The 144,179-nt window shown below is 40.1% G+C and overlaps 1 protein-coding gene across 1 annotated transcript; it reads left to right on the forward strand.

Moving 5' to 3' along the window:
• The first annotated feature begins 13,799 nt into the window (after positions 1-13,799).
• LOC149184926 (uncharacterized) lies at positions 13,800-65,312 on the forward strand. The gene is made up of 6 exons (XM_089415480.1): positions 13,800-15,192; positions 15,310-15,551; positions 18,920-19,015; positions 19,260-19,285; positions 20,151-20,352; positions 64,860-65,312. The coding sequence occupies exons 1-6, from the start codon at positions 13,800-13,802 to the stop codon at positions 65,310-65,312; spliced, it is 2,412 nt and encodes an 803-aa protein (XP_089271606.1).
• The last annotated feature ends 78,867 nt before the right edge of the window (positions 65,313-144,179 follow it).

Consider the following 144,179-nt stretch of genomic DNA (forward strand, 5'->3'; position numbering starts at 1 on the left):
ACATTCGGATGGCCTCAAGTCTTGCAACAGGAGCAAAAGTTTCTTCAAAGTCTATTCCTTCTTGCTGTGCATACCCTTTACAAACAAGTCTGGCTTTGTTTCTAATTACTTCTCCATTTTCATTCAATTTATTTTTGAAAACCCATTTTGTTCCGATAACATTCTTATCCTTTGGTCTAGGAACCAGCTCCCAAGTGTTGTTCTTTTCGATTTGCTCAAGTTCTTCATCCATTGCTTTCACCCAACATTCATCTTTGCATGCTTCTTTCACATTTTGTGGTTCAGTAGAGGAGAGTAATGCCAAATAACTTGAAGCTTCTGCAACAGTTCTTCTAGTTTGTATACCTGCTTCTTTTTGTCCCATGATCTGAGATTCTGGATGGTTCTTTTGAACATATCTGGATGGAGTCTTTTCTTCTATTCTTGTTCTTTCTTCTGCTTCTTCGTGAGGTCCGTCTTGAAATTGTTCTTGCGGTTCTTCTTCTTCATCATTCTGTCTTTGAGGGTAGCTTTCATCTTCTTCAATGTCTTCACGATGTATTTGCCTAGGAATGTATCCTTTCTCATCAACCACTACATCAATGCTTTCAACAATTCTGCCAAGTCTTTTATTGTAGCATTTGTATGCTTTGCTATGTGGAGAGTAGCCAAGAAGAATTCCTTCATCTGCTCTAGGATCAAGTTTGCCAAGCTGCTCCTCAGTATTTTTGATATAGCATTTGCTCCCAAAGATTTTGAAGTGCTTTACCGAAGGAGTTTTACCACTCCAGAGCTCATGAGGAGTTTGAGTGCTGTTCACTCGGACATTTGTCTTGTTGAGAATAATAACTGCCGCATGTGCAACTTCACCCCAGAAGGTTGCAGGAGTTCCTGATTCATCAAGCATAGCACGAGCCATTTGCTGGATTGTTCTGTTCATTCTTTCCACTACTCCATTTTGCTGAGGAGTTCTAGCTGTAGAAAATTCTCTCCTTATTCCATGTTCATCACAGAAATCGAAAAATTCATTTGAAGTAAATTCTCCACCTCTGTCGGATCTGAGGCACTTAATCTTGTGACCTGATTCATTTTCAGCCAAGGCTTTGAAGGATTTGAATTTTTCGAAAGCTTCATCTTTGTGCTTCATAAGTCCTAACCAAACAAACCTGGAGAAATCGTCAATAAATAATATCAAGTATTCCTCTCCTCTAGGTGTTCTTTTTCTGAATGGTCCACATACATCTGTATGAACTAGCTCAAGAGGCATGCTGGCTGATCCTTCTTTTTCTGGAAAGTTAGTTCTAGTCTGTTTTCCAAACTGACATGATCTGCACATGGTGTTGTCAGGAATTTTGATATCTGGAAGATCGCGAACTGCCTGATATTTGCAAGCTTTCCTTATTTGTGAGAAGCTTAGATGTCCCAACCTTCGATGCCATAACCAGTGCTCTTCATCCTTGCTTAGATAGCATTGTTGTTGTTCTTCATCAAAAATGTATAGATTATTTGAAGTTCTTTTTCCTTTGAGAATTGTTTTACCTGTATCAAGATCACGAACAAGACATCCATTTGATCTGAATATAACCTCGGTTCTTTGATCACACATCTGGCTTACACTTAGAAGATTATGCTTTAGTCCATCAACAAACAAAACATTTCCAGCCTTAACATCTTCTTTTAAAGGAGCAATACCTTTTCCTTTTATAGTTGCAGGAGTATCATTTCCAAAAGAGACTTTCTTTCCCTTTTCTAAATTAGAATAAGATTCAAGTTTTTCTTTATCACCTGTCATGTGCTTTGAACATCCACTGTCAATGTACCATAGATTTTCTTGTCCTTCTGCATAGAATGCTATCCCACATCTTTCTGTTTGAGGTTCCTTTATTTTCCATGTTTTGGTGCCTGAGGTTTGTTCCCTTTTTTGTTCTTGTACCTTTTTTTTCGGAAACCTGCTTCTGCATTCAACATCTTCATGTCCAAAATTATTGCAAATAGAGCATTCAACTTCATTTTCAAGAGCTGAAAAATTGTTATAGGTCCTTTTTGTAATCCCTGTCATGCTTCTTTGTTTTTGAGCTTCCCTAGTCATGATTGTTTTATACGCAACACATTGGGCTGCTTTGTGACCAAAGTTATGGCAAGAAAAGCATTGTCCATTGAAGAAGTTTCTGCGATTATTGAATCTACCAGCCGACTGATTGTAATTTCTATTTTCATCTATTCTTGAACCAAATTGAGAAGATTTTACCTGTGGCTGGCTTTTGTTCACCCTTAAGCTGGATTGCCCCTGATAGTTTGAAGTTTGTCCCTGCTTTACCTGATGATCTTCCTTGTGTTCTTGCTCATTTCTTCTTGCAGCATCAAGATAACTTTTTGAAGTGGAAGCTTGAGAAGTTTCTCCATTGTAGCCCAGACCTGTCTTATTTAGAGGAGACCGCTGCACACTGATAATCTCATTCAACGTTTCAGATCCTTTGACAAACTTGAGATTAATAGTTTTTGTTTTCTCAATTTCTTTTCTAAGACCAACAATTTCACCTTCTAATTTTTCAAGATGTTTTTCCTTTTCATCAATCTGAAATTGTAGAGTATCAATAATCATGTTCTTTTCTTCTATACATCTCTTGAGTCTAGTAATTTCATCATAAAGGTTATCCACATCTATAGCATCCTCATAATTATCATCTTCAAATGCCATTAACAATCTATATTTGTTACCTTGTTCATCTTCATCACTGTTTGATAAGCCATCGCTATCTTCATGGGTGTAGTAGCTTTTCTTATTTGTACCCTGTTTCTTGTTCCATCTAACTGGTTCCTTTCCTTTATCCTTATAAGAGCATTTTGCAGCATAATGACCTACTCTTCCACAAGCAAAACATTTGAAAGGTAGCTTACCTCTGAACCTTCCAGAACCCCTTTGAAGATTTCTGACAAAGTTTGATTCTTCTTCTTCTTCTTCTGGAACATGACTTGCTTCATAGTGATCTTCTTTGCCTGATGCTTTAAAAGCAGCTTCCCTTCTATCTGATGGCCCTCCCTTTCTCATTTCATAAGCAGTTAGAATTCCATGCAGCTGAGACATAGTGAGAACACGGAGATTTTCCTTTTCTTCTACTGCAGATACTTTAGATTCAAACTTGGGAGATAAAGATCTTAGAATCTTTTGAACTACTATAGTCTCTTTTATTTCTTCACCCAAATTTTTCATACAATTAACAATCTCATCTACCCGAAGAAAATAATTAGCCACACTTTCATCATTATACATCTTGAGAGTCTCATATTGAATCCTGAGAGTTTGAAGTTTAGCTTCTTTTACCTGTTCATCTCCTTCATAGCTGGTGATCATTTTGTCCCATATCTCTTTTGCTGATTTGAAGTGCATGACCTTCATGAACTCTGTTTGAGATATACTTCCTAATAGAGTACTGACTGCTTTTGCATTTGTTTCATACTGCTTTTTCTCAGCTGGATCTGTAGGAGTAACTGAAGGAAAGGCATAGCCTGATTCTACAATGTTCCAAACTTCTGTACCAAGAGATTGAAGATATGCAGTAACTCTTACCTTCCAATAATTGAAGTTTGTTCCATCGAAGACGGGTGGCCTGATTGATGCTTCTCTCTCGTAGTTGCTCATGATGATCGATCTACCTTCAAGCGATCAAGCTGTTCTGAAGGACCTGCTCTGATACCAATTGTTGGAAATAATACTGAGAGGGGGGGTGAATCAGTATTATCTAGCAATTTACCAAATCTTCCTTATTTGATCTTTTGAAATATTCTTGCATATCAGTACCATAAAACAATGAGCATGAATAAAGAAAATAGACAGTCACACCGAAGAACACAAGATGTAAGGTGGAAACCCAATGCGGGAGAAAAACCACCTGCTGCAATAATGTCTCTATCTTCTTTCAAGAAATTCTTTTTACAATGATTTTGTACTAGTGCAGTCCTTTACCAGCACGCAGGCTGCAACCTGCAAAGAGCTACAACTCTTTCTCGTTTTCCAGACTTCTCCTGGAAGGGAGCTACAACCCCCTACTTCTTTTCATGAAGAATCAAATGATCAACAAGTATACAACAGATACAGTCTACTACAGATATCAGATCAGTTATTACAGAAACAACCCAGAACACCTTATGAACAGAAATATACAGTTAACAGATCATCTTAAGACAGGGATGCATATTTTCTTTCTGTGGCCTGCCACTGGACGCAGTATACCTTATGCTGTTCTGCGTGCAGACGCACTGTTCCTTTTTGCTTGTCTGCGACCGACGCACACATCAACACTATCGCGCCGCGTCTTTCGCTTCAGAGACGCACCCAATACCACAGTCGCGCCGCGTCCTTCGCTTCAGAGACGCACCTGATCCTTTACTGTACTGCGTCCCGGCGCACTTTCCCTTCACTGAATCTGCGTCCCTTTAGATATAGAAGATAAGAGGACTTCAGAACCAACCCAAACACTCAGATCCACAGATCTGATCATGCGCCATATAGATCGTAGTCCATTAGAAGATTTACCCTTAAAGATATGGACTAGATCTCACCAAGAGATGATCAACCAAGATGATGCATAATCCAAATGAACTCCTTTGCTTTATATAGGCAAGCTTCTCCCCAAAGCGTGGAACAATACCACGAGCCGACACCATAGAAACACACAACCGTCGGCTAGATACCACACAAGAAACCCCCACGAGCTTTTCTCTACCTTGAAATGTGTGCACAGGGCGGACGCACCTTCTGAACGGCTGGCCAGCGTCCCTGGACGCGGGTTCTGTATGGTATACCTGTGGGGACGCACTTGCTGAACAAATTGCCTGCGTCCTTCTTGATTTACCACCTGAAAGAGTTTGCCATCAAGGACAACACCTGAATCATAATGCCAACAATTCTTTTCTTTTAAATAGATTTTAAGTTTATAGATTTCTTCATAAAGGTCATCTTTATCTAAAGCATCCAAGAAATCATCATCTTCAAAAGCCATCAAAAGTCTATAGTCATTACTATTTTCATCTTCATCACTATTTGATAAACCATCACTATCTTAATGCGTATAGTAGCTCTTCTTACTTACACTTTGTTTTCTATTCCATTTTTCTAATTCCTTACCTTTATCAAGCTTATATTTATGAGGAAATTTGGCAGCATAATGACCGACTCTTCCACAAGAAAAACATTTGAAAGGTAGTTTACCTCTGAATCTTTCAAAACCCCATTGAAGGTTCTTGACAAAGTTTGCTTCTTCCTCTCCTTCTAAAGTATGTCCTGATTCATTGAGTTCTTCTCTTCCATGCAGCTGTGTCATAGTGATAGTCTGAAGATCCTGCTTTTCTTCTATGGCAGATACTTTTGATTCAAACTTAGTAGACAAGGATCTTAAAACATTTTCAACTAAAGTAACTTCTTTTATCTCTTCACCCAAGTTCTTCATGCAATTAACAATCTCATCTATACATAAGAAGTAACTAGCTATACTTTCATCATTGTGCATTTTGAGAGTTTCATATTGAATTCTGAGAGTTTGCAGTTTTGCATGTTCTACTTGATTGTCTCCTTCATAGATTAGAACGATCTTGTCCCATATTTCTTTAGCAGTTTTGAGCTGCATAACTTTGACAAATTCTAATTGTCACATACTCCCCAATAATGTATTAACAGCCTTGGCATTGGTTTCATATTGCCTTTTACCTGCCGTATCTATAGGAATTACTGATGGAAATGTATATCCTCCTTCCACGATTTCCCAAACATCTGTTCCAAGAGATTGAAGATAGTTTGTGGTTCTTACCTTCCAATAAACGAAGTTACTCCCATCAAAGATTGGTGGTCTAATGGATCCCTCTCTTTCGTACTTACTCATGATGATAGATCTTCCTTCAAGTGATCAAGCTTCTTCTGAAGGACCTGCTCTGATACCAATTGTTAGAAATAATACTGAGAGGGGGGGGTGAATTAGTATTAGCAAGTCAATAATATTTCATTTCCATAATCAGATTCATATACGCTACTTCAGTTAATTCATCATATGTTGATCTTTAATCAGTGCATCAGAACCATATAAATAGTAACCAAGTGTAGTAAAAATAGAACATATAATCACACACATGAACACAAGATATAAGGTGGAAACCCAATGTGGGTGAAAACCACCTGCTGCAATCGTCTCTATCTTATTTTTAATAAGAAACTTATTTTTACAATCTTTGTACTGGTGTAGTCTTATACCAGTACACATCCTTCTACCTGCAGAAGGCTACAACCTTCTCTCATTCTCCAGCTTCTCCTGGAAGGGAGCTACAAACCCCCTAGCTCTTGTACTAGCTGATATGTTTACTAGTACATAGGTTCCAGCCTACAAAAGGCTACAACCTTCTCTTTTCTTCCAGGGACCACATTTCATAAATTTTCAAACTAGATCCATTAATAACATCATTCAAACATCAAATATATCTGTATCAAGCAATCTACTTTGCACCGACCACAACTGAATGAATCTATCACTATTCAGAATGTTGTAACTAGAATACAGTAACCAGAAACCAGGACACTAAAACAGCAAACAGAAGTAGCTAAAGCATATTTTATGAGGTATATGCTACTTTAATGTATCGAACTTGTGTGCATATGCACTTTTCTCAAGGCGAACCTACGTATAGATCTGCAAATCAAATTTAAGACGTATACATTGTTTTGATATGCATAACCAACATGTATATGTGCCTTTTCTAAAGTGAACCTGCATATAGATCTGTAAATGATGATTTAATATTTACAACAATTCCAGACTTCAGTTATACCCATATCATCATATTTATAGACTACAACATGTGCCAATTATTTAGATAAAAGATCAAAACCACACAAAGATACTTCACTTCAAGCCTTAAGATCTTGACCCATCATTAGATCTTATCCTTCATCAAGTGATAAGGTTCATCCTTGATTCAGATCCAGCTATGCACCATAACCCAATAACCTGTATTCTAGATCTTACTCTTCATTAGATATTAATGCTTGAGTGCATTTGCCTAATGATCTTCTCCTCCTTTTATAATCTTAGGCGTTACTCAATACCATGGACCAAAACCACTTAGGACCAATACCTTGGACCAAATACTTGGGGTAAGCACTTTGGATCAGATACCTTAGACCAATACCATGGACCAAAACTTAGTTTTCCAACATGTACGCGCTTTTCCTTCTGAGAAAGTGCGTTTGTACACTATACGCTCCTTTTGGTCTGCTAACCCGTGTGTACACGCGGCTTGTGTTGGCATTATGACACAGGTTTGGCACAGGTTGGCTCGATGACATAAGTGTTGTCCTTGATGGCAACTCACTCAAGTAGAAGATCACATGTTCAGGCTCTCAAAATAGTAGAAAATGAGATACCTACAGGTTCCTGTTCACAAAGCCGCGAACATATGCAGGTGCGCCGAACAAAAGGTGCGGACATATACGCAGGTGTACCGAACAAAAAGTGTGTACGTAAAGTTCACGCACTTTCATACAGAGAAAAGCGAACACGTGGGAAATCTTATGGTTGGTCCATGGTATTTAGTCCAACATTTTTGAACCTATGGTTTTGGTCCGTGGTTTTGCATCTAAAGTATTGAACCCAGGTATTGGGTCCCTAGTATTAGATCTCTATGGTTTTGGACCATGGTTTGAGTAAGGCCTAGGCTATTAAAAGGAAAGGAGATTATTTGGCTTAGGTGTGACTAATGTGTTGAATATCTTGAGATGAGCAAGATCTGAAATACTGGTGATCGGTTGGTGAGTTATAGTTGGACCTGAATCAAGGAGAAACCTGAGCATTACAAGACGGATCTACTGATGGGTTGAGATCTCTTTGGTGCATGATCAGATCTGTAAATCTGATAATATGGGGTATAATTGAAGTCTGATAAATTATCTGTACTCGCAGGATCGACACAGCGCAGGCACGGATACCCGCAGTTTTGACACAGCGCAGGCACGGATACCCGCAGGCTCGACACAGTGTAGGCGTGGATATACGCAGTTTTGACACAGCTCAGGCGCGGATACCTGCAGCTTTTAACACAACACAGGTGCGGATATATGCAATTTTTACACAGCGCAGGTGCGGATACCCGCAGGCTTGACAGAGCACAGGTGCGGATACCCGCAGGTTCGACACAGTGGAGGCGCGGATACCCGTAGGATAAAGAAGTGAATATTGCGTACGTACGTAGGTTTTTAGTGGTGAAGTTGGGGACTTTTCTTGAAATATGTTTTAGCTGCTTTTGTCTATTACTGCAGAGTTCAGGGTTCTGAATTGGTGTCTGGTTACTTGTACTGTGTTCTGAGAAGTTATTGATTCAGTATTTGTACAAGGAAGTTGGTTGATTGCAGATCTATTTGATGTTTGATTGATATTCATGGATCCAATCTGAAAATTTATGAAACGTGGTCCCTGGAAGAAAAGAGAAGTCTTCTGTAGGTCAACACCTACGTACTAGTACCTCAGATAGTACAAGAGCTAAGGGGGTTGTAGCTCCCTTCTAGAAGAGTCTGGAGAACGAGAGAAGGTTGTAGCATTCTGCAGGTTGAAGCCTGCGTACTGGCATAAGACTGCACCAGTACAGAATCATTGTAAAAAGAAGTTTCTAATTGAAAGAAGATAGAGACATATTGCAGCAGGTGGTTTTCACCCACATTGGGTTTCCACCTTATATCTTGTGTTATTTTGTGTGACTGTCTACTCTACTTTTTTGTTCTTGCTTATTGTTATATGATTCTGACACAAAGATTAATGATCAACTTCTGAAGAATAAATTAAATTATAAGTATGGGAGGTATACGCAAGTTTCATTAGTCAGATCTGCAAATCTTTGTATAAATTGAAAAAGAATTTGATAATACTGATTCACCCCCCCCTCTCAGTATTATTTTCAACAATTGGTATCAGAGCAGGTCCTTCAGGAAAAGCTTGATCACTTGAAGGAAGATCTATCATCATGAGCAACTACGAAAAAGAAGCATCTATCAGGCCACCGATTTTTGATGGGAGCAACTTTTTCTATTGGAAGGTAAGAATCACTGCTTATCTTCAATCTCTTGGTACAGAAGTTTGGGATATTGTGGAAACAGGATACACATTTCCATTAGCAACTCCTATAGATGTAGCTGGCAAGAAGCAGTATGAAATAAGTGCAAAAGCTATCAATACTCTATTAGGAAGTCTATCTCAATCAGAATTTGTCAAGGTTATGCAGCTCAAAAGCGCAAAAGAAATATGGGATAAGATCTTTTTGAGCTATGAAGGAGATGAACAGGTAAAACGAACAAAATTACAAACTCTTAGAATTCAATATGAAAGTCTCAGAATGCATAATGATGAAAGTGTGGCTAGCTATTTCCTACGTATAGATGAGATCGTAAATTGTATGAAAAACTTGGGTGAAGAAATAAAAGAAGTTGTTTTGGTTGAAAAGGTTCTAAGATCTTTGTCTCCTAAGTTTGATTCAAAAGTTTCTGCCATAGAAGAAAAGCAGAATCTATAGAGCCTTACCATGTCACAGCTGCACGGAATTCTAACTGCTTACGAGATGAGAAAAGGAGGACCATCAGACAGGAGAGAAGCTGCATTCAAGGCTTCAGGAAAAGGAGATTACTATGAGTCAGGACATATGTCAGAAGAAGAGGAAGAATCAAATTTTGTCAAGAACCTTCAACGGGGAACTGGAAGATTCAGAGGTAAGCTGCCTTTCAAATGCTTTGCTTGTGGTAGAGTCGGTCATTATGCTGCAAAATGTCCTCATAAAGATAAACTAGACAAAGGTAAGGAATCTGTTAGATGGAATAGAAAATAGAATGTAAATAAGAAGAGCTATTACACTCATGAAGACAGTGATGGATTGTCAAATAGTGATGGAGATGAACAAGGTAATGATGATAGACTTTTGATGGCTTTTGAAGATGATGATTTCTTGGATGCTATAAATGAAGAAGGTCTTTATGAAGAAATTTCTAAACTTAAAGTTTGTTTAGAGGAAAAGAATATGATTATAGATACTCTAACATTTCAACTTGTTGAAAAAGATAAACACAATGAAGAGTTAGAATGTGAAATTGTTGGACTTAGAAAAGAAATTGAGAAAACAAAAGCCCTTAATCTCAGATTTGCCAAAGGATATAAAACTCTAGATGAGATTATCAAAGTGCAGCATTCTCCTCTAATCAAGACTGGTCTCGGATATTCTGAAGAAGTATCTCAAGCGCAGAAGCAAGCGCAGAAGCCATCCACCTCCAAAAGTTATCTCGATGTAGCAAGGACAAGTGAAGAAGTTGACAATCGACAGCAAAAGCATAATGTAGATCACCAGGTAAATCAGGGACAATTTGCTTCAAGAATGATCAAAGATTATCAAGTAAATCGAGGGCAATCTACGTCAAGGATGAACAGAAGCCTCAACCGACCATAGGTAAATCATTCTCAATTTGGCTCAAGAATGGATGTAAATTACAATCATATGGTTGGTAGATTTGATAATCGCAGGAATTTCTTCAATGGCCAATGTTTCTCTTGTCATAACTTTGGTCATAAAGCTACTCAATGTGTTGCCTACAAGACCATCATGACTAGGGAAGCTCAGAAACAAAGGAGTATGACAAGAATCATGAAAAGAACCTACAATAACTTCTCTACTCTTGAAAATGAAATAGAATGTTCTATCTGTAACAACTTGGGTCATGAAGATTCTGAATGTAGAAGCAAGTTTCGACAAACAACTCAGAAGGAGCAAGCTTCATTGAGTTCCAAAACATGGAAAAAGAAAGAAATGCAACTAGAAAGATGTGGGATAGCCTTATATGCAGAAGGATAAGAAAATCAATGGTACATTGATAGTGGATGCTCGAAACATATGATAGGTAATAAAGAAAAACTTCAGTCATGTAGTGCCTTAGAAAAGGAAAAGAAGGTCTCATTTGGAAATGACACCCCTGCATTCATAAAAGGTAAAGGCTCTGTTCGTTTGAAAGAAAAGGTCAAGGCTAGAAATGTTATGTATGTTGATGGCTTAAAGAATAATCTATTGAGTGTCAGTTAGATGTGTGATCAAGGAACGAAGGTAATATTTCAATCAAATGGATGTATTGTTCATGAGCTTGATACAGGAAAAATAGTGATCATAGGCATAAGAACTCCAAATAACTTATACGTACTCAAGGGAGAACAACAACAATGCTATTTAAGCAAGAATGATGAACACTGGCTATGGCACAGAAGACTGGGGCATCTTAGCTTCTCTCAGATAAGGAAAGCATGCAAATATCAGGCAGTTCGTGATCTTCCTGACATTAGAATTCCAGAAAATACAATATGCAAATCATGTCAATTTGGTAAGCAAACCAGAACTAATTTCCTTGAGAAGGAAGGATCAGCTAGTAGGCCACTTGAACTTGTCCACACCAATATATGTGGTCCAACTAGGAAGAGGTCACCTCGAGGAGAAGAGTATTTCATATTGTTCATTGATGACTTTTCAAGGATGTGTTGGATAGAACTCATGAAATATAAAGATGAAGCTTTTGAAAAGTTCAAGTCATTCAAAGCTTTGGTTGAAAGCGAATCAGATCGCATAATCAAATGCCTCAGATCTGATCGAGGAAGGGAATTTACCTCAGATGAATTTTTTGATTTTTGTGAAGAACATGGAATAAGAAGGGAATTTTCTGCTGCAAGGACTCCTCAGCAAAATGGAGTAGTGAAAAGGATGAACATAATGGTTCAACAAATGGCTCGTGCTATGCTTGATGAGTCTGGAATTCCCGCAACCCTCTGGGGTGAAGCCGCATTTTCCGCTGTCACTATTCTCAACAAGACAAACATTCGGGTAAACAGCACTTAGACTCCTCATGAACTTTGGTACGGTAAGACTCCCACGGTAAAATACTTCAAAATTTTTGGAAGCAATTGCTACATTAAAAGGACTGATGAAAATCTTGGCAAGTTTGAACCTAGAGTAGATGAAGGAATTTTACTTAGCTACTCTCCCCAAAGCAAAGCTTACAAATGTTACAATAAAAAACTTGGTAAAATTGTTGAAAGTATTGATGTAGTGGTTGATGAAGAAGGAAACACTCCTAGGCAGGTAAAATCTGAAGATTTCGAAGATGGTGAAGACTATTCGCCAACATCAAATCAGATTCATGATGAAGAAGAAACCCATGAGGCACCAGAAGAACAGATAAGGATAGAAGAAAAGACTTCATCCAGATACATTCAGAAGAATCATCCAGAATCTCAAATTTTGGGGTAGAAAGAGGTAGGTGTACAAACAAGAAGAACCATTTCAGAAGCTTCAATCTATCTAGCATTGCTCTCCTCCACTGAACCACAGAATGTAAGAGAGGCTTACAAAGATGAATGCTGGGTCAAGGCCATGGAAGAAGAACTCGAGCAAATTGAAAATAATAACACTTGGGAGTTGGTTCCTAGACCAAAAGATAAGAATGTCATAGGGACAAAATGAATTTTCAAAAATAAGCTAAATGAAAATGGGGATGTGGTTAGAAACAAGGCAAGACTTGTTTGTAAAGGATATGCGCAACAAGAAGGAATAGACTTTGAAGAAACTTTTTCTCCAGTTGCCAGACTTGAGGCCATAAGAATGTTCCTTTCTCTCTCTAGCTTTTAGAAGTTCAAAGCATTGTTTTACGAAACGGCCGGGTTGACTCCGAAACGGCCGTTTCGATCCGGGTCAACCAAAAAAATTTCAAAACGGCCCTATGACCCGGCTCGGTGACCGGGTCAGCTATGACCCGGCCGAGTCAGCCAATGACTCGGCCGGGTCATAGCTGACCCGGTCAACCCGGCCGGGTCACGTCAAAAAACGGCCGTACCGATTGGAAACGGCTGGGCAGCGTTTTCACTTAAAAAAAATTAATTTTTTGCTGATTTGGAGCTGATTTGGTTAGGGTTTGTGGACATGAAAAGGTTTATGTGATTAGTTAAATGCATTTGGGGTCCATTTCCCCCTCCCAAACTCTATTTAAGACAGCCAAATGCTCTCATTTCACTCACAGCAGTCTTATGCATTTGAGTGAGAGTCTTCTTTGAGAGTTAGTGAGCAGTTCTTGAGCTTGTTTTGGAGCAGCAGTGAGGAGTCTTGGAGGAGCATTGTAGCTGGAGTGAGGAGCTTCTTGGGCAGCCATTTGGAGCAGCATTGAGGAGCTGATTTTTGGAGCAAGTTTGAGGAGGCAGTTTGTGCCTGGAGGTATTTTTTTCCACCTCTATAAATCTGTTTTTACTTATTAAATTTTAGGTGCATATAAAGATAGCTTAGAGAGTGTTTTTAGTCAAATAAATGAACATTGAATCAATTTTTATTTTTTTTTTCATTTTTCAGATTGTTTTCCTAGTCAAAAAATGGCACCTAGAGCAAAAGATGCTGCTTGGGCATATGTTGAAATGGTTGATGATGAGATGTGTTGCAAGTTTTGCCATAGGAAAATTAAGTCAGGTCCTGGGGGGATTCATAGGCTGAAACAACACTTGGCAGGGATTAAAGGCAATATTACTGCATGTAAATCCCCCGAAATTGGGGAGATTAGAAAGACTTTGTTGGAAAGCTTTGAAAAATTTGAAGCAGATAAGACTAGGCAAAAAGAGATACAGGCTGAAATTGGGAGGAAGAGGGAGATACAAAGAATGATGGCTGCCAACCCCCACTATGAGTTTGAGGGTTCTTCCTCTATCCCTCAAACTGATGCATCAAACCCTTTTCGTTATGTTCCTCCCTCTTTTGCTTCTGTTCAAGATAAGGGAAAGGGTAGAATGAAGGGTGATGGGACTATCAAACGTTTTTTCACTCACTCAGGCTCCTCTCCATCAGATGCACATGGTCCTGAAGTTAGTAAAGGTCTTTCTCAGCCCACTTTAGATGACCATTGGAAGAAAGAATTGAGGGAGACTGCTTGTGACTACATAGCTAGATGGTGGTATGATGCTGATATCCCCTTTAATGCTGCTCGTTCACCATATTATGAGCCTATGTTTGAGGCCATACATGCTGCTGGAAAAGGCTTCAAAGGCCCTACTATGCAAGAGCTAAGGGGGGTTCGTTTGCAGAAAGAAATTACATCAATTAATGAGTATTTGCAAGATTTCAAGGAATCATGGGCAAGAACAGGGTGTACCATCATGTCAGATGGATGGACTGATCAAAGAAACCGTACCATCATAAACTTTCTTGTCTTCTGCCCACAGGGAACCATGTTTTTAAAATCAGTTGATGCATCTGATAAGGTAAAAGATGGCCACTTGTTGTTTCAGCTATTGGATGAGGTTATTCAGGGTGTGGGGGTGGCTAATGTTGTTCAAATCATCACAGACAATGCCTCTAACTATGTTCTTGCTGGTAGACTGTTAGAGGAAAAACACAAGACCATCTTTTGGACCCCATGCGCTGCACATTGCATAGACCTCATGCTTGAGGATATTGGGAAATTAGATTGGGTCAGAAACACTGTAGATAATGCCAAAAGCATAACAAAATTTATCTACAATCATACACTGGTTTTGAGTATCATGAGGAAACACACTGGAGGCAAGGATATTATTAGGCCTGCCATCACTAGATTTGCTACACATTTTTTGACATTGCAATCTATGCTTTCCCAACATAGAAACTTGCAAAAGATGTTTTCCAGTGATGATTGGAATAATAGCAGTTGGTCTAACAAACCAGAAGGCAGAGAATTGAGAAGGAAAGTCCATGATGAAACTTTTTGGAGAAAGGCAACAGAGATTGTGAAGGTTGCTGAGCCACTAGTTAAGGTGTTGCGGTTGGTGGATGGGGAAAGGTTGGCTATGGGCTTCATTTATGAGGCTATGGATCAAGCAAAGGAGCAAATAAAGGCAGCATACAAGGATAGAGTGGCAAAGTATGGGCCCATTTGGGCAATCATTGATGAAAGATGGAACAATCAACTCCATCGCCCTATACATGCAGCTGGGTATTTTTTGAACCCACGGTATCATTATAAAGCTAAGGAGTCAGGAGCTTTGAGGGGGGAGGTCAGAGATGGACTGGTTGATTGCATTGAGCGCATGGTCCCATCGGAGTCTGATCAGCTACTGATACATCAGCAGGTCACATCCTTCACCAATGCAACAGGTACCTTTGGGAAGAACCTAGCAAAGATTGCAAGAGAAGCAGATGAGCCAGGTAAACAAAAATTTCAATTTTCAATTTCTCAATTTCAAGTTAGATATAATTTGTAATTTTGTTGAGCTTCAGCCTTCATCTAACTCATAATTCATTACACTCCTATGTTTTTTGCAGCACAATGGTGGGAGGCCTTTGGTGGCCAGTGCCCTGAATTGCAAAGGTTTGCAATTCGTATTTTGAGTCAAACTTGCAGTGCATCTGGGTGTGAGCGCAATTGGTCTGTCTTTGAGAGGATTCACACAAAGAAGAGAAACCGTTTGGAGCAAAAACGGTTGAATGATCTAGTTTTTGTCCAATACAGCCTTCGGCTCAGATGGAACCAATTGCTGAACAAAAGACCTGATTCAGATCCCATTGTGTTGGAAGACATTGATCCAACATCAGATTGGGTAGTGGAGAGTCGTCTACCAGAGTTTGATCCTGATGAGGATCTTGATGAACTTGATGTTGGAGATCCACTACAGCGTGTTCAGTTGAATGCAGATCCCAATCCACCAGCCTCAGTCTCACAGCCAGCTAGTAGGACTCCAGTTGTAGGTGCTTCGCCTTCCTCTGCTCAGCCACGACAGAAGCGCAGCCGCATTTGTACTCTATCTCAGCTTGCATCTGCTTCACAGCCTAGTGGTACTGGTACTGGCACCACTTCTACAGTTGCAGTTGGAGACGATGATGATGAGGAGGAGCCATGGGGCCCCTTGTCTGGCTCTGCCTCTGATGATGATGATCCAGAGATTGGTCGAGATGATCTTGGCTCCTCTGGCAGTAGCCAGTAGCTACTAGCCTCCTTGGTTATTTGTATTTTGTTTTGACTCTTGAGTCTTTGATCATGTATGACAGACTACAGTTGACTATGTATTTACTATTGCCATTGGGTACACCGTACCATTTTGATATAATGGATTGGTTCATGAGCCTACTTTGATCATATGTTGTCTTCCATGTATATTATAATGTTGTGTGTTTGGAAACTTGAATGAAAATATTTAAAATTATGTTTAAACTATTTAAAATTATGTTTTTTTATAAAAAAAATAAATATTTAATGTATTTTTTACAACGACCGAGTCATTGAAATCGAGCCGGCCGAGTCATTGCCGTTTCCGTTTCCGTTTCCGAGTCGATCCTCGGCCGAGTCCGAATCCGAGTCCGTTTTGTAAAACATTGGTTCAAAGTATTTCAGATGGACATAAAATCTGCCTTTCTAAATGGAGACTTAAATGAAGAAGTATATATTGAACAACCAGATGGGTTTATTCTTGGAAATGATCCAAAACTTGTATGCAGACTCAAAAAGGCTCTCTATGGCCTTAAATAGGCTCCAAGGGCATGGTATTATCGGTTGGATAAGTACCTCCATCAACAAGGTTTTATAAAAGGATCAACTGATAGCAATATATATATATATATAAATTGACAATGATAAGTTGCTGATACTTGTTGTGTATGTTGATGATATCATTTTTGGTAGCAATGAAGAAGACATAAGTCAAAATTTTGCCTTGGTGATGCAGAAAGAGTTTGAAATGTCCATGCTTGGTGAGCTCACATATTTTCTTGGTTTACAAGTCCAACAAAACAAAGATGGCATTTTTCTATCACAAACCAAATATCTCAAGTAGATCTTGAAGAAATATGGGATGGAGGATTCGAAACTAGTATGTACCCCTATGGTGACAGGATGCAGCCTCAGCGCAAATGATGAATCGGTAGTTGTACATCACCCAACCTATAGATCCATGATTGGTAGTCTACTCTATCTAACAAGTACCCGACCAGACATTATGCATGCAGTGGGAATAGTTGGAAGGTTTCAGGCAAATCTAAAGGAAACTCATCTTTAGGCAGTTAAGAGAATCTTCAAGTATCTTCAAGGAACTCAAAACTATGGCTTATGGTATCCTAGAGGTACAAATCTCACACTTCATGCATACACTGATGCGGATTGGGCAGGAAGCGTGGATGATAGGAAAAGCACTAGTGGTGGAGCATTCTTCATGGGTCCTAGATTAGTATCTTGGTTCAACAAGAAACAAAGCTCTATTGCATTATCTACAGCTGAAGCAAAATATGTATCTGCTGCATCTTGCTGCACACAACTCCTTTGGATGATGCAAACATTGCAAGATCTTCAAATCACTTGTACTCCACCTATCTCCATTTTCTGTGATAATACAAGTGCAATCAGTATTTCAAAGAATCTTGTCATGCATTCAAAGACCAAGCACATACTGATCAAGTATCATTTTCTCCGAGAACAAGTGCTTGAACAAAAGGTCAAATTGGAGTATGTTCCCTCTAAGGAACAAGTTTTTGATATTCTCACCAAACCACTGCCCAGGGAGACCTTTGAATACCTCAGAAAAAAGCTGGGGGTAGTTGATGCATCATCCTGCTGTTGAATCTTGTCTGTTTCAGAGATTGTTGGTTGTACGCGAGTTTCATATGGGGTATACGCGTACATACGCTGGTTTATGTGGGTACAGTCGACTTGAAGAAAAGCAAGGATGAGAAGAGTCCGATATGGGTCTATCAGAGACCATCTGGCATAGGTTTAGGGGGAGCATATATTCTTCTAATAATGCATTGTTGGAATCATCATAGAAGATCTTGGTTCAATTCTTTAGTTGTTTTGATTTCAGGAGGAGCAAGTGTAGAAGGAGAACATGGATACTGATCTGAATAATGATTGACAGATGCTGCTGATATTTTGTCTCTATATTTCTTTTGTCAAGGTCATGTAACGGCCTATCTTGGTTGCCCCACTATGCTTGGGATGGATAATGTAATATACTTATTATATCATGTATCCCCACTTGGTTGGGAGTCGTATGTATGAGTCTTTGGTGATAGGAAGGTCAGTTATGATGTATAAAGTCATATTTCTTTTGTAGAACATCTTCTTGCAGATCTTGCCTATATGTCAGGGGGAGCTTGGACAACACAATAGAGTAGAGATTTCAGCATATACTCCGGGGGAGCATAACCCTTTGCCCTTGAAGTCAAAGGGGGAGAAACGACTTTGAGTGACTTTGGGTTGCCATCAAGTCCAAAGGGGGAGATTGTTGGCATTATGACACAGGTTTGGCACAGGTTGGCTCGATGACATAAGTGTTGTCCTTGATGGAAACTCACTCAAGTAGCAGATCACATGTTCAGGCTCTCAAAATAGTAGAAAATGAGATACCCGCAGGTTCCTGTTCACAAAGCCGCGGACATACGCAGGTGCGCCGAACAAAAGGTGTGGACATATACGTAGGTGTATCGAACAAAAAGTGCGTACATAGAGTTCATGCACTTTCATGCAGAGAAAAGCGCGCATGTGGGAAATCTTATGGTTGGTCCATGGTATTTAGTCTGACATTTTTGAACCTATGGTTTTGGTCCGTGGTTTTGCATCTAAAGTATTGAACCCAGGTATTGGGTCCCTATTATTGGATCTCTACGGTTTTGGACCATGGTTTGAGTAAGGCCTAGGACATAAAAAGGAAAGGAGATTATTTGGCTTAGGTGTGACTAATGTGTTGAATATCTTGAGATGAGCAAGATCTGAAATACTGGTGATTAGTTGGTGAGTTATAGCTAGACCTGAATCAAGGAGAAGCCTGAGCATTACAAGACGGATCTACTGATGGGTCGAGATCTCTTTGGCGCATGATCAGATCTGTAAATCTGATAATCTGGGGTATAATTGAATTCTGATAAATTATTTTTATACACAATGCAGGTGCAGATACTCGCAGTTTTGACACAGCGCAGGCGTGGATACCCGCAGGCTCGACACAGCGTAGGCACGGATATATGCAGTTTCAACACAGCTCAGGTGCGGATACCCGCAACTTTTGACATAGCGTAGGCATGGATATAAGCAATTTTTACACAGTGTAGGCATGGATACCTACAGGCTTGACAGAGCGCAGGTGCGGATACCCACAGGTTCGACACAACGGAGGCGCGGATACCCGCAGGATAAAGAAGTGAATACTGCATACGTATGCAGGTTTCTAGTGGTGAATTTGTGGACTTTTCTTGAAATATGTTTTAGTTGCTTTTGTCTATTACTGCAGAGTTCAGGGTTCTGCATTGGTGTCTGGTTACTGGTACTATGTTCTGAGAAGTTATTGATTCAGTATTTGTACAAGGAAGTTGGTTGATTGCAGATCTATTTGATGTTTGATTGATATTCATGGATCCAGTCTGAAAATTTATGAAACGTGGTCCCTGGAAGAAAAGAGAAGTCTTTTGTAGGTCAGCACCTACGTAGTAGTACCTCAGCTACTACAAGAGCTAAGGGGGTTGTAGCTCCCTTCCAGAAGAGTCTAAAGAACGAGAGAAGGTTGTAGCCTTCTGCAGTTTGAAGCCTGCATACTAGTATAAGACTGCACTAGTACAAAATCATTGTAAAAAGAAGTTTCTAATTGAAAGAAGATAGAGACATATTGCAGCAGGTGGTTTTCACCCACATTGGGTTTCCACCTTATATCTTGTGTTATTTTGTGTGACTGTCTGCTCTACTTTTCTGTTCCTGCTTACTGTTATATGATTCTGACACACAGATTAATGATCAACATCTGAAGAATAAATTAAATTATAAGTCTGGGAGGTATACGCAAGTTTCATTAGTCAGATCTACAAATCTTTGTATAAATTGAAAAAGAATTTGATAATACTGATTCACCCCCCCCCCCCTCTCAGTATTATTTTCAACAGCTTGGTCAATGGGGAACCTGTGTATACCTCTCTTTCTTCAATCTATGAGTTTGAACTGTGATCTTTCATCTGAGTGAGTTTCCATCAAGGACAACACCTGTGTCATAGTGCTAAATATGTGTCATAATGCCAACAAAACCCACGATGATTAAGGGGATGATAGACCAGTGGATAGAGACATTAAATATCATGGGTAAAGGTGATATCTATCAAGAAGACTATGATAACATTATTGATTTGTGTATCAGGTGCTTGAAAGGCAGTACAAGACTAAAACCAGCTGAACGCGATATGATCACCAGGGACAGAAAAATCGCTGGTGGAAGCATTACTCATACTGAAATAGGAAATCTGCTAGAAGATTTTAAAATGGATATCCTGGGAACCTTGACAACACATTTAGATATCATGCAAGGCAAGCAAAAGCAGGTCGAAGTAGAACAGAACCTGGTTATTTTTTGCCCTCGATGCAGGAAGAAACATAGTCATAAAGAATGCCCACTGGATATGGTACAGACCTGTGCCATATGCACTAAAGAACATGCCACAGAAAATTTCCCATCGCTCCCAGGATTAAAAGTAGTCTTCAAAGAGGTAGAGGAAGAAGCGGAACTAGTCTACCTGTTAAACCAGTGTCGCCAATGGCAAGCACGGCAAACAGGTATGCCTATCGACCCATCTTCATTCTTTCAGCCTTCATAATATAATTCTTAGCAATACACAGGAGCTACATGGCAGAACCAACCACCTTTTCCTAATTGGCCACCACAAGCATTTTCTATGCCACCTTGGTCCAATCAGTCAAATCCAAACAATAGTTGGCCAAATTCCTCTTACTTTCCATCATTCTGGTAGAACAATCCATATCCATCTCAATGGTCCCCCTCCACTTCACAAAACCAAAACTGGCAATCAAGCTGGAAAAGACCTATGAACCAGCCAATAGGGACAGTCCCCCTGCCTCAACCTACGCTACCAGCACCTTACATGTTGCAGCAGAATCCTCAACCCAATCTACAACCACAACTCCCAGCCCAGCTCAACCCAAATCCTAACAACAGACCAGTCCAATCAGTTCAAATTTTGAAGCTCTGGATCCGAAAACTGAGTTGAGACAATGTAATGAACTCAAATTGAGGTTTAGACGAATAATCGAGTCAGAGGATGATAAAAATATACAATTGGAAGAAACACTACCTGTAGAACAAACACCTCAAAGGGAGAATACTATCAAGCAGAAAAGCCACGAACAAACTATTACCTCTTCTTCGCCATTCCCAGAAAGATTGATTATACCTCGCCCAATTGAATATCCCGATTTCGATCTCCTAGGAGAATTAAAAAATCTTTGTGTAAAGATACCCCTCCTCCAGGCTATTCAGGACATTCCAATCTATGCAAAAACCATTAAGGAATTGTGTACCAAAAAGCCTATGAGGAAAATAAAGGTAACACCAACTGTCCACGTAGTCGGAACTTTGTCTGATTTATTATTAGGCAGAGAGATACTGGTGAAATATGAAGACCCAAGAAACCCTATTGTCACAGTACAAATAAATGGATGTTCCTTTCCCAATGCGTTAGTCGATCTAGGGGCAGCCATTAATATTCTCACAACAACAACCTGTCAGAGACTTGGCATCACAGCCTTAGATCCAACTACGACCTTGCTGGAACTTGCTGACCATTCAGTTATTAAACCAGAAGGGACATTACAAGATGTAATGGTGTCTATAGATTCTTGGGAGTACCCAACAGATTTCTTGATTATTAATCCTAGAAACTGGCTAGATGGACATCCTCTAATATTAGGAAGACCTTGGCTAGCGATCGCAGATGCTTATATAAGCTGTCGAATAGGCAGTATGTCTATAGCTAGAGGAAATAATGTAAAGAACCTAGCTTTATATCATCCAACTCAGCCAAGCTTAACCATAATAAAAACTTGGAAGCAACCTATAACATATTTAACCAAAAATATTCGGTCACCACTAACCATAACAGATGCTCTTGAATTTAAGAATCAATCAGAAGATGATATTATTAACACTTACATTAACCACCCAGCTGCCGTATCTAACCTAAAATGTCACATGATTGAAGTAGCCCTGGATAATGAAATTGAAGAAGATACTTTAAAATATATCAATGACCAAACAATACCAACAACAATTGTCTATAATAGCGAACCTATTGAAATTGAACCAGGGAAAGTCCTTAACATTAACAAAAACTTGAGTGATGACCAACAATAGAGACTTATTCAAATCCTTAGGAAATATAAAGGGTCTTTCTCTTGGGATTACTCTGATATGAAAGGGATTGACCCCCAATTATGTATGCACCACATCTACACTGAAAAAGATGTGAGACCCATTCTACAACCTAAATGAATATTAAACCCTCACTTAAAGGATGTTGTTAAAGACGAACTACAGAAACTGTTAGACGTAAATTTCATCTATCCTATATCTGATAGTAAATGGGTTTCTCCATTAGTTGTGGTTCCTAAAAACAGTAGGAAGTGGCGTATATGTGTCTATTATAGAGAGCTTAACAAAGAAATGCAAAAATATCAATTTCCCCTTCCGTTTATCGACCAGGTTCTAGACACATTGGCAGGTAAAAAATTCTCTCTTTCCTGGACAGCTTCAGTGGCTACAACCAAATCCAAATTTCCCCTGAAGACCAAGATAAGACTACCTTCACCTGCCCCTGGGGGACATTTGCTTACAGGGTATTACCTTTTGTACTGTGCAATGCACCTGCTACATTCCATAGAGCCATACTCAGTATTTTTGCAGAATTGATAAATGAGGGATTAGAGGTGTACATGGCTGATTTTACACCATATGGAGATGACTTCAAGCAAGCATTATAGACACTGGAGAAAGTCCTGGAAAGATGCATTGCTACTAGGCTCTACTTAAGCCACGAGAAATTCCACATGATGATGACCGAAGGCCTGATCCTGGGTCATTACATCTCAGTAGCTGGAATTCAGGTAGATCCAACAAAAATTTAGGTAATCCTCTTAATACCTACCCCCTGCACTCAAACTGAGGTACGTAGTTTTTTGGGATTTTCTGGATATTATCGAAGATTTATAAAAAACTTCTCCCAAATTGTTGCACCATTATATGCTTTGACAGGAAATATCAATTTTATATGGACTAACAAATGTGACATTGCCTTTGTAGAATTAAAATAGCTAGTATCAACAACCCCAGTACTACGGGGCCCAAACTGGGATTTACCATTCCAGATTTCATCCGATGCATCAGATACGGCCATTGGAGCAGTTCTCGGCCAAGAAGAAGACAAGAAACCCTATGCGATATACTACATCAGCAAAAATTTAACTCCTGCTAAGTTGAATTACATAGTGACCGAGAAAGAGTTTCTAGTTGTAATCTATGCTATTAACAAATTCAGACACTATATAACAGGATACCCTATGGTCCTATACATTGATCACTCTGTGATCAAATATTTAGCTAATAAACCTATTATTAATGGAAGAGAAAAACAATGGTTAATCCTTTTGTAGGAATTTGACATAATGATCAAGGATCGACTAGGAAAGGAAAATCTGGTGGCAGACTTCCTCTCACGTGTGCCAAGAACAGACAACGCAGTGGTGATAGAAGACCAGTTCCCCAATGAGCACCTATTTGTTGTGACTGTGAAAACACCATGGTACACAGATGTCACGAATTACCTAGCAATGGGAAAACTACCCAAACACCTGACGCCCAAAGAAATAAAATTAATAGTGCAACTCAACACTCAGTTCTCCTGGATTGGAGGATATCTCTTTCACACAGGAGCCGATATGTATATCCGCAAGTGTGTTTGGGAAGACGAAATCTACGATATCCTAAAAGCCTGCCACAAGGGACCTTGCGGTGGACACTTTACAGATCATAGGACAGGACATAAAATCTTACATATGGGCTATTATTGGCCCACCATTTTTAAGGACGCCAAGAAATTTGTCCAGGCATGCGATAGCTGCCAAAGAATGGGCCACCCTGGCTAGTCTGATGAGATGCCCCTACATCCACATTTAGTCATCAAACCTTTTGAACGCTGGGCATTATATTTCATTGGCCCAATAAATCCATCATCTAATCAAAATACATATAGACTGGTTGCAATGGAATATGTGACTAAATGGGTGGAGGCAGAAGCATTACCAAGGGCAACAGAGGACACAGTAATCCACTTTCTTTTCCAAATTTTCGTGCGATATGGCTTGCCCAGAAAAATAATTACGGATGGAGGGCCACAATTTGTAGGCCATAAGATTGTTGCTACACTAAAAAATCATCACATTTTGCACAGAATCACATCTCCATACCACCCGCAGGCAAATGACTAGGTAGAAAGTACCAACAAAGTAATTGAGGCCATTTTAACAAAGACAAACACCTCACATAGACGCAACTAGGCTACCTGATTGCCAGAAGCCTTGTGGGCATATCGCACGACTTGGAGGAATACCACAGGATACCCCCCATATCAGCTAGTGTTTGGCAAAGAACCTATCTTCTCCATAGAATTTGAAATTCAGACATTGAGGATAGCCCAAGAAGTAGGGTTGGATTTGAATGAGGCATAGATTAACATATTACAACAAATAAATGAATTGGGTGAAATCCAACTATTAGATATTCAGCATACTGCACTTATTCAACAAAAAAGAGCAAAATGGCATGAAACCCTCATCAAGAAAAAGATATTCCATGAAGGTGACTGGGCATTTCTGTACGATTCCAGGTTCCAAGATTTCTCGGGCAAACTCCAGACTAGATGGTTAGGTCCCTACGAGATAAAAAAGGTGCATGATAATGGCACCCTTACATTAGCCACCATTGATGGGTCTGGCTACTGCATCAGGTATGTCTCTACCACAAATCGCTTACAAGGGAATCCTTTTGCCAAGAGATACGTGAAGATTCTATGATACAAATTCTTGCTGAAGAAGGCAACTATTTGACAACACCAGTCCAGTAAAGAATTTATTTTTGAAACCTGTACATACAATTTCTTTTCTGTTTTATTTCTTTTCTATAGATATGATTGTTTATTGGTTTTTTTTCTTGTTTTCCTTTGTTGTTCCCTATAGGGAACAACACTTTTCGTGTGTATTTTTCTTTTCTGTTCCCTATAAGGAACAACACTTTTCATGTGTATTTTTCTTTTTTCTTCCCTATAATGAACAACACTTTTTGTGTGCATTTTTCTTTGATGTTCCTTATAGGGAACAACTATTTTTCCCTATAAGGAACAACACTTTTTGTGTGCATTTTTATTTTGTTGTTTCCTATAGGGAATAGTTGTTGTTCCCTATAAGGAACAACAGTTTCCGTGTGAATTTTTATTTTGATGTTCCCTATAAGGAACAACACTTTTCGTGTGTATTTTTCTTTGATGTTCCTTATAGGGAACAACTATTGTTCCAACTTTTTGCGTATATTTTTCTTTGTTGTTCCCTATAGGGAACAACACTTTTTGCGTGTGTTTTCTTTTGTTGTTCCCTTCAGGGAACAGCACCTTGTGAGTATTTTTGAGAACACCCTTTCTCCCCCCTTGCATGATCATTCCTAGCCCACCCTAGTTCACTCTTTGTGATCCTCTTTATGGCATAAAAGTACAATACATAAGGACAACAAATATGGAGTCTACTAAAGCAGGCAAGTATCTTGAATATTATCATCTTTAACAAGATTGCTTTGTGATGATCGAAATAGAAAGGACAAAATTATCTATATCACTTCACTGTCCTCATTTCTGCTATAAATGAAACTGATTGAGTATATTTACCATGTTGGTTCTCCCTATTGAGGGAAAAAGTCCCCTAGGGTTTTGGGTCAACACCCTAGCAGAGAGGGGGTTATCTATAGTAAAAAACAAGCATTCCACATAGCCATGATACTTAAATAAGAAAACTACGCGAAGAGAGGTGCACCTGGGGGTCCTTCGTTCGGGTAGATCTAGCCAAGGTCCAAACCCTCTTGGAGTTCCTTTCGATCCTTAGACCTGCAAAACAACCAATTCAAAGAAGCATATCAATATATGGACCAAGTATCATATAGAGATCAACTTCATAACATATTAAAAGGTAGTTAGTTATACAATTGAAACAATTATTCATAAGTAAACCATAACATTAACATCATATGCATGAAGAAGATTGATTTCGGGAAAAAGACAAATGTTTCTTTATTGCAGATAACTAAAACAATGCAAGGAATGATATCACCTGAATCTTCCTCTCGCTGGCTCCAAGTGGAACCGTCCTCCAGATCCTTCCAATCCCAAGTCTTCAAAAGGCTCCTTCCATGACTCATATAAAGATATATCAACTAGTGAAATGACATCAAAGCTCAAGGAAACAAGGGTTTCCTGTAATGGAGGGAGTGTTGGAAGCACAAGAATCTTCAAACCTGATCAGGGATAATCTCAGCAGAGTAATTTTCTCTCTATTCTCTCCTCCCTTAGGCCTTCCCATTGAAGCCTTTTTATACTTCTCCCAAAGTAGGTTTTTAGTTGGGAATTCGTTGGGAACAGTTGGGCCACGAGCACTAGTAGGTAATCAATAGGTAAAACCCATGATCTCTGCCTGAAATTAAGGAGATTTAACTTTTTTAAGTGTTTTAAGACATATACGCAAGTTGGGTATACATAGACCCGCGTACACATGCATTTAGCTCAAGGCAATGTCACGTATAGGGAGTAAATCATTGTTTTTTAAGTATTTGGATCAGGTCTGGAAGGAGGGTTGCCCTAGGCCATAAGTGCAGAATCACAAATATCAAGAGTGAGATTTGGAGCTACAACAGGTGCCCCCTAATATATGAGGTCAGAAGGGGTACATGATCGCCGAAAGGATGAAGCTAATCACTGATATCAAATACTGATCCCAATAGTACCAAATGAACATGATGGAATAATATGGCACTACATTGCAAACTTGGGTGCCAGCATATAGAATGTTGCCATGAATGACTGCAACATATAAGGTGGAATGGTATCAATTAGCAGCAATAGGAGCAATTGTCAAGTGAAGCAATGAATGCTGATGCAACCCAAGGTCTTCACCGACTGCCGTGGTACATTTCTACACAATGGAAATAAATGATCTGAAGTCGACCATGTGAGAAATCATTTGATTACCGGTCATTGATGTATACCATTAACAAACGTGAGACTACTCACCAATAATGATAATGAGAGTCAAGGTACCCAGTACAATCTAACAAGTGCGAATAGATGAGCTGAAGTCGAACACCTATAAACAATGATGGTTTCCCACTATCGATAGCGAAGGATCTGCCACTGACGACTTCAAACCCCAAGGTATTGCAAAATGGACTCTATACCTTTGCCCTAGAGAAATGAGTCATAGTCGATGGGGAAAGATCTGCTAGAAGGAAGGCATTAAGGCATCCTTCATCAATCTAGTGCGAGTGTAACCCGTAGGCAAATAATGTGGAAGGAATCAGATGAAAAAGATGTAGTAACCCGACCGAAGCATGTTTCCAACGTACACAAGATGTGGCTAGTGCATGACAGAAACCCTCTGAACCAAACAATAATGAAAGTTGACACAGAGACGAGGTATCCACCAATAGGGTCAAATGGAAACCAAGGTACTGCACGAATCCCAATGTGTGATAGTGTAAGATGATGTCGAACACAAGGGAAACCACTCAGTCAATGACCCATGATATTGATCAATGTTGAGCACAAGGACCTATCAATAATGAAAATAGGGCCAAGGTGCGGCTCTAGGCCTATCCTTAGAGCAAGATGTCATCGTCGATAAGGACAAGACCCACCAGCAAGAAGTCAATGGAGACCTTCTCAAATCAGCAAAAGGACCAATATAACTGATGTGATGATAGACCAGACACTGAAAACCAGGTATGGCCGACTGAAAAATGAGTCAAGAGACACCGTAGAGAGGCCGACTTAGGCTAACTTCCCTTGAACAAAAGCACGACTCAATGATGACTATGTGGTAGCATATGATGACTCTGTATAAGTTTGTCATGCAGAGGCACGAATGAACTCTCCATATGATAGGAAGAGATAACCAACCGGAGGAGAACTAACTCAATAACAAGGTTAAGGCATACCTAAGTCAAACTAAATCCCGCCCAAATGAAGGAGACTTTGTTTTGAGTGCTTTGTTCAAGGGCGACACGACTAACTCTAGCTGCCAACAATAAATGGAAATATTGTCCCGTTCCTGCTCTTTTTTGGAATATATAATTTTTTTGTCTTTTTCTTTAAGCTGGAAAAAGAATAAAAGAATGCTATAGTACAGTGGAAAGAATGAGTGCCGATGAAACAGATGATCTAGTTCCTGGGATTGGAACAATCCTATGCTCAATGTAGGGAGGTGAAGACTAGTCAAAGACACTCAAAGGTATGTTCCTTCCATAGGTTATAAGGTGTCGAGTTGTAGAAGCTAAGGGATTGCAGGTTTGATTTTGTAGACGACATGGTCAAAAAGTGGCTTAAACATGGGTCCAAGTGAAGCTGGCTCAAGGCCAAAAGGTGCAAATGGTCAAAATGCAATGCAATAGTACAACTCAACACGAAGGAGCCTCTAGGGTATAAGGACAGAACGAAGCGAAGAAGCAAAGAGGAATGAGTCTTCATTGCATAAGTCATGGCAGGACTATAGAGGACTCTCGCGCCTACTCAAATCAAAGCAGCATGGGCAACAAATGTCAGTGAGGTGCTAACTACGATGCCCATGAATAGGATGGCTCTACCATCATGCCATGATTTAAAAAATCGGTGAGTGAAGATGGTTTATGAACCATAACACGATGGGAGCGAACCTATGGCAAGTGTATCGACAAATGGAGGCTAGTATGCATAATGAAACGGAAAAATGGCTTCCCTAACCTATATGCCACTGAGAAAACGATACCTGCCATGATGGGTCTGCAGTGATGGAACTGTCTCGAAACTGTTGAAAAAGTGTCCAAAATGTCCTAAAAAACAAACCATTCTCAACATTCCAAGATCCCAAGTTAAAAGCTACATGAGACAAAACAAAATCAAGTTTTGCAAAAAATTGACATTTTCAAAGCTTATAAAATAGTTTTTTGACTCACCATTGTTACCGTTTGAGTTAAGAGCACAAGGAGTGGAGAAAAGAAGCAAGCTTTGCTATTTTCCGAATTCGACCGTTCAAATCTTCCCAAAATCACCAGGTAACCCTTAAACTTATCTTGCATTCATTTGTGATTGGTTTTAAAAATTTTAATTCAAGTTTCACCGTTGAATTTATGTCAAAAAATTTGTCGCGGTGTATATGTGGGTTGGCTATATGCAACCTACGTATATGCAAGCCCTAGATGTGACTGTGTATGAAACAGACCCGCGTATACGCCGTTAAAACTTCAAAACAAAAACTAACGGTCCAAACTTGTTTTTTCCTCAGGATGCCAGTCACTTGGAGGGAAAGAGAGCATGCCACAGTGGATGATGAGGTTATGAATGATCCACAAGCCTTGGACACCTTAAGAGGATGCAGTTTGCTAAAGTTCTTCAAAATGCCAAATATGAAGGCAAACACTTGCTTGCTCGAAATGCTCATTCACTATTGGAGCATCGAGGATGACTCATTCATGATTGATCAAATGCCACTAAAGATAGAGATTGAGGATATCTATTTCATCACAGGCCTTTCCCAGAGGGGAGAGGTAGTACATTCCACGGGCCAATCACGAGGTAGCCTCTCTATCGAGGACTATGTGCATATATATTGCCCGAGCCATCCAGAAAAGATTGGAAGCCAAATTCCAATCAAGCACGTGGAGAGTTTATCATTGAGGATCATCCTATTCACTATAGCCATAGTGAATGGGTCAACTTCCTTACACTAGGCTTCACAGCTTGCCATGAGCTTGGCGGTAGATTGTCTTACCACAGTATTTGATTACTGTACTCCTATTCTCACCAACTTAAAGAGCCAGCTATCATCTATCAAAAAGGGCCAGACCAAACATTTTGGGTATGGGACTATTCTGTGCTCCTTTTTTGAGAGGGTCCCAGCACTATGCCCTAGAGTGTCAGTTCTAATCAGTATTTCATGAGATCCACAGATGGGAAGGTGGGCTGATCTGATGAAACGACTTGGAGGTGGGTACATACCGTCAACAACTTTCGATAATGATTTCTTCTCCTGGTGGGAGCAGCAGATCATTGCAGTGGATGATTACCCTTATGCCGGGTTGGACTTCCGGGGAGATCCAGATCTAGCATTACCACCAGCCGTGGCATGAGACAAAATAGGTAACAAATGTTTTTGATTTTATGATTTTTATGATTTTTCAAATATAAAAATGAACTTGAAAAATATTTTTGATAGGATTCAAATGACTAATATGATGATCATGTTCCAGATATTGGGCCAGTACCACCAAATGGATTCCCACGGCATGGATGTCATGACTGAGGTGCCAAAGAGGAGACTGCTGATACACAGTGACTCCTACACACAGTTCAAGGCACTTGGTGAGATTAACTCATCGAGTACCGATGGAGGCTGTAGAGGATCTCCCTATAGACATGCAACATCATGTGGTTGGCATGCCACGAGACTAGGTTCGGACTCTTAGGCATGTGGCCATAGCAGTAGTCTCATACTTAGCCGCTCATCCTGAGCTAGGGCATTAGATGTACTGGACATGATTATGGGAATTTGAGTCCCAATTTTTGTATATTATTTTGGACACACTTATGTATACTCGGGATGTTTTATGATATCTATCTATCTATCTATCTATCTATCTATCTATCTATCTATATATATATATATATATATATATATATATATATATATATATATATATATATATATATATATAGATATATATATATATATAGTTTCAACTTTTTGATGCTTGATTTTATTGTGATGAATGAATGATGTGCCAGTCTAAAGCTTGATTAGCAATAGAATCTGCTAACCAATTATGAGATCTTGGAATGTACAAATAATTAATGTAAGTAAATGATCTTTGCAACAACCTCACTCTTAAATACTGGAGATATAAACATGGATCCCTAACCCGATAAATGTTATTCAATTGTGACACTATCAGTTGTGAATCAAGATAGACTACCAACGAATCGATTCCATAAGAAATAGCTTTGGTTAGTAAATTAATGATGGTAGTATATTCAGCCATATTATTTGATGCGGGACCAATGCATACTCCCCTTAACACCATCAACTGACCAGTTGGATAGTAGATCACCCAAGCTGCGGAAGCGAGGTTCCGAGTGTGCCGACTAGCACCATCGGTGAATCCAAAATATACCAAGTCATCCATCAACACCTGCCACAATAGAACAAAAGGTGTTGATATAAAAAAACTCCTGATGAGATATGTACAAAGAAGCCATTGCCTAGCTGCTACTTAAGCAAAGTACTTCTTAAGGTAGAGCCCGTTTTGGGGCTCTGCTAACTTGTTTCGTTCAAAATTGACTAACTCATATGCCCCTTTTTCTAAAACTTGTTTAGTTATAAAGGGACCGTACCACATAGGCTTAAAATTTCCTGCCCCCAAGGCATCCTTATCTTGGTCATAGACCAAGACAAGGTTGCCTTCCGAAAAGACTCGAGGATGGAAAACTTTATCATACTGAGTTTTAACCCTTTTCTTATGAGCCTCGTTGATTGTGGTGGCATATCGACACTGCTCATCAAGATGTTCCAAATGAAGGAGGCGCTCCTCGAGACTAGAGGTCTCTGGAAGGAGCTCAATAGCTAACTTAAGAGATGGAATTTCACATTCAACCAGAAAGATAGATTCCAGCCCATAAACTAACTGAAAAGGTGTAAAACCTGTGGTAGTCTTTACTGAGGTTCGATATGCCCAAAGAGCCGAATACAACATAAGATGCCAATTGGACCAATTTTTGCCAATCGTCCTTTACAGGATCGTCTTAAGGGTTTTTTTCACAGCCTTGACCTATCCATTGGCCTGAGGATAATATGGAGATGAGTGCTCCTATCGGAAACCCAATTTAAGAGCCAATTTAGACATTAGTTGGTTCTGGAAATGACTGCCATGGTTAGTGACAATCTCTCTCGAGATACCAAACCTTGAGATAATCTGATTGAAAAGGAACAATGCCACTATTTAACTATCGTTTTTATAAGTGGGCATGGCCTCAGCCCACTTCGTGAAGTAGTCTACGGCCACAATAATGTACTTGTGATTCACTGTTGAAGGTGGATTACAAGTTGTAAAATCAATACCCCACTTAGTAAAAGGACTGACAGTGACAATGGGGAAAAGAGGAGTTGGATGTGCATGCATCTTCCGAGTATAAATTTGGCAGGGGTGACAGCGTTTGACTACTTCAACAAAAAAATTTAAGAGCGAAGGCCAAAAGTAGCCGGCACGCAAGATACGTTGGGTTTAGCAAGCCCTAAAATATGACCACCACAAGCTCCATTGTGGCAATCATTGAGCACTGACTCTACTTCCTCTAAGGTTAAACAATGCCTAAGGATTGAATCAACCCCTCGGCGATATAATGTATCACCAATGATGACATAGTTCTTAGCCAGGTAATGTAATTTTCGACATTCATCCTTAGATAAAGTAGAGAGAAACTTCGAAGTCTGGAGATAGACAATGATATCTCCATACCAGGGGTCGAGTGAAGAGATGGGGAATAAATGTTTGTCAGGAAAACTTTCCTCATAAATAGTATCCTCTCCACAAGGCAGCTCGGAAATTAACTCCGCAAAATCCATAGATTTCTTAGACTTGGCAGACAAGAACTCGAGGTCGAATTCTTATAAAATGACAATCCATCGATTGTATTTGCCCCCAATCACTCGCCTACTAAGGGCAAATTGGAATGGATTGACTGCCACTAAGAAAAAAGTTTTGCGTAGCAAGATATAATGGCGAAGCCGCTGGACAGCATGGACAGTTGCCAAAGACAACGTCTTAACAGGAGAATAGCAAAGTTCAGGACCTACCAAGCCTCGGCTCAAGTAATAAATCACATGCTCTTGAGAGCATCGTCTTCCTGAATGAGAACCATACCTATGGTTGATTTTGCAGCGGCGAGATATAAAAGGAAATCCCTACCATAATCCAATGGAATCAAAAGCGAGGCAGAGACTAATGCCTTTTTCAAGGCATCAAACGACCACTGCGAAAGTTCGTCCCATACAAATGGAACTCCTTTCCATAGTAAACGCATAAACCCTTTAGTGATCTCAGCATAATTCACTATAAAACTTCTTAAGAAATTAGGCTTCCCCTGAAGACTTTGAAGTTGTCAAATAGAGGATGGGGGAGGCAACTGCATTATTGTCTCTACCTTGAAGGGATCAAATCGAATCCCTTCAGTTGACACAATGAACCCTAATAACCAACCAGATGTAACTGTGAAAACACACTTATTGGAATTCAACCGGATCTTGTAAAATTGACATCGCTCAAAAACCAATCGAAGGTGACTAGGATGATCAATTCTCTTTCGAGAACGAGCAACTAAATCATCCAAGTATGCTTCAATGATATGTTTGATGTTGTGGAAAGCGTATGACATGTCCCACTGGAAGGTAGCTCCAACATTTTTAAGACCAAAAGGCATCTTTCTGTATGCAAAGGTACCCCAGGGACATATAAAATTTGTCTTATGTTGATCTTCAGGATGGATAGAGATCTTATTATAACTGGAAAAACCGTCCTTGAAGGAGAAAATCTCATTACCCGCACATTCATCAATAATCTGATCAATAAATGGCGTGGGGTAATTATTTTTGGGACAAGCTTTCTTTAGGTCTCTAAAGTCAATGCATACTCGGATTGTTCCTTAATTTTTATCTACAAGGACTGGATTAGAAACCCAATCCGTAAGAGGAACAGGATATATAAAATCCACCTTGAGCAGCTTCTCTACTTTAGCTTTAATAGCTGCTTCTTTCCTAGGATTAACCAGCCGAAGCTTCTAACGAATTGGCTTAGCATTTTCATATGTCTTGATCTCATGTTGAACTATGGATGGATCAATGCCAGGCATTTCTTCATAAGACCAAGCGAATACATCTCGAAACTCCTTAAAAAGGTCGGTGTAAATTTAAATTTCTTCAGGGGAACATTCAACTCTAATGAAGAGATTCTCGATCACGTTAGGGTTGCTAGAGATGTTTATAGATATCGTTTTGAAATCATCGACATATTACCTTCGGCACGAAAGTGTGCTGGAGCCAAAGTATTTGATACCGTACAAACATCACTAGTAAACAACTCGAAGAACCTAGATTCTACTTCTTGCAACTAAGGAAGAAAATATGAAGGATGGTGTAAGTCTTCCCAGGGTTGATCTACACCCATCATTAATTCTAGGATTACTTCCTCGGATGGTAAAACTATATCTAAGCAGTCCATAGCAGAGGTAGAATCAAGGGTCCAAGCTAGGGCCACATCACCATCTAACTCCTCCTCAGAGAAAGGAGTAGAATGGTTGTTTGCAGAGTTGACGATGAACTAATATCTAAGCTCTGCTGCAAACATAGGAAATGCCATTCCACCAACTTGTCCTTCATCTAATGTGGTTGTAGATGAAGGCAAGGTCCAGGAGTCTAAAAAATAATAAGTTCGGAAGAACTCTTCCCATGAAGACTCCTTGGATGATGAAACGACATTGATTCTAGCAATAGGAGAGAGAAAATCAAATGTACCCATCAATCCCAACTCCTAGATTCTTAGTAGGCGGATGAGGGTTATCCACTAAGGGAACAATAGAATCTGAAGTTGCTTGAGGATCAGCTAGAGAATAATCCAATTGATCAACCTTAACAATTTTCCCTTCATGAGGAAAGCAAATGACACGAAATGGAGTCAAAACAACGACATCCATTTCGTATACCCAGTTCCTTCCTAAGAGGAGATTGTAATCTAGGTTAGCATTAATGACTTCTACTTCGATATTAACAACTTTTCCGCAACATATATGGGAAAGGCCGGGATAATCCCATGCGACTTATGAGAATTCCCGTCAAATGCTGTCAGGAGGGTAGGTGAAGGAACAACTGAAGGTGATCCAATGGCCTTCCAACATGACATCGACATGATGCACGTGGAAGCTCCTTCATCGATAACGGTTCGAAAAATGTTAATTTTCTGGTAAGTAGACTTTATTTGAAAAGCCATATGATGAGGGAGTCGCTTTTTGACATTAAGCATGTCGAAAGTGAGCACTAAAGAATTATTTGGATCCACTGCCCCTATCACCAAAAGCAAAACACTTCGTTGAGCTAGACATGACTAGAGAACCTCTAAAGCAGAGATAGCGCATGGAATCTGAGCTAGATCCTCAACAATGGAGTAATTCTAGATGGCCCTAGCATTAGGATTAATAATCGCACGTTTAGCGGAACCTTTCGGTATTCGAGGTATAGTCTCGACAGAGGGTTGCTCAATATGAAGGTCGGTAGTTCCGGGAGTAGGTTTGTCCTTGGATGTTTCATTTTCACCATAATCACGTCACCGAGTGGCCACATGGACGTTAGAACCCACCATGAAAACATTTGATGATTTATCCCCTTCCTGGTTGCCCCTGCAGAGGTACCAGGATTTGAATTCATGCTAGCAAGCATCTGTTGCCCTTGGGGAAAAGGGTTGGTTAACATAGCTTGAGAGCTAGAAGTCACTTGCTGCCCTAACAAGCGCTGAGCATATTGAATTTTTGGGCAGAGATGAGCTAAATGGTATCCACTGCATATCTTGCATGGAAACTTGACTTTCTTTCTAGACTCATTTCCACCCCCACCAACATTATTGCCCGGTTTATTTGTGTCAACCTTTCCATCTTGACACTTTTTCTTACCTCGTACTTTCTTTTTCCTATTGGTATTTTCATTTCCTTTGGCCTTGGAAGATTGGATGGCGTTAACAGAAGAGGGTTGAGAAGGTGAAGGGTTAGACGATGTGACCTGATTGGTAGGAGCAGTTTGTAAAGACAACTGCTCTAATTGGCTCAACAGGTTGATCGCATTGGTGTCTATGGATCCAACAATACCATCCACATGGGGACCTGGCTTCGACTTGGCTATATCAACCTTAGTCCCAGGAGCATCAGGCAAGGTTTTCTGTAGAATCCCAGACTGAGAGTAAATCAATTCTAACTGCTAGGCCCTAAAAATAGCTTGCTCTTCATAATAGACTCCAGACAGAGAGACATCCTTAGAGATCTCAGGTTGTAAGGATTTCAAAAACCATTCGAGATGGTATTCAGGAGGAATTTCAGCTTTAATGAGCCTCTTTCTCCGTCTCCATTCCTGAATATGATCAAAAATGTGAGTTGTCGTGTCCTGATGGAAATTGGCCAGAAGTTCAGTTCCGGCATCATAACGGATAGGCAACTGGAAATGATTTAGGAAAATGTTAGCCAAATCAGTAAACAATGTAAAGTTTCCCCCTGGCAACTCTATATACCACTTGGTTGCATTGCCAGTTAAGGTGCGTTGAAAAAGTCTCAACCTAACCAACTCATCGATGAGGGAGTTTGACGAGCACCACAAATGGAATGTGGTTACATGGTCTCCCTGTAGGTTTTAATGCCGTATAGAAATTACCTGCATACGAATTCTAAAACACATAAAAATAAACAATGCGAGAGCATAACACATAGAACACATATACACAGAGATTTTCCCACTGGATCCCAAAACTGGGACTACCAGCTTGATTTTTCATTATATTCCTTTCAATGTTATAATACATATTTATACATGCCAAAGCATCCAATACCATGGACCAAAAACCATCACATCCAATACCATGGACCGAAAACCATCGCGTCCAAAAAACATGTGCGAAAATCATGCACAATAGGTGGGTCCGCCCAACCTAACATAGGGTCCAAACCCAAAATTTTCTGGGGCGCTACCCCGGACCCCATAAAGTGGGGTTACGGGTACGCCTCAAACCCCCTGTGACCCCCCCCGCCCCCAATTAACTATGTGGGCTAGTCGTGGAAAGAATATAACACAACCCAGCATTCTCCCACTTGTTGTTTTCTTTCTACAGGGGGCCACAAGAGAGCTTAGTCATTTATCCATCCCTACAATGCCCATTGTTTCTCTACACCAAGAGAACTTCTCAAAGCTCACAGATTTTGTCAATGCATCTGCAGTATTCTTCAAAGTGTCCACCTTTACCAGCAACACCTTTTTGTCTTCTATCATATCTCTCACAAAGTGATATTGAACATCAATGTGCTTTCTCTTTGAATGATATGCAGGGTTCTTTGCCAAGAAAATTGCATTTTTGGCTGTCACAGTCTATCCTTATATCTTCTTTTACTAACCCCATACTTGAACACAATCTCTGCAACCAAACTGCTTCCTTGCTTGCATGAGTGGCTGCCATGTATTCTGCCTCTGTAGTTGATAGTGCCACTACAGATTGTTTCTTACTCATCCAACTGACTGCACCTCCAAATAGGTTAAACACATACCCACTTTTAGATCTTCTCTGATCCATATCTCCAGCCGAGTCTGCATCAACAAAGCCATGAATATCCAACACTCTATCTAATCCTGGTCTTCCTTGGTAGCACAAACCATAATCACTAGTGCCACGCAAATACCTGGAAACCCGCTTCACTGCTGTCCAATGCTCCTTCCCTGGTTTTGACATAAACCTGCTCAATACTCCCACTACATGTGCAATTTCTGGTCTAGTACAGACCATTGCATACATCAGGCTACCAACTGCACTTGCATATGGAACACAGGACATGTCTTCTTCCTCTTCTTGTGTCTTGGGACATTGTTCAACAGATAACCTCACACCTACAGGAATAGGAACCTTCACCAGTTTACTATCCTACATATTAAACCTCTGCAATATTGCCTCAACATACTTCCTCTGGTTTAACCAGAGCTTCCTTTTTGTTCGATCTCTTTTAATTTCCATGCCCAAAATATACGTTGCAGCACCAAGATCTTTCATGTCGAATTTGGAGGACAAATGGGTCTTCAAATCCTGGATAATTTCTTTGTCATTTCCAACTAGCAACATATCATCCACATACAAGACCAGATAAATAATATGGTCACCAATTAATTTAAAATACACACAGTGATTTGCTTTGCTTTTGGTGAAGCCAAATCCCTGTATAAATGTATCAAATTTCTAATACCACATCCTTGGTGACTATTTTAACGCATACAGAGACTTCTTTAACTTACATACTAATTCTTTCTTACCCTTCACCGTAAAGCCTTCAGGTTGCTTCATGTATATTTCCTCTTCCAGATCCCCGTGAAGAAATGTTGTCTTCACATCCATATGTTCTACCTAAAAATCAAAAGTAGCAGCAACAGATAAAAGTAATCTAATAGAAGTTACCTTGACAACAGGAGAAAAAATATCACCAAAATCAATTCCCGACACCTGGGAATAACCTTTTGCTACCAAACGAGCTTTGTATTTCTCCACTTTTCCTTCTGCATTTGTCTTCTTTTTGAACACCCATTTGCTGCCAATGGGTTTCCTTCCAGCCGACAACTCCACCAGATCCCAAGCCTCATTTTTGTGCAAAGATGCCATTTCATCAACCATGGCCTCTTTCTAGAGTTTTCCATCCTCTGAATCTACTGCTTCCTTCACAGTTCTGGGATCATCACCAGTAATAGATAAAGAGAAATTTGAATAGAAAGTAGATGGACTATACCTTTCTGGTTGCCTTCTTTCTCAAATTGATCTTCTTACACCTGGAGTTTGTGGCTCTTCATCTTCTGATTCCTTCTCTGTTAAGAGTCTGATTCTTCCTCCTTTAGCTCAAACTCTATCTTCTCAAGTTCCTCTCGTTGGACTTCATGTTTAATAACATCTTTCACCTCTCTGATCACCACATCTCGGCTATACACAACCTTCCTTATTGTTGCGTTCCAAAGCTTATAACCCTTTAAACCATCCTTATATCCAATAAATATGCACTTTTCAGATTTACTATCCAACTTGGTTCATTTCTCATTTGGAACATGTACATATGCATCACATCCAAATACCCTCAGATGTGAAAGAGAGGGTTTCTTACTAGTCCATACCTCTTGTGGAGTCTTATCCTCCAACGCCGATGAAGGTGATTTGTTGACCAGGTAACATGTTGTCTCCACCGCCTCTACCCAGAATTCCTGTCCTAACTCGGCACCACTGAGCATGCTTCTTGCCCTTTCCATCAATGTCTTGTTCATTCTTTCTGCAACTCCATTTTGCTGAGGTGTATATGGAGTAGTCTTTTGTCGTGCTATACCACACTTCTTACAGAATTCTTCAAATTCCTTACTGTAAAAATCTCCACCATTATCTGTCCTCAGCATATTTATCTTCTTCTCTATCTGGTTTTCCACCAGAGCCTTAAATTCTTTAAACATGTCAAAGACTTTAGGTTTCTTCTTAAGGAAATATATCCATGTATTCCTTGAGAAGTCATCTATAAATGATACATAGTACACAGACTTACCCAGTGATGGAACCTTCATAGGTCCAAACACATCACTGTGCACAAGCTCTAATATTTGTTTCTCCCTCTTACCACCAGAGGGGAAATTCACCTGATTTTGCTTCCCATATACACAATTTTCACAGAAATCAAAGTCCAGAGAGCTATTACTTATACCTTCTACCATACCTTTATCATGAAGTATTCAAAGGCCCTTCTCTCCAATATGCCCAAGCCTTTGATGCCACAGCATGGTCTTCTCTCCAGAGACCACTAGATTTTCTACTCCACTTTCAGGAACCACAGAACTATTGCACCCATCAACAACAGTGCTACATTGTAGCTTGTACAGAGTTCCAGGCCGAACTCCCTGCATCAATACTAGTACTCCTCGAACTATCTTGCAGGTATCCTTCTCAAACACTGATTTTACACCTGCATCATCCAACTTGCTTACAAAAATCAGATTTCTGGCCAATGCAAGAATATGCAGAACACCTGGAAGTGTTCTAACCCTTCCACCTTGCAACTTCAACTTTACTTTTCCACAACCAACAATTCTAGCCTTCTTGTCATCCCCCAAGAAGACATCACCACCATCATATTTCTCATACTCGTAGAACCACTCTCTATGGGGAGTGAAGTGAAAGGATGCACCTGAGTCAATAAACCATGCCACGTGATCTACATGTGTACTTAAAGAAGCCAAGTACACATCCCCACCTACGTCTGAGGTGGTTTTCGCCTCTACAAAAGTAGAATCACCAGATCCCTTTCCTTTATCAGGAGCTTTAGATTTACAGTCCCTTTTGTAGTGCCCTTCCTTTCCGCATTTCCAGCACACCACCTTTACAGGTTTTCCTCGAGATTTAGATCTCCCTCTAGATTTAGATCTCCCACTCAATGACTTATTTTTGTTTCTGTTCTAGGACCGTCCTCATACAAACAAGGCATCACCATTCTGGCTCTCCATATTTTTCCATCTCATCTCCTCTGTCAGCAAGGATGAGACTATTTCATCAAACTGCAAGGTAGTTGCATTGCTACCTATTGCAATGACCAGAGTATCCCACGAATCTAGTAGAGAACACAACAAACTAATGCACTTATCTTCATCTGAAATTTTAATTTCAACAGATGCTAACTAACTTACCACAGTATTAAATGCGTTCAGATGCTCTGTTCCCGAGTCTCCATCTTTCATCCTCAGGTTATACAGCTTTTTCTGCAGGAACAGTTTATTCACCAAAGACTTAGATTGGTACAAAGTCCCTAACTTGTCCCACAAAGCCTTCGCCATAGCTTCCCCTGATACATTCAACAATATTGAATCTGAGACACAATCGTATTGTGCTTTTTGCCTTCCAATCCAACTTCTTCCATTCTTCATTGGACACTCCTGTTGGTTTAGTACCTAGATTTATCACGATCCACTGATCTTTATCCACCAACATATCCTCCATCTTGAGTTTCCACAACTCAAAACTTTGACCATTAAATTTCTCGATCTCTATCTCTCCATTTCTCGCCATCTTCTTTCACCACCAGAATCGATCTCACAGATCTCCCACTGAACAGGGTCTACCACAGGCCCGAGTGAAATCCCTTAGCAACAAAGGTGTCCCCTTGAAGCCAAAACAGCTCTGATACCAAGTGTAGGTTTTAACCCCGTACAAAAATTACCTGCATACGAATTCTAAAACACAAAAAAATAAACAATGCGAGAGCATAACACATAAAACACATATGCACAGAGATTTTCCCACTGGATCCCAAAACTGGGACTACGAGCTTGATTTTTCATTATATTCCTTTCAATGTTATAATATATATTTATACATGTAGAAGCATCCAATACCATGGATCGAAAACTATCATGTCCAATACCATGGACCGAAAAACATCGCGTCCAAAAAACATGTGCGAAAATCATGCACAAAACCATAGGTGGGTCCACCCAACCTAACATAGGGTCCAAAACCAAAATTTTTCGGGGCGCTGCCCTGGACCCCATAAACTGGGGTTATGGGTATGCCTCAAACCCCTTGTGACCCCCCCTCTAACCCCCCAGTTAACTACGTGGGCTAGTCGTGCAAAGAATATAACACAACCCAACATGTCGGAGTCTTCACCAGCCTTCCCTCGAACTTTGGAATGTCTGAAGGGAGTTTGGTTGGGACCAGAGGCCAAGCCAGATTGTATCTGATTGGATCATTTATTAATTTCATGAGATCTGGCAAATTCAACGTTGCTAGAAAAGGAAGCCTAGGAGGACCTTGGGGATTCCACCCAGATTGGGTGAAGTTCCCAAAGTTCTGAAAAGATTGGCCTAGATTTTGGAAGGCACCAGGCTGCCCGAAGTAACTAGCAGAATAAGCTGAACCAAAAGGCGAACCTTGTGATCCAACAAAACTCAGAGTTTGACCAACTTCAGCCAAAAAACCTCCATAACTAGTGCAGCTCCATCCTAAAGCATTATAAGGAGTCAATAACCCTTGATAAGGATTCCAAGTAGAAGCTAAGTTAGGAATACATCGAAACGAACTAACTGTGGAGTACGGGCTATTCCCTTGTTGGCCAAAAAACAGATTCCAAGTTCCTATGCCACTAACCGCAGGATTAGTCCAACCTTGAAAGGGATTACTGCCTTGACCTGTAGAGGAGAAAGGCATAGATCCTATTGTTAGGTTGGAATGTGGTATGTGACCACTTCCAAAAGGAAAACCCTGAAATGAAGTCGATCCACCCATCATGGATGTGGAGGCACTAAATGGAATTGATGGAATACTCTGTGAATGGGTGCCAAACGGGAAAAATCCAGAACTAGATGCATTGGCTTGGGAATTTCCACTCGTAGAAGGAATGGAGGTAGACCCAAATAAAGATGCAGAGGGGATGGAAATAGTTCCTCCGCCTTCTACTGATGTTGGAGTTTGCATGGTTTGTAGCACTTGTGGTAGAAGCCATGCTTCCAGTGGTGGTCATCGAAGGTAAGTGCGTAATATGACCTAGACTAGACAGTCTATGCATTAGAGTCCCAACATATTGTAATACGTATGGATGATTAGAAGGTAGAGGAGAATTCAGAGCCGCTAACGACTCTAGGAGTTCTTCTACCTCAATGTTCTCTTCTGATTGGAAGAGAACTCGAGAAGGAACTGGGGTGTTCCTCTTTAGTTCTGGAGACGCACCAGGCTTATCCTGAACACTAATGCCCTTGGGGGGAGGATTAATCCCCGAAGTGTCAGCTGCCACAGGATGAAGCCCACTGGCAATATTACCTTTGCGCCTTCTAGGAGAAGGCTCTAAAATTGGTGATTAAAGACCACGAAGTCTTTGAGACCGTTTAGGCAATCGGTCAACCACTTTGAATTTTTTATTAAGATATAATTAAAGACTCAAGAAAAAATGAAGCTAGGCCAACTAAGAGCACATAGCACACACTAAAAGTCCCTAAAAGATGTCAGCCAGTCAAACAACTTTCAAGTATTTCCACTCTAGGTGATGAGGACCAGACACCAAAAAACAGGAAAGTGAAGTAAGGGGACTTCTGAATATAGTTTGGGATAATGATGGCCCAGTCCCACCAGTGAAGGTAACAGAGGAAGTTACGCTGACCTCCTAAAAACAACTTGTGCCGGTGCAAGCCCCCAAGCTTCACTAGGGTGCCCTCCAGAAGTACTGCTGAGAGTGATACAATGCCGACCTCAGATGCCACGGGATTCCCCTCTGCAACCATCTATGTAGATCCCTAGGAGAAGCAACTAAGGTTACCAACTCGTGTCAGAAGCTAGGTGGAACAATCTTGAGGTAAGGTCTGACAAGTAGGAGAGGGTGTATCTCTCTTCCTTATCTTCAAAAACTCTCGTGCTTAACTCCCAGATCCAGAGCTTTCCTGGTCTCCCTAACACTATTGGATTTGCACTCGTTATTCAGACTTCTATGTTTGATAGTTTAAAGTGGCCTTAGAGAGTTTTCTCTCCACACACCTAATCCAAGGCCCTAAAATATCCTAAAACTTGTTGGTGTGTCTAAATTGACAATATAAAAAAGTTCTAGTATATTTTAATTAGCGCTTGTTTTTAAATGGGTTGTTCTTAAGTCAAGGGATAAGCGGAAATGAAACTTGTGGTGTTTTTTGACGCAAAAGAAATTAATAAAAACCAAACTATATGCAAATGCACTCGTTTCGTTCTTCAATGAAAGAAATTTCTACCGAGTTCTAAGGAACTTCTAAGAAAGCAATAAATTTTTCTTTTCTTTTAACAAACTTCACACTCACAAAAATTAACAAAATTATGAATGCCATAAAAGATGCACAAACTATACTAATGCAATGAGTATATGCTGATGCAAAAAAATTAAGACTACTCTAAAGCAAAGAATGAAAGTAACTTGTTTATCGCTTCTAAATAGCCACTTAAGATGTTTAGATAGAATATAAGTTGCTAATGCTCATTTTCGTCCAAACACTAAAAGCAAATCTCAAGACAAACAAAAATGCACTTTCACTCGCAAAAAGAAACCAAATCAAAACAAGGCAAAAGAAAGAAAAAACCAAGTTTTCAAGAAGTTTTCTTCAAAAGCAAAAACAAAAAACAACTTTTCAAAAGTGCTCCAAATACTATTGAAAACTTTGAGACCGAAAAATAGGCAACAAAAACACTTTGCAAGTTATCAACTCAAAATGGGCGACAACTCAACAAAATAGGTGTTTCAAGATGCTCTTAATAACCAAAAAGCAGCAAAAAAGAGCTTGGTGACAATGATCAAAAGACCAAGAAAGACAACTTTCAAAATCATCACTCAACAACTTTCAAAAAGCGAGAAAAGAAAATGGCCACAAGATGCAGTTTTGACACAAAGCAAGAAGATCACAAAGATAAAGTTTGTCACAAAGATTGAAACCAATCTTTCTGCTCTGGAAGACTAGAACAACCAAGATTCCCAGAAAGAAATCTCATGTGTTCAAACACAACTGATGGTACTTGCGACAAAACAAAACAAGACCAAAACTTTCCACAAAAGGAGAGAATTCGAAACCGGAAACTTGCTGCAAAACCAAAGACTGACAACAAAAATTGACTGCTCAGGAAACCCTCAGACCAACAAACAAATCTTCAGAAACAGAAAGTCTTGACAAAATCTTGGAAAATTAGGGTATACGTGACTATGTCAATACATAGATGCATGTATACGTGATTCATCCCAAAGAAACCTGCGTATACGCGGGTTCGTATGGGGAAACTTGCGTACATACGCTTATGTAACTCAACAAAAATGCGTATATAACAGTTCACAAGAAAAAGCAGAAAAAGGGGTCTGAAGAAACTACTCAGACTTAAAGTCTGAGTTCCTATAGGAATAGACAATTCAGTTACAACAAGAAAATCAAACGCTGAGCCTTGATTGGCTTAAATTAACCCAAACTAGGAACAACAATACTGTTGCCCCCAGTGGAGTTGCCAATTCTGTTGAGGGACAAAGTCCCCTAGGGTTTTGGATCAACACCCTAGCAGAGCGGGGGTTATCTACAGTAAAAAAACAAGCATTCCACATAGCCATGATACTTAAATAAGCAAACTACGCAAAGAGAGGTGCACCTGGGGGTTTTTCATTCGGGTAGATCTAGCCAGGGTCCAAACCCTCTTGGAGTTCTTTTCGGTCCTTAGACCTACAAAACAACCAATTCAAAGAAGCATAGCAATATATGGACCAAGTATCATATAGAAATCAAATTCATAACATATTGAAAGGTAGTTAGTTATACAATTGAAACAATTATTCATACATAAACCATAACATTAACATCATATGCATGAAGACGATTGATTTCGGGAACAAGACAAATGTTTCTTTATTGTAGATAACTAAAACAAAGCAAGGAATGATATCACCTAAATCTTCCTCTTTCTGGCTCCAAGCGAAACCATCCTCTAGATCCGTCCAATCCCAAGTCTTCAAAAGGCTCCTTCCATGACTCATACAAAGATATCTCAACGAGTGAAATAACATCAAAGCTCAAGGAAACAAGGGTTTCTTGTAATGGGGGGAGTGCTGTAAGCACAAAGATCTTCAGACCTGATCAAGGATAATCTTAGTAGAGTAATTTTCTCTCTATTCTCTCCTCCCTCAGGCCTTCCCATTGAAACCTTTTTATACTTCTCCCAAAGTAGTTTTTTAGTTGGGAATTCTTTGGGAACAGTTGGGCCACGAGCACTAATAGGTAATCAACAAGTAAAATATGTGATATCCACCTGAAATTGAGATTTAATTTTTTTAAGTGTTTTAAGACATATATGCGGGTTGGGTATCACAGACCCACGTACACATGCATTTAGCTCAGGGCAATGTCATGTATTTTGGGCCTCAAAATAGTCCTTATTCTCACTCCATTATTCACCAATACCTTCACATTACTTCCATATTAACTTCATGTCACCTCCATTCCACCTCCACATCATTACATTTACCTCATCATTGGGTTATAGCTATGCTTTTCCAAAGTTTATTAATTCTTAACATTTTAAAGTGGATTTATGGTTAAAACTTAGAAAATAATATGCTTATACTTATACCAAACAATTAGAATGAGTTTGTTGACATGTGTAGGTACAAAGGAAGCTTCCAAGGCATCCTTATGTGGCACTCTATGTTCAAATTCGAATTTGAGAAGATCATGAACCTCATGGAGAAGATCATGGACCTCATGGAGGAGATCATGGAGGATAGGGTTATGTGTCACCATTGGTTGTGAAATATATGGGTCAAAGGAGGGAATAGTGGGTCTACATTTATGAGGTTGTTATCATAGTTTTTATATAAATAGGAGTACCTCCTCCATTCCAAAGGGGAGGACTCTTGGAGCATGTATCCAACTTATGATGGAATAAAATAAAGCTTCATTTTACATAAATTTCCATTATATAGGTTTAGATATAAATTTTCTTAATGTAGTATATGGAATAATTTGTCACTTTGTTCTTAGGAGAATTGAGCTCACTCTAAAAGGATCAAAGGAACATTTTATTTCATAATAGATCTTATTTCATTGCTTAGATGTTTGAGGATTTGTTTGTGATTGATGAATGAGTTTTAAATTAAAATCTTGGATTAAGACCTCTGTGGTTTATTATTTTCGATTTAGTCACCGGAGAATCCACAGTAAGAACCATTTTCTGCCAACGTTTCAAATCCCAATCGGGATCCATCATCAGGACAACTTGAATGCTTGATAGAAGAAGAGCTTATTTTAGGGTTAAATAGTAATGAGGAGTCAGCAGCTCTTCTTGCTATCTTTGCTCTAGTTTTTTCGAGTAAATTGATTTCACTCCAGGTATCCCCTCCGTATAGGGAAATGATTCTGGATTTAAGACCTCTGTGGTTTATTATTTTCGACTTAGTCACTGGAGAATCCACAGTAAGAACCATTTTCTGCCAATGTTTCAAATCCCAACCGGGATCCATCATTAGGACAACTTGAATGCTTGATAGAAGAAGAGCTTATTTTAGGGTTAAATAGTAATGAGGAGTCAGCAAATCTTCTTGCTATCTTTGCTCTAGTTTTTTCGAGTAAAGAAGAGCTGCTGACTCCTCATTACTATTTAACCCTAAAATAAGCTCTTCTTCTATCAAGCATTCAAGTTGTCTTGATGATGGATCCCGGTTGGGATTTGAAACGTTGGCAGAAAATGGTTCTTACTGTGGATTCTCCGGTGACTAAGTCGAAAATAACAAACCACAGAGGTCTTAAATCCAGAATCATTTCCCTATACGGAGGGGATACCTGGAGTGAAATCAGTTTACTCGAAAAAACTAGAGCAAAGATAGCAAGAAGAGCAGCTGACTCCTCATTACTATTTAACCCTAAAATAAACTCTTCTTCTATCAAGCATTCAAGTTGTCCTGATGATGGATCTCGGTTGGGATTTGAAACGTTGGCAGAAAATGGTTGTTACTGTGGATTCTCTGGTGACTAAGTCGAAAATTAAAATCTTATCAGCATGTGAGGAACAACCAAGGGTCTAAGTTAGGCTCTCCCTCTATTTGATTTGCATGATAATTGAAATTCATTCTTTTGCTTTTAAGTTTCAAGTTATTTCATTTCTTATGCTTATGAATGAATCTCAGTTTAGTTTGGATCAGTATATGAGGGGACAATCAAGGGACTAAGTTAGTCTCTCTCTCTCTATTTGAATTTGAACAACAATTAAATTCATTCTCTTATCTTTATTTCAAGTTTCTAGTTTTATGTAATCAATGATTTCTTTTCAATCTATAATACTGTAGGGAAGGACAACTAGGACCTCCTCAATTAGGAGCCTCTTCCCTTGCATATTATATTGAATCATAAATCATTTAGTTAGACATAGAGTTAGTTGCCTACTCCTGCATATATTTTGCTGGCATCATCACAAGCTTACAAGTTTCCCTGGTTGATAATTTAATGAAAGCAATTTAAGCAGTTAAATTGCCCAACATTTTGATGGTTGGTTCTTGTGTAACAACCATGATTGTGTTGGCATCCAATTAACTTATAAATACTTTTTGACAAAGCCATTTGTATGCTTATGTAATAGTGAATATATTTTGAAGGTAATTGGGTTTTAAAATGTGATATATGAATATGGATGTTATATGAATGTGACAAAGTATGTATGTAAATGTATCCTTCTCCTTAAACGGATGGTTTTGGCAGTTATGTGAATATGAGGAAAGGGGGTGAAGTTTTTCCAAAAATTATTATTCTAACTTTTCAAGGAATTTAATGGTTAAAAGTTAGAAAATATCATACCTTAACTTACCCTTCCAAAAATGGATGAGAGTTGTGCACGTGTGGCTGCAAAAATGTTGTTCATAGTCTTCTTTACTTGGTTGTGAAAATGGTGGATGAAATCGAAAGAGTGAATCTTTTATTGTTGCTGCATCTGCTGCTAGATCTGTTGTTGGATCTTCTGCTGAATGTTCGGAATCTGCTGCTAAATGCGGCTGAAAATGTATAAGGCTTGGAAGGTATACAAAATATAGAAGTTACATTTCCCCCCCCCCCCCAACCTTATTTATTGACTTGTCCTCATGTCATGACGAACTGATAAACAATGAAAGGAAATCATCTTCATCTGCTACAAAGTTTGGGTTTTCAAGTCTTCAGCACTTGATGGCACAAATCTTTCCATGTGAATAAATGTGTCGATGTCGAACATGGGAAGAAGTCATTGGATTACCGACCATTGATGAATGTCGTTAACCAATGTGAGGCAAACTCACCATTAATGTCAATGAGTGCCAAGGTGCCTAAGTACATCTTGCGAAGTGCGAATAGATGGGCAGATGTCGAGCCACTTGCAAGATCCAACGATCAAGGGACATTGGTGTATTCCCATGATTGCTGGCGAGAGAGCCTATCATTAAGGCATACAAGCCTCAAGGTACTAATAATGACTCTAGTCTTTATCCCAGATAAGGTGCCGAGGTCGATGGGTCAAGACTTGTTAGAAGGGAGGCCTTAAAGAATCCTCCATCATCTAACACGAGTATGAAATAATGATTTTGAAGGACCAAAGATGGAAAATTTGCATTGAAGTAGGGTTTATTTGGAAGAAAAGGAAAATGGGGTGACTCAGCTTTGTAAGGGGGCTGAATGACTTTATTCATGGGCTACAGGTTAGTGAAAGAGACACGAAAATGACTATGAAGGAAAATGAACAAAAGCATGTCCTCATGCTTGAAATGGGGTCTTTAAAAGACACCGTTTTCTTGTGCTCATTTCTTTATCTTCCTCGAACCTGCAAAAACTTAGTACTTTTTCTGCAATGAAATGTAAGTTTATCATAATAGAGAGGTGATCAATCTCTCCATTTATGACAATTACAAAAAGAAACTGAGAATTGGTACTAATGAAACAAATTCTTGAAAGAAAAACCAAAAGAATTTTTACCTATCTTGAAACTAGTGCCTCATTTTACCTGTTATGTCTTGTCAGCAATTTCTTCAATCTTGAGCTGTTTCAAACTATTTTTAAAGCTTTCTCATTGTGTATATCTTGCCAAGACCTTTCCAACGATGCTTGAATCGTCGAAATCCGATGTCGTATGAGAAAGTTGTGCTTATTTGAAATTTGGGTGAAACAGTGAAGTTTGTCATAAGGTTTCTCAGTGGCAGGATTGCGCCCTTCTGCACCTAAAAATTCTGTCTATCTTCTTTGGCTAAGCAATGGCATAAGATTTTCTAGTTTTTGATGCCTTCTGATTTTATTCCTGCCAGATTAAAATAAACATGATCATTTTGTATGAAAACATGTTAGTACGAATGAAATGTAAATAATCAATTTATCTAGAGAATTGCAATCGACTTAAAAAAAAACATGATTGTGATGTAGTGGCTTCTATCCATGCATGCTCAAAGTAGAAATATTTTTCAAAGGCTCTTCTTGCATCTTCTCCCTCGCAGCATCCCTACTTTCTTCCTAGGAAACCTTTCTGCATGTAGTACCCATTCACGTCTAGTGCGAATGCCAATGCCAGAGTGACCAGTAGAAAATCCACCACGCAATCTCTTTTCTGATGCCCTTCTCAGAAATTGAATGCTGAAGAATGATCAACGTAACCAGTTCAATTTCTGTTTCTTCTCTCTTCTGTTGCCAAAGAGGAGTCTGCTGCTCTGTATAAAATCGATTCACAAATCAATCTCTGTTTCTCATGAAAATTCCAGTTGTGCATATAAATGGAATGAATTTGTTCATACAGACCATACGCGGAGGATATGAATTATGCAAAGATTCGTTCATTAAATCAAAATTGAAAATGACAACAAGGGACCATAACTACGCAGGAGGAAATTGCGAGATTTCCTTATCTGGAAGTGTTTTTGTAATATCTCCGAGATATCTTTGAGTTCCTGTGTTTAGACAGCGCCAAAATTGCCTTCAATATTTGCAACGATTCGTTCATTAAATTAATGGCAAATACGTGTTTAATCGCTCAGGTTGTTTCAGTTGTTTGACTGAAGTTTTAGCTCCTTTTTAACATGACACAATGCAATGTTAGCACAAGTCTTTTTCCTTTTACCTTCTTTCATGGGATTTCTGGAGAGAATTGTAAACAAAAGATCTCTGCCCATGACAACAAGCTCGAGTATAGGATGGTAAACAGAAGATGAAATGGGACAAAAACGTTTTCTAACACGTTAGTTCCATGGCATCTGGCATCTACCTGCACATACTCCAAGATTTAGGCCTGATTATCTGTTTTGATGGAACGAATCTCGCGGATTTTATGCAACAATCTTTTCATCTTTGCAAAATTTTAAGGTCTTCTTCTTGGCGGTTATAACAAGATCGATAATAGTGGGATCTCCCTGGCGGTGGAAGTGTTTTCTGGCGAACATGAGAATAGCCAGCAGTATCCCAACAATTAAATCGAATTTTCCAGCAATTAAAGAAATCAAGATGATAAACTTCCATGCCTATTGTTGGCTCGTATTTTAAATTCTCCAGTAAGGATATTGATTGACACGAATTGTTTTCTCGGTGCCTCCATTGCCAACCATAAAAAGTTTGATAATAGCAGACTGTTTCTCCGGAACTTTTGCTGGAACATATCTACTCAAATCCGGATCAGTTTGGCCAAAAACAAAAGGCGAGATTGTAATTCTATAATTGGGCACGAGATAATGCTTGCAAGGCGATAAGATTGACAACAACGAATGGGCTAGCTCAAACGATGCAACCAGTTCTGCATAATCGTAATCCTACCATTCTATGTTTCAGAATCCCTGGAATTACTGGTTTGAGATTGCTGCCATATACAAGATGCCCTTGTTGACTGTTTGCTTCTTGCGGTACACTCTGTGGAGATTGAACATCCCAAGGAGCAGGTGAAAGACTTCCAAGACTTTTCGGTGCAGGCACATTCAAATTGATTGATTGTTCTAGAGCTGGAGCAGCAACTTGATTCCTCACAAAATTTTATTCTTGATCGTTCGTTCTAAGCCCTCTCAGATTTTTTAAATCAGATTCTTTCACTTGCCCCAAATGCATAACCATTTGCGAATTTGACACAAAGTTTATCAATAAACAAGTCGTGATCAGACTTATGTGTCCCAGCTTTTTATCTTTTTTTTTTTCCGGTTGCAGGTTAAAAGAGGCCGAAAACAAGACTTGCTGACTCATCATTTATGATTTATTTATTCTCCAGCGTTTGACCCTCATTTAGGTGCAATGCATTTTCTCGGCCCTCTGAGGTTTCGCTTTGTGTTTCGTTGTTGCATGAAGCATGGTTTTGTTTTGCACTTACTACCTACAACTGTTTGCATTCACCATTCTTCACTGATAGGTAAAGAATGTCATCTAATTTATGGTAAAGAATGTCTTCTCACAATCCACGTAAGAAAGATACTCATGCACCAAATTTCACTTGCGTTTTTAGCAAAGGCATTTGTTTCCAAGGAAATAAAGTTCAAAGGTTTGTCTCGATTCTTGGTAGCAAAAGAAAACCTCTTTTGGTTTTAATGCTCTCGGCCTTTTTATGTTCTTTATTATTTGATCCTACGTTCATGTTTTTTAATATATATAATTAAAAACGTTGTGTTGTGTTTTTTTTATGTTTGGTTTTTAATTATATATATTATTCATGTTTTATTTCAATGTTTCCAACCTACTTTCGTTGGTTTGAATGAATTGGTTTTGTTTTTTTTAATGTGTTTTATTGTTTTGTTTAATATATATGACTTTTTGTTTTGTTTTTAATGTTTTGCAATTTTTTTATAGTTTGTATTTTTTTATTTTATTTTTTAATGTTTTGTTTTTATGTTTCATTAAAAAAAAGAAATCAAAAATCATTTATTTAACAAATAAATTGGAGATCATTTTTTACAATCAATAGCAATTTTAGATCTCCTAGTTATTTATCTAGATCTATGATTTTTATTGTAAAATTTCAAGGCTAACTTATTCAATTTCCTTTTCTGATCTTCTAGGTCGCAACAAGGCGCAGGAAGAGAGCATACTTCGGAGTTTTGTCAATTCTTTATACATTTGAAATTTTGAATTTGAAAAACATAGTAAGAAGAATTGATCTCAAACCTCAAATTTTAGTGCTCTGAACTCCACTTGTTTTCCTTCTCACAAATATCCCTTTAATTGTAGCTTCCTGCCAATGGTTAGTGAATGAGGTGGCTCTTACTGCACCACCAAAATTCCAAGAAATAAATAAAATCAAATCTTTTAAAAAAACTTTCCAAGCTTGGTTTTATTTTCCTATTCTATCCTACTCCCTTTTGAGAAAGAGATTTTTATTTTTATTTTCAAGAGTATTTTCAATGAAGCCATTTACGGATCAAAGTCTCTAGTATGCTCACATCCAAATTTGAAAAATATACCTGAGTGTTTACAAGGATGTGAGAGATCAATTGCACATTTGAATTAAATGTTAGGATTCATTGAAGAATGGAAGAATGTTGTGGCCTAGTCACCTTTTGAAACCAATCTTCAATGTAGTCCTCATTCTCTTGACTCTCCTCCAAATGCTTGAACATCATTCTAGATTTCCTATCCATAAATGGATTAGTTTAACACTTTTATAATGAAAATATTGATCGAAATTTATGCATCCTATTTATCATGATTTATATATGCAGCTAAAAATGAGATTCAAAGCTAATGCCTATGTATACTTCCCCATGTTACGAAGATCTTGCTGTCACCAAGTTATCCTTTCAACATGAGTTAGCTTTTCTAAAGAAAAAAAAAATACTAGAACTGAATTAAATTCCTAATGCCTAATCCCTTAGCACCATCCCCGGCAACGGTGCCAAAATGTTGGGCAATTTAATTGCTTAAATTGCTTTCATTAAATTATCAACCAGGGAAACTCGTAAGCTTGTGATGATGCCAGCAAAATATATGCAGGAGTAGGCAACTAACTCTATGTCTAACTAAATGATTTATGATTCAATATAATATGCAAGGGAAGAGGCTCCTAATTGAGGAGGTCCTGGTTGTCCTTCCCTACAGTATTATAGATTGAAAAGAAATCATTGATTACATAAAACTAGAAACTTGAAATAAAGACAAGAGAATGAATTTAATTGTTGTTCAGATTCAAATAGAGAGAGAGAGACTAACTTAGTCCCTTGATTGTCCCCTCATATACTGATCCAAACTAAACTAAGATTCATTCATAAACATAAGAAATGAAATAACTTGAAACTTAAAAGCAAAAGAATGAATTTCAATTATCATGCAAATCAAATAGAGGGAGAGCCTAACTTAGACCCTTGGTTGTTCCTCATATGTTGAGAAGATTTTAATTTAAAACTCATTCATCAATCACAAACAAATCCTCAAACATCTAAGTAATGAAATAAGATCTATTATGAAATAAAATGTTCCTTTGATCCTTTTAGAGTGAGCTCAATTCTCCTAAGAACAAATTGACAAATTATTCCATATACTACATTAAGACAATTTATATCTAAACTTATATAATGGAAATTTATGTAAAATGAAGCTTTATTATATTCCATCATAAGTTGGATACATGCTCCAAGAGTCCTCCCCTTTGGAATGGAGGAGGTACTCCTATTTATACAAAAACTATGATAACAACCTCATAAATGTAGACCCACTATTCCCTCCTTTGACCCATATATTTCGCAACCAATGGTGACACATAACCCTATCCTCCATGATCTCCTCCATGAGGTCAATGATCTTCTCCATGAGGTTCATGATCTTCTCAAATTCGAATTTGAAAATAGAGTGCCACATAAGGATGCCTTGGAAGCTTCCTTTGTACCTACACATGTCAACAAACTCATTCTAATTGTTAGGTATAAGTATAAGCATATTATTTTCTAAGTTTTAACCATAAATCCACTTTAAAATGTTAAGAATTAATAAACTTTGGAAAAGCATAGCTATAACCCAATGATGAGGTAAATGTAATGATGTGGAGATGGAATGGAGGTGACATGAAGGTAATATGGAAGTAATGTGAAGGTATTGGTGAATAATGGAGTGAGAATAAGGACTATTGTGAGGCCCAACAATGTATAGGGAGTAAAACACTATTTTTTTAGTATTTGGATCAGGTCTAGAAGGAGGGGTTTCCCTAGGCCATAAGTGCAACATCACAAATATCAAGAGTGCGATTTTGAGCTATAACACTCCCCCGTCTTGTATAATTCTCTCTGTTTATTATCAATAAGATTATGGGTATATTTTTCTATTGATATGTTCAAACTTCTTCCACCATCCCTACTCTTAAGGAGTACAAAGCCACCCTCTATATATAAAATGGGGAGTGTTTAATATATATATATATATATATATATATATATATATATATATATATATATTAACAATTTTATGATTTTCTTCCACAGATGGAGGATAGGGGGTCTCATCACGAGCCAGCCTACCATGATCATAAAGAAGGAGCGAAGTGGCATTCCCACTATGGCCACCACTCCAGGGATATGATCCAATGGATGCATCAAGAAACAATGTCCTTGAAACAGGAGCTCTCATCACGAGGCAACCTGACTACTTTCGCTACTTCCCAGTGCATGGCAATGTGTTCATCTGGTTACCATGCCAGCACATTGGCCTCTACTATGGATATCATAATGCACTTCCCCAATTATACATAGAGGACCATGGTTCCCAAGGGTTATAGAGCAACTCTGTCGAGGCTATGGATGCTTGCAGGCAACGAAAGCTCTACTTATGATATTGGAGTTTTATTTTCTACACCAATAATTATTACAATGCCCTCTTCTTATGTTTCTATTTGTTTTTATATGGAGAGATTATTTCCCTAACTTAACTTGAACCTTTATGCATAAGTTAATATTTTAAAATCAATCACAACATTTTCAAGTGGAATAACGGGGGTAAAGTATCATCTCCTATGTATGTTGTCCTTTTTCTTTATCGCATCACCACAGGACATCTTATCACTTATTAATAATTCTCGTTATATGCCTTGTTTTCATTACTCCAATATCCTTTATGATCCTTTCATTAATATACATACCTTGCCACTTTCATTACCCAATCCATCACCCCTATACTTCACTGCTAGTGCGTCATCTTTTCATCTATTCGGTCGTAGGTGACCTATCATTTTGAGAGGGGGCGAGGACCTCCAGTATACTCATGCATGCACTGTCATATTCTCATTGGATTTCATAGAATAATATGACATCCCATAATCACAGAGCGTGTGGCATTATAACAGTCCTCGATAATGGTATTTATGTTTATAAAGCATCACCTAATAGAGACATTATAATCATTTGTTGTTCTATCTCTCAGCTCTGCTTGTTGCTGTGCTTTCTCCACTACACTAATCATTTGCAAAAGTCAAGCGTCATGGGAGGAAGATCAGTGCACTGAGAACCTTTAACACTGGCTGTCTCCAAGGAAGCCAGGGAAATTCTAGCTCATGCAGGATGGACAACATATTTTACAAGATTTCAACCCCCCAATGAGGAAATTTCCATCGAATTTTTACAACATCTACAGAATGGAAAATCCATGGTAAGAGGTAGACAAATTGTTGTAACAGATGTTGTGATAGCAAAAGTGCTTGGGTTGCCAGCAGAAGGACCAGTATGGGCTGGCAAGCGATTAAGGCTGCATAACGCTATGGAGGTTTTTATGGATGAAGGATAGGAGCTAATCAAAAAGGGTAAAGGCATTCAACCATCTTCTCTCGGAGAGCCATGGGGAGAATTGGCACGAATTGTGCAAAACTATATTACCTGCGATGGGCGTAGAGAAGTGGTAAGGCTACGACAACTCAAACTTTTAGCAGTTTTAAAACAAAAATGCTCTGTTAATTTGCCTGCACTATTGAATTCGTTATTGCATGACATTGCCAAGAGGCTAAGATGGTCTCAACATCTAGAAACATTAGTTAGTCACAACCTTGCCCAACAATAATCAACCTGGGATGATCTCATATTGGCCCTCGAAAGAGGTCGAAACGTGCTAGCACCTAACCCTATTCCAAAAAGAAAAAGGACTTCGCTTTTAGGAAGCATACCTCACGAACGCAGACGATCTACAAGGTTGAAGCCAAACTAGGGAACGTCTGAAAATCCTCATGGCAGCGCTAGTCAATCCATAGAATTATCCAGCCCGGTAAATAAACAAGACTTGCAACTAGAGTCGGGAGGACAAGATAACCCTGAACCAGAACCTGAGGAGGGAGCAGGGCATCCTAACGATGAACGAAGGAATGAAGTGGGGCCTCCTCCAACACCAAATATGAGTTCTCAAGACGATCTTTTGCATGATTTCAAGGCAAGTATGGCCCAAGTCCTTGCCAACATGAATGTCTACATGCAGCCTAAAGGACCGCTTAATCTTAACTTAGGAGAAACCCAATCGCCAGGGAATTCTTGCTATACTAGAATTCTGTCTTCCTCAAAAGATACAAACCGTGAGGCAGAAATAGATATAGAGGCTATTCAGGAATTAGAGAACCAATCTAGTGACACGCTTCCAATGGAAAATAGTTATGAAGGTCTAGAGATAGAAAACATAGGCCAAGAAGAGGAAGCAGATACATAGATTATTCGAGAATCTGATAATCAATCTGGAGACATGGTCTTATTGGTGTTAGCTCTGCTATAACATTGATCCTCAAAGGCTGAAGGCAAGATAGGTTTGTGGTCGTGCTCAGAGAAAGATTTATGGTGGTTACCTTTCCCCCCACTTCTATCTCCCTCGCCCTCCTCTGATCTTCATTTCTCATGCTTCTTGGTTTAAAAAAACATAGTAAAGTGCCCTCGCTCTCAAGCCTCAAGCGCTAAAGTTATAGCCACATATAACCTGTGCTCATATACTTGCACGCCTTCATAAACCCTCTGCCGTAATCCCAGCCGTTGGTTGCTGCACCCTAATCCAACGGTTGCCGCTGCTCATAACTTGCCCGTTGGTTTTCCCGTTGTTCGATCATCTGCCACGTGATCGGACGGCATTCGCTCCTCCTGCTATCGCAAACTGCCCGCGCGTTAATTCATGATCATGGTGGTTTTCCTCCCCTCCCATCCGCCATGTGTCAAGCACTGATTATGATTGCACACCCATGTACAATTACCGCCTGACCCCCGTAAGCGGTGCGGGCAATACCACTCACCACCCATCTGTCGTCCCCGCTCGCTAACCCTCGTGCATGTCCTCTTCCTGATCACAATTGGATCTTCCCATCCGAGATCCAATGACCAGTGATCATCTTGCTCTTGTATCTCTTGGTAGCTCCTGCAAATCAATCTCTGTTGTCCATCTGCAAGATCCGACGGCTCACAATAATTTGTGCCTCCATTTCCTCCCGACGGCACCCATCGATAGATCTCCGTCGTCTGTCTATTCCATCCAACGGCCAGTATTGCTCTCCTGACCAGATCATCCACCCGCCATGCAATCCTCACCCCTGGTCATGCCGTGCACCCGAAGGATAGAAGCGGCCATCTATCGGTGTCTGGTGCATTACTACTTCAACTAATGCATTCAATACATTGTGTACCCGAGAGGAAGAAGGATGACGCCAAAGAAGAAACTTACAATCAGCAGTTAAGGAATTTCATCCTTTATGACACTTCACCTGCTCAAGGAGTACAAGAGAGTACTAGAGAATGTCAAATTCATTCATTGAAGCAACAGGTCGTAGCAGAGGCCCATTTTAGATAGTTAATGTGGTTGGTGGTTGATTATGACCCCTCCACGCATTATGTAGCAGAATATCTTTGTAAAGAAACTCTATATATACCCAGAACACAGATGTAATGAGGGCTGATGGTTGTTGTTTTGATGTAAGGTTCAGCTTCTAGAGACTGTAACTACTTTGGTACTTGCAGCGTCTGGTCTTCATTTTTAGCTAATACAAGCTTCTTTTGCTGTTAATTGCTCACTGTCCACTTCTATTCTGTTCTAGGATGTGCCTGTTATGCATTTGTTCATGCGCTCTTGATATTTAGCATTAGAGGGGCTATCATCTCACCTCTGTGTTGAAGTCTAGTATGTATCATTGAATGGGTTATATAGGATTCTTTTTACTTAGATCCAGAGAGCTATCATCCTGTCTATGCATTAGGAAATAGATTTGCAGACCTCTTTACTGGTTGCAGCTGGCCATCACATGGTCTTGTGCATCTGTTGGTGTGGTCGATATTCTCCAGGTTCACCTAATCCTCAAACTGTGAGCAATTGGTGGTCTAAAGCCTTATAGTCCGAGGGTGTTCACCCATGTCTGGAGTTAAGCATAGTAGAAGTGGTTATCTGGCTTAGAAAAGCATCATTCCTTCCATTCATCCATTTCCAACATTTTGTTGAGTTTGTAATGTTCCTAAGCATCTCTGAGATACAACCTAGGAGAGTTTCTTGGGGTGATAACATTAATTGGCGCCGTTGTCAGGGAGAGGAGATTGAAGCTCAGCTTCCCTGGGAGACGACACAGTTCCAGATTTTGATGATAGACAAAGTCTGGGCACAATTCTGGTTGTAATCGTCTATCTGGCGACTCCACATCATAGTCCTGGCTCAATTCGTGAGACACACTCGAAGAAATCCTCAGAAATCACCAGCTGTTCTAGTGCCCGACCCTGACAAGATTGTTAAACTGAAGAAAACATCACGGAAAGGAGCATCAGGATCAGGTAAGCCCAGTAAATCTTATTTGTCTCTGCATGAGAAGTTCTTAGTTGAGGATACACAATTTGAAGATATAGAGCCTAGTGTTGCTAGTGAAGAAACACCTACAGAGATTCATACAGCTCCTTGTTCAATTAGTTCCCCTTTGGATCTTAGCCCATACTGTCCAAAACATCCCATTGTCTCTGTCATCCATTACATTGCTTCAAACTACTCAATCTGCCAGTGTCCTCCCACATACCCCAGTCATGGCAGGACAGCAAGCACCCACAAAGATGGAAAGAATTATTGCTGCTAGGTATGGACCCTTGGTCCTGCCTGCTCCTTTGAATGCCATGCCTGTAGGAGAGTATCAAAAATATATGCCTAAATTCACGGGTACAGAGGGAGTAACAACTAAAGAGCACCTTAAATCTTTTTATAGCTATGCTGATAACTTAGATATCAGTGAAGATGATGTATGGATGAGAGTTTTTGTCCAGAGCCTTGATGGTGAGGCTAGGAAGTGGTTCATAGAGTTACCCCATGGGTCCATAACAGGCATTGAAGCATTGGATGATGCATTCCTGAAGCAATGGGGAGATAGAAAGGATCTGCTCTATTACCATACTGAGTTTGGAAACCTAAAGAGGGAAAATGGGGAATCATTGCCTGATTTTAATAAAAGATTCAATCGTATGTATGGTAAGATACCAGCTGAGGTAAAGCCTACCCCCACCTCTGCCAAACTCACTTATGCCAATGCTTTTGACTCTGATTTCTGCCTATTGTTGAGAGAAAGGATATGTGCCACTCTAGCTGATATGCAGGATGCAACACTGGAGGTGGAATCAAATATTATGGCTACAGAAAAGCTTAAAACACATGCTGATAGAAGGAGGCAGAGAGGTGAGGCTTCTTCTTCCTCTGCTTCATCTTCAGAACCTAAATTAGATAGGGTGGCTAAAATTATAGAGTCATTGGCTGCCGAGATATCCAAACTAAAAGTTGAGCAAAGCTCTGGGAAAGCAAGGTTTCCAAACACATTTGCTCCAAGAAACCCAAATCCATTCAAGAGAGCAAACGAGCAAATGCAAATCATTCATAAGGGTAAAGAAACTAATGAGAATCAAAGAGTTAAAGCTCATTTTCAAAATGTGGTCATGGAGGAGGAGAAGATTGAATATGAGGATGAAATTCAATGTATGGAAGATAAAGGCAGTGCTGCCTTTTTAACATTGGCTGCATGAAGAATATTTTCTACAAGAACAAGACGGTCAAAGGTGGGACAGAGAGGCTGTTCTATAAACTAAATAGCAACGAAGATATAATCTGAGGTCAAATGCAAAAAATACCAAGCAGAATCTTGCCCAAAGAGCTGTTGTCCAAACAGAGTCATAGAATATTAGATAGAGAGGACTAGCAGCTGATCCAGTCATCCTCAAAACACCAGTTCACGAGGTAATAGGTTCTAATAAGTTACCTTCCTCTTTCAGCTTTGAGTTAGAAGTCTAGAAGTTAAAAATATCTGTGCCTCTGGTAGAGTTGGTAAAGAGTGAAGTGTTTAGAAAGCCTATCCTTGAAGCTCTTGAGCTGGAAACCACACAAACCTCCACTGACTCTGTCAATTTGCAAGATGACAAGCCTGCAATTGTGCTTAGCCCTATGATTGAACCTGCTGATAATAGTTCTCCATCATTTTATGTCTCCTTGGCCATTCATGACAAAATCCTCCACAACTGCCTGCTAGATACTGGGGCCAGCCACAATTTGATGCCTAAAGCTGTCATGGAAGAGTTAGGCCTTGACATCACTAGACCATATCATGATTTATTCTCTTTTGATTCAAGGAAAGTGAAATGCCTAGGATTAATCAAAGACCTGGCCACTACCTTAACTCAACTGCCTGTTAGCCTCCTATACCAATAGGGTTTCATATTTCATGATTGACAGTGGAAATGCCAAAAATGATCATCTTTGATGATACAAAGGTTCCATTTTTGTGGACAAAGCCAAAAGTTAAAAAATGTATAGAGGGTATGCCTTAAAAGAATAATCAAAAGGCAAGAAAATGAAATGGTCAAAAAAAAAAAATAGTTGAAATGAACCCCAAAGAAAGGCCAAGAAAGTGGCCAATCCAAATGCCACTGCTATCTTGAGGTATGGCTCAACAGTTCAAGCTGGGCCATGCCATGTTTTGAATTGCTTGTTTTAGAGTAGGTAATGAGTACCTGTTCAAACAGTTTGAGCTTGACAGATGATTAGCTGATAGAGAAAGAAAGGAGACCACTAGCTTAATCTGGGCCCTTGGAAGATATAAGGCTAGATTTAGATAGGAGGGCAGCAAAAAGAAAAGAGCACATGAGGGTTTGCAAGTCTAAGTGCACCCTCCCCAAAGAAATAAAAAATGCTAGGAAATAAGATGGGTAGGTAGTGGGGTTGCAGAGGCGTGTTTTTTCTCATATCACTGGCCTAAGCAAAGGAAACACATGGTGGCCAGTACAGATCTTCCTATTCAGCATTTTGGTGGCAGCAAAGTGAAGCATGTCTAATTTCCCAATCATTCCCTATCAAACTTCTTTCTAACATCCCACTATCACCTTTGTTCATAACAGAAATCAAACTCATTTGTTGATTCTTGTTATAGAAAAGAGCCACATTTTTTGTGTAAAAATCTTTTCATTTTGATCTACTCTCATAACTAAGTTTGTTCCCTAAAAAGCTTAGTGTTTGCTTCCTCTCTTCCATATCTCCCATCCAATACTAACTACTAACTCTATTATTACTTAACTCCCTATGTTCCCCTTTTTCCCTATTATTATATCACTATTGTATAGAAAAAACCCCAAAAATAGGTATATACCCCTTCCCCTAGGCAATATAGCCTTATAGTTCCAAAAGGTCAGAGCGCAAAGAAATTGAAGCGCAAAGGGCAAAATATCGCTAAACTATGTCTCGGGATTAAATCAAGACCTGCTTGGTTTAACAGCCCTAAGCGCGTTTTATTAATCAAATGCCAAAAACCCATTTTGTTCACAAAACATTACAAAAACCCAAAAACCCGCCTATGGCTAAAGTTCCGCCCTGGCGCGCATTCCCAGAAAAAATAATTCTTTATTATCCACGCCCGGCCGTATCCACCCATCACCTCCGCAGTTCGTCGACTGTCGGATCTGGGCCCTCCCATCCGACGGCTCACAACAATTTTGGACCGCCTCCGATGCCCGGACGATAGCGCCCGAAATCTGTCAGAGCATGACGTCAGGGCTTGGATGCGTGTCATTCCCAAGTCGTATCGGGAGGCCTCCTGCCAAAACCGCTCCCGTACTTTAAGCGGTCCGATGGAACCGTTTACCGCTCTGCCAACTCCACCATACGTCACCTCCATGTCACCCTTACGTCATTGCGACCTTAGCGTCGCATCACCGCCCCATCCACCATCGCTCCGAGCTGTCCGCCCTGTCACATACCCACGTGGAGCCACTCACTGGCCGCCACGTCATCACTCCGTACCAGACCCCACCAATGACATCATGCTGACGTCATCCGTCAAAAACGCACCAAAACCAATTTTTCCATATTTTGCCCAAAAAACATGTTTTTTCTTATTTTACGTAAGTTGGGCGTAGCGTCGTTTGCATGCGTTCTACGTCGTTTTTCGCCAAACTCAAAATTTTTCAACTTCAAGCTGCTATCGCCCCGAATTCTGCACGGACAGTTCTTCCCCCCCCTCGCTCTGCAACCAGGTATTCACTCATTTCTCCTGTAAACTGGTTTCTTCAGTCTTCCACTGGAAAAACAACACAAAATCGCCAAATTCTCCAACATTCTGAATTCCTGTGACTGTATGACTGAAATTAATGCACATTTGAAGGTCCTAAATTCACCCAAGTTCCCTCATTCACTGCATTGTGCTTAACCCACGCTTCTCACTGAGTTTTCGTGCCGCGGGGCACGCCACAGCAAGAGAATTCACCCCGTTTCACCCACTTTAACAGCAATTACACCTCATTTACACCAAGGCTACCTTGTTTCCTCATTGCAATCCCAAGTTCACCCACAGAGTTTCCACATTGTGCCAATTTACCACAAATTCACAGCTTGTTTGTGCTCTTGCCAATTTGAACCTCTGCGAGACAAATCCACCAAGAAAGTGACTCTCAAATCCCAGCATTTGCTCCTTGAGTTTATCCTAGGAGCATTTTGACTCAGTTTTACCCCAATTCTGCCTTTTCCCCTCTGCAAATTGCCCTGCTCATTCAAAATCCACTACTCTACATTGCTGTGCCCAAGAAAAATTTCAAGTATAATTCCAAATTCAGTTGACCATGGAGACTCCAGTGGCATTGAACATTGCCCCATTAAATGCCCCACACAAGAACCTGGAGTGGTTAGCCCTTGCTGACAGAGATTTTCAGATGAGAGAAACTGTAGAGAGGACCAACACATACCATATAGAGACAGTTTGTGAGTTGAGAAAGAAGCATAGAGATGGTACAGACCTCCTGGGAATCTGGAAATCCAATTTGCCAATTTACTATCTCCCTCAGGTCAATGAGTTTCCTGACTTGATCCACCAGTGCCGCTCAAACTATGACCCCACTCAAAGAGCTGTTCTGAGTCCTTCAGGCTCTGTCTTGTTCCATATTACTCCTGAAGCCATAAACCAAATGCTGCAGTTCAAACCTACAAGACCACTGGTGCCTCTTTCCATGCAGTTTTTACTAGAGCAGGGTGCCAAGCTCTCCAACTCACAAATTACAAGGATTGGACAATTATTCATGCGCCCAGAGTACCAGCCCTTACAGCCTCCCCCTTATCTGCATGACTGGTTCAATGACATAGGGAGACTGCTGGTAGACATTATATCTTCCATCCTAGGCTTCAAGACCAGTGAGTTTGTAGATGAGACAACACTGGTGGTTCTATCTATTTTTACTCCAGGACAGCCCCCTGTTGTCCAGTATGACTATGCCTCATTTATAGCCAACAAAATTCATGAACAGTTCATGAATTTGGAAAGAGAGAGGGTTTTCAAGTGCACCTCCTACATATATCATCTGTTTTTATACAATCAGCCTACAGCTTCCATGTTTTCCTCAAGAAATTAGATGCAAAGGGAGACAGAAGATCTGTAATATTTTGGACATCAGTATGTCATCACATTCATTTTTCACCATACAACTAATGTGAATTTATTGACCTATTCATCCATCCAGCCTTGTCAATGTTGTAGAGTTCCCCTCCTCCTAGACTCACAGATGATATGCAGAAAATCCTTCAGCTGTCCAAGAATTATAGCATAGGGGATTGGTACTTTTACCAACACCATACAGTGATCAGAATATATGGCTGTGAGTTAGCACCATACAGGCTTCCAAGATATGTCCCCATGAGACTCTTTGCTCTAGAGTACTTCAGACAGTTCGGCAATGCAGATATGATTCACTTCCATAGTAAAAACAAGAAGGCACAACTCAAAATTAAGCATCAATTGGGTCCATTCATTTTTAACAAGAGAGAAGAAGCTTGGGATGAGGCAGATCAAATGCTAAAAGCCCTCCAGCTCAAGACAAGCTTCTATTGGGCACCCTATGACCCTAACCACTTCATAAGCCTCAGAAGAATCAAGCACAAGCTTGCTACATATGACCACATTAGCATTCCAGAGGTTGAACAATATGCTAATCAAATAGAGTGGAAAAAGGGCACATTAGTGGAAGATTATAGTGAAGAAGAAATAGCAGAGAAAGATATTAAAACTTTAGAAAAAGCAGTTGACTTGGAATCTTTTGGACAGGTCCGGTCTTCAGGCTCTCGACATCTTGGAGAAGCTGCTTCTTCATCTACCGTTCCCCAACAGCCTGCCAAAGCAACTAATCCACCAGCAGACATGACTAAAGGCAAATCAGTGCAGCAGGAAGGAACACCTCCAATTGTGGAGCAGCAGGCAGAGCAGCTAGAAATCAGAGCCAAACAACCTACCCACACAGAACAGCAAACACATGAACAAATTCCTCCAAGGCAGGAGGAGACAGTTGACTCCTCTGTATTACAAACACCTGTTAATGAGGACAGGACAAGGAAGAGGGATAGGCAAGAGGATACTCCTCTCACTACCTCTGTGGACCAGCAAGGAGGAAAGAGACAGAGGTTGAACCCTTTTTCAGAGGAGGAAGTACCAGAGAGACCAATTGAAAATATGCCCCCTCCTAGCATTGAAACATCAACTAGCTCTCTGCAGCAAGGATAGGACGTTCCACATGGGACAGAGGTCAGCTCTTCTAGGCAGAAATCAAAGGCAGACTCCAACATCAAGCAGCAGTTCATTGACATAAAGAAAAGGAATGAGCCCCTCAAGCACCAAATTTACAACCATCTCCTAAAAATGGCGCCAACAAATCAGCAGAGATTAATGTCTGCATATGACATTCAGGAACAAAAAATGACTCTTAGTCATTTCAGGCCTACCATGCAGCAACCTCAAACATCTACCGATTACATCAGAACTAATCTGGAAATTTTTGCCAGAGACATCCACCCCTTGGATCAAATTGAGCTACACAGACAAACAGGGGAAATGATATATTCTACTTTAGCTGATAAGACCCTGTTGGCACACCAACTACAAAATTCTCTACACAACACTGCAGCTCAATTGGAATTGGAGAAAGCATCATCCCAGGCCAAGGACAACAGAATCAAGTCCTTGGAAGAGATCATCATAGAGTTGGGTCATGATCCAAAGGACCCTAAAGGTGTGCAAGCTTTATTGAAGAAAAGGGATGAAGACATAGCAGCTATGAGAAAGCACATCAAGCTGCCAACTGGCCTTCACCCTCAAACTGGAGAAGTGGCAGAGCAGAAAAAGGATCAGGATGTAGTGGCCCTACTCCTGAGTTTATACAAAAGGTTAATGGAAACAAAGAGTGCACTAGAGGTGGCACTGAAATCAAGACAAAGTGAGGCACCAATGCAGCCAGCACAGACATCTACATCTACTGAAGGTGTGCCACTTTCTACTACTACAGCAGCTCCTCCCACAGGAAAAACATCAGAGGCAGGTCCTTCGGCATTAGCGCTAGCAATAGCACCAGATCAGGGACCCAGCCTAAGTATGCAGAACATGATGAAGGAACTGGAAGCCTTGGAAGCACAGATGGCAGAACTGAATGAGACTAAAGAAAAATTGGCCACAGTTAATGAAAAATATGACAAATCCAAGCAAAGTGTAGCTGAAAAAACAAGGGAAGTAAGGGCTCTTGAGAAGAAAATAAAAGAACTAGAGAAAGAGCTCTCTCTTGACAAAGTTGTAGTTGAAATCAAGAAGATCCTGTGGACCAACATTGGTCAATCTATAACAGATCAGTGGCAGTATATTGAAACCATCCATGAGCATATGGATCTAATAGGCAGGGCCCAAAAAGAGAATCAAAGAGCAAGAGCATCTCTTGGAAACATGCCTGAAATAGCTAATAGGATGATCAATGTCCTGAATAACCGCACTGGCCCTCAGCTGGCAGCAATGGGTATCACTAACAGAACTGATACCATTTTACTAGTGAAGAGAGTGCTCACTCTAAGAAATCATGTGCAAACATTGGACAGAAGGTGTCAGGAGATGCAGACAGAGGTGAACAGATTCATTGAGAAGATTACAACATTGCATAATAGAGGCCTTCCCAGCTTAGTAACCAGTGCAGGAAGGTTACTATCTCATGAAAATTATGCCAAGAGGGTAGACACATATGCCACAAATCAAATCACTGCAGCAGCAAGTACCCCAGAGGAAACAGGGCCTCCATCTGGGCAGAGTCTCTATGACAAAATAGAGAATTTATTCTTCATTGCACATGAAATCAGACATCTTTTTGAAGTGCCTCCAAACTACTACAAATATACTGAGGCAGATGAAACTTTAGGCATAATCTTAAGGCACCAATTTCTTACTCAGGAATGGTGGACAGGCATGATACAAACACTACTGTAGAAAACAAATTGTTCACCATATTTATGTATTTTCATCATAGAAGTCAGCAATTTCAAAAAAGTTAATACATATTTGTTTTGACTGGGAGAGAGATTAAGGAAAAGGCCAACTCAACAAACCAGCTTGACCAACAAAAGCAGATGATGGGGCTGAGATAGCCGCACCTCGACAGAGCAATAAAGAGCGTATCATTAAGAATTAATACAAAGTGCCCAACCGACCCAGTGGCCTCCAAAAGTCAAAGAGTTTCTGACAAAGCTGAAAAGGCATTCATTGTGTATTTAAAGCAGCAATAACTTTTGTAACTGCTATTTTTGAAAGCTGGTAAACGCAGTTATTGAGCAAATGACTCAGCGTTAAGATATTTTATAAAAACGTTTGTATATATATCCCCACGCATGAACTTGCAGGGGTTGTTGATTTTTCTTCTGGAGAATTTATGTTGTAATTTCAGAGTTTAATACAGGAAGCCAATGGAATTTCTGAAGTTCTGAGTCGTTTTGAGGTGTTATGGTGTGATTGCTTGCTGCTACAGGATTCCTACGCTATTTCATGGCACAATAAGTTTTCTGAACCATCTTGTTATGTATTTCGTTCTTTCATAATCCGCTCATGCTCTATATTTCACAGGTTTAATAGCACAGAAAAAGAATAGTTCAGGATTTGTTCATGGAACACCCTAAGCTCAATCTATGCTGTTATAAATGTTTTTCTTCAGAAATAGTTATGAATGTGTAATTCTTAGTTGCTCACCTTCATACTAAATCTTTCATGGTAAATACTGTTCAGGAATTCAAATCTGCTCCTGAGTGATATTTCCTTTCCCCACATCCCCAGCCTATTGAAATATTCTTAGTTGCCTCTCACTGGCTGGACATATTCCATATCCACAAATTGAAGTTTGTTCATGATATATCTATATGGCCTTGCAGTTTCATCACTCTAACTCAACACCTCAAACAACACATAATCACCGACTCCATAGCCCAATGGACTGAACCTTCTGAAGTTCTCATCTCAACTGCTAGAAGACATCATTCAACCAAAACTTTAAACAAAATACAGTACATCATAACTAGCCTAAAACATTATCAAAACAAAGCTAAATCCTAAAGAGAGAGCCCTCTCTGATTGCAGGTAGGCTAGGACCTGTGATCCAAAGATTGGTCTGTGGTTACCTCGGCCGTATTCCCTTAGGAGTCAAAGGGAACAACCTAAGTGATAACATAATTGGCGACTCCACTGGGGAATCGAACTAATGTGTCAACTGCTGTCTGTTCTAGATAGTGCTTCCAAAATTTAAGCATTCCCTTGACCATTCTGAAAATATTCTCAAAAAACTACCAAAAACAAGTTCAGAAGCTGGCTCCTAAAAAGAGAACTAGGCATACAAGGTCAAATCCTGACCCAAATCCTCCACCTATTTTCGATAACCCTAATTTGATTCCTAAGATTCTTAGGAACCAAAAGGAACCAGAACAATCTCCTGAATCCAGCCCTGAGGCAGTTCAGCAAAGTTTTATTCCAACCCCTGCTAAACCATCAGTCCACCTTCATATAACTCATTCTTCCCCCTCTTCCTCATCCACTTCACAAAATACATTGTCTACACCTAATACACAAACTGCTATTGTTGTCCCTCTTGTTCCAGTTGTTCCCTTTCCACCCGTTGTCCCATTTATTCCTCCAAATATGGCTAATCGTTATGCACCCCTTCAGTTACCTGGTAATCCGGGGGCTATGCCTCAGGACTACCAAAGCAAGATTACTTATTTTGATGGAACCAGTACATACACTGCCTTACAACATACCAAGAAAATGCAAGACTACTTCGAAAATTATGAGATAGATGATGATGATGTGAGAATGAAAATTTTTGTACAAAGTCTGACAGGTGAAGTAAGAACTTGGTTTAGAGCGCTTGCTGCAAATTCTATACCTGATTCAGGTGCTCTTTACCAGTCCTTTCTAAACAGATGGGAAAAGAAAAAGGATCCTCTACATATTTTATCTGAATATGACACCATAAGGAGAGGCCCTCAAGAAACTGTCTTGGACTATTGCACTAGATTCAATACTATCTATAATGCCATTCCTCAAAATCTTAGGCCTCCACCTGATTTGGCATTGATTAAGTTCCCTGATGGGTTTGATGCTGATATGGCATATCAACTAAGAGAAAGAGCCCCTGCAACCCTAGCAGACATGCAAAACATAGCTGTAAGTGTAGAGGCAAATCTGATAGCTAAGAGAAACCGGGCAAGAACTGAAAGAAGAACTACTTTTAAGGAAGAAACCTCATCATTTGAGCAAGAGCTAGATGCAATCATCAAAGGTATGGATAGACTTGGGGACAGAGTGGAAACCATAGAAAGAAAATCATCATGGGAAGGTCAAACAAGCAATACTAGAAATCCAAACTTTAGAAAGAAGCAAAATCCTAATGTTGGAAGGACTGATCCTGACCAGCATGTCAAACCTCCTTTCCAAGAAAATTATGCTGAAGCTTCAACATCTAGTGAACCTAATGAGGACCCTCACATCAACCTAATGGGTTTGGACAGTGAACATCAAGTATTCTTAACACAAGAAGATCAAGAGGTTTATGATGACAATCATTAGCACACTAAGTCAGGAGAATCATTTGATTTCAAAGAAGGTTATGATGCAGCTGTGTATGAGGTACACAAACAGTATAAATTAAGGACCAGAACAATAGATGTACCTGAAACTCTTAAACCAAAGGACAATAAGCAGCCAAAAAAGATCAATGATAAGACTACTCTCCCACAAACAGCTGGCAATTCAAACCCACACTCCTTAGAAGTTACTGTGGAAGATATTTCAGAACAACAGACATCTGAAAAACAGCCAGTCCCACTACATCAAGCAAAAATGAAATCAGATAACACCCCTGGAAACAAACATGGTACCAATCTTACTCAAGATCATATCAACCATGAACAAAAGATCATCGATAACTCAGCTGAAAAAGAAAAACCTGTTGCGCTTAATGCCAAGATGCAAAGTGAAAAGCCCTTTAACTTGGAGACATAAATAAGTAAGCTCAAGATATCAATTCCTCTTTCGGAATTAGCCAAACATGAAATATACAGACAGCAGATTAACAAGTCACTCCAGGTATCAGATAATAAAGATGATGTGAATGTCCTAGATGACCAACCAGAGTTGTTGTTCGGACCTGAGGTTAATGGAAAAACAGAAAATGGAGGGGTTCCACCCTTCTATGTCAGCTTAAACATCCATGATAAAGTTCTGCATAATGCAATGTTTGATTCTGGGGCCTCACACAACTTAATGCCCAAATCCGTAATGGAAAAACTCGACCTAGACATCACAAGGCCTTATAAAGATCTATTCTCATTTGATTCAAGCCAGGTCAGGTGCTTAGGATTGATTAAAGATTTATGTGTCTCCCTGGTCCAATACCCAACCAAAACAATCTTGATGGATGTGGTGGTAGCTGACATACCCCCTAAGTATGGCATGCTCTTGTCCAGATCTTGGGGGGCCAAACTCCAAGGATCTTTGCAATTAGATATGTCCTATGCGACCATCTCAGTTTTTGGGCAACCAAAGAGATTATACCGTGAAACTTTGATGAAATATGTGGTAAGCAGTCAAGAGAAACCCCAAAACTTCCCAATCTATTCAATACACTCTAACATGGATTCATTTATTCTCTACAATGCTGACATCTGCAGCAAGGCTTATTCTGAACGATTAATAGCAGCAGAGGCAGAGAAAGTCATTGAACAATATGTTCCACAAGACCAAAGGACTGCAGAAAGAGCTGAGGCAACAAAAGAACACAATGTATCAACCAATCTGCAAGAAACCAACCTGCCCATGATCCAATTCTCTAAAAACCTCAACTCAAATCTTGATCATGAAACCTTATGGTATTTGGAATTTGATGGTTCTGTAAACAAGTTAGGAGCTGGGGCAGGAGTTTGGATCCATAATATGCACAATGACCAGGCTGAGGGTCATGCATATAGGTTGAACTTCCGATGTACAAACAACATGGCTGAATATGAGGCCCTTCTGCTAGGTCTTAAACTCATAAAAAATTTGGGTGCAACTAAAATTTCAATCTTAGGGGATTCATATCTAATCATACAACAAATTAAAGGAAACTTTACTACAAATGATCTAAGGTTGAGAGCATATAAGGCAGCAGCTATTCAGGTACTTGACACCTTCTCACAATCACAGTTGACTAAAATTTCCAGGGAACTCAATCTTCATGCTCACAGTTTGGCAACCTTTGCCAGCACTTGTAAACTGCCTTTCAAGCCCACTCATACTTTTACTGCTGAAATCAAACACAGGCGTGCAGTTCCAGACAACATCAAAAACTGGCAAGTCTTTGAGAGTGATACTCAGATAAATAATTTCCTTACTCTAAAAGAGGAATTCTCTGGCATTAACATTGACTCAATCACTAGAGATGATCAACCACAAGCACACATCAATACACAGAAAATATCAGCTGAAACAACTAATCTGGTTTTGCACCCTACCACCTTCAATAACGAAAGTATACAACAGCTGGGTCAAATAGATGAAGATGAACTGGCCGAAACAGAAACAGAGGTAATTGAGTTGAAAGATAAATTTTTGCCCACAAGTTTAACCCCTTTGGAGGATCTATTTGATTCAAATGATATCTCAAGGAAACCAAAAATGCAACCATTAAACGCTGAAATAGAAGATTGTAACATTGGGACTCCAGAAAATCCCAAAATGATTAAGTTATCCAAAGCATTACCACCTGAGCAGAAACTGAAATACATTGAGTTATTCAAAGAGTTTCAAGATGTCTTTGCCTGGAGCTATGAGGACCTCAAGTCTTATGATACCTCAGTCATCCAACACACTATACCTTTAAAAGAAAATCAAAAGCCTTTCAAACAAAAACTCAGAAGAGTGAACCCTGTGCTCCTTCCTCTCATTGAAAAAGAGGTTAAACGTATGTATCAAGCAGGAATCATTGCTCCAATCAGATTCTCAGAATGGATATCAAACCTAGTGCCTACTAGGAAAAAGACAGGAGAAATCAGACTATGTGTTGACCTAAGAAATTTAAACAAAGTCTCTCTCAAAGACCATTACCCCTTACCAAAAATGGATCATATCCTGCAAAGGGTAGTGGGAGCCTCTAGGATCTCATTGTTAGATGGTTTTTCAGGATTCAATCAGATTCTAGTACACCCAGATGACCAAGACAAAACTGCCTTTACAACACCCTGGGGAACTTTCAAATATGTCAAAATGCCTTTTGGGCTTAAGAATGCAGGGGCTACTTTCCAAAGAGCTATGGATATAGCCTTCGCCAAGGAAATTCATGATTTTCTAGTGGTCTACCTGGACGATCTAACTGCTTTTTCAAAATCAGACCAAGAACACTTAGAACACTTGAGGCAAGTTTTCACAATTTGTAGAAAATATGGCATATCTTTAAATCCAAAGAAATCACTGTTTGGGCTAGAGGAAGGTAAACTCTTAGGACATATAATCTCAAAAGATGGTATTAGGATTGATCCAGATAGAATTCAAGCCATCCTACAAGTACCACACCCAAGGAACATCAAGGAACTCCAAAGCTTTCTAGGAAAAATCAACTTCTTGAGAAGGTTCATTCCAAATTTGGTTGAGCTCACAAGACTGTTAAACAACATGCTAAAAAAGGAATCCAAGGTCAAATGGACCATGGAAGCTAGACAAGCTTTTGAGGATATTAAAAGAGCATTGACAAACACACCAGTCCTAACAAGCCCTAGATTTGATAGAGATTTCATCATTTTTTCTTTTGCTTCTGAGCATACAATTGCTGTTGTTCTACTACAGAAAGATGATCAAGGCTGTGAAAAACCCATTGCATTCTTTAGCAGAGCTCTTAGGGATGCTCCCTTGAAATATCAGATCATGGAAAAACAAGCATATGCACTGGTAAAAGCAATCAAGGACTTTAGAATCTATATTTTGTACTCCCACATCATTTCCTATGTCCCAAATGCAGTGGTGAAGGACATTTTGACCCAAGAAGGAATAGAAGGGAGGAGGGGCAAGTGGATCGCCAAAATCTTAAAATATGATATGGAAATCAAGCCTACCAAACTAATAAAAGGACAGGGTCTAGCCAAGTTGATGGCTGAAACCAATTTTCAAGCTCTTGACATTAATGAACTGGACAACGAAGAGGAGATGGCGACTCCACAGATCAACCAAACCTTTATGCAATCCCCTTGGTATACTGATATATTTTTTGTATTGTTAAACCTGCAAGCTCCTCCAAGGTTGTCCAGGACTAAGAAAAGGTTCTTGAAAATGAAAGCATCAAAATTTTGTATTATTAACAATGATTTGTTTTGGCGAAACCATGAAGGGATCTTACTTAATTGCTTAACATTGGATGAAACTGACAATGTCCTCAAAGAATTTCATGCAGGTGACTGTGGAGGACACTTATACTGGAAATCCACAGCTGATAAAATCCTAAGGGCTGGTTTTTATTGGCCCTCCTTGTTTACTGATGTGAGAAAATTTGTAATGTCTTGTCACAAATGTCAAATCTTTGAAGGGAAGAGAAAGCTGTTGCCTTTACCACTCAAACCTGTTTCAACTGAGAGACCATTCCAGCAATGGGGTCTAGACTTTATTGGTGAAATTCACCCCCCATCCTCTGGCCAGCATAGGTGGATTCTGACTGCTACAGACTATTTCACCAAATGGATAGAAGCTGTCCCCTGTAGGCAGGCCAATGACTCCATTATCATACAATTTCTAGAGACCAACATCCTGTCCAGATTTGGCTGTCCAGACAAAATTATCACAGACAATGCTGCTGCTTTCAAGTCCAAAAAAATGATCAGCTTTTGTCACAAATATCATATGACCTTAGGTCATTCCACAACTTATTATCCTCAAGGCAATGGCCTAGCTGAGTCTTCCAATAAAAGCCTAATCAACATCATCAAAAAAGTTTTGGAAGAAAACAAAAAGAATTGGCATAAGAAGTTAATGAATTCTCTATGGGCAGATAGACTAACCACCAAAAGATCCATTGGTACAAGTCCATATGAACTAGTTTATGGAATGGAAGCAAGGTTCCCTTCATCTCTAGGTGTTCCTGTAATCAAGTTGCTGCAAGAAATACAAGCTGAACCAAATGACATTCAGAGAAGGATCAATCAGACAATTCACCTGCAGCAAACAAGGGAGGAAGTCTATGAAAGAACCCAAGTACTGCAAGAAAAACTCAAAAGAATATTTGACAAAAGAACCAAAGCTGAAGACTTCTCTGTAGGAAACAAAGTGCTAAGATGGGATTCCAGGAGAGAGGACAAAGGAAAACATGGGAAATTTGATTTCTTATGGAAGGGACCTTATGTGATTTATGCTATACAAGGTAACAACACTTATTTCCTAAAGAGCTTGGATGGCTCAAACACTGAGGAAGGCCCAGTCAATGGGAGGATGCTCAAGCATTACTTTGATCCCCTCTGATCAAGCATTGCTCAATTGTATATTGTACACAAATTTCTATTTTTAGTATGTTTATTTCAGCAGATAGATAAAACTCCAAATAAAGCAAATTTTGAGAAGAACTAAGGTGCTGCACTATTTTCAATTCACTTTGGCATGGGAGAATGAGAGAAAGTACTTGGAAATTATCTAGAAGATGAGAAATGATCGGAGAAGCAAGGCAAAAACAGGACTGTAATTTTAGAACAGATCAGCTTAAGGAGTATTGCATGCAAGTTTCATAGGATTCACATATTCAGTCTTCAACAAAAGGAAAGGTTAAAATGCAGAAAGGTGGAAAAGAAGGCAATCTGACCTGCTGATCTTGACTTTTCATCTGGAAAAGTCATCCCCAAGTGGAGCCACTGTTAGCCTCCTATATCAATAGGGTTTCATATTTCATGATTGACAGTGGAAATGCCAAAAATGATCATCTTTGATGATACAAAGGTTCCATTTTTGTGGACAAAGCCAAAAGTTAAAAAATGTAAAGAGGGTATGCCTTAAAAAAATAATCAAAAGGCAAGAAAATGAAATGGTCAAAAAAAAAAAAAAAGTTGAAATGAACCCCAAAGAAAGGTCAGGAAAGTGGCCAATCCAAATGCCACTGCTATCTTGAGGTATGTCTCAACAGTTCAAGCTGGGCCATGCCATGTTTTGAATTGCTTGTTTTAGAGTAGGTAATGAGTACCTGTTCAAACAGTTTGAGCTTGACAGATGATTAGTTGATAGAGAAAGAAAGGATCCCACTAGCTTAATCTGGGCCCTTGGAAGATATAAGGCTAGATTTAGATAGGAGGGCAGCAAAAAGAAAAGAGCACATGAGGGTTTGCAAGTCTAAGTGCACCCTCCCCGAAGAAATAAAAAATGCTAGGAAATAAGATGGGTAGGTAGTGGGGTTGCAGAGGTGTGTTTTTTCTCATATCACTGGCCTAAGCAAAGGAAACACATGGTGGCCAGTACAGATCTTCCTATTCAGCATTTTGGTGGCAGCAAAGTGAAGCATGTCTAATTTCCCAATCATTCCCTATCAAACTTCTTTCTAACATCCCACTATCACCTTTGTTCATAACAGAAATCAAACTCATTTGTTGATTCTTGTTATAGAAAAGAGCCACATTTCTTGTGTAAAAATCTTTTCATTTTGATCTACTCTCATAACTAAGTTTGTTCCCTAAAAACCTTAGTGTTTGCTTCCTCTCTTCCATATCTCCCATCCAATACTAACTACTAACTCTATTACTAAAAACTCCCTATGTTCCCCTTTCTCCCTATTATTATATCACTATTCTATAGAAAAAACCCCAAAAATAGGTATATACCCCTTCCCCTAGGCAATATAGCCTTATAGTTCCAAAAGGTCAGAGCGCAAAGAAATTGAAGCGCAAAGGGCAAAATATCGCTAAACTATGTCTCGGGATTAAATCAAGACCTGCTTGGTTTAACAGCCCTAAGCGCGTTTTGTTAATCAAATGCCCAAAACCCATTTTGTTCACAAAACATTGCAAAAACCCAAAAACCCGCCTATGGCTAAAGTTCCGCCCTGGCGCGCATTCCCAGAAAAAATAATTCTTTATTATCCGCGCCCGGCCATATCCACCCATCACCTCCGCAGTCCGTCGACCGTCGGATCTGGGCCCTCCCATCCGACGGCTCACAACAATATCGGACCGCCTCCGATGCCCGGACGATAGCGCCCGAAATCTGTCAGAGCATGACGTCAGGGCTCGGACGTGTGTCATTCCCAAGTCGTATCGGGAGGCCTCCTGCCAAAACCACTCCCGTACTTTAAGCGGTCCGATGGAACCGTTTACCGCTCTGCCAACTCCACCATACGTCACCTCCATGTCACCCTTACGTCACTGCCACCTCAGCGTCGCATCACCGCTCCATCCACCATCGCTCCGAGCTGTCCGCCCTGTCACATACCCACGTGGAGCCACTCACTGGCCGCCACGTCATCACTCCTTACCGGACCCCACCAATGACGTCATGCTGATGTCATCCGTCAAAAACGCACCAAAACCAATTTTTCCATATTTTGGCCAAAAAACATGTTTTTCCTTATTTTACGTAAGTTGGGCATAGCGTCGTTTGCATGCGTTCTACGTCGTTTTTCACCAAACTCAAAATTTTTCAACTTCAAGCTTCTGTCGCCCCAAATTCTACACGGACAGTTCTTCCCCCCCTCGCGCTGCAACCAGGTATTTACTCGTTTCTCCTGTAAACTGGTTTCTTCAGTCTTCCACTGTAAAAACAGTGCAAAATCGCCAAATTCTCCAACATTCTGAATTCCTGTGACTGTATGACTTAAATTAATGCACATTTGAAGGTCCTAAATTCACCCAAGTTCCCTCATTCACTGCATTGTGCTTAACCCATGCTTCTCACTGAGTTTTCGTGCCGCGGGGCGCGCCACAGCAAGAGAATTCACCTTGTTTCACCCACTTTAACAACAATTACACCTCATTTACACCAAGGCTACCATGTTTCCTCACTGCAATCCCAAGATCACCCACAGAGTTTCCACATTGTGCCAATTTACCAGAAATTCACAGCTTGTTTGTGCCCTTGCCAATTTGAACCTCTGCGAGACAAATCCACCAAGAAAGTGACTCTCAAATCCCAGCATTTGCTCCTTGAGTTTATCATAGGAGCATTTTGACTCAGTTTTACCCCAATTTTGCCTTTTCCCCTCTGCAAATTGCCCTACTCATTCAAAATCCATTACTCTACATTGCTGTGCCCAAGAAAAATTTCAAGTATAATTCCAAATTCAGTTGACCATGGAGACTCCAGTGGCATTGAACATTGCCCCATTAAATGCCCCACACAAGAACCTGGAGTGGTTAGCCCTTGCTGACAGAGATTTTCAGATGAGAGAAACTGTAGAGAGGACCAACACATACCATATAGAGACAGTTTGTGAGTTGAGAAAGAAGCATAGAGAGGGTACAGACCTCCTGGGAATCTGGAAATCCAATTTAACAATTTACTATCTCCCCCAGGTCAATGAGTTTCCTGACTTGATCCACCAGTGCCGCTCAAACTATGACCCCACTCAAAGAGTTGTTCTGAGTCCTTCAGGCTTTGTCTTGTTCCATATTACTCCTGAAGCCATAAACCAAATGCTGCAGTTCAAACCTACAAGACCACTGGTGCCTCTTTCCAAGCAGTTTTTACTAGAGTAGGGTGCCAAGCTCTCCAACTCACAAATTACAAGGATTGGACAATTATTCATGCGCCTAGAGTACCAGCCCTTATAGCCTCCCCCTTATCTGCATGACTGGTTCAATGACATAGGGAGACTGCTGGTAGACATTATATCTTCCATCCTAGGCTTCAAGACCAGTGAGTTTGTAGATGAGACAACACTGGTGGTTCTATCTATTTTTACTCCAGGACAGCCCCCTGCTGTCCAGTATGACTATGCCTCATTTATAGCCAACAAAATTCATGAACAGTTCATGAATTTGGAAAGAGAGAGGGTTTTCAAGTACACCTCCTACATATATCATCTGTTTTTATACAATCAGCCTGACAGCTTCCCTGTTTTCCTCAAGAAATTAGATGCAAAGGGAGACAGAAGATCTGTAATATTCTGGACATCAGTATGTCATCACATTCATTTTTCACCATACAACTACTGTGAATTTATTGACCTATTCATCCATCCAGCCTTGTCAATGCTGCAGAGTTCCCCTCCTCCTAGACTCACAGATGATATGCAGAAAATCCTTCAGCTGTCCAAGAATTATAGCATAGGGGATTGGTACTTTTACCAACACCATATAGTGATTAGAATATATGGCTGTGAGTTAGCACCATACAGGCTTCCAAGATATGTCCCCATGAGACTTTTTGCTCTAGAGTACTTCAGACAGTTCGGCAATGCAGATATGATTCACTTCCATAGCAAAAACAAGAAGGCACAGCTCAAAATTAAGCATCAATTGGGTCCATTCATTTTTAACAAGAGAGAAGAAGCTTGGGATGAGGCAGATCAAATGCTAAAAGCCCTCCAGCTCAAGACAAGCTTCTATTGGGCACCCTATGACCCTAACCACTTCATAAGCCTTAGAAGAATCAAGCACAGGCTTGCTACATATGACCACATTAGCATTCCAGAGGTTGAACAATATGCTAATCAAATAGAGTGGAAAAAGGGCACATTAGTGGAAGATTATAGTGAAGAAGAAATAGCAGAGAAAGATATTAAAACTTTAGAAAAAGCAGTTGACTTGCAATCTTTTGGACAAGTCCGGTCTTCAGGCTCTCGACATCTTGGAGAAGCTGCTTCTTCATCTACCGTTCCCCAACAGCCTGCCAAAGCAAATAATCCACCAGCAGACATGACTAAAGGCAAATCAGTGCAGCAAGAAGGAACACCTCCAATTGTGGAGCAGCAGGCAGAGCAGCAGGAAATCAGAGCCAAACAACCTGCCCACACAGAACAGCAAACACATGAACAAATTCCTCCAAGGCAGGAGGATACAGTTGACTCCCCTGTATTACAAACACCTGTTAATGAGGACAGGACAAGGAAGAGGGATAGGCAAGAGGATACTCCTCTCACTACCTCTGTGGACCAGCAAGGAGAAAAGAGACAAAGGTTGAACCCTTTTTCAGAGGAGGAAGTACCAGAGAGACCAATTGAAAATATGCCCCCTCCTAGCATTGAAACATCAACTAGCTCTCTGCAGGAAGGACAGGACGTTCCACATGGGACAGAGGTCAGCTCTTCTAGGCAAAAATCAAATGCAGACTCCAGCATCAAGCAGCAGTTCATTGACATAAAAAAAAGGAATGAGCCCCTCAGGCACCAGATTTACAACCATCTCCTAAAAATGGCGCCAACAAATCAGCAGAGATTAATGTCTGCATATGACATTCAGGAACAAAAAATGAATCTTAGTCATTTCAGGCCTACCATGCAGCAACCTAAAACATCTGCTGATTACATCAGAACTAATCTGGAAATTTTTGCCAGAGACATCCACCCATTGGATCAAATTGAGCTACACAGACAAACAGGGGAAATGATATATTCTACTTTAGCTGGTAAGACCCTGTTGGCACACCAACTACAAAATTCTCTACACAACACTGCAGCTCAATTGGAATTGGAGAAAGCATCATCCCAGGCCAAGGAAAACAGAATCAAGTCCTTGGAAGAGATCATCATAGAGTTGGGTCATGATCCAAAGGACCCTAAAGGTGTGCAAGCTTTATTGAAGAAAAGGGATGAAGACATAGCAGCTATGAGAAAGCACATCAAGCTACCAGCTGGACTTCACCCTCAAACTGGAGAAGTGGTAGAGCAGAAAAAGGATCAGGATGTAGTGGCCCTACTCCTGAGTTTATACAAAAGGTTAATGGAAACAAAGAGTGCACTAGAGGTGGCACTGAAATCAAGACAAAGTGAGGCACCAATGTAGCCAGCATAGACATCTACATCTACTGAAGGTGTGCCACTTTCTACTACTACAGCAGCTCCTCCCACAGGACAAACATCAGAGGCAGGTCCTTCGGCATCAGTGCCAGCAACAGCACCAGATCAGGGACCCAGCCTAAGTATGCAGAACATGATGAAGGAACTGGAAGCCTTGGAAGCACAGATGGCAGAACTGAATGAGACTAAAGAAAAATTGGCCACAGTTAATGAAAAATATGACAAATCCAAGCAAAGTGTAGCTGAAAAAACAAGGGAAGTAAGGGCTCTTGAGAAGAAAATAAAAGAACTAGAGAAAGAGCTCTCTCTTGACAAAGTTGTAGTTGAAATCAAGAAGATCCTGTGGACCAACATTGGTCAATCTATAACAGATCAGTGGCAGTATATTGAAACCATCCATGAGCATATGGATCTAATAGGCAGGGCCCAAAAAGAGAATCAAAGAGCAAGAGCATCTCTTGGAAACATGCCTGAAATAGCTAATAGGATGATCAATGTCCTGAATAACCGCACTGGCCCTCAGCTAGCAGCAATGGGTATCACTAATAGAACTGATACCATTTTACTAGTGAAGAGAGTGCTCACTCTAAGAAATCATGTGCAAACATTGGACAGAAGGTGTCAGGAGATGCAGACAGAGGTGAACAGATTCATTGAGAAGATTACATTATTGCATAATAGAGGCCTTCCAAGCTTAGTAACCAGTGCAGGAAGGTTACTATCTCTTGAAAATTATGCCAAGAGGGTAGACACATATGCCACAAATCAAATCACTACAGCAGCAAGTACCCCAGAGGAAACAGGGCCTCCATCTGGGCAGAGTCTCTATGACAAAATAGAGAATTTATTCTTCATTGCACATGAAATCAGACATCTTTTTGAAGTGCCTCCAAACTACTACAAATATACTGAGGCAGATGAAACTTTAGGCATAATCTTAAGGCACCAATTGCCTACTCAGGAATGGTGGACAGGCATGATACAAACACTGCTGTAGAAAACGAATTGTTCACCATATTTATGTATTTTCATCATAGAAGTCAGCAATTTCAAAAAAGTTAATACATATTTGTTTTGACTGGGAGAGAGATTAAGGAAAAGGCCAACTCAGCAAACCAGCTTGACCAACAAAAGCAGATGATGGGGCTGAGATAGCCGTACCTCGACAGAGCAATAAAGAGTGTATCATTCAGAATTAATACAAAGTGCCCAACCGACCCAGTGGCCTCCAAAAGTCAAAGAGTTTCTGACAAAGCTGAAACGGCATTCATTGTGTATTTAAAGCAGCAATAACTTTTGTAACTGCTATTTTTGAAAGCTGGTAAACACAGTTATTGAGCAAATGACTCAGCGTTAAGATATTTTGTAAAAACGTTTGTATATATATCCCCACGCATGAACTTGCTGGGGTTGTTGATTTTTCTTCTGGAGAAGTTATGCTGTAATTTCAGAGTTTAATACAAGAAGCCAATGGAATTTATGAAGTTCTGAGTCATTTTGAGGTGTTATGGTGTGATTGCTTGCTACTACAGGATTCCTACGCTATTTCATGGCACAATAAGTTTTCTGAACCATCTTGTTATGTATTTCGTCCTTTCATAATCCGCTCATGCTCTATATTTCACAGGTTTAATAGCACAGAAAAAGAATAGTTCAGGATTTGTTCATGGAACACCCTAAGCTCAATCTATGCTGTTATAAATGTTTTTCTTCAGAAATAGTTATGAATGTGTAATTCTTAGTTACTCACCTTCATACTAAATCTTTCATGGTAAATATTGTTCAGGAATTCAAATCTGCTCCTGAGTGATATTTCCTTTCCCCACATCCCCAGCCTATTGAAAGATTCTTAGTTGCCTCTCACTGGCTGGACATATTCCATATCCACAAATTGAAGTTTGTTCATGATATATCTATATGGCCCTGCAATTTCATCACTCTAACTCAACACCTCAAACAATACATAATCACCGACTCCATAGCCCAATGGACTGAACCTTCTGAAGTTCTCATCTTAGCTGCTAGAAGACATCATTCAACCAAAACTTTAAACAAAATACAGTACATCATAACTAGCCTAAAACATTATCAAAACAAAGCTAAATCCTAAAGAGAGAGCCCTCTCTGATTGCAGGTAGGCTAGGACCTGTGATCCAAAGATTGGTCTGTGGTTACCTCGGCCGTATTCCCTTAGGAGTCAAAGGGAACAACCTGAGTGATAACACTGCCCACGAAGAGTATGATGATGGATATTGTGCTAGCAGATGTCCCTCCTAAGTTTGGCATTTTGGTGTTTAGAGGATGGATTAAGAGACTAGGTGGGACATTACAGAATGATCTATCTTATGCCACTGTCCTAGTTTTTGGAGGAGAAAGCAGGAGATTGTACAGGGAAGCACAGTTGGCATACATCATCAGTGATGAGAAGAATCCTACTAATCATCCCATATATGCTATGGACACTGATTTTGGAGCATGTATTCTCCAAATAGAAGAATCTCAGAAGGCCCCAATGCAACTCAGAAACCAATAGTTCAGGCTAAGGAAGAGCAAGGAAGTCAGGTTTGGGAGATGTTCTTTGATGGAGCATGTTCCAAGGAGACTGCAGGAGCAAGGATGGTGCTAGTATCTCCAGAGTAGGAAAGCACACATCTATCTTTCAAGTTGGATTTTCAAGTCACGAACAATATAGTAGAATATGAGGCTTTGATATTGGGCTTTAACGTAGCAAAAGACAGAGAAATCAGGAACCTAAAGGTATTTGGAGATGCTGATTTGATCATTCAGCAAGTAAACAGAACATTTCAAGCAAAGCACCCAAGGTTGAAAGCATACAGAGATGAGGTATGGAAACTCAAAGGTTCCTTTGATAATTTCTGTATTTCATATATCCCTAGAGCCAAAAATCAGCTTGCTGATTCCCTTGCTGTGTCTGCTAGCATGTTTATCCCTCCCATGCCTCCCAGACTAATTTATGAAGTCCAAATGAAGTATAGGCCATCCTTGCCTGATAATGTCCACCATTGGAAAGTTTTTGATAATGATGATGAATTGAATAGGTTCTTGCAAGTCATTGGTGAATTCTCTGAAATGCAAATTGACCAAGAAAATGAAGCCCTGGAAGAAAGCCCTCAATCCCAGCTTAGGAATAGAATTGGAAAAAATAGCATTGTCCAGCTTCCCAGCAATCATATTCCTAAGGGTTTAATTCCTTTAGAAAGGTTGTTTGACCAAAATGATGTGCCTTATAATGTTGCCCAAAAAGAAGATCAATCTGCAGTCTGTAAGCATGATATAGGGAGTCTAGGTCAGCCTAGATACATAAATCTGTCTTCCCATCTATCTGTTGACCAAAATTCTGAATATTGCAATTTAATGAAGCAATTTGCTGATGTCTTTTCCTGGGAATATAGTGACCTGAAAACATATGATAAGAAGATCATCCAGCATAAAATCCCTCTAGAGAAAGATACCATCCCTTTCAAGCAGAAGTTAAGACCAATAAATCCTATGCTCCTCCCTCTGATTGAAAAAGAAATTAAAAAGTTGCTGGCTGCCAAGATCATAATCCCTCTTAGATATTCCAAGTGGGTAGCTAACCTAGTAGTGGTGAGGAAGAAAAGTGGAGAAATCAGACTGTGTGTTGATTTCAGAAACTTGAACAAGTGCTCTAAAAAAGACAATTACCCTCTACCCAAGATGGAGCATTTACTGCAGAAGGTCTGAGGAGCCAAAGTGATATCTTTCCTAGATGGATTTTCAGGCTATAACCAGAATGTTGTACATCCAGATGACCAAGAGAAGGCTGCATTCACCACTCCTTGGGGCACTTTTATGTATTCCAAGATGCCTTTTGGATTGATGAATGCTGGAACAACCTTTCAGAGAGATATGGATATAACATTTGTGGGGGAGAAGGACAAGTTTGTCTTTATTTACCTTGATGATATAACAGTATACTACAGCAGCCATCAAGACCATTTACAACATTTAAAGAAAGTGTTTCTAAAGTGCAGAAGGTTTGGGATTTCAGTCAATCCTAAAAAATCACAATTTGCTTTAGAAGAAGGCAAGTTGTTAGGACATGTTTTTCTGCTGCAGGTGTTCGGATTGACCCAGAAAGAGTAAAAGCAATACAGACCTTATTTGCCCTGAGATAAAATAAGGACATCCAGTCCTTTCTGGGAAAGATTAATTTTGTGAGGATGTTTGCAGAACTGGTGAAGCATATCATCTCCATGTTGAAGAGAGGGTCAGAGGTCAGATGGACTAATGCAGCAAGAAAATCATTTGAGTCTATTAAGAAGGTTGTTATGGAGGCTCCCACTTTAATCAATCCAGATTACAGCAAGGAGTTCCATACATTTTCTTTTGCCTCTGAAGACACCCTTGCAGCAGTTTTATTGCAAGCAGATGAGGAAGGCTCAGAGCATCCAGTGGCATTTTTCAGCAAAACATTAAGGGACGCTGAGCTGAGGTATGATATCATTGAGAAACAACCATATGCTCTTGTCAAATCTTTGAAAGCTTTCAGAGTCTACATTCTGCATTCCAAGATAATTGCATATGTACCCTCTGCTTCAATAAAAGACGTCCTAACACAGCCTGATGCTGATGGAAGAAGGGCTAGATGGATTACAAAGTAGATCGAATTTAATATAGAATTGAAGCCCACAAACTTGTTAGAGGTCAGGGTCTTGCCAGACTATTAGCTGAAGAAAATTGCAGAACATTGGACATGAACCTTATGTGCTCGAATTCAGAAAATGGCCAAACAGAAGAAGAGGAAGCAGTTGAATCAGGAGAAAAGCAGTCATTGGCAGAAAATCTAGCTTTTTGTGATTGGTACTCTGCAATAGCTAAATTCTTACTGAAGCTAGAAATCCCTCCAGGCTTAAGCACAAGTCAAGCCAGAACTATTAAGCTTAGGGCAGCTAAATATTACATTAATGAAAATCTGCTCTATTGGAGGGATCCATCTGGAGTGCTTCTGAGGTGTCTGGACAAAGAGCAGTCAATGGAGGCTATGCAGCAATTTCATTCCAGCATGTGTGGAGGGAATCATTATTGGAAAACTACAACCCATAAATTCCTCAGAGCTGGGTAATATTGGCCCTCCTTATTTTCTAATGTATTTTCATTTGTTAAATCTTGTGACAGGTGCCAAAGATTTGAAGGAAAGTAGCAATTGAAGTCCTTTCCCTTGAAACCAATACATGCAAATGGACCTTTTCAGTAGTGGGGCTTAGACTTCATTGGAGAAATCAATCCACATTCCAGTGGCTAGCACAGATGGATATTAGTAGCCACTGATTACTTTACTAAGTGGATTGAAGCAATCCCTACCAGGAAGGCTAATCATAATGTGGTCATCAAGTTTTTAATAGAGAATATCTTTACCAGGTTTGGATGTCCACATAAATTAGTCACAGATAATGTAGCAGCCTTTAGGGAAAAAGAATTGGTGGAAATGTGTGATTCAATGGGTATTAAACTTGTTCATTCCACCTCATACTACCCTCAAGGCAATGGTCTAGCAGAATCCTCTAACAAAAGCCTGTTAAGGATAATCAAAAAGCTATTGGAGGACAACAAAAAGAATTGGGATTCTAAACTCAAATATGCACTGTGGGCTGATAGAGTAACCATTAAGAAATCCACAGGGAATTCTCCATTCAAGCTGGTATATGGCACTGAAGCTGTATTCCCAATTCAGCTAACTCTCCCTATGGCAAAGTTCCTGCAAGATGAATGTAATGAGGAAGAAGACATGGCAAAAAGGATCACTGATTTGGCAGAGGTACATCAAATCAGAGAACAGCTGGTTGAAAAGGCTGCAGCACATCAGAAAAAGATCAAGGAAGCTTTTGACAAAGGGACAAAAACAGATAATTTTCAGATTGGAGACTTGGTTCTGAAGTGGGATGCACTGAAAGAAAAGAAAGGAAACCATGGGAAGTTTGATGCTTTCTGGGCAGGTCCTTTTATTATTTCACAGATCCAAGGGAACAACACCTTCATACTGAAAAGTATGGGAGGAGAGGCAGTTTTTGATGGTCCAGTTAATGAGCGTTTTCTGAAAATTTATGTGATTTAAGGTCTTTTGGCCTTAAAATTGTAAATATTTGATTTTATCAATCTTAGTGTAGGTTCAGCCAGACTCCATGCCCAATGGAACGCTAGGAATTTGGCTAATTTGTTTTCATCGGAAAGGCATTGATCTGCAGGTTCTTGAGACCTCACAGGGAGGATCTCATCCCCAGAAGGAGCCAGTGTTAGCTCTGCTATAACATTGATCCTCAAAGGCTGAAGGCAAGATAGGTCCACAGTCGTGCTCAGAGAAATATTTATGGTGGTTACATTTCCCCCCTCTTCTATCTCCCTCGCCCTCCTCTGAACTTCATTTCTCATGCTTCTTGGTTTAAAAAGACATAGTAAAGTGCCCTCGCTCTTAAGCCCCAAGCGCTAAAGTTAAAGCCACATATAACCTACGGTCATATACTCGTGTGCCTTCATAAACACTCTGTTGTAATCCCAGCCGTTGGTTTCTGCACCCCAATCCAACGGTTCCTGCCACTCATAACTTGCCCGTTGGTTTTCCCGCCGTCTGATCATCTGCCACGTGATCAGACGGCATTTGCTCCTCCCGCTATCGCAAACTGCCCGCACATTAATTCATGATCACGGTGGTTTTCCTCCCCTCCCATCTGCCACGTGCCAAGCACTGATTATGATCGTGCACCCACGTACGATTACCGCCCGACCCCGGTAAGCGGTGCGGGCAATACTGCTCACCGCCCATCCGTCGTCCCTGCTCGCTAACCCTCATGCATGTCCTCTACCCGATCACCGTTGGATCTTGCCATCAGAGATCCAACGGCCTATGATCGTCTCGCTCCCATATCTCCTAGTATCTCTTGCAAATCAATCTCCGCCGTCCATGTACATGATCCGACAGCTCACAATAATTTTTGCCTTTGTTTCCTCCCAACGCCACCCACCGAGAGATCTTCGTCATCTGTCTATTCCATCCAATGGCCAGTATTGCTCTCCTGACCAGATCATCCACCCGCCATGCAATCCTCACCCCTGGTCATGCCATGCACCCGAACGACAGAAGCGGCCATCTATCAGTGTCTGGTGCATTACTACTTCAACTACTACATTCAACGCATTGTGTACCCGAGAGGAAGAAGGACGAAGCCAAAGAAGAAACTTACATTCAACAATTAAGGAATTTCATCCTTTACGACATTTCACCTGCTCGAGGAGTACAACAGAGTACCAGAGAATGTCAAATTCATTCATTGAAGCAGCAGGTCGTAGCAAAGGCCCATTTTAGATAGTTAATGTGGTTGGTGGTCGATTATGACCCCTCCACGCATTAAGTAGCAGAATATCTTTGTAAAGAAACTCTATATATACCCAGAACACAGATGTGATGAGGGTTGATGGTTGTTGTTTTGATGTAAGGTTCAACTTCTGGAGACTGTAACTACTTTGATACTTGCAGCGTCTGGTCTTCATTTTCAGCTAATACAAGCTTCTTTTATTGTTAATTGCTCACTGTCCACTTCTATTTTGTTCTAGGTTGTCCCTGTTATGCATTTGTTCATGTGCTCTTGATATTTAGCATTAGAGGGGCTGTCATCCCACCTCTGTGTTGAAGTCTAGTATGTATCATTGAATGGGTTATACAGGTTTCTTTTTACTTAGTTCTAGAGAGCTGTCATCTTGTCTATGCATTAGGAAATAGATTTACAGACCTCTTTACTGGTTGCAGCTGGCCATCACATGGTCTTGTGCATCTGCTGGCGTGGTCGATATTCTCCAGGTTCACCTAATCCTTAAACTATGAGTAATTGGTGGTCTAAAGCCTTATAGTCTGGGGGTGTTCACCCATGTCTGGAGTTAAGCATAGTAGAAGTGGTTATCTAGCTTGGACAAGCATCATTCCTTCCATTCATCCATTTCCAACATTTTGTTGAGTTTGTAATGTTCGTGAGCATCTCTAAGATACAACCTAGGAGAGTTTCTTGGGGTGATAACAATTGGAACAAAGCCAAGGTGAACAACCGGGCTCTTTAGAAACAGAAGCTATTAACGAGACTATTAGCAGACTAGTTACTCCTCAGAAAAGGTATAGAGCCAAAACGAAATTGAAGAAGCCAAGAAAAGAACACCAGAAGCTTCATAAGATGGTCAAGAGGATCTGAAGAAAAATAAAATAAATCACAATGGGAAAGGTTTCGAACAATACCTCTGAGGTAGTAAATGTTGTCATGCAAATGGAATTATATGAAGGCAGGGTTGCAAGAACTCAAACTGAGCTCATACCTACTCAGACAATCGTCACTCAAGAAGGACCACATGCAGATTTAGTAGATGTAGCTACTCAGATAGAGGTTTGGACCTCTGTTGTGGTCACCAACAACCCCCCTCTTTGTTTAGTATTAGCAATAATATCAAACAAAGAGGGACCCTTAACAAAAAATCTCAAAAATATTTTTATCAAAATTTTTGTATTTAACTCCCTAAAAGCTATATCGCATCGCAAAGAGAAAGTGAAGCGTTTTTCCTATGCGCGTAAGTAAGCTGCGATGAAGCGATGCGACATTCATCGCATCGCATATTCTGAAAGCACCCTTAAAAAGAAAAACCTAAGGAATCGCCGATGGCCGATATACGACGTCGCATATCGCAACGTCGCCTAAGCAGCACACAATGAGCAAATGAAAATTGCGATATCGCGATTTGCGATCTTACAAACTGCGATTTTTCGATTTGCGATCTGCGACGAATGAGACTATTAATTGCTGCGATACGAATCGCAGAAACCACTCATCGCAAAGTTTCTTCGGCATGATCTGTAAACCCAAAATCGAGCGCGCACCTTAAGGGAAATTAATGATTGCACACCTGAGTACCCAAAGATGATCATGTTGCGTTTTTCGAAGAGTCAATTCATTATGAGTGTCATGATTATGCATTCATTAGGGTTTAAAGCTTTCATGTCAATCTTTTCGTCATGTCTCTTTTCCTTTGCGTAAACTGTAAGGCAGTAACTAATATAAATCTATATGCAGGAAACATCTAAGGAAAAGGGGAAAGTGCCAATACTTGAAGAACAGAGAGGAGATGCCTTCGCAAATGAATGCCACATGCAGCAGAGCCGCGGATTCCAGAGTATCACTCCACAGACACTGATGAAAATAGACTATCCAAGACTCAAAGTCAAAGGCACACAAAAGCAGCATGTTTGTAAAAGATCCTGAAGCTCAGATTGGATAAAGCAAAAAGAAAAACGCTAAAAAGGGATGATGCTTCAGAAAAGCCTGGAACAAAGAATGGAAGCAACTTTCAATACGTGAGATTTTTCAGGCAACGAAATCCCTAACTCATTGAGTCATTCTCACGACCGGAAACCGAAATAGCAACAGCACAATCAGTTTGAAAGAAATCTGGGTTATACTAAGTATACACACAGCAAATACACCCAGCCAGAGGAAGATTTTCAAAAATATCTTCTAGTTTGTCAGAAAGAGGTGCCATCTTTCGTTATTTCTACTTTTATCGCCCGAGCAAAAGGAAAAGACAACCAGCCGACTCTTTCCAGGCGAACCTCACATTGCTTACAGCACTAAGGAGCAGATACAGAAACGGTTAGAAATTAGATTCAATTTTTAGAAATAAATTTGCTTTAGTAAAAGGGTGGTCATTTGAAGCCGTTCCCTAAATTTGTGTAATTAAGATTAGTTAGTTAGTAGTATTTAACCCTTCTCATGGAATTTGGAGAAGGGTCCGGAAATTTGTCAAAAAACTTGTCCTCAGAACATGCACTTTTGTACCCTCGGAGGTGGTTTTTGGTGAATGGATGGATCAAGATTTATTTATGTTTGCATTTTAATGTCTACTACTGATGTTGCACTTCTGTACTCTTAGTAGATGTTAGAAGTAAGTAGAGATAAATCGTTATTGCTTGAAGTTTGTGAGTGAAAATCAGTCATAAATGGTACTTTTATCTCTTGATTAATTTCTGCTCATATTCTTAGAGTGATATACAACTGATTTGTTTATATGTTGATGTATGAATGTCTGGATTACCATTTGGCACTTTTGTATGGTGGAATCATTTGTTTGTGCTTAACATATGAATAAATTATCATGCGATATGCTGTTCACAACTGTTTTGCCTAACTTCTTATGCAGAATGGTTTATCTTAATTGATTTATATTCTTATGATAGCTGAATGATCTTTATTACCAGTTATTGTATGAAATCTTTTTAGATCGCATGAAGAAAGAATCCTACCCCGGGTTAGTATAGATTAGATGTGTTGTTTTTGTTAGATTACAGTAGCATAGAGTCAGTTTAGAGTTTAGAATTAGATTAGCTTGAAATTACCTTTAGATTAGCATCATCAAAAATCTACACACACACACACATCCTTTTAAATTGGGAAGCTGGTCCCATCATCCCCAGTCGGACCCGCTACACCAAACGGGCAAGGAGCCGCCAACCAGGTTCCGGACCGGGTGGGTATCCCCCTTGTTGTTGACCCGATTTTGGGGCCCTCAACATATTTGGCGCTAGAAGGAGGGCACGAACTATGAATGGCAACTAAGTCAAAATCCGAATACCATTCTGAGAGTAAATCACCCTCATCAACTCCCCCGACTTCTCCAATACGGTTAAACCCGGAGTTAGAAGTCGCTCGAGTATCCACCACTGCTACCTACCCTAATATATCAGACCAACTGATCATTGAACCCCCTGAAATTCAAACTTTGATTCGTAAACTCCAGGGATTCTCTATTTTTTCCCAGAGGTCTGATAAATCTCACAGCAGCGTGACTTCGCAGTACAAACCTGCTCATCCCCTGACCAGATTGAAGAGTGAAAAATTTGGTATTCAACCAAGTAAACTCCCTTTCTCTACTAGGAAAAGAGCAAGGAAAACACCACCAGAGTCTGACCGCGAGACTCTCTCATCTACTTCGTCCATTTCAACCCCCTCACCGCGAAGTCAACCACCCACATCCTCATCCCAAATCACTCATCCATCTTCCACGACCCTTCGTCTTCAAACATCAAAGATCATAATATCTTCACCTTCTCAACATCAGGGACCGTCTTCTGCACTTTCATTAACTAGCGGCTCAACGATGGCCCAGTCTCCATGGAACAATCCTGGGGCGGTTTTGATGCCTCCACCCCTGAGCCCAATACCGGCCCATCCCGAGAAATGGCTACCCAAGTTCAATCCAGAAACAGGCATGCTAGCCGAAGAGCATATCAATAATTTCATGCTTTCTGTTAATCTCAACGGAGTTACCAACAAAGATGCTGTCGTCCGGCTTTTTCCTTATACAATGCAAGGAACAGCCAGGTCATGGTATTTTTCGTTACCTTCCAGGTCCATCACAAGTTGGGACATTTTTCAAAGTCAATTCCTCACCAAGTTTGGCGATGACAGATCAACAACGACATTGATCAATGACCTATCTAATCTTAAAGCTGAGACTAGAGAACCCATTAAAGATTTCAATTTACAGTTCAACAAGAACCTCAACAAAATTCCCGCTGCTTCTCAACCTAGCGAGGAAGTAAGATGTGAATGGTACATCACGGCCTTACCATCAAACTTGGCCATCTTCGTAGATAGGGCAAACAAGATGACCTTAGTTGAAAACTTGACTGAGGCATTAGCAGTAGAAAAACGTGTAGTTGCCCTAGAAAAGAGATCTGCAATAGAAGAACGCAAATCTAAGAAAATCTCTTTCAAAGAAGACACCAAGAAGAAGCAAACTAAAGATCCTTTCGATATGGAAGGATTACAAAAAGTGTTAAAGGCCATGTCCAATGAGATGATTGACATAAGAAAGCAAGTAGCATAAACTTCTTCAAAAAAGCCCTACAGATCTTTTAAAAGAAATCTTCCCATGGAGATGAAACCACCCAATGCTGTCTCAAATGTCGAATCTAAAGAAGAAGAAGAAGAAGAGAATACCACTGAAGGGCAGACCGATGATGAAGAAGTTGTGGAACTACAAGGAATGTGGGATTTCATCCTCCCACAAGAATAAGATCAAGAAGCATTTCCGGTTAGCACACGAAGCAAAAATCAACTTGATCCTCCCCAAACTACCCCTAAACAGAAGGGCGCAAGCCCTGCAACAAAAGATAAGGTCGCAAAAAAGAAAACAACTGCTAGAGCGACCCAATTTAGCCCAGCCCAATCAGATCAAGCACCTCCATCAAGAACACTGATAGTGTCAGATGAAATGGAGTATAACATTATCGATGACATGAAAAAGACTAGGGCTAATATCACTCTTTACGAATTGAGCAAATTGAAACATCAACAGAAAATAATGATGAAAGAATTACATGCCGTGCCTACTACATCTTTACCTACAGCTGTAGCTTCCCACAGCATGGGAAGACCTCCAACCAACATGATCAATAAGATTGATCCAAATGACATTGCCATGATTGGAGGAAGATCAAGATCTCATACTCCTCCTTTTCTTCTCACTTATGAAATTTTCAATAAAAACGTGCACAATTGCTTGGTTGATTCTGGTGCTTCAACGAATATTTTACCCAGATCAATATGTGCCAAATTGAATGTTCAGCCTCAGAAATCCGCAGTGCGCATAGTTCAACTTGATCGATCTCAAGTCGAAGTGATTGGTGAACTTAACCAGGTGACCATAAGACTGTCGTCTAACCTGAAAGTATGTCAGGTTATCGACATTCTAGTAGCTGATATCCCTGAATTCTATGGTTTAATTCTTAGCAGGGATTGGTCCAAAAAAATCCACGGATATTTCTCAACCAACTGGTCGCACATGTGGTTACCCTACAATGGTAAACCCAATCAAATAAAGGTTGAACGACAGTTGCACCAAAAATACATAGTGACTGAATTGGAAGGAGAGAATGAAGCAATAGCATACAACAGCAATATCATAGGCAATTACTCAGTAGATTCTTTCCTCGGCAATTGCAATGCTCACACCTCACCTTACTTAGAAGATTCAGTTTTGTCCCAAGTTGAAATTTTTTCCCAAATTGATGATTCAAAGTGTTTTAAATTTTTAGATAACTCTGTAAATACATTTTTGTTTTGGAAATTATATTTTTATGGCTCTAAATCTAACGAGGGAGTAGGAGCAGGATGCGTTTTGATTAGCCCAGACGGAAACAAGACCATGCTCACATGCAGACTTGAGTTCGATTGCACAAACAATACAGCGGAATACGAAGCCTTGGTGCAAGGTCTATACAAAGCAATCGGGATGAATGTTAAGTATCTTCAAGTCTTTGGAGATTCTAAAATTGTCGTCAAATAGGTACGTAACACCATACATTGCCTATCAAGTCATTTAAAGCACTATCAATCTTTAGTACAAGATCTGACTTCACATTTCATAGCATTCAATATTTCGTCAATCCCAAGACTCCAAAATGCGAGCACAGACCTGTTAGCTAACGTAGCCTCTAGACTTATTCCCTCCGAAGATTTTAGTCCCGATAGGTTCTCAATAGAACTAATTTTTAGACCATCCATCCCTGACAACATCACCAACTGGAGAGTATTCAACGACGACCCTGACATTGTAAATTTCCTCACTTCTGAAGGATCCTACTCAAATCAAATAATTGATGAAGACCATCATGATCACCAAATTCAACAAAATAGCACTGATAATGCTATACCTAAATCGGTGGTTAAGTTAGAAGATTTATATGATTTGAAGAGTCGGTTTAAAAGGTCTGCCAATTCTAAACTCTACAGTTCAACTCTGAATTATGAATTAGTGAACCTAGGAACCGATCAGAAGCCGCAAAACGTTAATCTGGGCCACGGCCTAGCCCCTGAAGAAAAATCAGCGTATATCCGTCTTCTGAGACAATACAAAAACGTTTTTGCATGGAATTACGATGAGCTAAAAACATACAACACTTCTATCATTCAACACACTATCCCTATGATTGACAATGAAAAACCTGTCCAGCAAAAGCTCAGAAAAATCCACCCAAACTTAGAAAATTAGATAAAGACTGAGCTAAATAAGTTGTTGAGAGCCGGAATAATTTTCCCCGTCAGACATTCCAAATGGGTATCCAATATGGTGCCCGTTAGGAAGAAAAACGGAGATATTCGAATCTGTATTGATTTCCGGAATCTCAACAAAGCCTGTCAGAAAGACAATTTTCCCCTCCCACCTATGGAGCAAATACTACAGGCAGTAGCGGGCTCAGAATTAATGTCTTTCCTGGATGGATTTTCAGGATACAATCAAGTGCTGGTACATCCTGATGATCAGTTAAAAACCACATTCTGAACCAAATGGGGCACATACGCATATCGGAAGATGCCATTTGGTCTGATCAATGCCGGCGCTACCTTTCAGAGAGCCATGGACATCGCATTTTAAGGTTTAGTCAATAAATCGGTAGTGATTTACCTGGATGGTATAACAGTGTACTCCAAGAAGCGAAGCGACCATCTCAAAGACTTGAAACAAATCTTTCAAAGATGTTTAAGGTATGGAATTTCACTTAACCCAAAGAAATCTTTTTTTGCATTAAGTGAAGGGAAATTGCTCGGATTCATAGTGTCGAAATCTGGTATTCACATTGAACCTGACAGAATCAAAGAAATTTCCGAAATATCCATACCCCATAACAAAAAGGCCATGCAATCTTTCCTTGGACAAATCAATTTTGTAAAAAGGTTTGTCCCATATTTTTCACGTATTTTTTCTCCTTTACAAAATATGATAAAAAAGAATTCAAATTTTAAATGGGGCCTAAATGAGCACGAAGCATTCAACTTGATCAAACAAGCTATCATCAACGCTCCATCTTTAGCTACCCCAAATTTTTCAGAATCCTTTATCTTATATACTTTTGCCTCAGAGAAATCTTATGCCGCGATTTTAACTCAAGCAAATCAAGAAAAGGTGGAAGCTCCAATCGCGTTCTTTAGCTCGAACTTACAAGGTGCTGAGCTCAATTATTCAGATGTGGAGAAACAAGCGTATGCTGTTTTCAAAGCGATCAAATATTTCAAACCTTTCTTACTTAAAGCCCATACCAAAGTCATCGTACCGTTTCCAGCGGTAAGAAACTTGTTAGTACAAAAGGATGTGGGCGAAAAGAGGGCGAATTGGATTACCGCTTTACAAGAATACGATCTTGAGATCAAACCAGCAAACATCGTGAGAGGTCAAGGCTTCTGTAAGATGTTAGCTGGAGCATCACAAATTCCTGAGAAATCATCTGAAGAGGTACATACATATGAGGTAAGCCTAAACGACGCAGAATCATTATATGCAGACACCATTTATTATCTTAAGAACGGGTATGCTCCATCGCACTTGGATCACACCAAGAAAAGAGCTCTAAGATTGAAAGCTAAACAATACCAGCTTATAAATGATGTTCTGTTTAAAATGAATTACGATTCTGTACTTCTTAGGTGTCTTGAGAAAACTGAAGCCGAAAAGGTTTTGCAGGAACTCCATGATGGACCAGCAGGTGGACACTATGCTGGAGAGACTACTACGCATAAGATCTTACGTGCAGGATATTATTGGCCCACGCTGTTCAAAGACTCATACAATTACGTAAGGAAATGCCAAATCTGCCAGACTGCTGCGGGGAAACAAAAGAAATCGTCCATGCCACTACAGCCGGTCAACATCGAGCAACCATTCAACCAATGGGGCTTGGACATAATAGGTGAGATCGTTCCTCACTCTTCTAAGCAGCATAGGTATATCCTCACGGCAATAGATTATTTTACTAAATGGGTAGAAGCAGTTCCTCTCAAGACAATTAATTCTGAAAACATTATTGAATTCATAGATCAATTTATCATCACTAGGTTTGGGTTGCCAACGGCCTTAATGTTTGATAATGCATCATACTTTTATGGAAATGCAATGACTGAGTTTGCGCTTAAAAGAGGATTCAAACTGAAGTATTCTGCCAACTACTATCCGCAAGGTAACGGGTTGGCTGAATCAACAAACAAAAACCTAATCAGGATTATTAAAAGAATAGTTGACCAAAACCAAAAGAATTGGCACAAAGCGCTGGTTAATGCTTTATGGGCAGACAGAATTACGAAGAAAGCTTCAATCGGCACTTCTCCCTTTAATTTAGTTTATGGGAAAGAAGTGGTTCTTCCTACTCACTTAGTCATTCCCTCTTTGTCTTTAGTACAACACATCGATGAAGTATCTACTTCCTCTTTGCAATTGAGACAAATGGAGATAATTAGACTAGAAGAACAGCGAGAACAAGCTAAGAAAACCCATGCTCACCACCAAGCGCTAATAAAATCCTCTTTTGACTCAAACATCATAACCAGAAAGAACTTTCAGATGGGAGATTTAGTTTTGAAATGGGATAAGGCTCATGAAGAAAAGGGCAAGCATACGAAATTTCAGAAGCTATGGCTCGGTCCTTTTCAGATTGTAGAAGTCATAGGCCCATCGACGTTTGTGTTGCAGGATTTGGCAGGTAGAAGAGATTCTTTGCCTGTGAACGGACAGATTCTTAAAATGTATTTTCCATAAGAAGATCATTTTTCTATTTTTGTAGGATAGTTTTAGTTTATTTTATTTTGTTTTTCTCTTTCTTATAAATAAAATCGGTTGTAAATGATCATTGAAAAGGATTCATGAAAGAGCACACTAACTCTCTATCAGATTTTGATTTCACTTGTACAAATAGCAAAGCTTTTCGAAAAATCTGATTTTTATTATTGACAAATAGAGTTAACTTTAGCCTGAATAATGATATTAGTTTCAACCTTTCAAAAGACTTTGATGAAAGCAACCTTTGGTAAAAAATTGTTTTATGTCAGCACAATGAAAGGTATCATCGATAATAAAATAAATATTCTCTGCAAAGCTGTTGTTTTCAAACTCTATTATTGTCGTCCAGAGCTTTCTTAAAGAAAAACAATGACTTCCTCCCTGCAAAAGGAAACCGCAGCATTCAGAGAAACAATCCAAGAAAACACTATATCTCAAAGAATAAGAGGTCTCATCATGAGCTGGCTTATCATGATCACAGATATTATAACTTGCTGACTTTGCCAAAACTGTCTATCAAAACAGGGCAACGACTCAAGATTGTTGCAATCAAAAGACAAGGGGTCTCATCACGAGCCAACTTGTTCAGCAAAAGTGTAAATCAAGTGAATGACTGTGTCATAATTTGGCCACCAAACCAAGACATTGTTCTTTAGAGAATAAAAAAGGAAAAAGTGTCAAAAAGGATTTTTCTCTGAAGTGTTGTAAATAACCTCAAGCAGGAAAAAGGATCATTGCTGGATAACATGGTAACCCTGTCGAGGCTATGGACGCTTGCGGGCAGCAGAGGCTCTACCTATGACAAATGAGCATATTTTAAAGCCAGTACACAGAGAAGACCTTATTTTATCTTTTAAAAAGGACCGAGTAATGTCTGGTATGAATGCAAGAACTAAGCCTAGGGAAGCAGACAATTGGACAAAAGCAAAGGTTGAAACAAAGTATCATTGACAGAATGAGGGGTAATCTACTCTATCTGTCCATAACAAAATTTAGACATATGAAAATTTTTCTGTTTTGGAAGTGGAAATGTCAATAGAAAAGCAGAGATAACTGGTTCTTCACAGTGAATCGCCATTGTTGTGGTCACCAATAACCCCCCTCTTTGTTTAGTATTAGCAATAATATCAAACAAAGAGGGACCCTTAACAAAAAATCTCAAAAATATTTTTATCAAAATTTTTGTATTTAACTCCCTAAAAGCTATATCGCATCGCAAAGAGAAAGTGAAGCGTTTTTCCTATGCACGTAAGTAAGCTGCGATGAAGCGATGCGACATTCATTGCATCGCATATTCTGAAAGCGCCCTTAAAAAGAAAAACCTAAGGAATCGCCGATGGCCGATATACGACGTCGCATATCACAACATCGCCTAAGCAGCACACAATGAGCAAATGAAAATTGCGATATCGCGATTTGCGATCTGCGATCTTACAAACTGCGATTTGCGATCTGCGACGAATGAGACTATTAATTGCTGCGATACGAATCGCAGAAACCACTCATCGCAAAGTTTCTTTGGCATGATCTGTAAACCCAAAATCGAGCGTGCACCTTAAGGGAAATTAATGATTGCACGCCTGAGTACCCAAAGATGATCATGTTGCATTTTTCGAAGAGTCAAGTCATTATGAGTGTCATGGTTATGCATTCATTAGGGTTTAAAGCTTTCATGTCAATCTTTTCGTCATGTCTCTTTTCCTTTGCGTAAACTGTAAGGCAGTAACTAATATAAATCTATATGTAGGAAACATCTAAGGAAAAGGGGAAAGTGCCAATACTTGAAGAACAGAGAGGAGATGCCTTTGCAAATGAATGCCGCATGCAGCAGAGCCACGGATTCCAGAGTATCACTCCACAGACATTGATGAAAATAGACTATCCAAGACTCAGAGTCAAAGGCGCACAAAAGCAGCATGTTTGCAAAAGATCCTGAAGCTCAGATTGGATAAAGCAAAAAGAAAAACGCTAAAAAGGGATGATGCTTCAGAAAAGCCTAGAACAAAGAATGGAAGCAATTTTCAATTCGTGAGATTGTTCAGGCAACGAAATCCCTAACTCATTGAGTCATTCTCACGGCCAGAAACCGAAATAGCAACAGCACAATCAGTTTGAAAGAAATCTGGGTTATACTAAGTATACACACAGCAAATACACCCAGCCAGAGGAAGATTTTCAAAAATATCTTCTAGTTTGTCAGAAAGAGGTGCCAGCTTTCGTTATTTCTACTTTTATCGCCTGAGCAAAAGGAAAAGACAACCAGCCGACTCTTTCCAGGCGAACCTCGCATTGCTTACAACACTAAGGAGCAGATACAGAAACGGTTAGAAATTAGCTCAATTTTTAGAAATAAATTTTCTTTAGTAAAAGGGCGGTCATTTGAAGCCGTTCCCTAAATTTGTGTAATTAAGATTAGTTAGTTAGTAGTATTTAACCCTTCTCATGGCATTTGGAGAGGGGTCCGGAAATTTGTCAAAAAACTTGTCCTCAGAACATGCACTTTTGTACCCTCGGAGGTGGTTTTTGGTGAATGGATCGATCGAGATTTATTTATGTTTGCATTTTAATGTCTGCTACTGATGTTGCACTTCTGTACTCTTTGTAGATGTTAGAAGTAAGTAGAGATAAATCGTTATTGCTTGAAGTTTGTGAGTGAAAATCAGTGATAAATGGTACTTTTATCTCTTGATTAATTTCGGCTCATATTCTTAGAGTGATATACAGCTGATTTGTTTATATGTTGATGTATGAATGTCTGGATTACCATTTGGCACTTTTGTACGGTGGAATCATTTGTTTGTGCTTAACATATGAATAACTTATGATGCGATATGTTGTTCACAACTGTTTTGCCTAGCTTCTTATGCAGAATGGTTTATCTTAATTGATTTATATTCTTATGATAGCTTAATGATCTTTATTACCAGTTATTGTATGAAATCTTTTTAGATCGCATGAAGAAAGAATCCTACCCCGGGTTAGAATAGATTAGATGTGTTGTTTTTGTTAGATTACAGTAGCATAGAGTCAGTTTGGAGTTTAGAATTAGATTAGCTTGAAATTACCTTTAGATTAGCATCATCAAAAATCTACACACACACACACACATCCTTTTAAATTGGGAAGCTGGTCCCATCATCCCCAGTCGGACCCGCTACACCAAACGGGCAAGGAGCCACCAACCAGGTTCCGGACCGGGTGGGTATCCCCCTTGTTGTTGACCCGATTTTGGGGCCCTCAACAACCTCCTACAATAAAGAAGTACATATAGAAGATATCCCCACTTATAGCATAGGCACTCAGACAGACATACAAGCCAAAGACGTTATGATGCACCATGACCCCCTTCTACTAAATCTTTAGGAGGAATTGGCACAAGCTCATTGCGCATTGGAATGATATGAACAAGAAACCATTTCCTGGTAGAAATATCAAGCGCTACAGAAACAGCTTTGGGAAATGAATACAATAGAGAGCGAGACTTTTGACAGATGCAGAAAGGCGGAAGAAAAAATGGAGAAGATCAAGCTCAAGCTAGATAGAGTCATAATTCGGAGAAACATCATCTACTCACTCTATTCAGATGTCCAGGCATGCAGGTCTCCCACCACCAATTATGCCTTGTTTTTATTATAACGGTACCTATTATTGAAAATCAAAGGCGTAAGAGTTGGTAAACCAATTGAATTAAGAACAATTGAAGATTTTATAAATTAGTAACATGATGTAAAGGTCCAAAGGCTTCTTTGTGGGTTTTATCTACACAATTTTATATTGGAGAACGAGGTGGAAAAGAACCCTAACCCTTTTGTAGGAGATGTTCAAGTCTAGGCCTTTATTTTATTTGCAGTTAACCAACTCAAATGGTTTAAAGCTTATAATGTATTTCAAAGACAGGAACATGGATTGGATCTTTGGGTAAGAAGTGAACCTAAGCACCCCTTACAAATGTTTTCCAACCATAAGAGTCTGATGAAATGAGAAGGGGTGATTAAAACCTTAGGGCCCATAGATAAGGAGATTGTGCAGAAAGGAATATCACATTTCCTATCCATTCAAGAAAGATATCTGACTGCATCCAAGATCAGATGGTCGATCTCCACTAGTAGTGTGAAAGATAGGGAACCATTTAATTATGGAAATTTTAAACCTGCAGCAGACAGAATGGTCACCTATAGCAATCTTATTTTGAGAGAAGGACCTTCTTGGTTAGGATGTCGGTTTCGGAGACCCATTATTTGGTATCCCCATGAAGGTTATTGGGCTGACTATGAATTGCCTGAAGGAAAAGAAGGACCCGCCTTTGCGCTCCTAGCTCAACATAATTGTTTTAGACTAATTTTTGATGCTTTCTCTCTAGCCTACTCTTTAACTGCACTACATAAGAACTATTTTCTTTTCATGACAACATGAAACAGGGTAAGCAGGGGAGTATGTTGAGTTACGAAATGGGTATGTATTTACTCTTAATTCCATCACCATTTTCCTCTTTTCTTATCTCTTTCATATCTTGATACGCTAATATATTGATGGATTATGATAAAAAACAGATGAACTACCCTCAATTAAGACTTAGCCACCTTAACTAACTTTTAATCCTTTTTATGCAGAGAAATGATGAAAGGAATAGTTGTTGTTCCCTAGAGATTGAATAGCATAAACCAACAAAGGAAGAATGGGGTGCGTAGGTTGCAGTCAAGTCGGAGGACAAATCAAGAGGATCAACGCTAAATATGAAGGGTGTTAGAAGATAGCATTCAGTTACGAATCCTTTAGGATCTCCCAATCCTGAGGGATCACATTTATCTTTTACCTCTTTTTGACTATAAAAGAAAAAGACTGTAGGAGGAAAGGGGATCGATCTCTGTTTATTTCAAATTGTAATTTTAATTTACAGACTCGTGTTGTTGGAGAACACAACCGTATTGTAATGAGACTTGAGTTCAATGATTAATATATAAGTTACGTTGTTGTTCATTCATATTCTCTGAAGTAGCTCAGTAGTATTCGCTGGTGGCTAAGGGCCCGACCTCTGGTGGATTGAACTGCTATCCCTTGTGTTATATATTTCTGATTCACACAAGTTTGTGTGGTTTGATATTTTTCCCATTTTCTGTGAGTTATCTTATTTTCTATTTACCGATTTCCTATATCGAAGTTAGTATATTTTCTTTACATGTTTTACAGCATTGTTATTTGATTCTATTTATGCTTATTGGAGATTAACTTCATTAGCCATTAAGACAATGAACTTTATTAATTTAATCAGTTGAAAGAGTTTGGTTATCGCTATTGAACTCTCGGTTGACATCATTTCCATTTGGATTGCTTAATTGAGATTGAGTGTGATTTAGATTGAATCAGCTAAGAAGAGATTGGTTATTGCTACTATGCTCTCGGTTGATGCTATTGTTAATTGAATTGCTTGTTTGAGATTTGATTATGATTTCAGCAAAGGATTAAGTCTTGATGCTTAGATGTAATATTTCCTTTAACAGTTGCAATTTGAGTTTTATAAATGCATCTGTTTACTCTTGTATCAAAGGTTTATACTTCATTTTAAGAAACATTACTCTCTGGATTCATAGCATGCACATATTGTGTACACTCTTGGAATAAAAGGACTTGCCCAGGTTGATGATTAATGTGGGGTAATTAGGAGTTTTAAAAGACACCTTTTATCAACCAACAACTACCAAAAATAGATCCCTAAAACAAGGGATGCATTTGCATGTTGTATTGGGAGAATCAGCCCATGCATGCAAGTCTGTTTTGCTCGGTCCTGGAGAAAACCGGTCAACTCAGCTGCACATGCAAGAGGTTGCTCAACTACTGGGAGAAAATTCGCATTCCTAGCTGCGAGCTGAGCTGGATGCTCAGAAGATTTGCACAATTTCTGGGCAGATTAGCTGACTGTTGCCTAGATTTGCGCAAATTTTGGGCTAAGTAGCCTAGCTGGGAAGGATTATGCAATTTTCTAGGTGAAGCTTGCTCAACAGAATTGTGCAATTCTTGGGCCCAACAGGCTGCCAGTTGGGATTGCACAATTTCTTAAGGGTAGGTTGGTTTCTGTCCAGATTTGCACAAATTCTTGAAGGAGCTGCTCAGCCTACTACTAGACCAAGTCCGGATGAACAACCTATGAAAGGAATGCATCAAGGTTTGATAGACAGGTAGTCTTTCTGCAAGAAAATCGCTAGAGCTTGTATACTTGATGAAGCAAGACATGCTGCTGTGAAGGTTGGTAGGGAGGCACCAAGATGAAGCTAAAGAAAAATTTTGGAGGGTGGTTTTAGCCACTACAATACTTGGCGACTCACTAGAATAACTCCAGCTCTCTGAATGGACCTTGTGCATGAAAAGCAAGTCTAAGACCTCTGGAAGTATTGTTCAGTTCTCAACTTGTCTTGGTTTCACACTAGCTTCATTGTAAGATGTAGCATCTGCCAAGCTCTTGGTCGATTGACACATATTCCAAGCCAAGTCAACACAGTTGTTTCGATTGGGGTTGAGGGGTATATTGGTGCACAAGTATTATAGTCGTCAAAGTCTTAGTTTCATCTCTGGTGTTTCTCCGTTTCTAGCAGACCTGGACAGTACCCCAATGGAGTCATGTAGGAAAAAAAGCATGGCTCCACTGCTAGCGAGCCTAGTTAGTACCTCGGCGGAGTTACTTGCCTCACCTCTCTCTATAGAAAGCCTTTCTCTTCTTTTTCCTTATTCATTTTTCATTTTTTCAAAATTTTTTCACTTTTTCATTTTTTCATTTTTCATCTTCATAATTGTACATAACACTTATTAATTTTAGAGGCGGAAGAGGGATCCTGACTTATTGAGAGTAGAAGAGGTTTTTCCTATAGAGAAGTAGTTTATTATACCTCTGATGTTCTTGTTAAGGTTTTCCCCCTCACCTTCCTCTACTTGAATGAGCTGAAAAGGATTAAACCAAAAACAACTGACTAGAGTAGGCGATACTAGTGAGCGCACAAGCATTTTTTTTCACCAAGGTTCACTTCGAACAATACGTATTTTCCATTGATGTATCATGGAATGAAGACAACAAGTTCTAACATAAGAGAGCGAACAACAGATAACCAAATATTGATAGTTGTACAAGTCCTCTCATACTTTTCCCAGATTGTTTCAAGAGTCATACATGGTTTCATGCAAAACTAACCTACGAACAAAACAAGAAAGCAAACAACAGAGAAAAGCAGAAGAAAAAGAAAAATAAAAGCAAGTAAGAAAACAAGCAAGCAAGCGAACAAACCAACAAATCAAGTAAGAAAACAAGCATGCAAGAAACAGACTAAAGAAAACACTACTCCTACTCCTAAGCTAAGAGTGCATGGGCCACCTCATGTGAAGTGATACTTCCAATGTAGCCACTGGTGCATTGGTTGACCCATGTTGGTGAATGCATGGTTCGTGAACAAGACAACTATGTGAACTAGTAAACAAGAAAGATATAGCAGTGAAGACAAACACACTTTGAGTTTACAAGTGACTAATAGAATAAAGTGAAAGCGCATGACATGCACTCTATGGAGCTACCATTGTGTTGTGCTACACTACATGCAGATGTTGAGTGTGTGCATTCTCTTCACTATGACATGCAAGCAAATGTGAGAAAGGTAGACCACTTATGTTGTTCATGTCTGCTTTTTGTGTAATATTCCTCCAATGCATGAGTCATAGGATAATGTAGTTCGAGTGGAGGAAGCGAAATCTGGATGCTTGGTTGATCCTTAACTCAAAGTAGAGAGTGATGAGGAGCCTTTAGGATTTCAACAATTTCCTAACTAGAAGTGAAACCAACCTTAGTACAAGAGGGATTGACATAACCATCAGCTCGGGCTAAAGTGCCTCGACAATCTGCGGGGTTTCGACTTCATTGATAGATAGATCATTGTAGATCAGTGTCTTAGATATATTAACAATGATTGAATCAACATCATGATCAATCGGGCAGAGGGGTAGATGATAAGAAAATATGTTCACCCTTTGTGTTTTCAAAAACGAAAAATGATGGATTGGATGGATTTCTGGAGTAAGATGTGTCCTCTCCCCACTGTGATGATAGATTGACATCTGACGTGTCCTGTGAATGATCATAAGTAGAAACATATAGAAATGGGTTTTCACAGGGGAAATCAGCAGTAGCAGAATCAAAAAGGATGTCAGGATGAAGCGGATGAAGTGTGCCTAGAAGGGAGTCATCCTTCACTACAGATTCTTCTTTAGATTCTCGCACACACTCATCATGAACGATGGTGTAAGTTGGCTGCATAACACCAACTCCATTGACGACTTGATCCTCATTCACAATAGGTGAGGAGTCTAGAATGGAAGAACACAAGACAGTACAATCCAGAGGATCAACATAATCCGAGGACAAAGGTTGAGGGAATGAATCCATGTGACAACCAACAAGCTTTCAAGCCAAATCTATGTAGATATCAAGAACAGATGGGATGGGAAGTTTTGACAGTTCAACAGAGTTATGTGCATGATCTCCCACATCACTCCGTCTTGGTGGAGATGTTTGATGAGGCGAAGGCAGACAATCACTTGTGACAGTGACTATGCCTACCCATGATTGTGTAGTTCCATCACCAGAGTATGAGTGAGATTCAAGTATTTCAAGAATTGTGGATTTTCAGATGTGTAAATAAGATTCTCAAATATCCCATCGAGAAATTCCCAATCAATATCATCTTCGAGGAATCGGTATGCAAGATTACAAAAGCGTGTGTATCTTTGTTGACTGCTTTACGGTCAAAGTGATTGAAAGCATGGTCTATCTCTGTGAGAAGATGACAAAGAGAATGAATAGATTTTTTGGGCAGCGTAGCACACCAGTGCATTGGGTGCCCTCGAAGCGTGTAGACGAACAATGCGCAACTCATGTTTCTTCAAAGAATCCATGTCTCTCGTATGAGCCTACGACGTCGATCATGTGCCTAACCAAGGCTATGTAACCTCCACCATCAAACGTTTTATGAGACAAGTTATCCGAGAGATTTTCCTAGATGATGAAATCGTTTCCTTAAGACATATACTCTGGAAGAGTAACTCGGTAGTTAGCCATGATAGATATGTAGAGATTCAAAACATATGTGAGGACTCAACTTGTCATCTATCCCTCCTTCTAGTGCCAAAATGTTGACGGTGCTGGACCCATTAACATGTAAGGGGATCTCCCCAGTAAGAAGTCCTAATTAGACCTCAGACCATTTGGTGTAGCAGTCCCAACAGTGGGTCGTATGGTAATTCCTTGACCATGATTTTGCAGAGGGGCAAGTAAGATGTCTTTGTTGGTAGCAAGGGTGTGACAGTTGCAACAACCCAAAGAAGGTGCATGAGACATTCTAACACACTGAGGGTGAGGTGAGTGTACCCCTTGGAAACCTGTAATAGTATGTGGCTTTGAAGGGAACACACGAGTGAAGACGCATCACAAGATGGAAAGCAAGTTAGCTAGCAATCCAAAGTGATGGTTAAACCAACAACACATTTCATAAAGATTCATACATACTTATACATAATATTCCATACATGCATGTGTAAGAAAAAAATACATCTATCATTTAGAGTAAACCAGATAACATAGAATACAATACAACATATGCATGAAACGTGCTGCCTATGTTATTTTAAGTGTAAGTTCTAGTCATACAATGCATCCATATCTAACCACTAGTTCTAATAGCGGAACGCTACAGCCACAACTGCCTGCTCCTCCAAAAAGATATACGAGCTCGGCGCAGTGGAGAAGCCAAGGATCATTACAATATTGTCCAAGCTCTCTCCAAGATAGTCTTATCAGAAGCTTGGCTAACCAAAAGCCTTTACAATGAGTTATGAGGTTCTATTTATAGCAAAGGTTGGGGTGACCCTTGACATTCCCCTTTGTGACAGTTCATCTACCCTCATGACTCTTCATCTACTCTATGATTGTTACATCCAACTATTGACACTTGACATGATGTTACATTACAATGCACATGTGCTCATGTGAGACAAAATGGCTTAAGCAAGCCATGCAAGACATCACTGACACTCGGTTTGTCGTGGTGAGACCAACTCTTTGACATGCTTGTGATGGTGAAGGTGGTGAGTTGATGCCAAGCTTGGTCATCCATGATGTTGTGCATGCACCCCATGGTGACATCTTATTGAAGTGAACACTTGCCTCCGTTACATTTGGGTGCATTAATGTGGCTCCTTCATCCAACTCATTTGCTAGCATGCGCATGGTATTCTTGGTGCAACTGAACTGGAAACACACTGATGCATAGTGTCCATGTTGATCTTCCAGTGTGTGCTGGTGGTCATGCGCATCAATTATCAACTACATGCTCAGATCAAGTCGTTCTTTCTTCTTGTCTTCGCCTTGGTGACTGTATTGAATGGGTTGGATCGCATGCATGCACACAATGACATGCATGGGACTGAATCCCTTGCATGCGATAAATAACACTACTCACCATGTGTACTCTGTGCTAGCTGTTGGAATGAAACTATAACTTGTACGGGTGCAATTTCATCCGTGGGTGCATGTTGCGCCGCCTGGTGTTCCTGTTCCTACTACAACTCATTCACTTGTCTATGCATCTCATGTTCTTCCTTGAGTTGCTACTTCAGAACATGCAACTCCTTCTTTGTTACATTCTCTGTCTTCGTGTGATCGCACTGTCACATCATAGCATGAGTCTCCAAAGTTGCTTTCATAATCAGTGAATTTGGTTGAGCTCGCAACGTTTTTCCGCCTCCGTATTGTCAACAAGCTTCCTCTTGCATTCATTGCATCTGGTATGCTGCCTTTAGTTGTTGTTCATGATGTTGCTCATTGTGATGCTGCTGCCATCATATCTTGATGTCCTTGTCTACAAACAACTTGATGTCTTCATGAGTAGGCAAACTCATAGACACTTGATCAACTGCACCCCCAAGTGTGCTCTAAATGGTGTCTTCGACTCTGCTCTCCTGGAAACCATTATACCTATACTATTGAGAGGCAAATGAACACTTGCTACAACTGGAGACATGGAAACACTTATGGAAAGAAATCTGTCAATCGAAAACCAAAATGAACTTGAGAACTGACTTGCAACATACCTGTGTGATTGATCATGAAGGTTCTGCAATTTCCATTGGGAGGTCAGGAGACTGACTGTCAAGACTGCGCAAGGCACAGTTTGGGCTACTGGGAGGCTGACTGAATGTTGGAACTATGTAATGCATAGTCTAGTCTGGTTGTTGACTGCTGGAATTGCGCAATGCACAATCTCAGTTGGTGATGGTTGCAGGCTCAGTGATTGCGTTGCGGAATTTTCCGAGTCAGCAGTCGATGTCCCTTAGAATTGCATAATGCAAGATTGGAGGGAAGTCACTGGGAAGAAATGTGCATTTCCTGAGAGGAAGACAGAGCCTTCCTTCTCAATATTGCACAATGTTGTCTCTGTGAGGTAGAGTCCGGGCCAAGGCTTCCGAGACTCACTAATGGGAAACTAAAACTAAACATGAATATGAATTCATGGCGATAATGAGTGTAAGCATGAGTGAATGATCGTGCATGCAAATGGTGAATGACAGATTCATAAAACGGAAGAACGCGCATGTGGGTGAGGCGAGTCACTGAATCGATGACTGTTCATGAAAACATTTTCATGCATGTGACAACAGTGAGATGTTAAGGAGAATTGAAACGGTGCTATTACAAGCTAGTATGTATCAAAATGACAGCAAGTGCTCATTGAAATCAAGAAGACAGTGTTCATATGAAGCGAAACACAAAAAGTGCCAGAAATGCAACACAAGTCATGGAAAGCGGGCTTACCCCAAAACAGCTGAGCTGAATGTGCTGACAGCTCCTAAATGCGATGTGGTATGTCAGAGATGCAAGGTTGATGTGAGGAATGAGCTTTGTAGCATCCGGTTGATGAGTTTTGATAAAATCGAGGTTGTGATGTGCATGCCACAGATCTAGGGAAAGCGACACTTGGCGGGAGGTTTCTGAAATTATCCTTGCATGTAACCTCCAACTGCCAAAAATAGATCCCTGAAGCAAGGGATGCATTTACATGTTACCTTGGGAGAAGCAGCCCATGCATGCAAGTCTGTTTTGCTTGGTCCCCGAGGAAATCGATCAACTCAACTGCACATGCAAGAGGCTGCTCAACTGCTGGGAGAAAATGTGCATTTCTGGCTAGAAGCCGGGGTGGATGCTCAGACGAGTTGCACAATTTCTGGGCAAATTAGCTGACTTCTGCCTAAATTTTCACAAACTTTGGGCTAAGCAGCCCAGCTGGGCAGGATTGCGAAATTTTCTAGGTGAAGCTTGCTCAGTAGAATTGCACAATTCTAGGGCCAAGCAGGCTGCCAGTAAGGATTGCACAATTTCTAAAGTGAAGGCTGGTTTCCCTCCAGATTTGCACAAATTATTGAAGGATCTACTCAACCTTTACCAAGTCCAAATGAAGAGCCTGTGAGGGGAATGCATCAAGGTTTGATCGATAGGCTGTCTTTCTGCAAGAAAATCACTGGAGCTTGTGCACTTGATGAAGAAAGACATGCTGCTGTGAAGGTTGGTAGGGAGGATCCAAAATAAAGCTAAGGCAAAAAATTTTAGGGTGGTTGTAGCCACTACAACACATTAGTATGCATTGGCATTAGTGTGCCCTTTACTTCTTTGTGTGTTGTTTGTTGTCGCTAGTCAATGAAAAGCATTGAATTGGTTATGTGTATTGTCAACGATATATATTAAATTGAATGCGCTGAACATATATGCCTTGAATTACATATATGTCGTTGATTCATATGATGGCATCCATTGGCTCCATTGAGAATATATGATTATATGTGTGCTGGTTATACTTTGGAATTAAATATGTGAATTGGTTTCAATAAATTTTATATGTGCATTGAAGACAAATTTATGCTAGTGCAGAGTCACAGTTCTAGGAACGATTATGAGTTTGAACAAATTTATGCCACTCAAAGAGTGAAGTCAGCAAATAAAAAGATATTCTAGTGGGAACAAATATTGGTGTTTTGGAATTCTTTTATGTTTGTTTGTAGCAGGTATTGAGATATAAAATTATTCAACAAGAACCAATATGCATTGTCTAGTTGTTGGCTTCTTGCAAATTTTGGGCAAGAAAGAATTATAGTATTGAAAATATGCTTAAGCTGCTTCCTGGTATGCTTCAAGAATCTTTCGGAATCCCTAAAATATGTTGTAATACATTGTTTGTGAAGGGAAGAAGTGCACTATTATCCAGGTTTGGTACTATAGTTACATTTGGTGTTAGTACTAGCCCTTCTACAAGTTTTGTTGATACTCTAATTCTTCATTTGGCCTTGGTGTAACATTTGGCAAAGTGAGCACCCCTTTATTTGGTTTTGGGAGTACATTTGAATCCACAAATTAAACTCTTCAAAAATGGCCAAACTTGATGATATATTAGAGTTGTTAAGTACTCTAATACATTCCACTATAGATAAGATGGTAAACATGAGCAAGGACAATCTTTCTGACATTAAAATATGTTTGCAAAATGCATAGGAAAAGATTGAATTTTTGCAACTAGAATCTCATTTCTAGTGTGTTAACTTTTAGATAACAATGTTATGTTCTATGCTTTAGAGAAATTTACTTCAATTTTCTTATTAGCCCTATATCAATTTCCATATTAGCAAACACATAAACATTGACAGGAAATGTAGATAGAACACAAAAAATAAGCAGAAGACAAGCCAAGACAAGAGGATACAATATTTGGCGGATGCCAGGGAAAAACCCCAATGTGGGGAAAACCCTTTGATCACATATTCTTATTATTCTTCAAAATATTAGTAGAGAGAGATATTACAATATACAAAATTTACTTTCCCAAACACAGTCAAATTTGTCCAGTCAAGCTACAGTCAAAATGATGCCCTAACTAGAAATTCAACGCTGGTCAAATCAACAGAATTACTCCTCCAAATCAAATCGGTCAAACCCAGTCAATTTAGCCTCCAAAAAATGTCAAAATCAACCTAGAACAGTCCTGAAGAAATCGGTCAAACTTGGTCAATGCATAGTCAGCTCTGCGGTGAATGTTGGTAAACCTACCAAGAAATTATTGAAATCTGTGCCAAAGAATGTGGCTTGCCCAAAAAGAAATTTTCCCAAGAAAAACACAGTCAAACAAGGTCAAATGATGCCTTATCAACACTGGTCAAACTTGCTGCAACTTGGTCAACGCAGGAAAATAGAAACGTAGTCAACCCTTCGCACATGTGGAGGAGAAGAAGGTTTCCCTGAAATTCGTACAACCCAATCAGATGAGGAGAGAGAGAGATATATGTGTGAGATGTAAATTTCCAAATGAGGTAGATGATCCTTCTATTTATATGCAATGTCGAGGGTGAAGAGACATGACTTTTGGGCTTCTTGAGCCTACATTCAATTGTTGGCCGACCTTGACAATATGTCCATAGAAGAAATAAATTCATAGTTTGATTTATACATGTCAGAATGAGATGATATTTAGATCAATCCTACACCTCTCGGAAAGAGGAATCCAACAAAAATATCATCTCCATCATATGAACTGTCCAAGGTGGAGTTTGTTCCTAGTTGCCAAATTTAACACAGGGAGATGCGCTTCAACAGATTTGTCATTCTAAATTGTTTTTTGTTCAAAACCATCCTCTTTTCAAGGTTGAAACAAACACCCATCAACAACCAACAAGTGATGAAATCAGTAGATTTGAGGTTGATTCACATTCAATACCAATTTCAGGAGAAAATTTTCATGTTGATGTAGATGTTCATCCTACACTTCCCAATCCAAACATTAGACCTTAGGAAGAGCTTGTTAGCAACAAGCACACAATAGGTCTTAGATATGATAAGGAGGCGTCCTTTCATATTCCACATTACTCAAATCCCATCAAATTTCAGAGTGTTGGATTTCTTTATGACAACTCACCTTCACCTTCTACTCCTCCACATTCGCAACCAAAAGTTGTCAATTGCTAACATTGTGACCGAGTTGGCCATGTGAAAGATCATTTTTTGATCTTCACCCATGCAAGGATTGTGGTTAGCACACTCATTCTTCACACATATGCTTCAAGAAAAAACCTCCTGCAAGAATAAATATTCGCCTTGGATGGATCGCTTCTTGGAAATGGGCTTCAACAACCAAGAAGATATTTCAGTCATACTTCAGAATTTCTTCTAGAGCATTAAAATGTCTTGTAGTTGAGTTATCTTGTTCTTCTCACCTTGTATCTGACATAAGGGGAAGTGATGGCCCTATACAAGTTTCAAAGATGTATCAAGTGAGCCTGAGCCACAACCTGAACCTGTTGCCTAAGCCTATAGCCAGAGACAACCATACCTAGATTTAGAGTTGTAGACAGAGACACAAAAGCCCCTAAGCATGCCTTTGGTTGGTGGACTTCCTTAAACCACCATAGTTTGTAGAACTCCCATTTCCAAGTTGAAGGTATCCCTCTCCAAAACATTAAGGAACACTTCCACTAACACAAGACTTTAGCTTCTTGCCAGATTTGCAAGAGTTTCAGGAATCGCACTAAGTGTTACTTTGGCTAGTGGCCTTCCTTAAACCACTGTAGGTTGTAGACCTCCCTTCCTCTAGGTTTAAGGTCTTCCTCTCCAAAGCACTAGGGACACTTCCTCTAGCAGAAGATTTCAGCTTCTTGCCAGATTTGGAAGTATTCTGGGAACATCCATTAGGGGATTTTTAAGGTTTAAAATGGGACTCCTAAGAAAATTGTACAACCAAAATAAACATTATAAGAACCAATAAGATTCAAGATGATGATGTCAACCATGGGGGATGATTCACCATTCTTGGAGTAAAAAAGTAAAATGATAAAAAATAATAAAATAATAAAACTACTTTTTCAACTTGTATTTTAAACTTATCTCCCTAAGGTTTTACTCAAATGTCGAGAGGGAGTACTCATTGGATGCAAAATTTAATTTCTCATCCAAGGAGTACCCATGTTGCATACATTTGATGTACCATGTTACATTAAAAATGAGAAATACATGAAGAAACGTGGTTGCAATCACATTTTTCATGTGTTTCTCATTTTTCGTGTAGTAGGGTCCATTGAAAGTATGCAACATTGGTAATCCTTGTATGAGAATCAAATTTTTCATCCAACGAGTGTTTCCACTTGAAATTTGATTAAACCCATAGGGAGATAAGTTGAAAAAGTAGTTTTTCTTTTTTCCCTCTAAAATTTGATGACATAATCTAATCTTATTTTATTATTTCCACTATTATTTTATAATATCCTTAGGAGGCCCATTTTAGACTTCAAAATTCCCTTAATAACTAAGCGTTCAAGTTTTGGTGGTAATCCTTAAACCATTGTCGATTCATACCTCAAGTTCTCCCACCTCATGTCATCATCACAAAGCGCACATTCAACTTATTGTTGTCATGCATTGTTGTATTTTTATATTAGAGCTCTCTTCTTGGACTCATATATACCCCTTCAAATTAATGGGGGGAATGTTGGACACCTAATCCGCTAAGGGTGGTGTGGGAGATGAACAATCAAAGGGAGTCCAAGGGACATTGGAATATGAATCCAACAGTCACACAATGTATTATAAATGTAAATCGTGTTAATAATAAAGAATCACACGATTATCCTTCATATCTCGTATCCATTCCATGTGCGTTTAACACTCCTCTACTTGTATTTTTTTTGTCATAAATACTTCCTACCTAATATGCATCTGTATATTTTGTTAGAGTGAAATACTTCTTGAATACCACAATCCTAAGTCCCCCTTCAAATATCTGAATATTCTTTTTGTTGCATGCATATGTGTCTCCTTTGGTGTAGATTTAAATCTTTCAACCAATCCTACTAGTTGCATGATGCCTGGCCTTGATGCTCTCATATATAGTAGGATTCCATTCATTGATCTATATAATGTTTGATCTGCTTCATCTTTGCTCAATTTACATCATGTTGTCATGAGTGTACTAATAGGTACATAGTCTCAAACATTTCCTTTATGTATTTGGTTTGAGAAATGAATGTCTTTAATTGATAAAGATATATGTAGTGTTGGGTGTGGGATCCCCCAAGGGCAGTTTTGGGGGTTAGAGCCTAGATTTTGGTCCAATTTTGTAATTCCAATGTAAAGACTCCACATTTTGTGGGCGCAGAGTGCGTAGTTCTTAAAGAGTCATAGGGTTGTCTGCCCTTATTTTGATAATGTAATGTCGGCTATAGAAGATCTACCCATTGCCCGTAGACCATGGGATTGTATAACTAGAGCGAAGCTCTAAGTAGATAGACATAAGATAGGTCGAATAATGAAGATATGATGTATGTGAGATAGCTATGAAGTGTAAGTCTAAGTTTTGGGTCGTAGCGTAGGTAGAGGCTCTGCAGCTGAGCGCGGAGAGGCCTAGTAGTCCACAGCTGAGTGCACAGGGTGAGTGGAGTCTTTAATAATATGGAAGTATTAATAAATAGAAGTTTCTATCATTTCAACATCTTTATTTCCTATTTATGCATCTGTTATATTGGGTATGAATTTCACTTCTAATGCTTATGTGATGTCGAATGTGTATAACTGTATTGGTTAAGTGAACGCAAGTAAGAACATTTGTTTATGCGAAGATAATTAAGATCTGTCAATAAGATAAGTAAGATACTTAGCCTAGTTTGGGAAATAGCACAATTCGTTGCCCTAGTAGCGTGAAATGACTTCAGCCCTTGGTTAGGGCTGTGCGAAAGACGATTATAACAGATCGCGAAGGTAATGAAGGACATACTAGAGCATGAAGCACCCTGCATGACAGTAGGTATAGTTGGAATAAGCCAACATCACAACCATCTCAAGGGTGTTGAAGCTTGGTTCCATCATTACCCCATACTGCTTCGAGTGAGACTTCAGTCCACGCTCCGCGGGCTAATGCCGAAAGGGCCAGTAGTGTAGGGATTTGTTTGGCTAACTAATGTTGAACCTGATTCATGCCCCCTCAAGCCAACAAATGGTTCCATTGTTGGGACCAGAATCTGCATAAGAGATCTGTGATGTCGTATCACTAGAATCCAACTAAGAAAGAAATCAAAGGCTAGTTGGATAGAAGAATTCACGAGTTCGCAACACAAGAAAACAAAAACTCAAGTCTGTCAAAAGAACAGTGGTTAGAAAGCTACCTATATACGAAGATCCATGAAATATTTTTCGCATCCTTCCCTACTGAGCTATACAAGTGGATTGCAAAGCTAGCAAATAGCCAAGGAAGGTGGAAACTTGATGGTCCTATTGTGTGGACCCCAGAGCTAGTGCGAAGGTTGGAAGCATCGGATGATAAGATCATGCGCGCCGTTGATCATTGGCTTGATCATATCATAGGAGGATTTGTTACTGAGTTTGCGGTTGACACCTCAGTCAGCTATAGCAAGGTAGAGCGACGCTTTCTCAAAGGGCCACAAGGTAAGTATGTAAAGTCTTTGAATACTTGGATTAAAATGTTTTTGTGCGAAAAGTGGGTTATGCAGTTACCTTGATGTTTGCGGCTATGCGAAGCGAAAAGGTTTATAGGAATGAAGGAAATAAGGGTCCAGAAAATAGCCCCTTGATTTCACCTCCACAAGGGAATGAGGAAGATCTCACGACGTTCTCTCCGCCAAGTGCTATTCATCTGATAAGACAAAGAATTTCGTGAATCCTACCTCTACCCACACCACCCCATCGGCTTCACCTCCATATTCACCTGTACCACCTCCACCACCACCGCAATTCAGTATGGTGAGCACAGTGAAGTTGTCTGTGTTTAAAGGCTTGGGAAATGAGGATTCAGAGCAATTCTGGTTCATAGTGAAGGCTGTATGGGAAAATTAAGGTGTCACAGATGACCATATAAAGAAACAAACATTGATTAGCGCCCTGGAGGATCACGAGCTGACCTAGTATATTAAGTACTCCAATGATAACCCAAATGCAAGAGTGGAAGACATCGAAGTAGCACTAAATAGGGAATTTAGCAAGCCTAAATCTGATGCATAGTCGATTATTGGATTCAAAGAAATCACAATGCTACCAGGCGAGACCGCAATGCAAGATACCAATCTGGGAGTTCATCAGATTCATGCGCAACTGAAGAATCTGTGCCTTGAGATGCAAAGCTTGAAGTAGGATAGGACGGTTCAACTAGAAGTGCGCGAAGAACTATGGTGCGTGAAATGCAAGAGTCAAGGTCATGACAAGGACCACTGCCTGGTCTTCACAAATTACCTTGCAGGAGGAGGACCGATGCCTCTAAGGCCAAAAGATCAATCAGGACCTAGCGTGGCACTTGCTTTGTGGTGCACTATTTGTCAAGTAGCTGGAAAGCATGCCACTGATAACTACCACTTGTTACAGAAGTATATGCAAACTACACAACAGTTGTTCTATAACTTTTGTAGGTCGGTGGCACATGATGAGTGTACTTGTAGGAGCTATGAATTGATGATGGATAGAACTCCCTCCTACAGATTTCAGGACAAAACACGGCCCCTTGACTAGAATGTAGGAATGGCGTGGATAGGATTTCAGGGGTGCGGAAGAGGCCGAGGTGGAGGAGGACCTAGTAAAGGTCGTGGACAGTTGATTTGCTACAATTGCGAAGGGCCATGACACTATGCCCATGATTGCACTAATCCAACGCACCCGTCGTGAAAGTATTGTATGCTATTTGATCATGAGATAAAAGATTTTCCTACACTGATAGCTAAGATATGTGACAAAGGAGCGCTACCCCCCCCCCCTGACTCAAAACCTGTAGATGATGAGGTCTGAGCCGCAAGAGGAAGATTCAAACGTAAACATTGTGCTCCGAAGTGGAATTGCAACAAGAGATGACAAGTGAAAACAACCGGAAGACACCACCTGGGTTCGCAAAGCCCCGACAAAAGGAGCTAAGTTTGATTTGGAGCGCGCTCAAGAAACCTTCATGGTAGCTAAGAAGACCTTCACTGAGGCCTCCACTTCAGGAAGCAAAGATCAGCTTGAGCCGGAAATGGATCCCTCCATGCTCACAACTTTCTTGGAAACCTGTATGAAGTTACTACACAATAGTAAGGCTGTGAAAGGGTTACGGGAACTTATCAACAAATGTGCTGGGACTGTGCTAGGAGAACCGCGCGTCGTCCAGAAGATCAGAAAACATAAAACAAGGACGGGGCGTGAAATGAGACTCACCGTGCAGATCGGAGAATATGAGATGGATCAAGTCATTCTGGATTTGGGATTAGATGCGAATGTTCTACCAAAGTAGACATGGGAGCGAATGGGAAGACCCGTGCTGCAATGGTCTCTGATTCAGCTAAGAATGGTGAACCAGTAGAAAATCATACCCATGGGGCGATTGCAGGGAGTAAGCGTGGATATTGAGGGAGCGAGCATGCTAGCAGACTTTGAAGTAATAGAGATTGTTAAAGATAGCAATCCCTACCTCGCGCTCCTGGGAATTGATTAGGCCACTGATATGAATGGGGTAATCAATCTGAAGAAGAGAAAGATGATCTTTGAGAAGAAGTCACTGCATGTAATAATAACTCTAGATCCTGCTGAGGGATCTCGCTACACGAAACCAGTTCATGACTATGAGAATGATGATGATCTGGACTGCGTATACAAGATAACAACACAAAACCAAGACTGGTTGAATCCCATCATGGATGTATGAATTACATGGGAGTGCGAGAGTTCCTACACTTCGGATTCTGACAAAGAAGTAGAATTATGGGGGAATCGGTTACACGAAGTAACTACGTTGAATTGTAACATGATTACCCAGTCATTGCGCTACGTGTCAACAAAAGTAAGAGATTTTCCTACTTATTATGGTCTAAATGAGGTAGATACCTTCTTGGATGCATTTTAAAGGGAGGTGCTGGAAAAGCAACGCTTCTAGGCCTTGGACTGGCTGTTGCACGCTATGCCTGCAAGATGGTGGAGTACGCACAAAGCAAGCTTTGATGATTGGCATGAATGTAGGAGAATGATGCGATTATGATTTGGGAAGCCTAAGGTGTGACTGATAGACAAGTATGATGGGCAGAATGATCTGCGCACATGGATGCAGATCTATGAAGAAAAGCCCCAACCTGAGAAGGTGCACCTGTACTCCATGCTAGAGTACCTGGTCAATAAGCCTATGTTGGGGGGTGCATTTGCAAATGGATTTTATTGTTCCAAGAATACGATTTTGAAGTTGTTGTGAAGCCTAGACGATTGAACACGGGACTAGACCACCTGTCATGCTTCGAGACAGGGGAGGAACCTAATAGTTTGTAGGAAGGACTACCTGATGCACAACTCTTTGTTGTGCACGTAGTGGATAGACATTTTGAAGATATAATACACTTTCTAACAACCGAAACTATACTTAAAGGATACTTTGTCCAGCAGAAGAAGGAATTAGTGGTACATGCGACAGACATCTCTGTCATTACTAGGCATCTATACAAGATGGAGAATGATGAAATATTGCGAAGGTATGTACCTAAGTTTGAATGAAGCAGCATCCTCGCAGACGCTTATGAGGGCACCGTGGGAGGACATTATGTAGGAAGAGAAACTGCAGAGAAGATTCTATGTGTCGAGTTGTGGTGGCCAACCCTTCATCAGGATTCAAAAGTATATTGCAAGGCATGTGATGTATGTCAGTGAACAAGGAGGCCATCATGAAGGGATGAAATTCCTTTGAATCCACAAATGACGCTGAAACCTTTCAAAAAGTGGGCAATAGATTGTCTAGGACCTATTAAACCTCAAGGGAAGATAGGTGTGAGGTATATTATCACTGTGACGAAGTATCTAACTCGTTGAGCAAAAGTGTAGCTAGTGAAGGATTGCATGGGTGCAACTACCACAAAGTTTCTATTTGAACATGTACTGACGCGATTTGGATGTCCGAAGATCTTCATGAACGATCACAGTACACACTTCCTGAATGAGACGATCAGTGCACCAATAGAGGAATTTCAAGTGTATCACCAGACGATCAGTGCACCAATAGAGGAATTTCAAGTGTATCACCAGAAGAGCACACCTTATCACCCACAGGCTAACGGGATAGTGGAAGCGTTCAACAAAGTGCTTGAAAGCACACTGAACAAGGTATGCAATGCACAGTGAAGTGATTAGGACCTACGCATACCTACAGTGTTATGGGCTTATCAGACGACATGCAAGAAACTGACGGGACAGACACCTTTTAGGCTTGTCTATGGAGTGGAGGACTTAATGCCTATGGAATACATTGTGCCTAGTTTGCGCATAGTAGCGCTCACAAGTATGACGAATCGTGGAGCCCTAGAGGAGAGGCTCGGGTAGTTGGATGAGCTTGAAGAAGAACAATTTTTGGCTAGATCTCACTAGTAGGTCCAAAAGCAGTGTGAAAAGGCATGGCATGACTGACACATCAAGCTACGAACATTCAAGGTAAATGATCTGGTGTTGTTTTATGATAGTAATTTTGATAAATTCCCAGGAAAGTTTAGGATGCACTGGTTAGGGCCGTATATTATCAAGGAGATTACCGACAAAGGTGCGATACAGTTGGTCAAGTTAAATGGAGAACCCTTCCCAGGAAAGGTGAATGGTAGTCACCTGAAGCCATACACTGGAAATCCGGTGATGTGACTATATGAAAGTGGCACAGTCTTAACACTCCAGGCAGCTGGAAGGAGGCACAAGACTATAAACTACACTGCCTGGGAGCTGCGTGATGTCAAGACTGTGCGTAGTAGCGATGTGTCATAGGGTCCACAACAGCGTGAAGATAGCAGTGTTGGCATGTAGGTCTGCTAGAAAGTGACCATTAAAGTCATTATTCATGATTTGATGGTTGGTTTGAGGCCAAATGGAGCAGGTAGAAGGCATTTAAGGTAGACTTTATGGGTTAGATTCTTGGAAATATGCCACCAATCTAGCATTAATGGACTGAATGTGGGGGGAACAGTCGAATTCAAATTCAAAAGGTGCTATAAATTACAAATGGTTGTCCAGAAAACAACACTTGGTAATTTGAGAACTGAGTTGTTGCGCGCTCAAGTATTCATGAACCGAGACTTATTTTCAGACTCTGAAAGCGAATTCATTGTTTGAGCAACTACCCGAGACACTGAAGGAATTAGGGAGTAGCACTATGTCAGCACACGAAGAAGCCATGGACACAGGAGTAGTGATAGATGAGGCAGCCACGCATGAAATTGTGGAAGTGGAAGCCCTAGAGAGCGCCAGAATAATCGTTGAGGTCCCTAAATCACTGTGCACAGTGAGACCTAAGAAGGATAAGTAGGCCATGATCCCGGTGTGCGTCTCACCCAGAAATCCACTGAGGACCAAGCTCACATTGCAGGAAAAGGGAAAGGCCATTAATTTGGAGGCATAAGAGGAGGAATTTGAAGAAATCCTGGTGGAGGAGGAGGATGAAGAGATGGAAGTTGAAACCCAGGGTGCAGACCCTATTACCTGGTTACTTGAATATGTGCCTCTGTGAAAGGGTAAATCCAAGGTGCCAAAGGATAAGGATATAGGTGCTCCCAGATGATGTTATATTTCAGGGACCGTACTTCGGGCAACATCCTCTGTTGAAATTTGAAGATTGGGACCTCGTAAACCATGAGAAGTTCCCGCATTTAACAACTGAGAGGATAATGTGCCAGAAGATTGACGCGACGGTTGGAATGATTGAATTGTAGCCACACAAATGGCTCAGAGGTATAGAGAAGGCTGGGTTGCTAAACTTGCTCTGGGTGTCGCATTACCACCGTGCCCTAGTGACCATCTTCATCATTAGGCAGTTGCTTTGCTTGGTACATATTGGGTACTTGTGGCTAGAGGAGCCCGTACCCGCCACAAACCATCCGATTCACTGAATTACACAGCTACCTTGCTCAGGAGAGGACCTAGCAAACATTTTAGAGGGAAAAGGTGGCAAGTTGGCCCTCACAGAGGCAATGAAAAGGAAGTTTAAGTTGGAGAAGAAGAAGCGAGGGTATGCCATCTCCAACATCAACAACCTTGCAGTAAATGTCGTGAAACAAATATTGGCAGGAAAGGTGACGTGGAAGTGTCACATGGATCAGGTGCTCGCGCCAGTGGTTGCACTAGCGACGCAATGCGAGCAAGGGGTCCAGTTCAACTAGGAAAACTATCTATGCGATGAGTTCCTTGGGAACTGCCGCGAGGCAGAGGAATAGGGCAAAACATTTCATTACGCATGGCTCCTATTGTCAATCATACTGGTGGCATGGTAACTGCCCGAAGATAGCCAGTTCCCTTCAGTTGTGTCAGACCTTCTAGAGGAATTGAAGTACGCTTCGTTGTGGGTAACCAAGGATGTGTAGAGGATAAAGGAGAGCAAGATATTTTGGATATTCATGGAGATGAATATCCGGATGGGGATCAATCGCAAGCCATGGTTATTGGCCACAGTCTACAATAGTTTGCAGAGATTTGTAGAGTTCAAAGAAGACTTCCACCATGTCTTCATTAGGGCGTGGAAGGACCCTACGAAGACATGGCATGATTTACCATATTTGGTGACTGACGATATGATATTCGTAGTCCTTGAGTCTTGCCCACCAAAGTGCCGCGCTCTAGTTGGCTCCGTGGTGGAAACGGAGATGTCCACTACATAGCACAAGAAAGAAGAAACAAAACTTCGGATGGCGCAGTTAGCAGAAAAGTGCAGAAAGGAAGAAGTAGCATCTAAGGTCCAGGTAGCGTGCAACACTGCGAAGTTGGCGGAACAACAGCAGAAAAATAGTAGAAGAAGAGCACAAAGGACAGAAGTCACCTTCGCCCGAACTAGAGACCGACAATGAACAAGGTGGCATGGACCCACAGATGACGTCCACCCAGCTCAAGCATCCGTGACTGTGAGATCATACCATGCCGTAAAATAAGAAAAAAGCCTCAAAGACTTCTTTCAATCCAATCACCCTCACTAAGAGGGATTTACATGATATTGAGGAAACGATGAGGGATGTCACCGTAGAGGCCCTCCAACAGTTTAAGGAACAACAACAATTGGTATTGGGGGCTCTCCGAACATAAATACATGAGTTGCAGGTGCGCAGTCCACAGGTTGGCACAGTGTCCACCAACCTGATGATTAGCACTTCAGATGCTGAGGAAATGTTGCCCCTCAAGGTGACCAACATGATAGTGCTACCAGATGGGGCACTCACTACAGAGAAGGAGGATGACAAGGCCACGGTCAGTAGTTTGAAAGGCCTGCAGGAGGACCCGAATGTAGAGTACTTAGAGAGAGAGGCAAGCGAGCTATAATAGAAGTATGACGATGTAAAAGGGACTGCGTAGACGGCTGCCCTTACATAGAGGCTTGCAAGGATGTAGCAAGCAAAGGTGCTCAAGGAACAGGTGGATGCCACTCAGCATAAGGAAGCAGTCTTAAAAGCGCATCTATAGCCATGGATTGATGAGGCATATACAATTACAACCTCCTTTGAAGCAAAGCTCACGCAACTATAAGCAACTCAGTAGAGGATTCAGGGCAGCAGTTCAACAGTAGCTGTCAACGAACAGCGCGTGGAGGAAGTCTACCAGGCAGCTGCTCAGTGTGCTACCGAATTTGCAGCGATCCAAGCAGATCTGGGAGGTATTCGCACTAAGATATCCACACCTGCAGAGTGACTTGATGGCGAGTCACGATGTTTGTGTTGGGGGCCTGTTGGGCACGAGATCCCCCAAGGGTAGTTTTGGGGCTTAGAGCCTAGATTTTGGTCCAATTTTGTAATTCCAATGTAAAGACTCCGCATTTTGTGGGCGCAGAGCGTGTAGTTATTAAAGAGTCATAGGGTTGTCTGCCCTTATTTTGATAATGTAATGTCAGTTGTAGAAGATCTACCCATGGTCCACAGACCATGGGATTGTATAAATAGAGCAAAGCTCTAAGTAGATAGACATAAGATAGATCGAATAATGAAGATATGATGTATGCGAGATAGCTCTGAAGTGTAAGTCTAAGTTTTGGGTCATAGCGTAGGTAGAGGCTCTGCAGCTGAGTGCATAGAGGCCTAGTAGTCTGCAGCTGAGTGCGTGGACCCCTGCAACTGAGTGCGTAGGGCGAGTCAAGTCTGTAATCATCTAAAAGTATTAATAAAGATAATTTTCTATCATTTCTATGTCTTTATTTCCTATTTATGCATATGTTATGTTGGGTATGAATTTAACTTCTAATCCTTATATGATGCGTGAATGTGTATAACTGTATTGGTTAAGTTAACACAAGTAAGAAAATTTGTTTACGCGAAGATAATTAAGATTTGTCAATAAGATAAGTAAGATACTTAGTTTGGGAAATAGCGCAGTTCGCTACCCTAGTAGTGTGAAAGGACTTTAGCCCCTAGTTAGGCCTGTGTGAAAGCTGATTGTAATAGATTGCGAAGGTACTGAAGGATAGACCAGAGCGTGAAGCACCCTGTGTGACGGCAGGTATAGTTGGAATAAACTGACATCACAACCATATCAAGGGTGTAGAAACTTGGTTCCAGCATCCCCACTTACTGCTTCGGGTGAGACTTCAGTATGCACTCCATGTGTTGATTCTGAAAGGGCCGGTAGTGTAGGGATTTGTTTGGCTAACTAACGTAGAACCTGGGTCAGGCCCCCTCAAGCCAACATGTAGAAATAGAAATAATGAATATTCTCCACACAAGGAAAACTTGAATTCTTTTTTAATTTCTTTTTCAAACTTTTGCCACATTTTGTTAGCATTACTACCAAAAGTGATATCATCCACATAAACCACAATGATTAACATATTTTCATTTTTGTTTTAATGTAAATATTGTCGTCTCTAGATCCTCGTTTTAGACCTTGTTGTTGTAAGTATTTGTCAAGTCTTTGAATACCAAGCTTTCGGAGATTGCCTTATTCCATAGAGTGTCTTTTTTTTGTTTGCATACATGATCTTCATTTTCTGTAAATTGGCATCCTTATGTCTTTTCAATATATTCTTCTTCTATATTTCCATCTAGAGAGGATGAATTGACATCCATTTGATAGACTTTGAAGTTATTGTAAGAAAAATGCAAAAAACATTCTTATTGCTTCTTATACTGCAACTTGGAACAAAGGCTTCTTCATTGTCAATGCCCTAAACAAAAGCATACCCTTTATAGTCCAATATTTCTTTATTTCTTACTACTTTTCCATATTCAACATGTTCATGAATACATATTTGGTGGAAATCACATTATTGTTGTTTGGTATGGGCATAAGTTCCCATGTCTCATTATTTTCAATATGCTTTAGTTATTCTTCCATAACATTAACCCAATTCTTATCTTCATTAGTTTGTGTAAAGTTCTTGGGCTCTTGTTTGGATTAAAAAAAAAGTTTGTCTATTTTAGTGTACCTACTAATCCTCTTCTAGTCTTAGCTCCTATATCTATATCACCAAAAATCTAATTCTCTAGATGATACTTTTGGACTAGTATGGATGGTAATTTTTTATGTTGGAATTCTATTTCTTCTTGTTAGAAACCATGAAAATACTAAGGGGGATGGTTGAATAAACATTTTAACAATTTTCAAAATTCTTTGCTAAAAATAAAAACTACTTAGCAACACAATAATGAAACCAAAATCATAAATCTAAATACAATATATTGTAGGTTTTAACCCCGTATAGAAATTACCTGCATACGAATTCTAAAACAAATAAAATAAACAATGCGAGAGCATAACACATCAAACACATATACACAGAGATTTTCCCCTGGATCCCAAAACGAGACTACCAACTTGATTTTTCATTATGTTCCTTTCAACGTTATAATACATATTTATACATGCCAAAGCATCCAATACCATGGACCGAAAACCATCACGTCCAATACCATGGACCGAAAACCATCGCGTCCAAAAGCATGTGCGAAAATCATGCACAAAACTATAGGTGGGTCCGCTGAACCTAACATAGGGTCCAAAACCAAAATTTTCTGGGGCGTTGCCTCGGACCCCATGTGGGGTTACGAGTATGCCTCAAACCCCTGTGACCCACCCCCCCGCTACACAATCAGCGAAACAAAGGGGGGCTCTGCCCCCTCTCTAACCCCCCGATTAACTACATGGGCTAGTTATGGAAAGAATATAACACAACCCAACATATATTAATGTAGAAACCCAACTAGGAAAACCACAAACTCTTTTAATTATGATACAAAATAAAGTTACAACTTCAAATTACATCAATATATGTAGGCTATAGCCTACTGAAGGGTTTGACCTTATTTCTCCCTGCAAGCACCAACTTGAAGGAAGCACCAACTCCCTATTTGTCAATACTAATTGGAAGAAGAAATAACTTCCTATTGTGCGAGCACTTACCTACACATCCCTTCAGATCCCTCTTTCACATTATTTTCAAATTTAGATTAAAAAAGGATTCTTTTTCATATATTCATAGATAAATTCTCTGTTCGTCTCCCTCATACACCCATTTGTTGTTTTCTCTCTCAAGATACATTCTTTGTAATGTTTCTTTTGTTTATATAGATTTTGAGTTGCTTCTATTCTCAACCGATTTGCCAATATTCAATTGTACTTCAATTCTATTCTTCAAATTAACTATTGTTCATATTGTTGTTCAATAAATTAGATTCTATGTGTTTTCTTTTGTCTGACTATACTTATCTTCAATATTTATTCTTAGTTTAACTTTGGTATTCTATTCATGCACGTTTTTTTGATTTGTAGTTTATCATCTTGTTTTAATTTTGCCGTTGGAACACAAAATTTACAACTCAAAACACAAAGTTTCCTTCAACATGCAAAACACCAAGTTTACAAATAGTGTCATGCCCTTAAATTTCATCTCCTACTACATATGACTAAGGTTGGTTTGATAAATCTAGGTACAACTAGATTAGGTTATTTCTCTTACTTTGATAATTGCCTGTGATGTATTTTTACTTAACTTTATTAACTTCTTCTTTCACTTGATTATTATTAATGTTTTCTATCATTAAAAAACTACCAAATAATGAAGTTCAATGAGACAAGACGACACAAAATGTAGGTTGTAAGCTAGGGCAAAAAACTCCCCTCTTGAGAGGAAAACCTATAATAACTCTTCTCTTCTTATAGAACATCAAATGACAAATTCCAGGACCTATGACCCTTGACAAAGACCCATCCAAGACCAAGTCAAACTTATCCTTGAAGAAATCTCTTCAACCCAAGTCAAAATTGCCTTATATCGGCTGCAACTTCTCTTTTGACCAAGATTTATGACATGCACCTTTGACTACAATTTTTAGCTTCTTTGTCCTGCAATTTTCGGCCCTCAGTAGCCACTACAACTTCGCACATGTGGCTATCTTTAGGGAAGATTTGATTCCTTCTTTACCTTGCTTGTCTTGATTTATTCTCCTTAATAATTCAACTTCTAAAGTATATATCCTTGATACCCAAACTCAACTTTACTTAGTAGATTCTCAATTTGATCTTGCTACAGTAAGATGATGTCCTAGTTCCTTGCACGTGTGAGAGATATAACCCTAAAATATGTCCAAAACTTCGTTTTCTTCTTCTTGGTTCTTTTCCTACCTTTTTATATTCCTTCTAGTCTTTTCATTCCATTCATCGAACTTGTTGTACGCTTGATTCATTCATCTTCAAATGAGGTCAATGTCTTCCTTATATATAGGATTCTCTTCTAGATTGAATACCCCTACATGAAGCCGACTTGTCATCTTATGAAGGTCAACATGTTGTTGCTTGTTTGACAAGGTCTTGGAGGGTCTTTATGTCACTTTTGACTATACAAAAAATTTCGTTGACTTGATACAATAAGCCCAAAAGGGTCTTCCATACATGACAATGACTCAATTAACTTGTTGACTTAATGACAAGCTCTAGAACCACTCAATGGGTGATTGACCTATGAATAAATTAACTTTGAGCATGAAACCCATGCTACAAAATAATAATAATATTTTTTCTTAATTCAGGCTTTTGTGATCCATATTACATTAAGAAAAGTCTTTTCGGTAGAAATCACATAGGAGAAAATTTTGCCGACACGTTTTGAACCAGCTAGTGTGGTTCATCATCAAATACATAAAATCATGATTACATTAGTCATTATGAATACCGATCCTAGTTACACATTTCAACACTCCCTCTTAACTAGGGAGGTATTCATAATCCATACAAGGTATTTCGACATTCTCATACTGAATAATTCTTATAAGAAGAGTTAGATTGGTAAGCCATCTCATAAGCTATATGATCATCTTATATAAGTGAATCTCATCATATCAACTGAAATTTTCACATAGAAAGACCTTAACTAACAACTCTATCTCTCCACAAGATGAGAGCACAATGTTGGGGATACTAATGATTTATAGACACCATTATCATTATCTCTTAAGGAACATACCGGGCCATCTGAATTTTCACAAGGTATGTCATTATAGGACCATTCCTATCTTGGATTAACACAACCTCAAGGAATTTCCTCTTTGACTACACTTACCTATTGGATGCCCTACCACATCCTCAAAGAGTACTAAGAACCATATGCTTATCCAATCATCCATTCTTTCTGCATGACATGAAGAAAAGAATAATGTGACTACCTCTCCCTCTCACTAGGGAAGATATACTCATTCCTATAAAAGGAATATACCCAAGATCCCTCTCACCCGGGGACAACCCAAGCCCCCTCTTAACTAGGGACTTGTTATCAACAGTAGCTATTAGCTTCTTTGGTGGATATCATTATGCTATCAGCACTTGTAGGGCTTCTCCTTTCAATATCATGTCATGAACTTCAACTTCTTTTTCATGGAGCCTTCATCTTCTATATCTTCTTTGTAGGGCATCAACCATCTTCTTCATCACTCTCTTTAAAAAACCATAGGGTTGAACCAATAGTCATGTCATCCTTCTCTTCATTGGAAAGGGATCTTCTAGTCCACATCTGGTTTTCCTTCATATAACTACCTCTTCCAAGTCATGTTTCTTTCTTGATATTCCATCCAATATCATGAGTACAGGTTGTAGGTGACTTTCTACAACCCTCTTTCGGTAGCCCTATAACAACCCAACCAAATGATTTCAAAAATCAAAATGAATAATAAATTAAAGTTACCTCTTTATGATGGCCTTTCTTCATGACATCAACTTCTTGCAGCATCAATGTCCTGCATATGTATGAATCCATCTCCAAGCCACATGTTACCAACCTTTTCCTTTTCCATCATACATATTAGGGTCTTCATACCTTCTTTGTGGAGATGTAATAGCTAATCCTCCTAGATATTAGATGTTGATCACTTATCTTATCTTATAGATGCATCTTCCCACAAACTCTTCTTCCTCGTGATCTACTTTACATGTTTCTTTCAACATAGGAACCATGATTTTCAACCACCTCATATTCCATATAAGGTCATATTATGTTGATTTCATCCTATCAATATGTAGAAGAGTTCAAGGAACATTGTGTACATGCCTTCATGTATCATTCTAATGGAAGAGATCTTTATTCTTTGATCATGCTCATGGGATATAGCCTTCAACCATGGTATATATAACTATGATGACATGACTTTATCTATCAAATATATACATAAAAAAGAGTGTTTAATAATAACACAGTATGAGTGATTACATAAAAAAGAGTGTTACATAAAAAAGCACAGTCTTTCACAATAACACAGTATGAGTGTTCTTTTCAAAAATTTCCAACCCCTAGTGCATTACATCTTTTGTCCTTTATAGAGTTAATTACAATCTTGGATTCCTTCCTCAAACTTGAGGGAAATTCGACCTTACTTGACATTGACACTTATTCATACTTAAAACAAACTATTAATTACAACTAGTTGTTAACTAACAGTCCTAGAATCCTAATACAACTAGGAGTGTAACTCCTTATTATGCTAGCAACAACCTAGACTATGGAATAAATTCAGTCTTTGATAGTTGTTCCTCCTCAACTTTGGCTTTGGTGATGACTTTAAACTCCATGCTAGCCTTCGATTACCTGTCCTTTGACTGTCCTGGAAACTAGGAAACTGCTCCCTGTATTGTTGCTTTGGTTTTCAAGAAGATTCTTTGAAGTCTCTGCTAACCATGTTGTCTCTTTTAATCACATGACATGCATTAAATTAACCATAGACCCTACTCCTACACTTGTGCCAAGACAAAAACTCTTGAATGTTGCCTGAAGCATGACAAACTGATTGAGCTACGAAATAACTGCTATTTTCGTAGCGCAGGATTTGGTGTTTGTATATGTCTTTCATTTCTTGAATCTACCTTTGCTTAGGGTTCAAACCTTCTTAAGTGGTCTTCTTATACCTCTGCAGCAGCACCCTTTTCAAAATAATCTCCTTTTCCTTTCAAGATAGATCCACCAAAAACAAAACTGGCAACTACAGCAGTTTCGTAGCGCGCTATGAAACTGTTATGCATTGCATGTCACCTACAACAGTTTCATAACGCGCTACGAAACTGTTGTGTGAGTCAAAAACACAGTTTTTTCTCAAAATTTTCATTCTTGAGATTTCTTTATAGTTTCACCATATGCTAATGGGCCACATAAATCTAACATTATCCATCCAAAAACAATCTTCAAAAAGGTAAGTTCCACATCAAAATTGTATTAAGACTCCTCACTTACTGTATGGTTCATTTAAGCTGAGGCTGACCTCCAGACTTGTTCAGCTGAATCTCCAGGTCTTCAATTTGCCTTTTCATCATCCTGATTTTAGTTCTTAATTTTCCATTGATCCTTCTAATATATCTTGCCTCGTTTATTGTAGGGATAGTCCAAGTGAAATATTGAGCATGACTGTCAACTACTTCATGTCTTGGAACTTTTCCATCTTCCCAAATGGCTTTTACTCTTTTGAAAGTGGCTTTTTCAACTGCATGTTTCCTTGCCCTTTTCTTAAGTTGAGCAATCTCAAGATTGGCAAACATCAATTTCTTTTTGACCTCCTCAAAGCTACATTCTTCTTCTTGAGTGATAACTGCCTTGTTTCTGTCATCTTTGTGCATTAGTGATGATTGCACTAGTGGAACCACAGGCTCTTCAAGGAACTCTGCTACCTCCCCTGTCTCACTTACCTCTGGCTCTGCCTCTTGTAACCTTCTTAAATGTCTAGTCACAGGCCTTCTTGGCTTGAAAACAAACTCTGAGACCTGGTCATCAAATTGGAGTTTTTTAGAAGATTTAACTCTTTTTGTTTTGCTCTTACCTGCTTCAATTAAGTCTACTTGGACCAGAGGGGACTCTTCTATGTCGATAGCCTAGAGGAGATCATTCAAACTACCTTTTGAAGCTGGGCTGTCATCAGTGATCACTATCTTACCCTTTTCTTTGGCTAATTGGCTTCTGGTTATTCTTCTCTGGACTGTTTCATCAATAGATTGTTTTTGTACCACTTCCTTGATTTGAACCTTCTTCTTCTGTGACTGTTGAGGAGTATCTTGAACAATTAGTGGTGTCGTAGGTTCCTTCACCTGCTTTCTAGCTTTAAGTTTCTCAAACCTGCTTGACCTTGCTTCTCCTTGATGACTTGCTGTTGGTGAAGATATTTCCTTAGCCCTAGGGCTAAGTCCTATTTCAGTTCCAAAGCCAGACATAAATAGGAAAGCAGACCATTCCCTACCTACCTTCTGAAGCTCATGTAAAACAATTAATTTGATCAAGCCATGATGGAACAACGATGTTTCACAAGCTTCTTTCTTCAACTGAATCTTATCAGACATCTTGCCTAAGCTTCGGAAAAGATAAAAAGGTAAGTCTAGAGATATTTTTCCAGTGAAATGTAATAGAAGCTTGAAATGGTAAGAGTACACCTTATGGTATCTTCCTTCACAGGTAAAGTATCTTTGGATGCATGTGAGTAAGTTGGCAAATGAGTCTTTGACATAGCTCCTGGGCACCGATTTAGTTAAGTCTGAGTCTATGAATTCGGGCTTCAGGAATACCTTGCAAGGTGCCATTTCAAATTTGAAGTTCTTAAACCATCTCTCTTGGCCTCTAGGAATCTCTGTGACTGCAGAAATGACCTCAGGAGAAACGGGTAATTCTAGCACTCCAACCTTTGAATTCAAACTTGTGAAATTAAAAGAAAAATCCTTGGTTACTTGACTGTGACCTCCCTGAAGTTTTTCACAGAACCTCCAACAACCCACCTATTTGAATGCTTCTTCAACCTCTCTATTCTTCATGAGAACATCTAAGCCTTCAGGCTTAGCTCTCAAACACCGACCTAATCTATGGTTCTTCTTTTCTTCAGACATTTCTGTGAAAACCCTGTAAAGGAGACTTGGAAAAACTTGCCCTATTTTAGTTTGAACACTGCCTCGCTTGAGCTGAAATGGAGAACTGCCTCGCTTGAGCCTTCAAAGAACTCTGATGTATGTTGACCCTAAGCTTGCCAAGTGCTTCTTATGCATGAAAGGAACACGAAAATGACCAGGACCAATTCACCCTTACCTTTTCTTTTTTAAATTTGAAAAGAGTGCGTACAAAGACCCCTAACGAATCTAATGATGAGAGTGAATGGCTACATGTGATGGGTAAGGTTCATGGACTGACACCTAATGATGAAACATTAATGAAATTAGGTGGATTTGACAACTAGACTCGATTTGACACGAATCCCTGATTTCGTAGTGCATCCAGTGCAAATTCTGGGTTTTGCACTACGAAAACTCCTAACTATGAATCCCCGATTTCATAGCGCATATAGTGCATTTTCTGAGTTTTGTGCTACAAAAACTCCTTGGAAATTTCATAGCACATGTCAACTTTGAAACAACCTAACACATGACACTTTTTAAATAATGTGGGATCTATGATAGGAGAAATAAGGTTATTGACCTTTATCTAATAATGGAAACAAGACTCCAAATATAGGATTTAGACTCTGAAACAAAAACAACAAAAATGACTTGACCAAGACTAACATGAAACTTTGGAACCATACCAGTTGTCCAAAATTTTAGAAATTTTTACAGTCATAACAGATTATATCAACAACACACTTCGATAAGATTCATACAAACACATATGGAATAGTCCATACATACATGCGTAAATTACAGCTACATACATTATTAAAGTAACCAGGATAGCCGAACTACAATAACAACATATGCATGAAAGGTGTTGGCTATGTTATATTAAAAGAGTGAAAGATCCAATCATACATACAACCATGAAAACCACTAGCCCTGATAGCGGAACATTACAGTCATTGTTTGTTACTCCTCCAAAGAGATGTACTAGCTCTACATTATGGAGAAGCCAAGGCTCATTACAATATACTCCAAGCTTTCTCTAAGTTATACCTATTGGAATCTTGGCTCCCAAAATCATGTACAATGAATTATGGGGTTCTATAAATAGCAAAGGGTGGGGTGACCCTTGACATTACCCTTTGTGACTCTTCAACTTACACATGACTGTTACATTCTACTATTGACACTTGGTCTTTCACTTTACAATATGTTTACAATATAATTTGCACATGCACCCATGTGAGACAAAAATGGGCTTGAGTAAACCATGCAAGACATCACTAAGACTCAGACAACTATGGGAAGACAAACTCTTCGATGTCCTCTCGATGATCGATGGTGGCGAACTGATGCCAAGCTTGATAGTTTGTTATGGTGTCCACTTACTCTATGGTGACATCCTTTTGAAAGCAAACTCTTACCTCTGTTGCATCCAAGTACACTGGTTTGGCACCTCTGTCCAACTCATCAGATAGCTTGGGCATCATGTTCTCGATCATATTCAGACCAATAACATACTGGTGCATAGTGTTTACACTCATCTATAAGTCTCCATTGGTGGCTATGTGCATCAACTAATCAAAGTATATGTCCAACTCCAGTTAGACTTGGCTCTTTGTCTTTACCTCGGCGAGTGTGCCAATGGATGGGATCGCATGCGTGTGCACAATGACATCCATGCTCCTGAACACTCATGCATGTGAAGCTTGTAAGCTGGTGATGAGCTGTGGGAGTTCCTCGTAGTTCTAGATCTGAATCTAGATCTAGATGTGTGCCATCAACTCCATTACCTTTGGCTTCATCATCTTTGGCAAGTGAAATGGGGCTCCCTTGTACCTCATCGTCCATATCTCCATGTGATCAACAACAGTGTGTATGTATGACAAGCTGCATGCTCTCCTAGCACAACATTGTTTCCAACTGTTAAGATGGACAACTGACTTATGCATGGTGATGAACTTGAAGTATAGCTTCTGCATGACTGTCTTGAGAGACAATACTTCATCAAGTATCGCTTTCCTCAACTCTACTCAGGAGCATGATGTAACTTTCTCTTCTCCATTTTTTGCTACTTCTAACTCCTTAGCCATGCACCCATTCTCAGCTATCAAGAATATAACACTAGAGTTGGTGGCTTCGACATATACCCTTGTAGCATCGGCCAATGCAGATGCATGTTTGCGCACGTCAAAATTGATCACTCATTCTTCAAACTACGTAGGAGATACATGAACATCTGGTACATGACTGCATAACTCTGTGTTGTGACTCGTTGAAAGATATGTTGTGCACATATGCTTCTGGATTGTCATCAAGGATCTCAGCGTCTCCTTGATTGCTTGGGACTTGCTCTGCTTCCGGATCTAGTGAAGTCGATGGGGTGACCTCTTGGTTCTGAGGCATGAGATAAATGTCTTGATCTAAGTCAGGCTAAACCACATCTATATCCATCTGTTCCAACATATGTTCAATCTCCTTAGCAAAGTCCTGCTATTGCGACTGCTCACCCTGTCTTCTATGTGCCAACTATTTGGAAGAATCAATAACCTTTATCGGGGAAATTTCATCAATATGTGCATGTTGTGCCTCCTGTTGTTCCTATTCTTGATGTGCTTCCTTCTCTCTTCTGTGCAGCTCTTTTTCTTCCCTGAGTTGCTACTTTCACTCATGCAACTCCTTTTCTACTTCCTCCAACTTCTGCTTCTCTGCTTTCCTTTACACAATCCTCCTGTTGTGTTGTCGCCTCTTTGCCTCAATCTCCAAAGCTACTTTCAACACAAGTGGATTTACTTTGAACTTGAAGCTTTGCTCCACCTCTGTGTTTTCAGCAACCTTCCTCTTGCCTTTGTCAAGAGCAGGATTATTACCCTCTACTACTGCTGATGATGTTTCTCTCTGAGATGTTGTTGCCTTCTGCATTGCTAACCACTCTACAACCATTTTGACCGGTTCATTGAGCCTTGAGAAGTTATACCAATATCTCCATGGGTCTTCCTCAGGCCAATGACATGCCTCGTGGATCCAAGGATGATACACTCTCACAAAGTGGTCCTTCACTAAGCAATGCAGGTCGTATGGATTGAAATTTATGGTGCCGAAAGTGAACCTCTTGAATTCCTCTGTCTCAGCCTCAGCATGCTTGAGATTTTGGATGTCATACAACCCGATCCAAAAAGGAAGAGTGGGCCAAGATGCTTTCTTCTTCCTATGTAGTCTTGCTGACCCTTGGGCAGATGTTGGGCTTCTATTACTTGTTCCTTCAACCGAAGAGCCAACATGTTGGACTAGTTGAAAGGTCTTCCGTCGTTCACCAGCTAATCCAACACAATCACCCAACTCTATAGGAATTTTTATGTGCTCTCTTGGCCATATAAGTGGCATGCAAATATGACCAAGAGTTGATACGCTTTCTATAGTATCCTTGTCTTGTAAACCTAGTTGGGTCTTTTCTATTGAGTTTGCACAGCTGCTAGGTCTGGTGAAGGGTGTATCCATCGTGAATACCATTTGTGAAAAGTGATACATTTCCTGAAATTCCTTTTCCCTGAAGGTAGAAAATGTTGTTCCACTTACACTACTCAACACCATTGTCTTTGGATCAATATGTAAGACAATTGAGTGGATCATGTCCGCGCATGAAAATGTGGGATACTTGCATGCAATCCAGTAAAAGCTAGACTTTTGTATGCTGACTTAGACCCTATGGTCCTCTAGATTCTCCTCAAATGTGTCTGAACATATGTCATTGATGTCCTTCCATTTCATCTTGATCTCCTTGCCTATGAGCAACTTAGTGTCTTCATAGATGGGCAAGCTCATAGTCACTTTCTCAAATGCATCTCTAGTTGCACTCACGACGATGTCCTTTAACCCTGCTCTCTTGGAATCCATTGTACTTGTACTTCTGAGATACGAACAAACACTTGTGATACCTAGAGATAGAGAAACACTCATGGCAATAAAAATTACAGTTGAAAACCAAACGAAGCTTGAGGAGTCACATGAAACACACTTGGGTGACTAAATGGAAGATTTGCACAATCCTCACTGGGAGGCCGGGAGATTGACTGCCAGCTCTATGTAGAACACATTCCACACCATTAGTGAGCTAACTGACTATTGGAAATACACAAAGAAAAATCAAGCTTGGCTTGCTGAGGACTGAAACTGCGTAATGCACAGTTTTAGTGGGTTTGATTGCAACCCAGTAAAACTACATCTACGCAATTCCGAGGGCCAATGGGGAACTACCTCTCATAATTGCATAGAGAAATCCTATGAGGTTAGTGATAGGCCAGCTCTGTGCAATTCCTGGGAGGATGGAAGAGCCTTCACTCTCAAAAATGTGCAGTGCAAGCTAGGCAAGGCAAGGTCTGGGCCAAGGTGTCACACGGAATCCGTCAAGGGTGCGGACACGACTGACCTTCCTAGAAGTCTAAGACATTCTAATGACAAACAAGACAAAATGGAGTGATCTTTCTCTAAATACACCTTTTACAACATGAAAACTACAAGTGTTTAGGCTTACCTTATTCCAAAACGCTGTTGTTGAAGTCCGTTCTTGACGATCCGGATGAGCTCCTCCTTCAAGTCAATTCCTGCAACCACAAACAATCAAACAATTACCAAGCACTTGCATTTCATATAATAAAACATATATTCAACATGCAGACCAAGGAACACATGAAATAACTCATTAACACAAGCTATTGAGAAAAATAAACCAGTTTGTATTAATAACGAAACAAAGAAACTCTTACAACCTGGCCTTGGTGTTGTGCAAGTTCCTCCCAGGGTCCATCAAGGGTTTTCCTCTACTTTGACAAAGCTCACCCTCTCCCAAGTAGAATCAAGTGAAGACAATCTCTCCTCACAAAGGCTCTAATGGAAGACCTAAATCCTGCAGCATTTACCCAAAGAAAATGTATAGCTCCAACCTCTTCTCCTTCTGGCTCAATGCCTTTATTTATAGTGCTGTAAAGAGGTTATTCAGGTCCACTATCAATGGGATCATCCCCCTCTATGGGTGGGATAGCTCCCTTATTGATGGGATAAGTTCCCCCTTAATAGAGATACATGAACCAACTGGAGGCGCATCCATTTCATCAAACCGACCTCTAGAATGTTCTAGAAGTAACCACAAGTAACTTTTTCAAGATAAAACTCGCGCATTTTGCCTTTTACAGAGGGACGCACCTGTCCCTTAACATACAGAGCGTCCATGGACGCAGATTTTGTGAACATGGTCAGCGTCCCCGCAGGTAAGGCTAGAGAGAACCTGCGACCCCAGAGATAAACATGATTTTTTACAAGACTTTCTCTCTTCTTTGAGTTTGAGATGGATAACAGAGGCATGAGACTTGCCTAAGAGGGTAGCATGACTGTTGATTTGAGCCATACTAACTGTAAGTAGTCAAGGTGACATTTTTTAGTGTAACAGATTGCCCCCTAAAGTGCGAAGCCTGGAATAGAATAGGGTTTTGTAATTCTAGGAAGGGTGAAGCGCTTTATCATTTCAAGGATTGCCTTGTGGATGGCCTGGTTGGAACCTGCAATTTTCAACACAAAATACATGGATAAGATTATATCATCACTGAGGTAGGCATTCCCATACTCAGATTCAAAACTTTAACTAATGGACTAACTATTCTGATACAGGAATGATCTTGCAGTACATCATTTTTATAGACTTTTGTAGACACAGTATGGACGCAGCCATCTGTTTATGATAAGTCTACATAGACAATGAATACAAAACTCCTCGCAGCCTGGATGGTAGAAACTAGATCCAGGGTCTTCACTTCTACTTCCCGAATTGGTACGATTCTAGCCATGTGATTAAATGATTCGATGTCGAACATGGTAGAAACCACTTGATTACCAGTCAATGATGTAAACTGTTAACAAGCGTGAGAGAAACCACCAGTAATGTCAATGGTTCTCAAAGTACCAAGCACAACCCGTGAAATGTGAATAGATGTTTTGATGTCGAACACTTCACGGAATCCTCTGATCGAAAGTCAATGATGTAAACTGACGTCAAAGGCGAGAAACCTGCCATTGATGCATGCAGACTTCAAGGTACTGTCGATTCCTAAGTCATCTTTCTAGATAATGTGTCGATGTCGATAGAAAGCGACCCGTTGCAGGCAAGCCCGCAACACGAAATCATTGTTCAAGTTGAAGAAATGTTGCTGTAAGGACTGACTCAGGGATGGTCAAATGGATGACAAGTATTTTGCAGATGAAAGTTTTGCTTGCAGACCTCTTGAACACATAACGACACAACAGATGGTTTGGTGACGAATAACTCAAAGTTGATCCCTGAACCCGGTTAAAGATTTTCAAAGTGATTTGGTCAACTGTGAGGTAAAAGATTTCCCAACCCAGGTGAATGAAAAGTGTCGTGTTCAAGAGTGGTAATAAAGTTTCTTCTGAGACAAAAGGTGACAAATAGGTTCATTCTTCTCTCTTTTCCCCCACCATTTCTGGCAAGTACCTCTTTATTTTTAACAAGCTTGAGGAGGATAACATATGCTTGATTATAAGCTCATCCTTCGGACGAGTCCAACCTAGTTTAAATTCGAACCCTAGGAAGGAGTGGTTCGTTCCTGTTTGTAATTGAACAGGTCCTTTACTGTAAAAGTTTAACGAGCCCAGTATAGGAGAAACTCGGCGTTTTTCATTTTTAGAGAGTCTGAAAAACTTAAGGAAACTCCACGTTGAACTTTTTCGTATATTTGTGTCCCTCAAGCCCGAAAAAGTATAAAATAATACCTGGGGGAACCGCTTGATCTTGCGACCAAGGAGTACTTTCATAATAGTGTCGTTGACCTGAAAAGTAAAAAGCGATCAAAGACACGTCGTTTTATTTCCTTATCGAGTTTGAAACGACAAAAACCCGGCAATCTTTTCCTGATTTTGCGGTCAGAAAAGAGCTAAAAGGGGACCGTCTTTTAATTCCGTTTTAACGAGTGAAAAAGAAACACTCGGCGATCTTTTCATGTTTTAGGAGTCAGAAAAGGGCTTAAAAGATGACTCTGAAATTTTGTTTGTGAAAAATTACAATTTCCCTCGAAATCCCTTTGTCCTGCACAAAAGCGACACATTACTCATACCTGTTTAAAATAGGCAAAAATACATTCAAAAACATCTTTTCATGGTAAAAAATGAACTAATTCATCCAAAAAACCTATAAAAAGACCTTTTACCATGTCATTTTTACCGTTTCACTGTTGAGGTTGAAAAAGGAGCTTTTGACAAGAAACTTCCCGTGGTTGCTGCGGAAAATCTGACCGTCGGAATCGAACGCCGCTTCACCGAGGTATTTTACACATCCCACTCTTCATTTTTATCCGTTTAGTTTTTTGTTTTTGGTCTCTGTTTCATTTTTTGGGGGGTTTTGGGTTCAAAATGCGCCCCTCGGCGGACGCAGGTGCCCTTCGGGTGACCCGCGTCCCCCGACTTTTTCTCACACGGGAAAAAGGTCGGGGGACGCAGTCCGCCTTCAGGCGAGCTGCGTCCGGACGCCCTGTGCTACAAAGCCGGGGTGCGTCTTCCGCAAAGGGCGCATTTCAAAACCCCAACTCTCTCAAAAAACCACCAAATTTGCTCAAATTAATTTCTAATTGACTCTTTTGATGTGCAGGGCCTAAAACATGTTAGACTGGAGAGAGAGAGAGCACGTAGAGGACGATGAAGCTGCGATTAACCACCAACCCTCTCTGGATGCCTTAAGAACATGTGGATTGTACAAATATTGGACCATACCGGGCATGAGGGGCCAGGTAAGATTTTTGGAATGGCTGGTTGAGCGATGGAACGTTCAAGATCAATGTTTTTACATTGGAGGGCACCAGCTCGAGATAGAGCCCTCGGATGTATACTTTCTCACTGGCTTGCCAAACAGAGGTGAGCAACTCAACCTTGCGGGGACCAGGCCGGGTGGCCAATCCCTTGATGATCTCCGCGAGGAGTGGTGCAGACCAGGGACTCGCCATAAAAAAGGCGTGGAGATAAAGCACATCGCTCTGGCGGAACTTAGAGTTATTGCATTTACGGTCACTAGGATTTGTGGCGCGGCCGCCTTGCACATTGCTTCCGGATCCCAAATGCGGATGGCAGTTGACTGTTACCAAGGCACCATCTTCAACTGGTGCGAAGCTGTGTCGGCTCATATGAAGAGCCAACTAACCAAGGCAAAGAACGGACGACTAAAGACTTTTGGATATGGGCCTATAGTCGTGAGCTTTGCCTTGGAGAGAGTTCCTATGCTGATCCCTCAGCAACTCACTGTTGATGACTTGGGTCCTCGGGAGCCAAAGCTTGTTCGATGGGTTGCGGTGATGGCCCGGCATCCTGACGAGGGTGCTGCAGTGGTTCGATTCTCAGACAGTTACTTCGACTGGCTAGAGGGCCAGCTTTTTGTGATACAAGACTTTCCATATGCCGGAATGGATTTCAGAGGTGATCCGGACATGGTTCTTCCACAGGGAGAACAATGGGATGACAGAGGTACTTTCATTTTCACAAGTTTTCTAATTATGTATTTTTTATTTTTCATATATATCGTCTCAAAGTAACAGTAAAATTTTAAAAATGCAGATGTTGGACCACAGCGTCCAGCCAATCTCCGGCCTTACGACAGACGACATCCAGCTGCACCGGCACCGGCCCCACAGGACGCGGCTGCAGAAGTACTAGCTGATTTGGAGCATGATCTAGAGCGTCTCACGGCAGATATACCTGAGACTGCTATGGATGATATTCCTATGAGGCTTCAGCGCTTCGTAGTCGCGGTCCCTGGACCGTTTAGGAGATTTCTGCGCAAGGTAGCCCGCGCAGTGGTGTCGTACAGAGAGCACCACCAGTGATTGACTAGTCACTTTTGTAGTCACATGTGACATTTTTGACTTTTTGTACTATCATTTTGCCGATCATAAGGTGTGTTAAACCTATGATCGAAGACGATGTATATATTTTTGGACACACTTCTATCTATATCTATATATCACTATTACCGGCTTATCTTGTTTAACATGTATGATGAAATGTCTTTAAATTTACTTGCATGATTATTATAAATGTCTGTCCAACACTCGAGAAGCAATTGCATCTGCTAATGTATTCAAAGACCTTGGAATATGTTGATATTCAATGTAATCAAATTCACGTTCCAAGAGACGCACTCTCAAAAACAACCTTAATAACACAGGATTTCTAATGGCATAAACTCTATTAAGCTGTAATACAACAAGTTCAGAATCTAACCTCACTATCAAACGTCGAATTCCAAATGAAATAGATTCGGATAATAATTCAACCACTGCACTGTATTCTGCAATGTTATTCGTTGTTTGACCGAGGCTTACCCCATGCATAGAAACTAACTCGTCAGAGGGCGAATAGATAACCCAAGCTGCGGAAGAGATATTCCGTGTACTACGACAAGCACCATCAGCAAATCCAATGTATGTTTGGAGAGGCGTCGACATCTACAATATCAAGAGTAAAACCAAGATGAGCCAAAATAATGACGAAAAACCACACTTGCTAAGCTAAGCACACTGACTAAACTAACACACTTGCTAGCTAGAAAGGAAATCTAACCTATCTAAAAATTTCTCCATCCATCATTTTAAGCATAATACCTCTTTAGGTAAAGTCCATTTCTGGGTTTGCCCAAAGAGTCCCCATCAAAATCAACTAACTCATAAGCCCCTTTTGCTAGCTTTCGCTTTACAATGTAGGGCCCATGCCACATGGGAACGAATTTTCCAGCACCTAGCTTATCGTTAGCTTGATCATATAATAGTACTAGGTCTCCTTCCGAAAAACTTCGAGGGGTTACATTTTTATCGTACTGAGCTTTCATTCGTTTCGCGTGAGTCTCGATAGCTAAAGTAGCGTCACGTCGAGTCTCATCTAATTTAGCCAAGTATAACAACCGTTTCTCCTCTTCGGAAGTAGCTGGAAGTAATTCGACAGCCATTTGAAGTGATGGGATTTCGCACTCAATAGGTAACACAGCTTCTAAGCCATAAACTAGCTGAAAAGGGGTGAAACCTGTTGAATTTTTCACTGAAGTTCGATATGCCCATAGCGCCGAAAATAACATGTTATGCCAATTCGTTCGATGGATACCAATGATCCGTCGAATCATGACGACTAGAACTTTGTTGATTGACTCAACCAAACCGTTGGCTTGCGGATAATAAGGTGTAGAGCTATCGTGGCGCAAACCAAGCTGGCTTGTAAGCTCAGTCATCATGACATTTCGAAAATGGCTTCCATGGTCCGTAATGATTGCTTGTGGGACACCAAACCTAGTTATGATATGATTGAATACGAAAAGTGCAGCTGTCTTGCCGCTTGCGTCGAATGTAGGCATCGCCTCGGCCCACTTAGTAAAATAATCAACCGCAAGGATGATATACGCATGCCCCCCGGCCGAGTGAGGGTTACAAGTAATAAAGTCAATGCCCCATTTGGCGAATGGACCAGCGGCAATTATAGGGTGGAGAGGAGCAGGTGGAGCGCGCATCTTGCGATCAAACACTTGACAGTTGTGGCATGTTCTGACGGCAAGGATACAATCTTTAAACATAGACGGCCAGAAATAGCCAGCGCGCAACACCTTCTGAGCTGTGGCATACCCAGACATATGACCGCCACATGCTCCAGAGTGACAATCATTCAAAACTCTCTCAGCCTCATCGTGAGTTAAACAACGTCGAAAAACTAAGTCTGCCCCCAGGCGATAAAGTGTATCTCCAATAATTCTGTATTGCTGGGATTGAAACCGAATTTTTCGACGGTTTTCCTTGGAAGCTTCAGGCCGAAAGGTTTGGGTTTGGAGATAGATGATTATATCCCCATACCACGGATCTACAGTGCTAATAAGAAACAAAGATTCGTCCGCAATGGACTCCTCTGCCACAGTCTCTGTGTCAGCACTCGGGAAATCACACATCAATTCCGCGAAGACTAAAGATTTCTTAGACTTGGACTTCTCAAACTCCAAGTCGAACTCTTGCAGGATGACGATCCATTTAGAGTACTTGCCCCCTAGCAGTTGTTTTGTCAAGATATAAATCATAGGGTTGCAATCCGAAATAACAGTAGTTTTGCGGAGAAGAATGTAGTGACGAAAACGCTGGACAGCTTGAACGGCTGCCAGGGCCAATTTCTCCACATGTGAATATTTTAACTCAGTTGGATTTAAGGTTCTGCTAAGGTAATATATCACATGCTCTGCCTTGAATTCATCTTCTTGAACTAACACCATTCCAATGGTGGAATGCGAAGCTGCGAGGTATAAGAAGTAGTCCTGGTTGTAGTTGGGAGGATGCAATAACGGTGCATGGGTCAACGCGTGTTTTAATGCATCAAAAGATTGTTGAGCAATCTCGTCCCAAAAGAATTGTACGTTCTGTTTCAACAACCGTGTAAAACCTTTAGTGACCTCGGCGTAGTTAGGGATGAATCGGCGTAAAAAGTTCGCTTTCCCTTGCAAACTTTGGAGTTGGCGCAAACTCGAAGGAGGAGGCAATTGGATGATAGCCTCGACTTTCGAGGGATCGACGCGAATGCCGGTTTTGGAAACAACAAATCCCAGCAATCGACCTGTTTCTATACAGAAAACACACTTGTGGGGATTCAACCGAATTCGATAATGCCTACACCTCATAAAGATTGCTCGTAAATGGACAAGGTGATCAGCTCGGTGTAAAGAATGAGCAGGCAAATCATCGAGATAGGGTTGCACAATGTGCTTGATGTCATGAAATGCATAAGACATGGCCCGTTGAAAAGTAGCACCGGCATTCTTAAGGCCAAAAGGTAATTTGCAATAAGCAAATGTCCCCCATGGACAAATGAATGCCGTTTTTGGTTGATCGGCAGGTAGAATATTGATTTGATTATAACCTGAGAAACCATCCATGAAGGAAAACATCTCACTTCCGGCACAATCATCAATAATTTGATCGATATAAGGCGTAGGATAGTTGTCTTTTGGACAAGCTCGATTGATATCCCTATAATCGATACAGATTCTTATTGTTCCTTGTTTTTTATTGACGGGAACAATATTCGATACCCAATCCGTTAACGGGATCGGATAAATGAAACCTGCTTTCAACAGCTTTTCGACTTCTGCTTTGATTGCAGCTGCTTTTCGAGGGTGAATCTGACGCAACCGTTGCCGAATGGGTTTAGCATCCGGGTAGGTTTTGATTTCATGAACAACAATGGCAGGATCAATTCCCGGCATTTCCTCGTAAGACCAGGCAAACACGTCGCGGAATTCTTGGAATAGGGCCTTGTAAGTTTGGATTTCTTCTTCAGTACATGCGGCACCTATATGAATGTTCTCCTCGATTCCGGGCTTCACTGAAATATCAATGGGAATAGTACGAGAAATATTCCCTAAATTCAGCTCTGAATCAGAATGTTTCGTTGGATCCTGAGCGTCTTTGACATATTCAGCGGTAAAGATAGATGAAAAATCATTTTCAAATGCATCATCCTTAGGTAAAAACGAAGATCTGTGATGGAGATCTTCCCATGGTAGATCATCTACACTTAGGATTTCGCGAAGTTGTTCGTCAGATGACACTTCTTCGGGAAACGTTATCCGTTCTAAGGGTGAGGTGAAAAGTGACTCTTCACTGACCACATTCATTTGGTCGGTTGAATGAAAGTCGGTAAAAGACATAAGAGCTTCATAAGCAATCTCATACGGACTCAACGGCATAACATCACCGAGTGAGTCTAGCTCAGAGTCAGAGGGAACATACCAAGGATCATCATAAATAATGTTTTCTGACGTGATCATATGAATTGTTGCGAACGAAGGGTCTGCATTGAGTGGAGGGAGAGGAAAAGTTCCCAGTAAACCGGAATCCTTAACTAAACCTACACCAATGTCCCTATAAGGGATTGTCGTTTTACCAACATGCTGGATAGTTTCTAAAGAGGTTGGGTCGGATGAAAAGTATGTCAGCTGATCAATAGTCACGATCTTACCGTTATGTGGAAACTTAATGACTCTGAAGACCGATGAAACGACCGCTGTCATAGCATATGACCAACTTCGACCCAAAAGAAGGTTGTAGTCTAGAGGGGCATCAACCACTTCCACATC

Source organism: Pinus tabuliformis, chromosome 3_2 (assembly GCF_031772625.1).
Source record: "Pinus tabuliformis cultivar Carrire ecotype Pingquan chromosome 3_2, CPIR1, whole genome shotgun sequence".
NCBI classification, from domain to species: domain Eukaryota; kingdom Viridiplantae; phylum Streptophyta; class Pinopsida; order Pinales; family Pinaceae; genus Pinus; species Pinus tabuliformis.

What these genes read in the sequence shown, in the direction of transcription:
- LOC149184926 (XM_089415480.1), top strand. Translation starts at nt 13,800, where the DNA reads ATGAAGGGTGATGGGACTATCAAACGTTTTTTCACTCACTCAGGCTCC. An exon ending in GCAGTTTCAACACAGCTCAG is followed by an intron (nt 19,016 to 19,259) that starts GTGCGGATACCC and finishes CTATTACTGCAG; the next exon opens with AGTTCAGGGTTCTGCATTGG. An exon ending in TCGAAGTAGAACAGAACCTG is followed by an intron (nt 20,353 to 64,859) that starts GTTATTTTTTGC and finishes TCTTTTGGACAG; the next exon opens with GTCCGGTCTTCAGGCTCTCG.